Raw genomic sequence first — 119,477 nt, forward strand, 5'->3', positions numbered from 1 at the left:
GTTATCTCAACAAAGGTATCGAAGAAATACCCGAGGCTCTTTACATAACACAGACTGCTAGTCCGAGTTATTCAATTCGATTCAATTCAGTTTTATTCGTGTAGCGCTTTAAACAACGGACATTGTGTCTCAAAGCAGCGTTACAGAAACATATAAACACAGGATAGAGATTTTAAGCGTGTGAATTTATCCCTATTGAGCGAGCCGGTGGTGACGGGAAAACTCCCTGAGATGATGCGAGGAAGAACCCTTGAGAGGAACCGGACTCAGACGGGAACCCGTCCTCATCTGGGTCACACCGGATAGTGTGAAAGTAAAAGAACGTTCATTATGGTGTTTATATGAAGTCTGTTTGTTGAACTAGTCCACTGTTCACTAAAGGAGACCTGAGTGTAAAACTGCATGTAGTAATTGCAGTCCCAAGGCCATCGCAGCAACCGTCGTCCCAGCAACCACAGCGAGAATGTCCATGTGGAATTGAGGTCCAAAACCATTTCCGTGGTACTCCAAGCGGTACCGTCCTCAGCAATCTCCAGGCTGTAATCTCCGGTTGACGAGCGCTCCATCCAGACGTAGATCATCAGGATGGATCAGGCGGGTCCGGAGAGCAGGAAGGGTCAGGATCACTGGCATCTCCATAAAATCATGTGTGGCTCGACAGAAGGAGAGAGGGAGAGGGAGGTTTGATGTGACCATTAACTGACACTCTCAATCTGTATTTGCATAAAGTTATATATTGTGCTGCTGCCACATAGCTGACCTGTTTACATGATTGGACAATTGCATGAATGAGCAGGTCTACAGGTATTCCCAATAATGTGGAGAGTGAATATGTGCATTACTTTTTTTAAATTATTTTAATGCATCGATTCAAAATGGAGATTGAGGTACACCTACTTAAATTACATTGTACACACACGTTCTTTAGATGAGCAAAAATAAACTAAAGCATAGGCACGTGCATAGCAAAAATGAAACCGTTTAATGGCCCTTCTGGCCAATCAATCACCCACAAATCATTGGTTTGAGTCTTGATATATCGGCTCTTTCTCAGGAACATTTACTATGCTAATTCCATTTACATGTATTCATTTAGCAGACAAAGCGACTTACACATGAGGAAATACAAGCAAAGCGATACATCAAGCAGAGAACAATACAAGTAGTGCTACCGTACTAGATTTTTATTTGAGTACTGGAGTAAGTGCAGAACAGGGGAGGGAGGGGGGAACCAGGGGACAAGTTATGGGTGAGTTAAGTGTTCATGGAAGAGGTGGGGTTTTAGCTGTTTTTTGAAGATAGTGATGGATGTCCGATTTGAGGTTGGAAGTTCATTCCAATACTGAGGGACAGTCAGTTTGAAGGTTCTGGAAAGGGACCTCATGCCTCACTGAGTAGGCACTACTTGGCGTCCATTGTTAGTCAGTCTTTAAATTCTCAGGTTCCTTAGAATTTAAGATAGAACTGCAATTTTCCTGTTTGGAATCATCATGATGAGTAAATCTGTCAAAAAGGCTTGCACTTTAGGCATTGATGCGTATGCCATGCTTGGAACAATTCTCACCTGAGGGCATACCAGTGTAAATGCTCGTGTATTAAGGACTTTAGGTGTTCAGGATCATTTCTGGAACTGCTACGTTGAAGTCGTTGACCTACTGTACCCACTGCTCTGAGGGGCCAAAACAAAACGCACGCGTGACTGGGATTGCCATACGTTTCCATTCATCTGTGACAGTAATATCTCTAATGAGCAAGCAACAGTGGTAAGGGAAAAACTCATTGATGACATGAGGAAGAAACCTGAGGGGAAACCGGACTCAAAGGGGAACCCAGCTTCTTCTGGGTAACGCTGGATAATGGGATTTTATAATCCACAATGGTGCAGCGGACACGCCATCAAGGAAGCAGATATGCCCAGGAGACTGTCGCTTGTACCCAGAGATCATTACACTTCTACAGCTGTAGACTGTAAATTCAAACGGGACTTGAGTGTGTGGAGATTTTAGCTTTAAATCTGTAGTATCCGAGTGAAGTTCTCCATTGAAGAATGGATGAGACTTGGACTGTTTTCCATAAGTGTAATCATTAGACTATCTAAGTGAGACCGTGAGACCATCCACAGCATTTATTTATTTTTTTTAGATATCCATGTGGGGCCATCCTAGCTCAGCAGCTTGAGTGATTCTCAGGTGAAGGAAGCTCCAAGCAGAAGTAGAGCATCAGGATGGGCCAGGTAGGTCCAGAAGGCAAAATGAGTCTATTGCTGTGGATCACTTGCTGAATTCTGTGTCGAGTGGACAGAATCAGCAAAGTATGTGGAAATACATACAGCACCTTCAAGGCCAGTTGTAGGCTTAGGGGGCTGCTTAGCTTCGCTGCGTAGAATTACTCCTGAGACTGAGCAAATCTGTGTCAGCAAAGCGGGCCACTTGTGCCTGGCCAAATTTTCCCACATCTGCTGCATCACCTCTGGGTATGTGGCACTCTCCCAGGCATTTGTGCTTCCTTGACAACGTGTCCACTGCAGCATTGTGCTGAGAGTGTACAATTGTCTACAGTAATCATACGCTAAGTATGCAATACCGCTTCTCTAACCTTTATCATCCTGAATGCAAAAAACGTAATATGCAATTTGCATAATGCACATAATTAGCATTATGTTTGACACTGCCTATTGAGTAAAGTATAAGAACTGCTCAGAAGTTAATAATGAGTATTGTGTTGCTTTTTTCTAACCCCGACTTGTTTAATACACTTCCTTAATAAAGGCTGTTTTGAGAATATATGAGAATCCATTTGTAGGAAATTACAGACAGTGGGGATGTTTGATCTGCGAGTATTCAAATCCTTCTTCGAGTGCCAGTGAACGTTAATTCCAAGCATTCACCACTTCAATCTTGCCATTGAGAGTTTCGTAATTGAATCTACTATCGGCCACTTTTTCCAGTAGTGCGATTAAAAGAACGGATTGTGTGTGGAGCGAAAATAACGATGAAAAAACAAATCATCTCACAGGCAGGAAAGTCATCACTTGCGCTCTTCTGTCTGCAATACACAGCTCTTTATTATTTATGCCTGTCAGTCCAAGTTATCCTAAAAGCTAGTTTTTTTCAGTACCGGCTGACTTCGGTTCGTCACTGGGTCCCGTGAGATTTGGTTTTCCTGTTGGACTTCAAATTATGCCACAGGCAGATTTTACAGACTGTTTATGCTTTCATCCATCCATCCATCCATCCATCCGGTAGTTAAAGCATTCACTGGTTCCCATTTTCCACGTAGCCTGAGCTGACCTAATTAATAAGCCTCCCTCTCTTCATATGCGTGCAAACTGCCTCTCAGATCATGTGCTGGTATAGTGTCGACCACCTTCAGGAGTTCAAAGAGCTGTAATGGCAACGTAATATATATGGAAATGATATTAGTTCAGGCTAAGCCAGTGAGCACTCTGTGGCTTCCTAGAACAGTTTCAGTGCATTTTTTTTGCGAGGCAGCAGGTGCATAATTTATTGTTTAGATTCAGTCTCTTGTTACAGGTAAACACAGTCTTGGAGTAATATTGTTGAATCTGAATGAGTTACTGATTGCTCTCCTCCATTCTGAAATGGGGCCTTTCATTAAAGTGCTATTGCTCATGTTCAAAGGCATTTCTCAAGCCTTTTTATTATACAGAGCTTCTTCTTCTTCTTCTTTTTTTTTTTTTTTTATCAGTTACAAGTTTTACCAGCCAGACTCTAAATGCCACAATCATTACTAATGGAGATTCTAATGGAACTTAGATACAGTTATCATCATAAGACTCTTTCAGCTATTGAGGAAAACTCTGGTACTATTCATCAGTGCTTCAATTGTTCCGTTTTTTTTTTTGTTTTTTTTTTAATACCGCAGCAGATTTTCTACCAAATATAAAATCCGGACATTTCAATCTAAAGCTTTGACCTTGTTCAAGCAATGTAAACAGCTGTGTAATGGATACGAACAGCTGGGCTATAGCCAGATGCATCAGTTCTCTAAAGACGACTCACAATCAGTGGCACCTTTGCTTCATGGGAGTCCAACCACAGGGGCTGTTATTAAAATCCTGTCCAAGTGAATTTACTGCAAGCAGCCAACAGCTCAGACAGTGACACATAACTGGCACAGGCAGCACTCTCCTCCACTTGTGATCTCCAGAGAAGAATAAGAAGACAACTGGTTTACTGTACTAAGGTGAAGGCTTTGTTTTGTTGGTACTCTCAAAACGGCTCCGATTTTCCCCACACCTTTTGACTATACCTAGAGTTAACCTGCTTTGTATGATATTCGTGAACAGATTGCTGAAAAAGTCGACAAAGAAAAACAGCATCGCTAGGAAACATCAAAGAAACAAAGATTTGTAAAAACCATGCAGTTTATGGGAGAAAAAAAGGACTATAGCAATAGGCATCTTTTTGAAGGTCAGGGTGATTATTTTCCAGTAGCAGCACATCTTGAAGAGGTTTATTCCTCTTATACCACGGCAATTGTCCAAAAGTTATCGACTTATTTATTTGTTTGTTCATTCATTCATGAATTCAGTAAACAATGACATATCGTGCATTTGATCCATTTACAGGTATGGTTCATATTCATGCAAAACATTCTGGCTTAACTTTACTAAGTGTTATCACTTATGTTATAACAGCTTAATAAAGCAATTCCCTCACCAGTCTTTTCCCCTCTCTCTTCATGTTAATAAGCAAAAAAAAAAATCATCCATCCTGAAGACTCTCTCATGTAGGAAAGCTTAAAGTTACACCTTGGTTACACGTTGATTGTTACCGAGTGATGATACTGCTCCTTCCAGAAATGCGAAATAAATGTCTCCTCACATAAACATCACCATCTCAACTATTGCACACTTAAAAAAAAATCTGGTTATGTGGTTAGCATGTGCGTCTCACACCTCTAGGGTCGGGGGTTCGATTCCCACCGTGGTCCTGTGTGTGCAGAGTTTGCATGTTCTCCCCGTGCTGCGGGGGTTTCCTCCGGGTACTCCGGTTTCCTCCCCCAGTCCAAAGACATGCACGGTAGGCTGATTGGCGTGTCTAAAGTGTCCGTAGTGTGTGAATGGGTGTGTGAGTGTGTATGTGATTGTGTCCTGTGATGGATTGTCACCCTGTCCAGGGTGTACCCCGCCTTGTGCCCCATGCTCCCTGGGATAGACTCCAGGTTCCCCGTGACCCTGATAAGGATAAGCGGTATAGAAGATGGATGGATGGAAGGTTATGTGATGCATTCTTCATGCAAGTCCTTCTGGACGTTGTTACTGTTGAAACAATAACATGTTGATCACATTCATTATCTTATTAACTCACTTTTATCACATGCAAATGATAAACACATTCACTGTTGTTTGGAATTTTGTTTCTCTCTCTTAATGTAGAGTTTGTACCCCATGTTCTTATCCCGAGCTTTAATAAAGTAGTCTAAACTAAAATCCCTTGTCTCTTTTCAGGTAAATCGAAAGGTGTGAATCGATATCTTCACTGTTGTGCCCCATGCTTGCGTTGAGCAGCTTTCCCAACTTCGCGGGTGTAAACATTGCTAGATGGGGTTGCTTTTTGTTATGTACAGACCCCCTGTGTTGGTGCTCAACGTGAGTAGTGTGGCTCCACAAGCATTGTTTTGCTTCAGGAGTCATATTTTCTGTGGAAAAAAGGGACATGGGAACACTGAGAAACATTTGGCTTGGTGCCTCTGCTTTGCCCAAAGAGCGCTCGTAGTCAGGGGTTTGGGTTTGGTTGTGGGGGGAGGGGTTATATGTATACACATACATTTTTTTTATTTATTTTTTTATGCACATCATAAAACCTGCAAAGAAATCAACACCTACTATAAAACAATAAGTGTTGTGTACATATCAATGGTGGTATCCTTATGTATGTAAGATAGGGAATATGGGCATTGTCTGTCTTGCAACTGGTATTTATATTGAAACTACTGAAGTGTGTGCCCTCTTATCCCACTTTGCCCAAATTCTACATTATTGATGAGACTGGTTCAGTGTGAAAGAGACTGAAGCAGAGAGACACTTCTTTAAGCCTTGGCTTTAAATTCAGTCACAGTATAAGCTGCACCTTTACACTCAAAAGATTGGGCACACCTTTGCCGTGCTGCTCAAGTATCATTATCAATATTTGCCATTTTGTATCTGACTAATCTGGGCTTCCGAACTGAAATGAAAGCTTTTGCAAAAATCTGTGTTGATTTAGGTTTAGGATTTTCTATTACTAAAAAAGAGGATAAACTCTTAGTAGATTTTGGATGTAAATGACCGTGTATATTGAATAAAGTTCTTGTTTCTTTATTATAGCCAGTTATCATAGATGGCGATGCATTATTCATAAGAGCTGCAATATGTGCAGTGGACCAGCAGGTGGCTGCAGAAGGATCTCTGGACTGGTCTATGAAACACATCCTGTTAAGACAGCAAAGTCCATATGTGAATTGTATCTCTGTTAGAAAGCTGGCTAACATAATGAATTGGCATGATACAATCACTAACAAAGTTTTTATTATATACGACTTCTACCATAGCAACAATTACATGTCTGTTCGCTGACACTTGTTTTGAACCGTCACTCATTGCACGAATTCTATATTGATGCACAAATAGGAACACAAATGCAAACATATTTATGGAGATAATACTTCCTCCCTGTGTGTGTGGGTTAGGACTGTAACAATGTGAAGGCGAGTATCGATGAAGGGCATTTCATGGCAATGTATGGGAAATATTTGTGGCTGATTCCAAGACCCATGTGATCATGGAAAATGATACACAGAGTAATATAGGTATTGTATACATGGAAAATACAGCAGCAGGAAAGCATACAGCTGAGCGGATGGCCACTGAGTGGATGACTGCAATTTCATCATCACAAGCCTATCATAGCCTGGCTGCTTGCCCGATCTCTGGACCAAACCCAAATAATCAATCTTACAGTCAAGCTAAACTCAGAAAAAAAGACTTCTCCCATTCTCCAGACGAAGATCCCCTGGCCTTCAGAAAGACCTGTGGGGCCCCAAATACTCCAGGAACCTTAATATAATAGCAGCATTTTATTTTTTATCAGCTACCCGTGTAAGATGTATGAAGAACTTCAGTCAAAATTTGAATTTTTTTACTGTATAAAATTGTCATCCTCTTTTGGACCTGTCCAACTTTTGTGGCCTGTACTTGCCCTGCCAACAATTGTTTAATGTCACTGTGATTGACAGAGGAGAGCGAGTATCCCTCCCACCCAGAGTGCAGCCAGTTTTGCCCTCTTGATCCCCAGGCACAGATGGCTGTGGTATTTTCAGGATGCAAACTTACGATCTCCAGACAATAGGGTGAATGCTTTACTCTTTTACTGGAGCCTGGATTACTTTTGATAGTGGGGATGTTTTATGACAGGCCTCTTCTCACCCTGGTTACCCCTGGGGTTTCATGCACTGAGGTTTTGAAAAAAAAAAAAAAAAAAAAGTACTTCTTTCTTAATCCGGGGGGTTAAAAAATAGTTTGAATGAATGCAGGAGTGGATTGTGTGCCAGCTTGAACATGTAAAATTAAGGAATGGTGGAAAAGACCTGGATCCTTAAGCACTGTGCAAAGGTCAAATAACTGACCCATTAAAATAAGTACCTCAGGGAATGGCCAGCTGCAGATGCCTATATCAACACAAGGGCCATGTTGGAGAATATGCCAAAATGGGCTGTGATAGTTTATTTATCCCACGCCAGACCAAATTCTGCTTTCCAGAAACCACTGTGAGAGAGTTGAAGAGCCTCGCCCAGCCAGAGGAAGTTAAGCTTGTCGTCTGAGAATTTTTTCAGTATAGTACGTACAAAGTTTCCAAAGCGGCAAAAGAAAATTGTATTGTTTCATTTGGGTAAGACTCGAAGTTTAAGCTTGACAAGGGAGCATTGTTGTCTCCTTCAATGGTGGCTTAATTGCACCATTTACAGAAAGCAAAGTAGGATTTGAAATACCTTCTAAACCACTATGGGGTTGACAGATTTACTAAAGAATACACTGGCATTTCTCATGAGAAAGCAGCACTCCAGTACTTCCTAAATTCATTGGCCCACCTAAGGTTTTTGCCACAATCTTCTTATCGTCTGGAGTTCTGCTATTATTATACACTCAGACTAAAGTTCTGTTGAACTTTGCCTCTACTACATACTGATGTATTTAAGTCCTTATTCAGAACAGTATGTTCTGGCAGTATGAAAATGTTTAAGTTAAAGAAATACAAATATATAGAGGTGGCAAATGCATCCAGCTGCCTCTCTCATTGACTACATTGGGGCAAAACCCTGTGGTGAATATTGGCTAGAGCTCAGGCACCAAACCTGTCTGGAGTTCTCCATATCTGTGGAAGTATTATTGGCAAGACAAGAATCAAAATCTCTACCTAGACCAACTAAAGGTATGCAAAGTGTTATAAATGGAGCAGAGCGGGCCTGTGTGTATGAGATAGAACAGTTTAAGATTAAGTGATTACAAAAATCCAAGTAGGTGCCAAGCATCTGTGACCAATCGGCACACACACACATCTTTAAAGGCTTTGTGTGAGGCCCAAGATTCTGAAATTTGTGCAAGATGTCAAACAAGTTTTTCATTAGACTTTTATGTTCTGTCCAATGAGTTTTCTCAAAGATTACTTTTATGAGTCATAAGAAATCAGAAGCTTAGAGACATTATAGCTTAGAGACATATAGCTTATAATAATAATATTAATAATAATAATAATAATAATAATATAGCTGCAAGCAGCAGTGGCGGTTTCCTCCTCAATATTGCGGATCATTTGAAAATTGACATGGTAGAAAAATATATCCCATAGATACAACATTTCAATGCATTTAGATCAATGCCCGACTTTCAGTTAACTTTTTTTTTGTAGTTTTCCACAATGATCTTTGTAGAGAAAAATCAGGAGTCAGTGAGAATGTTGGAGAATTACTTTGTGCTGATACAATGCTACTTTAACATTATTTTTAATTTATTCCTGCTGCTATAACATTAATCTGAATGAATTCTACTTTGGCTCGATCCAAGACAAACACCGCCATCTAGCAGACGATAAAGATATTGCTAAATATAACAGATGTTATCAAAGATAATATTCCTTTTAATGTCATTGTTTTTAGAGATATGTGATTGCTTTTGCACATGGTAATATGTGTCGTCTTTCCGTGTGGCACAGATCCAGTCCATAGGTTAATGTTCCATTGATTTATGGGTACAAGAAATATGTGCAACAGTTGTCAATTCACCAAGATGTAAATAGATCAGTCAATTTTTATTTGATTCCTTATTGCTTATCACCCTACAGAAGGACATGTATCCCACACATATCTACCACAATTCAAGTCAATCTGACCTACGGTTCATGAGAAGATTTTTTTGTAGTTTTGGAAAAATTTTCAATGTAGTGAAAAATCTATCGCGGCAGACTTTATGGGTCACAATGGCTTTTTTGTTGCCCACGAGAAATAAGGCATGTATACCAATTTTCAGACATTTTGGACTTATGGGGCAGAGGGAAAATCACTTAAATTTTGGGCGTGGCCTGTGGCACCACCTCTGGGCTCATGTGGGCCATTTGTGGTGTGGCAGTTACTCATGGGCTGTAGTATCAATGTGTCAAGTTCCAAAACTTTTTACCATTCAGATCTTGAACTTTAGGGAGAGCCATCCATCCATCCATCCTCTACCACTTACTCCTTTTCAGGGTCACGGGGAACCTGGAGCCTGGAGCCTATCCCAGGGAGCATCAGGCACAAGGCGGGGAACACCCTGGAGGTACACAGTGGGGGAGGAAACCCCCGCAGCACGGGGAGAACATGCAAACTCCGCACACAAAGGGCCACGGTGGGAATCGAACCCCCGACCCTGGAGGTGTGAGGCGAACATGCTAACTACTAAGCCACCGTGTGTGCATGTAGTGTCAGCTGAATGCAGATTAAGCAGTTTTACAATTATATCTACATGCACAACAGATTTTTGCAACACATTGTATACCATTTTCTTAGTAAATATGTAGATGTTAAATGTACTTGGCAGTTAGTAAAGTGAACAGTAATACACTTGATGTGGAGCATGATAATTACCTGTCAAAATGTTTCAACACTTTATTGGAATTACTAAATATCTAATGTGGAATTATGTGGAATGTATCTGGAGTACATGGTGTAGTAATATGGCGCGATGTGTGTGGGAAATTTTCACACATAATCGGAGCAATCTTAATGTCCTCATGTGCTGATTGAGAGAAATGATTCCAGACACACTGTCAAGCTTTGTAAATGGCTAATAATATAAGCAATGGCTGGTGACCACCAACAATAATTATCCACACTGGCTCCAAGCAAGACACCATACATGTCATTAGCTATAAAGATATAAGAGAAGCCCTTTATAGACAAATTATATAATTATCTCATAGGCTCTTATTCATCAAACCTGCATACAATCAAAACTGTTAATAACTAACATACGCGAATTACACCAACAATTTTCTTATTCATCAAATACAGTTGCAATCAAAATTATTCAGCCCTCATTGCAAATCAAGTTTATTGTCAAAATTTACAGACTTTCAGCTGCAATAAACAAAAAACAGCTGCAACTTATAATGATTTCTCCAGTTTCAACATTATTCAACCCTTGGAACAGAATCCCTCACAACAGCTCAAATATGTAAAACAGGTGTTGTCTCAAGCACACCTGATATAACTAATCAAAGGCTTCATTAGTTGCAGCAGGTGTGCTTGAGCTGGAACACATGTCGGGGCAGAAAAAGGAAGCTATCAATGGCTGAAACCATGTTTCTGAGAAGGCAGGTTATGACTGCAAAAGACCAGCAGCAAGACTTTCAGTGAGCACAGTAAGGCACGTACAAACTCAGCAGCTTTCCATGCCAGAACTCCAAGACGTCACCACTACTGACCCAAAAGTACAAGAAAAGTCGCTCAAAATCATATAAATAAGACACAACATTTTTGGGATTCTGTTCTGTGGAGCGATGAAGCAAAACTGGAAGAAAGAACACTCTGTACACAGTCGAGCATGGTGGAGGCTCGGTGATGCTCTGCGGCTGCTCTGCATCCTCTGGCACTGGAAACCTGCAGCGTGTGGAAGGCGAGATGGATTCAGTATCAGGAAATCCTAGGAGAAAACGTCAAGCCGTCTGTGAGGAAGCTGAAGCTTGGGCTTCATCGGACCTTCCAACAGGACAATGATCCCAAGCACACCTCAAATTCCACCATTCTTCCAACCTTCCAACAGGACAATGATCCCAGGTATACCTCAAATTCCCCCATTCTTGATTGCAGAAGTCCTGGAAGATTCTACAGGGCCATCACGGTCACCTGACTTGAAGCCCATAGAAAATCTCTGGTGGGATTTGAAGAAGGAGGTTGCAGCACGCAAACCCAAGAATATTACTGAACTGGAGGGCATTGCTCATGAGGAACGGGGTAAGATTCCTCAGGAACGCTGCCAGAAGCTGGTGTCTGGCTGTGCATCTCGTTTGCAGCAGGTCAGAACAGCAAAAGCGCGCTCTACTAAGTATTAAAGATGCTTGCCATGAAGGGGTTGAATAATGTTGAGACTGGAGAAATCATTATAAGTTGTATTTTCAGTTGAATTTGGGGAAACCACTTGAAGCGTTCATTGTGTCGAACTTTTTCAATTGCTTTTGTTTGATTTGTTCATCGCAAACAGCTGAAAGTCTGTACATTTTGACAATAACCCTGATTTGCAATGCGGGTTGAATCATTTTGATTGCAACTGTATATCTTTGCCATGTTTGTATGAGCAAATTTGCAACCTGAGAAATGTTCAGTTTATATGCTCAGTTAAGCATAGTATGTAGAGTCGTAGCGATAAAACATTTATAACCATAAAACATTAGAACGTATAAAAACATAAAATAACAAATAACATTTATGATCAAAATTATGAGCTTATAGGAACTCAAGTTTCCTTTCCAGAACCTTCACACTAACTGTTCCTTAGTGGTGGAATGAACATCCAACCTCAATCCAGACCACAGAATCTGTCACTATCTTCAAGAAACAGCTAAAGACCCTCCTCTTCCGTGAACACCTAACTAACCCATAAAAATAAAATAAAAAAAAAATACATTTTGTGCACTTTGCTTCTTCTGGAACTCAATTCTAAATCTTGTATGGTAGCACTACTTGTATTGTTCTCTGCTTGATATATCGCTTTGCTTGTATTTCCTCATTTGTAAGTCGCTTTGGATAAAAGCGTCCGCTAAACGAATAAATGTGAATGTAAATATGTTTTCCGAGAGAGATATTTAAAAAGCTGCTGTACTATTCATAATGTAGTGGCGCATACATGATGGTGTTTGAGGCATTTTGTAGTGTGATCACACCATGTGCGGTGTGATCGCACCATGCTCCAGCTCCTTTTCATCAAAAGATGTTTTGCTTTTTCACTTAAACACAATGCGGCGAGCGTAATGGAGCAGGGCATTCGTCTCCTACTGCTCTTTCTGACACACTTGCAAAGACTTCCCATAATAATAAGAATGAAGTGGATTACCTCATCACAGATGTGGATACCCCTGTAATTTCCTAGCTACAGAGCATCATGAAGCTATCAAGTCACAGGAAATGCTGCAAAACAGCCAGTGTAAAATCACAAAATCATTCTCTGGCCTGGTTTTATTACCATCTTCTCTTCTTTGAAAAAAAAAAAGGAGCACAGAATTTGGCTGAGGGCATTGATAGATCCTTAAATTCCAATGTAACATTGCATAGCCTTTCTTACTAGCTATCATGATACACGATGCAAATTTAACACAATTTCATTCTGTTTAAATGTAGATAGGCAATCTTGTATTATTATTATTATTATTATTATTATTATTATTATTATTATTATTGTTAATGTTCTTCTTATTATTATAAATCCATCCATTTTTGGTACGGCTTAAAAATAAATAAAAATAAAAAGTCTACCTTGAGTTTACCTTTAATTGAGTTTGTTTGAGTACTGTTTTTTTCCAGTAGAATATTCAATGTTGGTACATTTATTTTAAATTAAATAATTAAATTTGGTAAATTGTCTGCATTATGCTTTTATCCAAAGCGCATTACACTGTGTCTCATTCTCACACACACACCAATGGTAGCAGAGCTGACATGCAAGGCGCTAACTTACCATCGGGATCAACTTGGGGTTCGGTGTCTTACCCAAGGACACTTCGGTATGTGGAGTCACGTGGACCGGGAATCGAACCTCCAACCCTACGATTAATGGACAACCCACTCTACCACCGGAGCCTCAGCCGCAATTTCATGACCTGATCATTTTTAAGCACATTCGATTCGACACTTTTGGTATCAAAACTTTAGTCAGCAGCACCACCTGAGACAGTGGAGATATATGAGCATCTCTGGTCCAATGTATCGGCTATCTTCCGTTTAAATTCTTCAAATAAAATACTAGAACATTTGCGGTGATTTCCATGAACATCGCAGTAATGAGGCTTCTCCTTGAGAACGAGTAGTAGAAGAGGCATGACACATGCCTGGGCATTACAATGCCTCTCATAATTTGATCCAGTACAGGAGAACCTGCTGACCATTGGGTTTGACTTTTACTGACATTTTCATATATAACTCTGGAAAGTTCACTCAATGTCAGTGTGGCATCCGTTCATTGAATCTGCAGCATGGATCATCCCTTGTCTCCTGCTAAGCTTTTTTTTCCCCCTGCGTTGTTAAGTTCTTGGAAAAATCTGACATTTAAAGGTCTTAAGGAATTCAAAAGTAACATTTACAATGCACCCGGCACTTATACTAGTGAGACAATTACGTGGATTGCACTCACCTCTTTGTGGAGGAATCTCTTTCCACAAGGATCCAGTATTAAAGCAAAGAACGCTACTGTAATAAGCAGCTGTTGTGATAGGTATTGACTGCAGGCAGAGCAGAGATTAAGCTAAAGGTTATGATTCCCAGTTAACGGTACAGTGAATTAAGACAGACGGTTTGCTGTACCGGAAAGCATACGAATGGAGTTATCTTGCTTTGCAGTGGTTTGCCTCATCTTTCATTAGACAGCACAAACCATATTTAATAACAGACTGGGAGCATGAGGGAATTTGTGGTAGGAATGTGGCTATAATGGTTTGCCTGTACATGAATAAGTAGTACTTAAGAATGCCAACATGTAAAAGAGGCCCGTCACTGTGTTTTATACAATAAGAATATTCACACTACATGTCACCTGCTTTGGTCAATGACATACTTGTTAACACAGATTAATATTAAGCAACTGATCACTGAGATAAGATCTAAGTGAGGAGATATGCTAGGCCATGGGAAGCCTTCCTGAGTTCTTTCGGTGGTATGTTTGAGATTATGTTGACAAATCCATGTTCTCCTCAGATTCAGTTTCTTGACCAGTGAGATTAAATTCTCCTCTAACGGGTCCTGGTACATCGCTCCGTTTAGGTTTCCTTCAATGATGTGTGAAAGGAATTGAATTTCCTTTTGGTTGAAAGCAAGACCCCTTTGAGCGATGAAAAGTGCTGCAAACAAAGATAACCGGACAATTTGAAGTCGGCTTTAATGCAATAATTAGATGAGTCAGAGCAGAATCAAACGATCCTCAGCTGCAGTCTAATGAAACATCTCTAAAGCATGAAGATATAAACCTGCCATGACACATATTTTAATAAGTGTGTCATTTTCCAGAAGATCTTGTACATATATCAGGTGTATCAGCATGACATACACACATGTAGGATATTAACACGTGACTTTCTCAGACCTTTCACAGCCCAGCACGTCGCGTTTTGGTGTTTGAAATAGCACAAGAACAGAACGAGATAAAGAAGTATTCAATAACCAGTTGATTAAGGAATATGGACTTCACAGACAGTCAGATAGATGAAGAGCAGCTTGGTAAGGCGATTTTACTGCCAACAGCTAGCTCGATTCATCCACAGTGTACCGATACTTTGGATTGTGCATTTTTAGGTGTGATGCCCCATTACCATTTGCGGACGTATAGCCCCGTATCATGATGCTCCTACTTCTGTACTACACTGTGAGTTTGGTGTTCTTGGAATCAAACCTGTCGTTCTCCAAACACGCCAAGCTGAGGTTTTGCCAGAGTTCCATTTTTGTTTAACAGAGTTTACTGATCCAAAAGAGCTCTGATTTAGACATTCATTTCTGTGCTGCTTGCTTAGGGGAGGATTGTTTGGTGGAATGAAGGAATGGAGATAATTGTGGTGCAGTTCACTGGTTATTATTCTCTGTGTAAGTGTTCTTCCTGCAGCTTGGTTGACTCTTTTTGAATGACTGCTGTTTTCTCTCTTCCCTTCCTTATTAGCAGTTCGAGAAGGTGTTGTGAAATCTTGTCTTGACGATTTCCACCTGCATATTATCAAACCCATTGTACCGACAGGGATGTTTAAGGTCTTCGCGATAAACTTCTGACATTTTTACCATTCGTGTGTTGTTTAATAATTTCGTCCCCTGAGAACTTTGGAAAAGTCCTTCACCTTCACTGTGATTGCTTCTTGCTCACTGATCGCTCACTGACTCCTGGAAGTCAGGAGCTGACAACTAATCCCATCCTTCTTTGTGCAATCTCAACTCAAAGCCTCCCAGTAGTGTAGACGTGACTTTCATCTGGCCTCTGATCACGTTCAGTATGTACTAGCAAGCCTACAGTGTTGCTTCTTCAATGGAAACCCAACGTGTGGGTATATATTAAAGAAAAATGCAGCTATTTCGGCTCCATGTGCAACGCCATCAGCCATGAACATGATATATTCCATCAAGCATCCTTACAAAAAGCCAGTAAGAAGAGTTGCATGATCTCTCTCTCTCTCTCTCTCTCTCTCACACACACACACACACACACTGTACATACACTATTCTAGTCCAAAGCACCATGCCGAGAGCCTGCAGGTAAGGAATGAATATTTCATGAAATCAAAAGCTGATTAAGTAAACAGACCACGACATCTTTAGTTGAGAATTCATTCTTTTGCCTAAAGTGTTTCACCATATCACCATTATTCAAAATACCAATAGAGAGTGCGTCCAAATCCCATTCCTCCTTAAGCTCCAGGACATCATCACCCACCTCATGTTAGAGAGAAAATTTGTAGTAATCACTGTACATTTAGGGCTTCTTCTGGGGACTTTGTAGCTAACCAATCCCCCCTCCACCCCCCACCCCCCTTCACCAAAAAAAAAAAAAAAAAAAAAAAAAAAAAAAAGGAAGTGAAGGTGAAATTGGAGTCTGCACTGATTTGATTTGAAGGATAAGGGATAATTAGAAGAAAATCTAACATCCGTCATGCATCCTTCAAAATCCCCCGACTGTTCACCGTCTCTGATCATATCGGTAGTTCTAGATCAATTTAACTTCTTTTTCTGTCTGCTCTGTAATAACCTGTGATCAGTCTTCCTGCACGACAAGTCTGTCTTCATGTAATTATTTTCAGGGAAATCACATAAATCAACTGTTACTGTAATGATCTGTTTAATGTACCATTTTTATCTTGTAAAATATGCGCTAAAGCAGGGGGGCGCGGAGAGATCAGAAGGGAGCGAATTGTTTTTAAGAAAATAAAAAACAGACAGGACATCATTTGGGTTCTCGGCGTGTTTTATTGCTTTTCAAATAGAATGTGCATCAATGAAAAACCCCGCATTCCCTCTCCCTCTGTATTCTCTTTTTGCCGGGGAGAGGCGGAGTTTATCCTGCCTTTTATCTAGCTCTCGGTGCAGACCGGTGTTGCCAACTTGGCGACATTTCAGACTCCTTTAGCGACTTTTTTTTTTTTGCAAAAAAAAAAAAAAAGCACCTAACGACAAATCTAGTGACTTTTTGGAAAAATCTTAGTGACTATCCAAATGTCGCCAGAATGTCCTGCGTTATTACAGATTTTATAGAATATAATATACCTGGTCTCCTCCAATATGGTGGGGGGTGGGGTTTGGGGGGGAGTAAGGCATGCTGCATGCTAGGGGAGGCTTGGGGAGGGGGCTTTAGTTATAAAAGGTTAAGAATCTCTGCTCTAAAGAATGTACTGGCCCTGTTAGGAAAGATGAGCATATTAGCAGGTAATGAACAGGGCATAATACATGAAAACTGTATACACCAGTGTGTATTCCCAAATCACTGCCCAGTCCCACACACACATGTGAACAGCCTGAGTGTGATCAACAGAACAACACAGTACACAGTGAGCAAAAGTGTGATGTATTTTAACACAGGTAGCACGGTATCCGAATGATTTTTAGAGCTAACGTAAACATCGAGTTGAGATTTTCCATGGTTTAACATATTAAATTACTCACAAGTTGGATTCAACAAGTTGGTTATGAACGGCATTGACTTGAATGAAATCGTTAACATTAACATTACTGAGAGATCGGATGTGTGGTTACACAGACTTTGAACAGGCTGACAACTAAATATACTGCTGTCTGTTCCAAATAATTGAGCTAATAGAGTATGTGACAAGCTAACAAGATAAAAATGTAAAACCCCTCCAGGGTCGGGGGTTCGATTCCCACCGTGGCCCTGTGTGTGCGGAGCTTGCATGTTCTCCTTGTGCTGCGGGGGTTTCCTCCCCCAGTGATTATCTATATTCTATAAAATCGATCTATATATAACCAAATCTATAATGTGTTTTTGATAGAACTAGGCTGTAATAACGCAGGACAGTCTGGTGACCTTTGGAAACTCGCTAAGCTTTTGTCCAAAAAACACTAGTCCCCCAGTCCAAAGACATGCATGGTAGGCTGATTGGCGTGTCTGAAGTGTCCGTAGTGTATGAATGGGTGTGTGAGTGTGTATGTGATTGTGCCCTGCGATGGACTGGCACCCTGTCCAGGGTGTACCCCGCCTTGTGCCCGATTCTTCCTTGGTGTAGGCTCCAGGTTACCCGTGACCCTGAAAAGGATAAGCGGTATAGAAGATGGATGGATGGATGGATGACTAAATGACTTTGCATTTCTCCTTTTAAGGTTTCTTGCTCATGCCAGTTTCCTTGCTACTGTTAATCTTTGCTTGTTTATGAATGATCTGGACTCAGATTTCTATATGGCTGCCTTGTGCCTAAAAATCAATATATGAATAATGAAGTCAACCGAGTAGCAAAGTTACTGACAGCAAGTTTTCTATAATTACTGTACATTTCACTAGAGAACCAGAGTACACATGGGATATGGGCAAGAGCAGACTTAAGTATGAAAACAAGCTTAACACTTTGCATGTATGACATATGACAACAGCCAACTGAAAGACCCGCAGTTTCCACTGAAACTAATTTAATCTATCTGGTACTGCTTGATTGTCCTTATTAGCGGTAATTGAAAGACTAAGACAGATTGAGTTTCTTGGCAAGTGTGTTTCCTACCATTGGCAGATGAACACAAATAGCTTCTCTTATTCGGATGATTACAGTTTACAGACTGGAGGGAGACAATGGGAGTTAAGCTGGGATATATAGGCACTGGGCTCCTCGAAATTTACACTTCACACATGTTTACAAAGAAATCTCTCTCTCTCATATCTATAGCCCATTACTTAATATAATAACAAAAAAGATCTGATTGTGTGTAAATCTGAGCCCCTTCCTGCTTCCTGCGTCTGTTGTCATGGAGACGTGACGACAGATTTGTGACTGCCTGCTGCGACTGATGGAGCACTTGATGGATATTCCATACTCTAGTGTTGCACCCACTTCCTCTCATTCTGGAAATTCCAGCTTTTTCCCAGACCATATCGTCAAACAGAGCTGGACTTGTTAGTAAGACAGCCCACTTGACAAGCAACATGTGTGACATCAAGAGGAAATTTACGTAGCTTTCTGGACAGGTATTTTATCTTTTTTGTTTTGTTTTGTTTTGTTTTGTTTTTTTTAAAAAAAGGATCCACAGCGCATGGTGAAATTGGATACCAAGGTTTATTTTTTTGCTGAATTTATTATGCTCTTTACTCAAATGCCTAAATGCATGTTCCGAAGAACAGAGAGTAAAGACTATTCAGACAGGTGAGATATTGAATGGAAAACTCTACATAAAGTGTGAGTCACTACAAGCCACAAGAACTCTGGAACTGTATTGGAGGCATGAAACATCATTCTTCCAAAAAGATATTGCCTCCATTGGTGTTTTGATGAAGTGTGTGGAAAGCAATATCTAACAAACCAGACTAAAATCTCTCATAGATGTTCAATTGGATTGAGATCTGGTGACTTGACTTCACAGTTCCAGGTTCCTTGCTATGACCCTGAGCTTGGGTTACTGCCTGTGGGGAGTTTTGTATGCCCCCCCCCCGTTAAGTGGGTTTCCTCCAGGTTCTCTGGTTTCCTCTCACCAGCCAAACACATGCAAAAGGAAGCGTGAATATGTGAGTGTGTGTATTCATGATGGCTTTAAAGTGGTTACTGAAGATGTATGAATGAATGATTTGAAATGATACCAGCAAAGATAAATAAATAAACGCCACCACAAAATGTCCCTTTACTTCTTCACATGTCTGTATGCGACTAGTTATGCCACATTTGAAGGCCAGAAAATCCGTCTAAGCGAGTCCCTTTTAACTGTGGAATAAACTCATCACCGGGCACTAGTAAAAGACAAATCTAGCGAAAACTAACATTTATCTAATGGAATCAAGTTACAGACATTGACTTACTCAGCACATGGATTTAATAATAGAAGCAAACAACTTGGTGCAATGAGCATTCTGTGTGTATCAGACTTTTCATGTTGATTAGAATCATATGCCTGGAAACACGCCAATACACCCGATGAAGTCTGTTGATCTCTTATCCACTGACCTCACTGCAGGTGACGTATTGAACATTTCAGAGCAATTATCAAGAACATTTTTTTTTTTTTCATTGTAATCGAATCAAATTCATGGCCAAATTGCATCTATTATTGCTCCGTCAAGTGCGATTGCTTTCAGGTTTCCGTTTAATGGTCTTTTATGGTCTCTAGAACAGTTTTAGAAATGGATTACCCAGGCTTAGTAGTGGCTTAGTAGTGGCATTTAAAATGAACATAATGGCAAAGCGCTCTATTTGTAAAATTAAATGCAGAATAAATGGCATTCATTCACAAATGGTGAAATGGGCACAGGAAGGAAACGCAAGGTAAGGGAATAGTGTTGCCTGAAATGACACGTTTTCTTAGAGATTGAACAGAAGATGTGTTGTGTCCACTGGAAGATTTCATGTGAGTGCTATAAGCCTCATCCTTATGTGACTCATATTTGCCCCCACATTATACAATTTTGCTCACTACACGAAAACAGAGCGGAAGCTGAGCACAGCTCAGAATTCCCATATGACCCTGTTTCTTCTGCCTTCTTCAAAAGACATTCCGTGCAGGATAACTCACCTTTCTAGAGATCACACTGGGATTCCACAAATCTCAGCTTTTCGCCTGTGAGCACGCCTGACAGTGTTATGCAAGGAGACGCCCCAGCATGCACACTCCTAGCCCCGTCAGTGCTGATCTCACAACTATGTGGGTGATTTAGTTATCTAACACCAACCCACAAACTGGCTGTTTAGTAATGCATTTCAACTGAAAGTTGCTAACGGATATTTTTAAGTTTTGCACACGTCACGTCAACTTGGAGCTTTGGAGTTTTGTCAGTATTGCCTCATGAATTCCACATTATGGCTTGCACTTGAGTTGAGAATATTTCCTTGTTTAAGTTGTGCAAATCAAAGCAGGACATCTAATTGCATTTAGGAGAGTGCTTGTTTCTTCTACTCATCTGTCACATACATGGTCCGCTGGAAAGGCAAAGCTCAGACTTTAGCAAATAAACATGAATTACAAGGGTCACGATAATGTCCATTTATCTTTGTGGCAGCCAGCCTGCTCTGCATTGCTGAAGCCACATCGTTCGACAAGCCTCATTTGATGTAAGTATCAGAATCTAGGTCACTAAGACACAAATTCACCACACAAATTCTTGATCATCCCGATAAGCAACTTCAAATAAAATTCATTTCGGATTAAGAGAAACAAATAAGAGAGGCATGTAGTTCAAATAGTGAGGAATGTCTAGACATGCCAACAAGTCCTGGAAGTATAATCATGTATTAGCATGAGACTATGATTATTAAGATAAACAGTCTCCAGGATGTGTGTTGAAACCGATTGTGCTACATATGGGTTCTAGAAGACACAATGAAACATTACAGGTCTTATAGACTTCTTTTCCAAACACTGTATCTTCATTGTTCCTATGCCAAACGTCTGGAACTTAGCTCATGGTAAAAGTCAATGTGCACTTCGTTGAATTAATTAAATTAAATTTCTGTCTTAGAATTTATGCACACACACACACACACACACACACACACACACACACACACACACACACACACACACACACACACACACACACACACATTCTTCTCTGTGAGAGCAAGTCTCATGCTAACTTTCCGAACAGCGAGTTCAGAATAAATGAAGGAAGAACATTTTTCTGTGAGGTTGTGAGCACCACTTTAAAGACTCTGGGGCTCAAATTCTCCACATGACAGGAACTGTAATTGATGTTGGCAATTTTTCTCACATTAATCCCACACCCTTCATCCAAACCTCCCTCCAAAGCCCATCCCAAAGACATGTATGCACACAACACAATAGTTTGATGATGTGCCATCGTGATCCAGAAAGTGCTGGTGTGATTGGAGTTTTTTTTTGTTCTATGCAAGCGGTAACATGATTCCAGGACAAACAATGTTTACACTGCTTTTTGAATTGATATAATTAGCTAGGTGTGCAACTTCTATATTAAAAAAAAAAAAAAAAAGCATTGAATTGCTAATTACAGAGCACAGTACAGCTGTAGAGCATGTCAGAGCGTCTATGCTGGAAATGTGGAAGACCTTCTTGGGCCAAATTATCGTTATTACAGCAACTTTATTTTATCTAAATTTACTTTATTTATCTAAATGTATTACAGCAACAACAGGAAAAGAATTTTCTTTGTGTTTCCTGGAAATGTGATGCACACTTGGTGGAAACCAGCATTAAAGGCTAACAATGACTTCAGAAGCTAATTCTGAAGAGCACAAGGCATTTGTTTAGACAAGGTTATAACCTTCACACCCAAGAGGCAGACGATGCGAAAGTTCTTAAGAATACAACAAATGTTTACTGTATTGCGGTGTTTATTTACAAGGTGAATTGCTTTACAGGCAGTGTTACCATGTTCACAGTCTTTCCATGGAATTGCTACACATCTTATCTTTGAACTTCTGGCATGTGTTTTGTCTGCAGATTTGAAGTGGTCTCCTCTCATAGGGTACATGTATGTGTGAACTTTTGACATTTTCAAGTATTTCAGCCAGAAAGAATGTTATATACTAGAAGTCTTACTGTCTGTCTGTCTGTCTGTCTGTCTGAAGGTGTGCTGTGGTATCTGGCACCAAGACGTTAACAGCAGATCATTTAAGTCCTATAAGTTGTGAAGTGGGGCTTCCATGGATCATACTTGGCTCATAGCACAGACGCTCGATCGGATTGAGATCTGGGGACGCAACACCTTGAGCTCTTCGTCATGTTCCTCAAACCGTTCCTGAACATTTTTTCGCATTGTGGCAGGGCGCATTATCCTGCTGAAAGAGGCCACTGGCATTACTGAATATCATTGACATGAAGTGGTGTACGTGGTCTGAACAATGCTTAGCTGGTGGTACGTGTCAAAGTAACATCCACATGAATGCCGGGACCCAAGGTTTCCCAGCAGAACATTGCACAGAGCATCACACTGCCTCCGCTGACATGCCTTCTTCCCATAGCATTTCCTGATACCATCTCATCCTCAGGTAAGCGATGCACACACACCAGGCCATCCACTTAATGTAAAAGAAAATGTGATTCATCAGACCAGGCCACCTCCTTCCATTGCAGCATGGTACAGTTCTGGCGCTCACATGCCCATTGTAGGCACTTTCAGTGGTGGACAGGGGTCAGCATGGGGGCATACACAGCAAACTGTGATGCACTGTATGTTCTGACACATTTCTATCATAGCCAGCATTAACTCTTTCAGTAATTTGTGCTTCAGTAGGTCTTCCATGGGCTCAGACCAGATGTGCTAGCTTTTACTCCCCATGCACACCAATGAGCCTTGGGTGCCCATGACCCTGTCGCTATTTCACCAGTTGTCCTTCCTTGGACCACTTTAGTAAGTACTAACCACTGCATACCAGGAACACCACACAACACATGCCATTTTGGAGATTAACGCATTCGTCTAGCCTTCACAATTTGGCCCTTGTCAAAGTCGCTCAGATCCTTATGCTTGCCCATTTTCCCTGCTTCCAACAAATCAACCTTATGAACTGGCTGTTCCCTTGCTGCCAAATATACCCCACCTTTTAACAGGTGCGACTGTAACCAGATAATCAATGTTATTCACGTCACCTGTCAGTGGTGTTGTTATGACTGATCAGTGTGCATATAATGAAATGGAAAAACATTACTGTTCAATTATATCATAATGGATAGACATTACCGCAAACTTTAGAGAATTCCACAGATACAGTGGGAAATCACACAGTGTGTTTACATGTACAGCATTTGCAGACGCCCCTGTCCAGAGCGACTTACATTTAAGGGCCATTTAAGGGTTAAGGGTCTTGTTCAGGGGCCCAGAAATGGCAGCTTGACAGTGCTGGAATCTGAACTCACAACTTTTTTCGATCAGTAGCCCAACTTTGATTATCAGCATCACCCACATGAGTTTCTACATGATCACCTGAGGTAAAAGTCACTCCCTGCATTTAAACACGCGTCTTTTTTTCACTTGCCCAGTCTCTGTTCATTCTTACATCACTGGTAAAATGAACGCTGTTTCATTTAGTCAGTTCTGGTCTGTTGAATACAAGATGAATCTGATACATTTTAAGAAGGCTGAATACTTTTGAGCGCGTTCTCCTCACACCTCCAGGGTCGGGGGTTCGATTCCCACCGTGGCCCTGTGTGTGTGGAGTTTGCATGTTCTCCCCGTGCTGCGGGGGTTTCCTCCGGGTACTCCGGTTTCCTCCCCCAGTCCAAACACATGCATGGTAGGCTGATTGGCGTGTCCAAAGTGTCCGGAGTGTATGAATGGGTGTGTGAGTGTGTGTGTGATTGTTGCCCTGTGATAGATTGGTACCCTGTCCAGGGTGTACCCCGCCTTGTGCCCGATGCTCCATGGGATAGTCTCCAGGTTCCCGAGACCCTGAAAAGGAGTAAGCGGTATAGAAGATGGATGAATGGATGGATGAATACTTTTGCAAGGCACTATATTTAAAACTTTATCTTCAGAGTATCCGGCCATCTGTAGAGTGTGAAAGTGTTTTTTCCCCCTTGTTTTGATGTTGATAATGCATCGCAGACGTTTTGATAGCTGGTACCTGATTACAAACTGAACTGAGCTGAGAGACTTAGCAGGCAAAGTTTTAGACATCTTTAGGCAAATTGACTGTAGGCTATTTGCCATTGTGTGTGTTTAATTGGCAGAAAAAAAATGGCCATATTGTTTTCCAAAACTCTGTGTTGACATTTGATTCTACAACACCCCACCTCCCACCACCAACAACAACCCCCGCCCTCGATTGCCAAATGATCCTATATTGTGTCAGTGGATAAAAAAATGATGACATTCAAACATCACAGGTTTAGTGAAAATGGTAGTCGTGAAGTTAGACTGGGATTGATTTAACCTGGCAAGACTTTTGGGCGTTTCAGAATGAAATGCCTCGGGTTTAATATACTGTTTTTATACTAGTCACAGTGAGTATTGTTTGGTACATTTGTCAAACACTGCAGTTGTGTTGAGGGAAAAGATAACCGACGGGTCTGTGAAGCCCCTCTGCTAACTTGTTAACTTCTGATAAACCAGCCTGCGGTATTTCAGCTCTAAAGAGCATGACTTGAATTCTTTTTCTTGGCTGAAAATGTACAGTAGGGAATGCTCTTTAACTTGTGTCCCTCCCCTTCGAGTGAGTTAGTTAGAGGGGTCGTGGTGTGCAGCTGTGTGTATTGTGTAAGCTGGAGCTCCGCACACACACGCACACACACACACACACACACACACACACACACACACACACACATCAGCTCCCTGTTTAGAACTTTGCACAGGACTGGCAGCACGCGAGCTCCCTCTGCACAGGCTTCTCTAGGTAGGTGAAAACTTTTGTCTTTAAGGACACATCTGGATGGTAAATGAATGTCACTTTCGAACACCTGGTTTATCACTTGTGGGTGGAACTTCCTCACTTTTTATTAGTGAGTGTTATGAATGAGTTTGTGAGGATTCAAGATGGTGTGTGTTGTCTTGATATCACAGTGCTGCACAAAACAATGCCAGCGTATGTGTAAGAATAATGTAAGTAATGTAAGTGTACATATGTAAGAAAAAGAAGGAAAAAAAAACCTAGAATATATATGTGATTTAAAAAAAAAAAAAAAAAATCACAACAAACATACAGAGCCCTCCGCTCATAAACATGAGCAAAGAAGGCTATGAACAATTGTCTTGGTTTAACCTTTTGAGCTTTTGTTCAAAAGATTCACAAAAATATCATCTCTCATGGATATCCAAAAACAATTTAGTACACCTGCGTGATAGGAACAGGAAATTGGGGGTATTTACCAAGGGTGCCGATATTAGTGGAGGGCACTGTGCATTCTTTATCACGTAACTCAGCTCCAAATGCATGCAGTCACAGTGAGAGACAAGTGACAGTGTTGCAGACATTGCAGTCTCACTGCAGCACTGACGTGCTTACAAAGTGTCCATGCATGTTGACTAAACGTCATTATCTTAAGAAAAAATCTGTCCGTGTAGGCTAGGCAAGACGTACTTTAGTATTTAACCCTTTTCATTTTCTCACTACTCTTCATGTTGGAACAAAAAATGTAGTTTAACGTGACATCGTGCGTTTATGAATAATTCAGACTCTGCTTAACATATTTCACCCAGATGAACACAAGTTTATACAGTGTGTGTAGACGTACATTCAGTCATTCTGCAGCAGAATGTCCACCCTTTCATGCCTAATGTCTTTGGATAAACTGTTTGGTAGACTCTTAGTTCTGACATTGCTTTGGGAACTCTAAAACTGTTTTTCTTCATCTGGACAGAAATCTGAAAGTTCGGATCCTTAGGGCTTGAAAAGTCTCCAGAAAAAATAGAATCTGTTCCCCAGATGAGTCTTAGGGCAGAGCTGCTCCATACAAAAGCAGCTTAACTAAACACTGGCAAAAGCTTTCTTTGCATTTTCAATGGTGGTCCAAAGCTTCACTTGCCATACCTGACATTATTCCAGAAAAATCGGCACACTTTAATTATTTTGTAAAAGTATTTTATTATGTTAAACTCCATATAACACCTCATCAGCAAACTAGAATATATATATATATATATATATATATATATATATATATATATATATATATATATATATATATATATATATATATATATGAGTTATTTAGAGTTTCCTCTAACACTGAACAGTTGTAGCTTTCTATAGGGATCTACTTGGAATGTTTTTGAAAGGGAAACCCTGTTATAGGATTCTACACAGAACCTTTGGGGGTTTCTTCAAAGAACCATGTAGGGTGCTATGGTGAAAAACACTAAGTAAAGGAGCCAAAATGGATTTAAAATGTTGATGCTGGTGGTAATTTTCAGTTGGGTTTAAAATGTGGTCCAAAAAAAGATTAGGTTTAGTGAGTATGTTACATTAAAGGTTAACGTTTTGCTTAATAATACTTTTTTTTGGAATGGATGCATTTTTGATGTCGATCTTAATGATCAATTTGTTCACAATTAAATCGTGATAAGAATATATATTTTAATTGATTCATGAACTAATTAATGATTACTGTTTGTTTAAAAAGTGTAGGACCTAAATGTTTTCTTTTATGACTTTCATACAGTGTGCTCTATAGAAAATGACAGTTATGTTTAGAATTGCCAAACCAACCACACATAGAAATGATATTAATAATGTTACAAAACTACGACTTATACCTGATTAGTATGGAAAAAGTCTTTAACTTAATCTCATGAAGCTCAATTATTATGGGAGCATTTGTTTGAACAACAACTCATGTCCACCACTGTAGGTTTGAACTTAAGAGACTGAGAACGATGGATTAAGCCAGTGACTTCATCCTAATTGAAAAAGTTCCAAAGGAAATCTGCAGCACACTCCCTAACATGCCTTCCCTTTCTCACCCTATGTCTCTCACACTTTCTCCTAGGTTTCACCGACTGCTGCCGGTTTATGCGACGAGACACACGCTTGTTGAGGAACCAGTACCCAGCATTATCTAATATACTAAAACTAATATACATTCATATTTGAATAACTGGCAACCGTTTTGGTCATAATGAGGCTGTTGTTTTTACTGCTTTTGCTATGTGTGAGTGAAAGTCTCTGTCAGAAAGACTGCACTGGAGTGGAGTGCCCACTGCTTAACAACTGCATTGAGGAAGTTTTGGAAAATGGTGCCTGTTGTGCCACTTGTCTACAAACTGGCTGCACATGTGAAGGCTACCAGTACTATGATTGTGTTAATGCTGGATTCAGATCTGGCCGAGTGCCTGAGGGAGAATCTTACTTTGTGGATTTTGGAAGTACAGAGTGCTCTTGCCCACAGGGCGGCGGGCGGATCAGTTGCCATTTTATTCCATGTCCTGAGCTTCCTGCTAACTGCATTGAAGTGTTGGAGCCTGCAGATGGGTGTATTCAGTGTGAGCGGATAGGCTGCGTGTATGAGGGGCAGAAGTATGAGGCTGGGCATTCATTCCGCATGGACCAAGTCTGCCAAGTCTGCCACTGCCCCAATAATGGAGGCAACTTAATGTGTTCCCCGATCCTAGACTGTGATCTGAGGCAGGTCCATAAACCCATGCTTGCAACTACCACAGAGGAAAACACACCATGGAGACGTGAAAATAAAATCCAAAATCTTTTCAACCATCAAGGCTCAAGGAGTCCCTTCTCCAAACCTTTTCCACAGTCATACCGTGACAGTCTGCCTCCATTCAAACCAACTGCAAGTGACATGGATGAAGAAGAAGAAGAAGAGGAGGAGGAGGACTATGACTACCCTACTATAGATTCCTCAAAGCAACCTCGGCATGACCTAGCCTCTCCAGTGGAATCCTATATTATCTCAGTTTCTGATCTGGAAAACAATTCTTCCCAACAAGCTAGAGGAACCAAGCAGGAGCTTAAAGAGAGATTTGGTGTTCGTGAAGCAACAACAGACAGACCATGGATCCTCTTGCATGAAGACAGGACAGAAGAGGCAAAATATAGTCATCATAAAGTGAACTCTACAAAAAACACTTTGGACAACATTAGTGGAGCGCAAATTAAAACTCCTAACGTTAGTTCCAACAAAGAGAAAATCCCCAGCTCTAGAGATCCCACACATGAAGAACAATTCTCTATTTACAGAGATAGAGACACCACTGTAAATGAGAGTTTTGGCCCCTATAAAGACAATAGCAACACAGAGGTTCTTGAGGAAAGTGACGGAAACAACCTGAGGAAGGCGTCAGAGAAGACCTTTAAAGAAACCACTGACAGTAATGAGTTTGATTTATATGAAGACACTACATTCAGTGAAATAGTCACTGACTCTCCAGTGACTACAGTTCCAACTATGCCTCAAACTACAGAGGAGACACAGATGACAACAATATGGCAGGCTACTGGGGGCAGTTTTTCAACAGATCAAGTTCACCTTAACACACCGGAAACTGGGGAATTTTACAGCACACCGCAAGAAGAGGTGAACACAAAAGAGCAAAACGTCTCATTAAATAATGTCACAGAGAGTGTCAAAAACCATGCGAAGGATAAAACTGTTGAGAAACAGGAAAAAGACGCTCTTCCCACTGTCCAAAGCATCTCATACAGTGATAATGCATCTTCAGCAGCACCTGACAGACCTTTAGAAGAGCATGAAACCAAACCAAAGAGGAAACCAGAACTGTATACAAATTCTCCTGTCATATTCAGCCCAACCATCCAGCCAGTCTTGAGAGTGAAGGAAGAGAACGGACAGCTTGTAAACAAACAGTCGCAGAGTCTGTTTGAAGTTGCAGAGGAGGAGGAAGAAGAAGAGAAGGAGGAAAGGGAAGAGAAAAACAACACGCTCAGTTCCGTTACACAAGCCAATGAGGGTGAGTACACACTTACTTAATGCCTAGACCACACTAACATGATTCGATTAAGTTTGCTTTTCTATCCACACTACAACCGTGTTTTCAAACACCAAAAACACATCTTCAGGTATCAGAAAGTGGATAAGTAAGGGATGATTGTCGTGTAACCTCCACAATTCCAGGATGGTGGAAAGTACTGTGACGCTCTTTTCTGTATATTCTGCTTTGTATAGGACACAAATTATCCTTGGACATGCGAGAAAGCATGTTTTACGGTTATTTATTTATTTATTTATTTATTTATTTATTTATTTATTATGAAAAACGGCATTTGAATCATTTGTACATTTTATTGTGGAATGGAAGCATTTGGGAAATGGACCGAAAATGCCACTGTTTTGTGGCCTTTCACAATTACCTCTGTTAGTGCGGCTAGTCCTTAATCTCTTTTAATCACTGTTTATAATGAACAAGTGTCTACAACATCGAGACGTTATCAAGAAGAATTTAATTAAGGCATTCTGATTGCTGATTGGCATTGGCTAGGCAGTACTCATCACATCTGCATCACATCTAAACACCTGTGATTGCACCTGTGTATAAATTATGTCTATGCGTAATTACAACTTGTCTGCTTACCATGTTTGGTAATCCGAAGAAACATGGCATGAACCCAGTAGGTCTTTATGGTCTTGAAACCTTCAAGTATGCAGCTGCGTATCTGCCTTTACATGTGTGTGTGTGTGTGTGTGTGTGTGTGTAAAAGTTTGCCCCACTTCATTCTTATTATGTCATCACTGACCATTATAGTAGAATTGCTACTGATAGATATTAGATTTTAGGATATACCATCTAATATCTAATAACCAGCCATCACTGAGTGTATTTAACCACTCAGCCCAGTGGTTTAATCCAGTGGTTTTCAAAGTGGGGGCCGCGGCCCCCCTTGGGGGCCGTCAGGGGGCACCCGCGGGGCCTCAACAATTTGGCCAGGCTTGACAAACTGTGTCGAGCCACCAAGCCCATCCCTCCCACTAGTATGTTTTCTCTTTCTCACTCTCAGACAACCACACATACACACACACACACACACACACACACACACACACACACACACACACACACACACACAATCAATTCCTAATGTAATGTAATGTAAAGATGTAAGATGTAATTATTAATAATAATAAAAAAAGGGGGGATATATTCAGAAGTCTGTATTTTTAATGTGTTTTAAAGACATCTTGCAAAAGGGGGCCTCGGTCAAATGTTAATGCCATTTGGGGGGGCCTCGCCCTGGAAAGGTTTGGGAACCCCTGGTTTAATCAATTATTTAGTGAGCTCCAAGCGTCTACTAGTACAGAATACTGAGGGTTAGAAACATGCCATTGACAGAAAGTGCAACTTTGAACAATTGGTGTTTATAGGTTCGGTCCATGTAGTTCATTTGGACTCATACTATTACTGTAAATCTGTTAAAAGGATGCTTATACGAAGTAAAGCCTATATAGTTTTTGTCCACATAAACTGCAGCCTTGAGTGCATGTGGGGCAAAGTGCATTTCGAAGTTCATACCAGGCAAATAATGCCAAGAGTGGAAATATCATGGAATGTCACTGTACTCCCCAGATCAAGTTTCATTATGAAGTACCACACACCATTTTCACATTTACTCCCTTCACATAATATGCTAAATAGTATAGACAGAGCTTTCAAAAATGGGTTAGTCTAATGATTTAATCAATCTTCTGGTTTTAATTTATATTTGGCATTTCACTCACTCGGATACAAACCCTTTCATTATTTAAGCATTTAAGCTGTGTAGCCATCCATCTTGTTAGGATGAAAAGGTCAGATAATTGTGTGAAGACCTCTTAAAGCGATGAGACAAACATTATCCCTTCCTCCCTGCATGTGGAACTTATCTCATACACACCCACTGAAGATCATTGGATTCCCTGTCCATTAAGACTTGATTAATGTTATAATTTTCTTATTTTAGAGAAGACGACCCAAGATCTTTGTTGAATGGGGTCTTCCTGGTGCATGTTGCTCATGTCAAGCTAGATAAGCAGAGGAATTAGTTATCTTGTTGAGGGCCAGTTGGGCACAGCGCAACATAAGCCACTCTCTCAGAATAGGAACACTTGGGGCTTTTAACAGGTAGTTTTTCCTCCTGGGTCAGAGTGCAGGGAGACGGGAGAGCTATTTTTCATGCTGATAACACATGTTCCATAGCTTAGCCTTGGTGTTCATCAGTGTACATGTATGCACTGATTGGAAACAGGTCTTGAATTTGAAGGGTTTTTCTGAGGTACTTTGTTTCATGCGTTATGAACTGCCATGCTAAAGACAATCCACTGAGACTATTGAATCCACAACAGTACAACAGTGCACATGTATGGGTTTATGTATGGGTGTGATGAAAAGGCTTCAGTCCATGTTATCCTCAGAAGAGCTTGAGATTGAAAAAGCCATTTCAAATGAATATCACATGAAGCAGTATGTAATATTGAATGTGCGGCAGTCTGGAAAAACAGACTGTTGATGGCGTGGTTGTATTCTGGCAAAAAAATAATAAATCATGCTTTGGCCAGAATTAAGTTTAACTGCCTATAACATTCTTTGCCACCTCAATATTACACCAAAATTACATGGAAATAGTTTAGTTACTTTATAATCTTTCCTAGGCTTTCTTTCTTTCCATTCAAAAATAATGTTGGGTAAGGAGTCAGTGTGCCTAAAGATGTCTAACGATGCCTAAAGATGTGCCTTGCTAACTAATATATGTATATATACTGTGCGTGTGTGTGTGTGTGTGTGTGAAGGTTTTTTCACAGGTTGCCACACATGTGGTTTTTCAAGTGTGCCACACACAATCTGTGTGAGCTTACTCCATGTTGGAAGGCAATTTAATTCAGTCAGTACTTACTACCAAACTTATATTTTGGGACAAACTATGCCCAGATTTACTTTTTTTTCAATTGAAATGTAAAGTGTGCTTGGAATAACGTTTTGCAAGTGTTTTCTTTCTGTCACATACAAATGCAGAGAATCAGTACACTTCCACCATTATCTGTCATCATAGTGCTTTTGTGGTCTGCGGTCAATTTGTGAGTCAATTTGCTGCTTCCGCAGTCGGATCATGCGTGTCATTAAAAGGCTGATTAGAGAACCATAAAGGTGACAGGAACAGTTAAGGAAAGTTTATTTAAATTGATTAGTGTTACTTTTATCATGGTTTTCTCTTACAGTACATGTTGTGGCTTGTCCATTGGTTATTCCCCTCTGTACAACTCTTCAGTTCTTGTTCTGTAATTTAGGGCTACTTGTAACCTCATACTGTATTTAGGATGCACTTGAGCATTTGTATAAATAGTACAATATCTCCCCTCAGAGCTGATGAAAAAAACTATGTAGGACTCAAACCCGTCCGTTATATCCATCAGCATGGCTCGCAATAGCACTGTCCGTCAGAAAAGAAAAACACACACACACACGCACACACACACACACACACACACACGCACACACGCACACACACTATGAGAAACATATGCAGTTAAGTCAATACATGTAAGTCATTGTGTCTATGTGTATTGGTTCCTTGCCTTTGATAAATAGTTCGGGTCACAATTATGTCACAGTTTATCCTGGTCTCGCCTCGTTGTTGGCTTCATTGAGGTCAAGGCTAGAGTAGTGTTGGAATTCCGCCATTAATTGTTGATACTGGACTGCCCAAGACTGGCTTTTCCACTCTATTGAAAAGGGTGGGAAGAGCAGTGAGGCCAAGGCTAGAATATCTCCCTGATGCAGTCTGGGTTCTGTAATGCTACATTGCATTATGTCATAATCACATCATAATGTTTTCAATTCAATTTTATTTATATAGTGCTTTTAACAATAGACATTGTCTCGAAGCAGTTTTATAGAAATCCAGACATAGGTTTAGATCCATAATGAGCAAGCCAGAGGCGACAGTGAAAAGAAAAGACACTCACTGAGACAACATGAGAAAGAACCCTACAGTGGAGCCAGACCCAAAACCCATCCTCTTCTGGGTGACCCTGAATAGCAGAATTATAGATCGAGTACACGGATAGGATATTTGGTATGAGGAGTTGATTTACCATAGAAATGTTTCCCCTTAAACTCCTAGAACAAGAAGACAGGTCCAGACTTGCATTCCAGACTTACTTTCTTAAATACGTATCTCATTAGCGTCACTATAATTCGTCATAGCTTCTGGATATTTAATGAGGTTAAGAACACAAGGACGTCTCATACATTTTAAATACCTTTAATTATCTTTTGTATTCCGTTCACCATTTCATAATATAAAAAGGTCCGCCATAGGTGATCAGTGGGGCCACCCCTATAAACATTATTTCATATGATTCATGAGTGGATAGGATTGTTTCCTCCCTGAGCTGGGATGCCCTACTTGAGCTACATCGATACTTCCATTACCCACAGGCCACTGAAAACCTGATTATGAAATCCTATCCTGATTATGAACACTAGCGGCAAACTCATATCTCATTCCCATCCTGCCTCAGGGTCTCTTTCTCAGAAATAATCCCATGTTTCTGGACTGGACACTGATGTAACAACAATAGAAAATGACCATTCATGCCCTCTGCTCATGAAAATGTTCTCTCTCAACACTTGAGGCAAGGCCAAGGGAAATATTGAACCTAAAACAGTGTGTTTGGTATCAAGCCAGCAAGCCTTAGCCTTTTACTGTCAACCAACATCTGTGTTTTTTTCTCTATTCTCTTCTTGTGTCTTCTGGTTCTTTATTTATTCTGAAATGTGGGTCTGAAGAATAATTCTCTTGGTTCATATGACGGCAGCAAAGGAGACTGGATTGACTCTTAGTCTGTATAAATAGGGTATATAACATAAAAATATAATCTATTTTTTTCCCCTCCTGGTTGTGGGATTAGTTGTGGGTGGGTGTGGTCTGGGTCCCTGGGGCCTGGGGCTTTGTGCTTGTGCCTTCCTGCCATTTTCCCCCGCACTCTTTCGCCAGGATTTCTTGCCTTTGGCTGGTTCTGCACTGCATGCCTCGCTTTTTTAATGCATCACATTAAAAAATAAATAAATAAAACAAAAAACAACCCCCACACACACAGGGTAAGCGTGGCATAGGGTGGCCTGGGTTTTGCACTGGACTGGTTCTACGCTGCACACCTTGCTTTTTTAATGCAATACACACTATATGTATGTATATATATATATATATATATATATATATATATATATATATATATATATATATATATATATATATATATATATATATATATATATATATATATGGGTGAGATGGGGATGCAGGGTGGGATGTCTGCATAAAATTAAAATAACAAGAAATGAATGTCTCCGTGCCACATGTGAAACGCACACACAGAATTCCGCCTCATCGTGTGGGTACCGAATTGAGTTCTCTTTACTAACTTATCACACTTCGACGGTCAAATAAATACACACATCATATCAAAATGCAGGTCTGACCGAGTATTCACTCCAACACGGTTGGTTATGTCTTAAATGAATGTAAACAGTTGGGAAAAATTGAGGTGTGTCGATATATTAGAGCTGTGCATCAGGTCTTAAAGTGACAGCAGTGTAATAAACCTGCTGCTGTCTGTCAGTGATGTTCATCAAACAACAAAAGACAAATAGAAAATCCCTCCTTCACTCATTTGACTGAATAACTTCAGTGAATGTAATAAGAATCACTGTATGCTGTACAGTAAAGAGTATTTTATATGATCTGTGCTTTATTCAGTTTCTGTAGTATTTGGTACTTGAACACTGCAGTTAGACCTACCTGAGAAAACGTATCGTCATCGTGAAAGAAGATTGTAGTCACATCGCCCCCTGAACATCAGCCTCTGGTGATTCCAGTCTTGGATTTCATGCAGAATGTGAAATTTACTTCTAAATGTAGTAAATATCATAAACCCTGCTGATAGGGATTGTTTTTTTCTTTTTAGGAATTAAAATGAAAACAATTAAAGAACAGAGCTGTGTTCAGAAATGAGTTTATTGTCACTCATGTTCAGATTAAAAGCCGTAATAAAGCATGAAGCTTGTTGTTATGACCTGCTGCTAAATGTAACTCTACTCTCTCTCTCTCTCTCTCTCTCTCTCTCTCTCTCTCTCTCTCTCTCTCTCTCTCTCTCTCTCTCTCAGTCTATATAACTGTGGGGGAGACGCATCAAATCACTGAAACCCTCGAGGACACGATAGAGTGTGATACACTAACAAAACAGCTTCATTTGTATTTCCATACACTTGTAATATAATAAAGGTTCTATATATACCTCTGTTTTTCTAGGAAACCATGTTTTGATTGGAGACTAGTTGAGGTGCTGATGACATGAAATAAAAATATTAAATGGTAATGGCAAGATGTAATAGTGGTATTAACATCTCAGTGTTGAGTTCACAATTGCAATTTGAAATCTTTTTTCAATTTAATCATGTTCTTGGGTCCAACTCGGCCCCCTTTGTACTCGGACTTGATTGCTTAAGCACTTGGTTAATGTCTCGACTGGAACTTGACAAAGACGGACTATTATTTTAGTATTATTTAGTATTATTTTAAAAGCTCAGCGTTGAGTTCACAATAGCCGACTCGGCCCTTTTTGGATTCGGATTTGGACTCGATTGGACTAGATTGGTTAGGGACTTGGTCTCGACTCAGACTCGACGAAGATAGACTCGGACCCGGCACTACACATTAGCAACGATAACAAATAGCTAATGTAACAACCTAATTTATAAAGCTTAACTCGCTAGCTAACATATCTAGCTGAATTACAGAATATAACTAGTTAATTTACAAAACTTTCATTTTTATATGGGAAACATCGCATCGTGTACGATTCTGTAACATCTAAGGAAAAAGTGAAGAAAAAGAACAGAAAAATCTCACGGTGTTTGACATTTGTAAAGAGTACTTTGAATGCCAAATGAAATTGTAAGGAGCAATAAGAAATTTACTTGCATAAGATTATTCAATTACAGTAATACTTGAATGAAATACAAATATTCCAAAATAGTACTAAATGCAGCAACATATACAATTGCTCAGTTATTTTCTCCATAGGTGCTAATTGAATCTGTAATCAGGTCCACATTTAACTGTGAAAGGTTCTATATTTCTGTCACGTTATGTTACATCCTCATTACATTTGACTGTTTAGGTTTCTCACTGTAATTAAAACTGTTCTTTGAGGATTTGAGGCTCAAGTTAGATGCTTCCTAATCAGGTGAGATGAAAGCCACGAGTCACGTGGTGTAAGGACCACAGGCAGGTTTTTACCCCTGCTGAAATGTATAGTCTTGTAAGGAATAAACATTGCACAGGGTGCTGTTATAGGAAAATAATCAGTGAAAGGGTGTTGTGTTATCACCCCAAGGATGAATGCTTTCCTATTGTATAAAAGCACATCCCAAAGTGTTTTACTCCTCTTACACCCCAGCAATTCACCAACAATTACAATTGTTAATATATTTATGAAAAACACATCATATTTTAACTGTTTATTGTTATGTTTAATGTTGTGGAACGTCTGTAAGACAAGTTAGTTCCATCTTCATTCCTTCACCAGTGGTCTGTTTTTTTTTTTTCCTCTATTGCTAGTAATACACAGAAAACACAACTTGTCACGTTACTGAGAAACTGAAAAAGACTTCTGTTTTGCTAGCTTTTGCAAATAACATTTTTTAAAAAATCCATTTATTTTTAGTCTTAGATTATATGGAACACCTGCCATAGGCCCAGTGAATTAACTGTTGCTATAGAAATAATAATGTACAACCCCAATTCCAAAAAAAGTCGGGACGTGGTGTAAAATGTGAATAAACACGGAATGCAATGATTTGCAGATCTCATAAACCTGTAGGTTATTTACGATAAAACAGAAAACATATCCAATGTTTAAAGTGAGGAAATGTAACACTGTAAGGAAAAAATAAGGTCATTTTGAATTTGATGGCCGCAAGACGTCTCAAAAAAAATTGGGACGGGGCAACAAAAGGCCGGAAAAATAAGTGTTAGTAAAAAGAAACAGCTGGAGGTTCATTGGGAACAGGTCAGTAAGATGATTGGGTATAAAAAGAGTATCTTAGAGAGGCGGAGTCTCTCAGAAGTAAAGATGGGCAGAGGGTCACGAATCTGCGAAAAACTGCATCTACAATTTGTGGAACAATTTCAGAATAATGATCCTCAAGGTAAAATCGTGAAGACTATGAATATCTCATCATCTGCAGTACCTAATATCATCAAGAGATTCTGAGAATCTGGAGAAATCTCTGTGCACGAGGGACGAGGGTGAAAATCAATAATGCATGCCCGTGATCTTCGGGCCTTCAGGTGACACTGCGTTAAAAACAGGCCTGATTCTGTGATGGTAATAACTGCATGGGCTCAGAAACACCTCCAGAACTCACTGCCTGTGAACACAGATCGCCGTACCATTCACAAACGCTGGTTAAAGCTCTATCATGCAAAGAAGAAGCCATATGTGAACATGGTCCAGAAACACCACGGTCTTCTCTGGGCCAAAGCTCATTTAAAATGGACCGAGGCAAAATGGAAAACTGTTCTGTGGTCAGACGAATCGAGATTTTAAATTCTTTTTTGAAACCATGGACACCGCGTCCTCTAAACTAAAGAGGACTAAAGAGGAGAGGGAGCAGCCGGCTTTTTTATCAGCACTAAGTTCAAAAGCCTGCATCTCTGATGGTAGGGGGGTGCATTAGTGCCTATGGAATGGGCAGCTTGCACATCTGGAAAGGCACCATCAATGCTGAAAGGTATATACAGAGCAACAAATGCTTCCATCCAGATTCCATCCCATCTTTACTTCTGAGAGACTCGGCCTCTCTAAGATACTCTTTTTTTTATACCCGATCATGTTACTGACCTGTTGCCAATTAACCTAATTAGTTGAAAATGTTCCTCCAGCTGTTTCATTTTAGTAACACTTACTTTTCCAGCCTTTTGTTACCTCCGTCCCAACTTTTTGAGACGTGTTGCAGCCATCAAATTCAGAATGACCTTATTTTGAAAAGGATGTACATACACACTTATTTGGCTGGTGCCCTGCAATTTACAGATGTAAATGAAATACAATTGATTTTTTTTTTCATTTTTTAATAAATGGTAACATGACTACCAGGTGAATACTATGACTAAGTAATTTTATTTCATCGTTATTTTGCAATATATTTAAATGATGTTTACCATGTTTAAGTAGCCTTCTTCTCTGGATAACTTGTAGGGGCGGCGCCTCAGCGTCCCCTATTGACCAGTCCCCACTGTTGGTTGACCACTCCTGGGGAGAGTAACAATGGTCTTCATCGAAACAATGGAAACAATGAATTTCCTCCATTTGTACACAGTCTGTCTGACTGTGGAGTGGTGGAATCCAAGCATTTTAGAGATGGTTTTGTAATACTGATTTGTTGTTCATGACCGATTCGTTTACTTTGAACAAATCTTTAATATGACTCGGGAACAACGAGTTGTCTCAGAGATCGATTCGTTCATTTTGTGTTGACCACGCATGTGCCTCAACATCCCCATAGATTCTGTACAGGAAACAGAAATGATTAGTTCACCTCTTGAGTCTTTGTGTTCGAGTCATTTGTTCATCACATCACATCCCCGGTACAGATTGCATTCAGCCTATGGGGCGGTCACGGGATGAACGAATGACTCGAAGCCGAAAACTCGATATGTGAACTAATCAGTTATATTTCCGGCGAACAGACGTGACAAATGTGACGTCTAAGAACGACTCAGATCAGGAGGTGAGGTGAAGTACAGACTCCATAGCCTGAAGATCCAACTAAGCAATTAATTAATCATTTCTGTTTCTCATAATTTGGGCTTGTCTGCATCAGCCTATAGTTTATTTTTTATTCCAAATGTGACATAAGTCCTAGATGTGTTGGGGAATTTAACATGTAATATTTTAATTATATTCTGCTGAAATGAACTAAATGACTCGGAAAAAGATTAGTTCATTTTGCTGAAGGAGATTCAAAGATCTGAGTCAGTAAAATGATCCGAACTTCCCATCACACTTCCCATTTTGTAACCTTTTCCAGCCTGATGAGCATCAACAACTGCTCAGATCAGACTTTGATAGATCCCTGTTCTTTAAATAAAACCGAGTGCTCACTCACAGCTGATCGTCATCCCATTGATTGAAAACACCTAACTCTAATATAACCTTCAAATTAACTGCTAATCTTAGAGTTTCACATACTTTTGCCACTCACAGATATGTAATATTGGATCATTTTCCTCAGTAAATAAATGACAGAGTATTTTATTTTGGTCTCATTTGTTTAATTGGGTTATTTTAATCTACTTTTAGGACTTGTGTGAAAATCTGATGTTGTTTTAGTTCGTATTTATGTAGAACTATAGACAATTCTAAAGGGTGCACAAACTTTCAGGCACCGCTGCAGTATATGAACCCCTTCTAACTAGTCAAACCTTGGAATTCAGAAGCGCTTCGTCATGAATAATAAGCCCAATATCACTGCCAATATGGGGCAGTGGTAGCTCAGTGGTGAAAGGCTCTGGGTTACTGATCAGGAGTTCAAGCCCCGGCACTGCCAAGCTACCACTGTTGGGCCCTTGGGCAAGGCCCTTAACCCTCAATTGCTCAGTTGTATAAATGAGATAAATGTAAGTCACTCTGGATAAGGGCATCTGCCAAATGCCATAAATGTAATGTAAATGTAATATCAGTTAAAATATTTCCAGTCACCATAACTCTGCATGCCATCTTACAATGAGACAGTTTTCCCCTGTCCCTGAGCTCATTGGAGTCTTTCCGCTTATCTGTATGTCCAGTTGGCTAAATAAGCATGCTTGACACTACCCTTCTTTTGTTCAATCTCAATTAAGAGCTGTTAAGAACTGCTTTCTACTAGATTAAACGCAAGCTGCTTTTACAGTGGCACTAGGAAACCAGGTCAGCATTTATAACGATCACTACTGTCTGGAGTGCCTGTTTTACTGGGTGAGGAGCCTGGTTTGGAAACGTATAATTGGAAGTCATAAATCAAGAGCTGTAACTGCCAATAGAGTGCACTTTTCCCCTATAGCTGGGTGATTGCAGATGCCACATTGCTATTTTTGACACTAATTAAGATAAAGATCTTTGACAAACATGTGAAACAATGGCAGGGAAGATATGTGTACTATAGTCCATCGAGGATCAGAAAAAGTCAGGAAGAAAGAGAAAGAAACAGCAAGAAAAAGAGTTTCAGTCGGTATACTGTATGCCACGTTTAAAATGTTTATTTAAGTAGATCACATCAGCCTTCTTTTAGTGAGTACGAGGCATGTACACTAGATCCTCTTGATTCGTGCTAGACATGCAGTTTTCGAGTTGAGGAATCCCAGTCAGTTGATTTATAGTGCATGTTTTTACATCAACAGCAACTTGACATGAAGCATCTCGACAGGAACTTGTGGTTTATTGTTAGTTTTTTATACATCTCCATCTTTTCAGAGCTTTAAACTGCTTTGTAGCTCAGTACAAAGGATTTGCCGTGGTGGTCTTCCAAAGAGCCCATTGTACATTGCACAAAATATGATTCATCTACATTCAGAATGGAAAATCTCATTTTATAGAATAGCCGCATTCATGAAATTTTGCGAACATGCAAAATGATGAAATATGAACATATTCAGATGAGTGCACACGGTGGCTTAGTGGTTAGCACGTGCGCCTCACACCTCCAGGGTCGGGGGTTCGATTCCCACCGTGGCCCTGTGTGTGCAGAGTTTGCATGTTCTCCCCGTGCTGTGGGGGATTCCTCCGGGTACTCCGGTTTCCTCCCCCAGTCCAAAGATATGCATGGTAGGCTGATTGGTGTGTCCAAAGTGTCCGTAGTGTATGAATGGGTCTAGCCTGTCTGGTCCGATCCCACAGAAGAGGTGCACTATGGAAAGATGTCTATCTCTGCAATGTTCTGCTGGGAAACCTTGGGTCCTGGCATCCATGTGGATGTTAGTTTGACACGTACCACCTAAACATTGTTGCAGATCACGTCAATGTTATTCCCTGGCCTTCAAGGATCTGCTGCTAACATCTTGGTGCCAGATACCACAGCACACCTTCAGGGGTCTTGTGGAGTCCATGCCTCGACGGGTCAGAGCTGTGTGTGTGTGCTTAGAAGCAATACAAATTCACATACAAAGGAAGTACTTATTAGAAGATACATGCATGGCACATATTAATTGTGATGTCTATTATTTTATATAACATCTATCACATGTAGTGTCTTACCTTAAGGATGTCTGGGAGGATTAATTGAGAAGACTTTGTTTAAATGAATTGACAGTAAATAGTAACAGTAGGTAAGCAGTAATTAGTTTAGGCAATTAAGTGTAACTATGCAACTGCTTTCTTCAGCAGCAGTCTGGACATTGATTTCCTCAATCCTGCTGTTAGATTGGTCTTTTATTCAGCGGCTGTGACATGTGTCACTCGTGATAAAATAGCACACATTACTGGCTTGATGGCAGTGTGGGTCAATGTGAGAGATGAGCATGGCTAAACAAAGAAAGCTAACAATGTGTTAAAATAACAAAGCTACGGAGCTCATTGACTGAACAGTCTACTATATTGGTCTTAATTAACACAGATGCATTATTTATCCGTCTTAAGTCACTGCTTGCCTAGACACCGTTGAAGGTTTTCTTTTGGGTGTGAAATTGAAAAGCCGAGTATCATGAAAATATATTAGCATACAACAATGCACTTATTTGGTTCTCTGCTTTCCACTTTACATGGGTTTAGTACGAAGCCAACATTGATAAGAAAAAAATATTAATAATGGATTAAAGCGGCGTGATCGACAGCCTAAGTCAGGGGCTGAGGGTTAAAGCCCCCGAAAATAATCAAGTACAAGATAGCATCACAGGAGACATGACCTGTTGTCCATGAGATACTCATGTATACTATTGTGCTCTCTGCTGTCCTATACGGTGCTTTATCATTCCTCTGAAGCACAAGTTAATCCCTTATCTTCATTATTCCGTTGCCGTGCATATACTTTAAATATTCTCTAGCTGTGCTGAGGGAAAGAGCGTTCTTACTTTTCATTATCCCAGATGGCTTTGTATAGAAGCGGCTCCATAGCGGTAATTTGGAAGTAAATCAGCTTATTTCTAAAAACTGATTTTCATTCTTGAAAGGAGGACAATTTGGCCCATATGAAATTAAAAAGCTTTCTGGCTTCCATTCAAGTTGCTGAGGTGATAGGTATTGTTTATTAAATGAAAGGTGCGACCATATGGCTCATAAAAACAGCATGCAAAAACGCGTATTGACTCTGTTGCTAAATCGAGCATGGAAATAAAAGACGCGGTTAAAACCTCCGAGTGCTTTTTGGCCAGAGTGAAGTCTGGAGAAAGTTAGTTCGCTGTCTCAGCTTGAACTTGTCCATTTTTCAGTGTTAAAGCTGAGACTGGGTCATCTCTGTTGACCAGACACACACCAGAGTCTCCTGAGATTCTTCATCATTTTGGAAAGCTTTTTCTGCTTTTACAGTGCTCTGGAGCTTTGAAACCTGTAATAAAACTGCACAGGTAAACGTTTGGGCTTTATTTAGAATGTCTCTTCACACTTACATTAATCACAGCGCGCAGAAAAATGTCTAATGTCGAATTCAAACAAGACGTCTGCATTGAAGATGTTGAAGCATTATGTTAAGCCACACTATCAATTGAATAATTAGACAAGAGCGGATGAATCTATGAAAGTCTTGTGAAATATTTTCCCTAATGAGCTGCCTTCAGCGAAATAATTGACGCAATATCAGCTACTGTAGCTGTAATGGTTCATGTTTAAAAATTCGAGTCAGAAATCTCTAGAATGTTGTGAAATCATACATTTGGGACAGCCCATATCAAAGGGCTAGAAGAAAATCCCGTTTGGGTTTGAACCATCTGTTGCTGAAAGAAGAATGCATCATGTACTAATGAGCCTCTTGTGTCCACCCCAGGAGAAACTACCCATCACAGAACTTTAAGACAAGTTAAATCCAGAGTTTTTCAGAGGGAAAGGTCAGACTGAGGTCAACACGATGCAGTTAGTCCAACATGGAGCGTTTAGAAAAAATAAAATGAACCTCTTAATGTGTCGTCATTCATATATATTTTTATTATTATTGTAGTGCTTAGAGATCAGTAATACATCCGACAAATACTGAAATATATTCATAGCTCATGAAGCTGTTCTGTCTCTTTTTGTGTGGGAAAAGATCAAATCTGTAGCATTCAAACATCAATTGTTTTTTTGTTGTTGTTGTTTTTTTTTTTTTAGGTTTCTAAACCATTTTGTGTTCCTACCATCTGCTTTACAGATGAGTTCCTGGAGACACAAACCAAATCAAGAGAACTGGAAATTCATTCATCCATGAAACCATTTAACTGCATTCTGTATGTGTTACGTCAAACCAGAACTCTGAAATGTGTGAAAGGCTTGGGAGAATACACAGGAGACACAAATATCTGAGCAACTGTCGGTTGCAGAATCACTCATTCAATGCAGTGCTTAGGGGACAAAGAAAGACTTTCCAACAAATTGCACTGATGAAATAAGTTTTGTTTCCTCCACCCACTGGAACAAGCTGTGTGTATTTTGGACTGGATTCTATCCGGTTTGTTTTGTGAGCAGGCATGTCAGGCTGCAGAAGTATACCTGCAGGTAGTCTGTGGTTGATCACAACATTGTAGTCCATGGAAGACAAAGCCTTTGAAATCTCTGTCCCAACTGCAAACGCATATGAAAATCTGATGTGTTGTGAAAATATGTTTGCGATGTTGCAGCTGACATTAGACATTCTTTCTGCATTGATTTGTGTGCAGCATACTGATGTAATATCCATCCATCTTTCCATCTTCTATCCTTCAGGGAGCATGGGGCACATGATGGGGTACACCTTGGACAGGGTGTCAATCCATCGCAGGGCACAATCACATACACACTCACACACCCATTCATACACTACGGACACTTTAGACACACCAATCAGTCTACCGTGCATGTCTTTGGACTGGGGGAGGAAACCGGAGTACCCGGAGGAAACCCCCGCAGCATGGGGAGAACATGTAAACTCCGCAGACACAGGTCCACGGTGGGAATCGATAAAAAGCCACCGTGCGCCCACTCATGTAATGTCACTTATGTAATCTTTTGCTTTAAGCCTTTGAGGTTAAAGAAAATGAACTTACACGTAAACCATTTAATATTGACAAACAAGCTAAATGAAATACTTTGGGGGAATTTTAATATTAGGCTAGTGGTGTTGTAGCTGTTTTTGAAGTGGTCTTTTTTTTTTGGCAGATTTGGCAACCTTCTCTAGTCACGAAATGCAATTACAAGTGGTCACTGAAGACCCAATTGAGACACATGAAAAGGCCAGGTGTGAATGGCTATCCATCACGACTGAGCACTTGTGATCCGATCACCCAAGGCACATGATTAGGGATTCAGATCTAAATCCAGATCTCTGTAAACCCGCTACGTGACAATTTATCTTGTTAAGTGCTATACAAATATAATACAAATGATCTAAAATTAATCTATCACTGTTCTACACTATAGTAATCATGAACATGTCACAATATAGCCCCTTGTCCTATTTCAACAGACAGAAATTGCAGCGGTGTTTAAATGATCTAAACGAATGCTCCAGCATTTTCCAACCTAATCTGTCTCTTCCACATCTGTAGCTTTTGGGCAGTTACCACAGACATTCTGACTTTGTTTGCACTGCGGAAGGAACAGATGATCAGCTGACTGAAAACTCCTGTATGATGAAAGTCAGAATTCAAGAGCAGTTGAATTCTGTCAATAAATGTTGAAAATACACCATAATATAACACAAATTCCATAACACTCTAACAGGGTTTTCGTATGTGAATGTTTTACCAAAGTTGTTTTTAACCAAAGTTTTGAACAATACAGTAATACAGAAAAAAAAAGGAATTCTGGGACCTTATGCTTTTCTGTGGCATCCATATGATCAGAACTACACAAACCCTATGGAATAGCCGTAAAGTCTTCCTTTTAAATAGTAGCCCCAGCTCTTAATGGACAAAATACACAGGTTTAGAGCATCATTTCCAACTACCTCTGAATCATTTGTACAACTTAAATGTTTTACATAAACTTTTTATTCCACAGTACTGTTGAATTCTCTATTCTTATTGGTCAGAATGTGTTAATTCATTTCCTGACTGTAGTAGTGGCTATAATTCAAATCACAGCTTTATATTAATGCACTCGTTCTAATGTTGTTGTTGTGATGATAGTGAGCTTGTGATGAGGTTTTTCTTACAGGTACTGTGGCATGACAAATGTGAAACCCCTCTTAAACTGCTTTAAATTGTTACGCAAGCTCTTGTGGGGATAGTCTTTGTAACCATTCCCGGAGGAGTCTCAGTGTGGTGCTTTGTAAGGTTTGTGTGACTTCAAAGGGTCCTTGCCACTTGGTAGTAAAACTAGTATCTTATCTCCAGGTGCAAATTCCCGTAGTCAAGTACCCCTGTCATACAATAGAGACTATCGTTCTTGGGCTTGACGCAAATTCTCCTGTGTTAGGTAACTTAAGGTGTGGAGTTTTGCTCTCAGGTCCAGAACATACTGAATTCTATTTTTACTGTTAGAAGGCCCCTCCTCCCAATTTTCTCAAATGATGTCTAAGATATGGCATCTGAGAAAATTGGGAGGAGGGGCCTTGCGCCCGTTCAGCAAGATGTATGGGGAAAACCCAGTGGAGGCTTGTAGGACCACTGGCACCCTGTCCAGGGTGTACCCCGCCTTGTGCCCGATGCTCCATGGGATAGGCTCCAGGTTCCCCGTGACCCTGAAAAGGAGTAAGCGGTAGAAGATGGATGGATGGATGGATGGATGGCTTGTAGGACCTCTCATACTACAAACAACAGAGGTTCGGGCCATTCATCCCAATCCCAAGCATCATCGTGAACAAACTTACGCATCATATTTTTTAAGCATTTGATTATACGGTTCAACCAGCCCATACTTTTGCAGATGATAAACAATCGATTTAATCCCCAATGATTCATGGAGTTAGTGAAGCGTGCATGACATAAAGGACGTGCCCTAGTCAGTCAGGATATCTTTTGGGATCCCAACACTGGGGCTGAGATGTTGCGGAGAGGCACAGCTTCTGGGTATCGTGATGCATAGTCCAACACAAAGTGATGCCCTTGTGCAGTCTGTTCTAATGGCCTGAGCAGGTTTATACCAGTTCTTATGAAAGGGACCTCGATCAATGGGAGCAGGCTCAAGGGCGATTTTTCTGGTTGCTGGAGGATTCACCAGCTGACATTCCCAACATGCTGCACACCACCTGCGAACATCGGCATGAATGCCCGGCCAAAAATACAAGCCATTAGGTAGTTTAGGATTTTATTCTGCCCCAAATGCCTAGCCATGGGATTATGAGCCGCACCCAAAGGATTTTTGGTACCAACGACTGGGTCGTGTCTTCCTTAGATTGAGTGTCCTGTATTACTCTATATAAACTATGCTTAATAATTGAAAAATATGGGTGGGATAGCGCAACATGAGGCTGAATTTGCTGACCATCAATTACTCTCACTTTGTCGAAGGTGTGCATCAGAGTCTCATTGTGTGACTGCTCCAAGTGGAAATCACTGCCAAGGGTGGAGGTAGTGATACTACTCTAGGACCCATCCACAAACACTTCTCGTACTAATGCCTGAAACCCTGTCCAATTTGTCCCAAGAATTAGTGGATGGGTGAGGCGTGGACTAACCTCCACTTTATGCTTTTGCCTCCAGAATTTAATAATGACTGGCACTAGCGGATTCTCATAAACATCCCCGTGCACACACTTCACCTTCACCAGTCATGCATTTCCCAATGCCCCGCATTGTATCAGGCTTTGACGGACGGTGATCCGAGTCCACCAAGACCCGATGTGTACTCACGTGCAAAATCGAAGTTTTGGGATTTCTGCGTGATAGGTTTTCTCATGCTCCTTTCCAGCAAGTTGCTTTTTGTCACTGTAATTAGATGCAATCCTTGCTGCTTCAATAGAGAGAGGTGAATTATTCAAATAGATGTGTGAGTAAATACGAGTCATTACCGAATTCTCATTTCTTTTTCTGGATTTCATTTGGTTTAATGAAAAGGTTGGAGAAGATTCAAATAATAAAAAAAAAATAATAAAAAATATTCAAGCCAATTCAGTTTCTTTAGATTTTTAATAATTAGGGTTCTTAGATCTGTGCTGCTAACGTCAGTAATTATTCAATGAGATCATCGTTCAGTATGACTCACGATGCGCACACACCACAACACACTCTCTTTTTTTGCCTCTTTTTCTGGCAACTTTCTGTAGATGGCTGCCTGCATCCAAGTTCTGAGTACATGCTGTATTAGACTTTACTGTGAACCTTGTGTGCTGCCTCATGCAGGTCTTGCAGACGCTGGTATAACGTTTACATTTACATTAATTCATCTAGCAGACGCTTTTATCGTACAAATGAGGAAATACAAGCAAAGCGTATAAATGAATTGTTTGTGGTTTTGACAGGACTGTCTGCTCTGGTCATAGTGGAGACCTGCTGTGAAGCTGGGCAGAAATGGGCCTCAGAAAACCAGCACTGCAACCATCTGCCCTCTGTAACAGAAGAAGACTTCGTCTGTGGGTAAGGCGCACATCCACCTTCACTTTGGGACTGTGATATATTTTAGTAACCCCTAAGGGGAAATGATAGTTTTTAACTAGTAGCAACACTTGGGTCAGAGCGCAGGATCAGTCACTGTATGGCAGCTCTGGAGCAAACCCTTTTCTGTGCTTTTTGTTCAGTATTTTTAGTTCTACTTTTTGTTAAGTGGCCATGACACAGCCATAGAAACCATTTGTCTTTATTTTCAGGATGTCCTGAACTACTTATATTTGTCATCATCTTATAAGTAATTTTTAACATAGTTTAATCTAAAAAAAAAAAAAAAAAAAAGTTAATTATTTTGCATGTATGTTATTTCACTAGCAAAATCTATTCACAAATGGTTAGATTATAGTTTTTGTAGTAGGACATAACTTTTATAACTTTTTTTTTATAAGGAAGGAAGATTTCCTGCAGCACGGAGCATTTTCATTGTTTTTTAGATTCTCTCTGTCTCTCTCTCTAGTGCTCTCTAATGACATTAACCAAGTACTGTATCTTTCATAACAAGTAACCTAACAGTGTTTGTTAACAGTGACTACGTTTACATGGACAGCAGTAATCTAATTATTGACGTTACTCTGAGTAAGATAATAATGTGATTAAGGGGTTTACATGAGTCGCTTTTAGAATACTCCTGTCATGTACCTGTTTTACATGTTATAGAACATAATTAGATTAACGGCACACGTCATTACGTCACCGCGCCACGCCGTCCGACGTCCCTCCAGAATTTCACGTATCGACATACATCTTCGTTATGGTACCGTATACAGTTTTGGGTATTTTTATTTTTAATTTTTACGAACGCTTCAAGTGCGGTTAATTATTTGTCATGCTATACGTGCTAATAGACGACTGCATGAAGCCGTGGGCTGTGTCCCACACCGCGTAGTTACCGTCTATATAGTAGCCGAGATACATGTATTTCGCCTGCTATCGGCCTATTGTAGGCAAGTACGCGGTTTGGGATGCAGCCGTGCTCTCTTGTTCGCCGTAAAACGGTCGAGCGCTGCCGTGTGTGTACGTGTCCTGTCGCAGAATGCGGTGAAAACTCTCACACGACGTTAATAGTGTGATTAAGGTGTGTACACGTCTGTAATACACATCCATAATACGACTAAAACAGTAATACTCCACACGACTTAACTCCATTTGTGTTTATTTCAAGTATGACCTTAATCAGATTAAGGTCATTAAAAATGGCTGTTTACATGCTAGTTTCTTAATCAGAGTATCGTCTTAATCGGGTTAATAGTGGATTATTGTTGTCCATGTAAACGCACTGAGTGAAACATTGTTGTTGTTGTGGGGTTTTTTTCTTGCTTTTCAGAATCAACTTTTGAAAAACTTTTCTATAATTCGGAATGAGGATTCACTATTTTCAGCGATAAAAAATGATTGGAAATTGGAAAATTAAATATGGTGTGTCGTTTAGTGTGTTGAATCTGCTTGCAGGTGGCATATCTGAGATGGATGTTTAATAGATAAATACAAACATTTCTCTCTCTTGATGAGAGAGAGAAAATGAGAGAACGCTACTTGTCCTTATGTAATTGTATCCAACCCTGAAGCAATACAGTAATTCTGTTTATTTTTCACCAAGATTTCGTCGTATTCATGAGGGATCAGATGAAAACTGAGGCACTTATACGTATTACACCCTAATTTACAATTACCTTTGACTGATGTATTCATGCGAGTGTTGTACAGATATGCATGCTTTACATAAATATTTGCTGATGGTTCAACACCTGCTCTTAGACGCTCATTATGAGTGCATTTCATTCAAAAGAACATATTTTCTCGTCTTTTCTCAGTACAGATGAACGTAATGAAATTCCTGTCTGTTGTAATCATACATTGTCTGTTTTTTGTTTTATTTATTCGATTTTAATGAACACATCATATTTGTCATATAAATCATATTTTTAGCTAGCAGTAACCAGGACAGTGCATATTATAGTGCCACAACCCCAATTCTGAAAAAGTTGGGACAATATGGAAAACGCAAATAAAAACAAAGAGGAGTGATTTGTAAATGTACTTTGACTTGTATTTAAACAAAAACCGTATAAAGACGAGGTGTTTGATGTTTTAGCTAATCAACTGCATAGTTTTCTGAAGGTATATGTTTATTTTGAAATTGATGCATGCAACACATTCCAAAAAAGTTGGGACAGGGGCGATTTAGGACTAATAGCGATGTGAGAATTTGAAATAAGAAGGTGATGTGAAACAGGTGAGGCGATCGTCTAATCATAGTGTATAAGGAGCCTCCAAAACAGGCCTAGCGCTTCAGGAGCAAGGACGGGTCGAGGATCGCCAATCTGCCAACGGATGAGTCAGCGAATAATCCCAACACTTTGAGAAGAACATTCCTCAAAGACAAATCGGTAGGATTTTAGGCATTTCACCTCCTACAGTGCACAATATAATTAAAAGATTCAAGGAATCCGGTCAAATCTCGGCGTAAAGGGGCGAGGCCGAAAACCACATCTGAATGCGTGTGATCTCCGATCCCTCAGACGCCACTGTCTTAAAAACCGTCACGAGTCTGTAATGGAGATCCTGACATGGGCTCGGGAATACTTTGGTAAACCATTGTCATCGACACCATTCGCCGCTGCATCCACGGATGCAGGTTAAGGCTTTACTATATAAAGCAGAAGCCGTACATCAACACTGTCCAGAAGCTCCGCCCACTTCCCTGGGCTCGGTCTCATCTGAGATCGACAGTAGCACAGTGGTGTTATTTGTGTCCGACGTGTTCTGTGGTCCGACGAGTCGACATTTCAAATAGTTTTTGGACAAAACAGCCGTCGTGCTCTCTGGGCCAAAGAGGAAAAGGATCTTCCGAGCTGTTATCAGCGTCAGGTCCGAAAGCCTACGACTGTCCCAACTTTTTTGGAGTGTGTTGCAGTCATCAGATTTGAATTGAGAGTATATTTTCAAAAATAATTTAAATTCAGAAAGTAAAACATCAAATAATATGTTTTCACTATAGTACAGGGTGAATTGAATTTTCAAATGACTTTGCATTTTCCATACCGTCCCAACTTTTTCGGAATTGGGATTGTATATTACACAGTAAGGCTGCTAGTCATTTTGTCTGTCATTTTATGTGTGTGTGTGTGTGTGTGTGTGTGTGTGTGTGTGTGTGTGTGTGTGTGTGTGTGTGTGTGTTAGAGCTGTTCAGGCGCAGTGCTGTGCAGGTGCACTGAGAGAGAGCAGGTGTTTAACTGGCATGTATGCTGCCAGAGCTGGTGACGTGTGTGAAGAAAACAGCAGCCCACACTGTGGAGAGGATACCCAAAAGGTAAAATACACAAAACACACACACACACACACACACACACCTAAACACACATAATTATATAATTACCTGTACACAGTATAATTGTGATTAGTAATGTCCATATCATTACCATTATTCAGCTTAATAAGTAATCTTCAATCAAGTAATTGATCCTTATGAATCAAAACTATAGTCAGTCAATAAATTAATGACCATTATCATATATTTGTATGGTTATGGGCACGATGTTCATGCAGGCACAAGCATAATATAATTCTATGCTATAATTTGGTGTCATTTGGTTACATGTAAGCTCTTTTTCTTCTGTTTTTGCTCAGTTGCTCTTTTCACAGTCAGAAATTAACATACACCTATTATGGGTGGACTAGACCAGCAAGACCCCATCTTGGCATGAATGCAAATACATGGGAAATTGTATTTTTGATGTTATTTTTTTCTAACATTCTGTGTCTTATTTATTGCATCCTGGATTTGTAACTGATTTCCATCAGCTCAGGTCAGTATAAACCAGCTACTTCAAATACACACAATCTACTTACTAAATGTGAAATCAAACCGCTGATACATCGTTATGCACTTCAGATTGCATCACTAATACAATTTGTAACAAAATATACAAATTATATACTATATGACTAAGTTTGTGGACACCTGACCATCACACCCATATGTGCTTGTTGAACATCCCATTCCAGATTCCGTCCCCCTTTGCACTTATATTAACCTCCACTGTTCTGGGAAGGCTTTACACTAGATTTTGGAACGTGACTGTCCATTCAGCCGTAAGAGCATCGGATAGGTCAGGCACTGACTGGGCAAGGAGGCCTGGGAAGCAATTGAAGTTCCAAAGGTGTTCAGTGGGCTTGAGATCAGGGTCACTCAACCTTGACATAGAGTAGGCTCTGCACAGGGGCATCGTCATGCTGGAACGGGTTTGGGCCACGTAGTTCCAATGAAGGGAAATTCTAATGCTACAGCGTACAAAGACATCCTATACACTTATGTGCTTCAAATAATTTTAGGCAACAGTTTGGGGAAGACTGATTCCAGTTTGATTCCAAAAACTCCTCAGGAAAACGTCTGTGAATAAAGGCACATGTGGATTTGTTTTACCATGTTGAATGCTTTTGCGTTGGATATACTTTAAATTTGGACATGATTCAATCCTAAAACAGACTGTATTCTGTTGTCAGACTGTATACATTTTGAGCATCAGGGATAATGAAAACATTGTTTACAGATGGAAATATTCCACTGACCCTTGGGAATGCTTGTGTAAGGAATAGTGTACTGGAGGGCTTTATTTTCTAATGAAACTGGCCATTTCAGTATGACATGCTTGAGTAGCTTATTGTATAACTGAGATACACTGTACAGTACCGGTGCAGTAGACTCCCTCTATTACTTATTTTACAGATCCATAATAGAGTGTTTTGCTCCCATGAATCAAGCTGTAGAGCAAGTCACTGCTCTTTTGGTCATAATAGCATCTGTTGTTCTATTGTTGAGTGCCGCTGTAATAATCTGTTGCTCATGGTGAAAACATTATCCTGTCTGCTCTTTGAACCTTCCTCAATCTCACCTAAATGAAGGACTGTAATGCCATCCTAATGGGCTGTTGATCCCAAGATACTCTTTTTTTTTTCATTCTATTGTTCCCTCAGCCAGCCCAGGGAGAACATCGTATAAGTTGTGTGACTCTGTGGTGTGTGTTTCTTTTGAGTAGGAGTGTTGCAGCTGCTGTGCACTTGGTTTGCGTCTTCGACGTGAGGGAAAAGGCTGTAACGCACATCAACACCTTAGCTACCCTTGTGGACACATTTTCCTCACCTGCTGTGAGGAAGAACAGGAAGGACATAGCACACCTGTACTGAAGAGAAAGGAGAGACCTAGACCTACCACCCTGCCTGAAAAAGGTGCCATAACAAATACACACACACACACACACACTCACACACACACATTGTAATGCTTGTCAGTTTCCCGATCTTCATTACTGTATGAAAGGATTTGTGAGTCATATCTGGTTAGAAGCACATTTTTTCCCCTTGTTCTCACCCAATTGCTATTGTGTGGCCCGGGCTGTATACATTGGCCCTGACGTGGGTTTCAGCTGTGCAACAGAAGATGTGACATTCAAAATCTGTGGGTGCAATGGTATTTTCAAATCCAGTCCAATTCAGTTTTATTTGTATAGCACTTTTAAAAATAGACACAAAGCAGCTTTACAGAAATCTGCATGTAGGGTTCGAGCTCTAATAAGCAAGCCCGTGGCAACAGTGGGAAGGAAAAACTCCCCTGAGATGACATGAAGGAGAAACCTTGAGAGGAGCCAGACTCAAAAGTGAACTCAACCTCATGGATGATACCATATAGGGGATAGGATTATAAATCATTACTCTTTTACAACTGTATACTATAAAGTCAAACAGTACTGAGTGCTTTGTTGAGCATACTGTATTGTGTACAGGAGTCTGGGATGAGCAGAGGACAGTCTTCATGATTACAGCAGCAGTTCTTAGTTCTTAAATCTACAGAATCTCGGTGAGATTATCCAGTAAAACAAGGTCACAAGTTAAATGTAACTCAATATTAGGACAGATGAAATGGAAATATGGTATTTTCCTGTCTCAGCACATTTTGTTATAAATTGGCTAATAAATTTAGCTACTCAATAATATATATATATATATATATATATATATATATATATATATATATATATATATATATATATATATATATATATATATATATATATCACTTATGTTTATATAACATTATGGGTTTGACCACTATGGTGTCCTCAAGTTAATTTCATATTAATCATGTGTTTCAGTTGCTTTCCTGTGCATTGTGGGTAATATATATAGTGAAGTATCCAGGAGCCACAGAATTCAGTTTTTAATGTAATGTTTGGAATTACTTTTATTGGATATTTGAGTAGCTCGCTAAACTCCTGAACCTTTATTTATTTATTTATTTATTTATTTATTTATTTATTTATTTATTTAAACAATTATGCTGTTTTTCACCAGTGTACTGATTGTGCCAATGATCACAAATATTCATAATGGTCACAAAAATATGTCTGTCACACCTACTCTGTGCCTTATTTTTGTACTTTTATTTTATATATATGTGTGTGTGTATGTATATATATATATATATTAGTTTACATACACTCATCATGAACATGAATGTCATGGCAGTATTGGGCTTTCAATAATTTCTTTGAACTGTTCTTTTTCACAGTCACAGAGTGACTGTACAACATACAGTTTTAATAAATAACAAGAATTTGGATCACAAGTTTGAATTTATTTGGAGTTTTCTGTAGTCAACACAAGGTCAAAATTATACATACAGGGTCAAAAATATACATGCAGCACACCTAACATTTAGTTGAATGTCCCTTAGCAAGTTTCACCTCGAGCAGATGCTTTTGCTAGCCATCCACCAGCGTCTGGCAGAATTCTGGCTGGATATTTGACCACACTTCTTGGCAGAATCGGTAAAGTTCAATAACGTTTGTTGGTTTCTTGGCCCTGACTCGACATTTAAGCACAGTCCACAAATTTTCAATAGTGTTGAGATCAGGACTTTGGGAAGGCCATTCCAAAAGCTTCATGTTGGCCTGCTTTATCCATTCCACAACCAGCTGTGATGTGTGTCTGGCTGATGGTTTGAGATTATGCTGAATAATTCTAAGGTAGTCCAACTTCTTCATTATTCCAACCACTATGTGGTATGCACCAGTTCCACTGGCAGCAAAACAGCCCCAGAGCATAACGCTACCACCACCATGCTTAACAGCTGGTACAGTGTATGCCTCACCTTTACTCCACCAAATGTACCACTGGTCATTGTTACCAAACAAAATATTTGTCTCAAATGACTATAAAACCTTCCTCTAGAACCAGTCCTGTTTCGAGTAGGGCTAGTTTTTCGTTTATTTTATATTTTGAATGCAGCTGAGGTTTATAGTGCTGACCCATGTAGCAGTAGTGATGCAGGAGCAAAGCTCTGATGGATAGCAGACAGACAGCTCTAAGCTGATTCGTCAGTTGTCACGTTGCCATTCAGAATAGTGCATGAAGCCGCCAGAGAGCTCAGCTGAATCTGTGGCAGATGGCTGAGCAGCCTGCACCAGCAAACTTTCTCCCTGCAGTCAATTAATTCCAGTGACATTTTGTCAGGAAATACGTACATGAACACATTATATAATTTTTTTTGAAAACCGCTGAGCTTTGCGAAACATTCTAAACAGAGCCTCTGTACTCTGGTCAGTTTGTTTAGGTGGGAGAGTGGTGAAATACCTTTGAGTAATGGATTCTGTCTTCTGTCAAGTGGTGACTTCAGGATTTTATTTTGACTGACTGCTATCCCAGGTGCCATATTTCCTCCGACCCTATCTTTCAGGTTTTAAGATTGAGTTACAGAGTGTGACTGTTCTGGCTGACTGAATGTCAATCAGCACTGCTTGATCATGTGGCTTGATGCTTGAGCACAGGTCTGACCCACATTTGCATCCATCTCAAGCAACTGTCAGACTGTCAGTAACCTTGGAGCTACAAAGAAAACCAAGACCTGACCTCTCAATATTCTTAATACGGCACATTCTTTTAGGCTTTTTTGCTTTTCTCCTGAAAACAACTTCTAAACACAACTAGCATCCTGAAGCTTGCTGATTTTTTGTAGCTGGCTTTACCTTTATGTTCTGTTCACTGCTTGCAAGGAATGTCGCACTGACGCAAGCCTTATTGCAACACAAGTGAACACATAAGCAATAAACATGATGGGTTCATGCTGTTATTGGAAAATAAGAAATGATCAGATGGTGTATATATATATATATATATATATATATATATATATATATATATATATATATATATATATATATATATATTAGTGAATTTCAGACCTTCTCATGTTACTGAGAAAACAGAAAAGACTTTCTGGTAGTGTAAAACTGCTTTATGTGCACTGTTACAAAATGATGACACTGGAGTGCCATGTAATGAGGTTTTGGACAGATGTGATCGCAGTTAAGAGCTTTATTGAAGAGCGTATATTCCAGAGAGCAAGGCAAAAACAACAACACCACAGATAGACAGAGGTCAGGCAATCAGGTAAACAAACTAGAGCAGGTAAGGCAGAAATCAAGGTCAAGGGTTAAGCAGAATCATAACCAGAATAACAACACAATAGCAAGGCTTGGTAAACAATAGAAATGTTTTTTTTTTTTACAATTCAGTCAATGTTAATATGAATTAATAACATTCAATGAGTTAATAATCTTACTTTAATCTTCAGAATTGAGTTCATGTGTTAATGTTAATTAGAGTGATGTGTTTTGTGTTGATGAGACCAGTTACTGTGAAACAACTTGCTGAAATGGAGAGAATAAAGTTTTTATTTGCATTTATTTCAGAATTGTGGAATTAATTATTATTCATTTAAAAGAAGGCATAAAAGGCAGAACTGTGGGTATCGGCCGATATCGCGCTGAATAATCGGTTATGGGCATCGGCTGAGAAATTTAGTATCGGTGCATCTCTAATATAAACCTGTGTTTTGAATTACAGCCAGCATTACTATCAGAGTTGTTGTTATTAACTATAACCTTCTGTGTTATAGAAACACCGTCTGATGAATCAGATTCGAGTTTTCAACAAACCATGGAAATTGCTGAGCATAATAAACAGAGCCTCTGTTCACTGATCAGTTTGTTTCGGTAGTGCCGTTGTGATATAGACTTTAGTAATGGATTCTTGTTTTTGCTTCCCTTTCAATTGCACGAAAATCCAGATGGTGGCCTGCTAAAAATACTTATTAACCTAGAGGCAAGCTGCAAAGGTGCCTTTCTCCATCATTTCCTAATAATAAGAGTGTGGTGCAATCTGCATGAACATGTACTCTATCCTTAAGGGGTTAAGTTCTAGAAAAACAGTTGAGAGGTAATTATATCCATGAGGGATGCCTTCTCATCCCCACTGCCTTCTCACACCAGGCAAACCGTGATTAATTATAGCGGAAACATTTAATCTCTCACCGTGGCGCATTTACATTCAGGTAATGACTGTGAGGAATATTTACTTTAAACTGCTATGCCATGTAACATGAGCCCACGCTTGTTTATTATGCTCAGACAAGTGCTAATGGAGTGAGTACAGCTTTGCAAGACTCATGTGCAGTGTCAGCTGGGCGTTCTTTACCTCCAACTATACTTCCATTAGTGCCGAGGTACTATGTATGCAGAGCAGGGCCACCATGATTGGCAGGAGCTGAGGGAAGAGGTGTGGCATTGACAGCTGTCGGGGGTGGGGCTGCAGATGTTGAGTGGCAAGGTTGAGCTTAATGAGTGTCTGGCATATAAAGCACCTTAATTAGCACATGCCAGTTCTGTCTAATGGCTGGCATTGTCTCCTTCAGAAAATGGGATTTGTGTTCATTAGTCTGGTTTTATTAAAGCTAATGTGTCAGCCAAGAAGCCAGTGTCATAAATGTCTACGACTGAATGCATGGCTATTTTTATGCTGTCTGTTTATTTTACAGCAGGGTTCAATCATTTTTATTTGACATCTTATTACATCTTGTGCTATCTAATATCTAACATATTCTGCACAGACATACATCCCCCTCTGGAAGTATTGGAAAGGCCAGTAATTTTGTTTTTTGCTATACACTGAAGACATTTGGGTTTGAGATCAAAATATAGATGAGATGAGATCAGAATTTCATGTGGGAACATGTTGGGAGGTGCTTCTCGTTGCCCAGGTGTGCCCTGTTGGATTGACTGTTTAAACAATTAATCGCTCTGAACGTCTACTCGTGGTTTGAACTGTGGGTTTAACCTGTGACGACTGCATTTGTTCTTAAAAAAAGAATAAACGAACATAAGATCGGACAGCAACCAGAGAGCTGTCTATGGGATAAACGCAAGCCATTTTAAAGCTGAGAAAAGAGGCAAAAACTGTCAGGGCCATTGCACGAGCATTGGGCATAGCTAATACAACAATTTGGAATGGGTCTAGCAGGGTGTAGGTATTGTCATGGGCTTGGGCCTGCGTGCACTTTACAGAGAAATGCATCCAATCTAATTGGGAGGAACTTCATCAATGTCCAAAGCAAGACAATGACCCAAAACACATTTCCATCTTAACAAAGGACTTCATCAGGGGGAAAAGTGGAAGGTATTAGACTGGCCAAGTCAATCACCAGACCTTAACCCAATTGAGCATGCCTCTTTTTCACCTCTTGAAGAGGAAACTGAAAAGAGAAACCGCCCCAAAACAAACTCTGGCTTGATGCAGTTATTGCAATTAACTTATATGCAGCCAGATATTAAGTGTTATTTACTTTGACTCTTTTTAAACGAGGCCAAAAATGATTTTTTTTTTTATTTGAGGTGTCATACTCCACAGTAGTGGTTAATGGCTCATATGAAAATAGACACTCAGGGTTGTAAGAATTTGCAGTTTTTACCTAGCTTGCTAAGTTTAAAAATAGTAATTTTATTGTGGCAGTTTGTATACGATGTTTTACTATCAAAAAAAAGTTTTAGTTGTGCTGTCATTTAATCTCTGTACCAGTGTTATTGTGGAGAGGTGTGAATTGTTTGCCCAGCAGGGGGCTCACACCCCTCCCCTTTCCTGTCACCCTGCTCACCAGCAGCAAAACACAGAGAGTCACAATAGATAGATAGCGAGAGATAGAGAGTATTTGATCCCCAAGGGGAAATTTGGTAATGCTATAAACACAGAAACCTTAACAACCTGACACATCTTATAACAGATTTGTGGCGATAAAAATAATTCATTTGTGTATAATGATGTACTCTAATTTGATATCCATTTGATATTCCATTCTGCCGTGGAATGGAACACCAGTCTACTGCTAGAACAGGTTAATTTACTTTAAGTCTGCTTGCTACTATACTTTTGCTCAGCAAAAAATTGGCTGGTCTGACACCAGAGTTGCCATGTTCTAAGTTGTTTTGAAGCATCTAGATGTAAATATCAGGAAATGAAAGCTAGAATTCTGATCTATCACTTCATTTTTCATCTTTTGAGCTCAAACCCAAATTTCATCAGTGCATAGCAAAAACAAACAAACCGGTCTTGCTGTTCTAATACTATCTTATAGACCACAGGTCATCACCTGAAAAAACTGTCCATGCTTCAGCGATCCTAGTTTTCTAAACATGAACCAGTTCAACATTTGAAGCAGAGTATCTGTTGTGGTTTATTCAATCACATGCAATTATGTAAATCATTTTATTTATATCCTTGAACTAATCACGAACATCATTAAGCATAGATGTTAGTGGTTAGCACGTTCGCCTCACACCTCCAGGGTCGGGGGTTCGATTCCCACCGTGGCCCTGTGTGTGCGGAGTTTGTATGTTCTCCCCGCTGCAGGGGTTTCCTCCGGGTATTTTCCCCCAGTCCAAAGACATGTATGGTAGTCTGATTGGCGTGTCTGTAGTGTATGTGATTGTACCCTGCCTTGTGCCCGGTGCTCCCTGGGATAGGCTCCAGGTTTCCCTGTGACCCTGAAAAGGATAAGTGGTATAGAAGATGGATGGATGGATCATTAAACATTGAAAAGTGAATGTTGTTACCATTCAGACATGATAGTTGCTTATTTGATCATTTATAATCAGGGACCTTTCTGTAACTTAACCTTGAAAAATATTAGCTCAATACCTGTTATAAAGTGTCCTCATTTACCACCCAGTAGTATTTTGGATGACAATATGTAGGATGATAGTATTAATTAGGCAGAGGCTAAACATAGGAATGTATGTTATTTGCACACAATTTAGTCTTTATTATTTCTTACCAGGTAGTTGGGTATCAGTCTATGGCACCATAGATACCAATATGGGAGAGTGAATGCTAAGGCTTGCTAAATTTGAATACTGATTTTATTCACACAGTGTAATAGTTAGACTAATGTTAGCTAGCTTCATAACACAAGCTTGCATAATAATAATTAACTATCTGAATGGCTTCTGCTAGAGATGTAACATTAGATAAAATAATAAACTTTAGATAATAAATCTTTAGCTCATAGCACAATTCAGTTATACAGTGTATATATATATACACTCGAGTGTGTGTGTGTGTGTGTGTGTGTGTGTGTTTGAATCTATAAATAGCTGTTGTGCATGTCCAATTCTATTTGGACACTATTTAGACAATTAAATTTTGCTATTTTGATGCTCAACTAGACATTCTATAAAAATGGACTTGACTTGGAAGTGAGAATTGATTGAATATTTATCTTTCTCCCCTCAGTGTCTGACAGACCGTTCTCTAAGCAGTCTTTCTCAGTCGTGGGGTCTGAGCATGCATCCAACTCTGTGGAGAACCTGGAGGATGTAGATGAGTGTGAGAGATTTGAGGGACAACGCTGCCTTCATGTCTGCATCAATACTTTGGGATCTTACAAGTGTGAATGCCATCCTGGATATGCACTGATGCAGGATGGACACACATGTGCACTCGGTATGTGAATGTTCTCACCATGGACTGTCAGAAATAGGGTTTCAAAATTGTGAAGATTTTTATCCAGGTCACTGAGGAGTAGTTATTCAGGGTTTCCAACAAATTGTCACCTCCAGACTTGAACTTTCTTGACACTGAGATATATATATATATATATATATATATATATATATATATATATATATATATATATATATATATATATATATATATATATATATATAATTTTTCTTCTCAACACCAAACTTTGACATTTGAACTTCACAATTAGTAAATAAACATATTTACCTTCAAGAGATTAAGTTCAGGTTATTTTGTATAGAGCTTGGAAGCTGACAAATAGGTGAAATTCATGTATTTGAATTATATATGTCACTTTAATTGAATTGTTTGTTTTTCATGTATTTCATCTATTTCGATTTTTGCCAGTTTTTTTCTTTGTTTTGTACTTACTGGGAATAAGATCTCAAAATCTCAAAAGTTACATATAAGTAACTTAAGAATACTTGCTATTTTAATCTTTGTTTAACTATGCTGGTACACTGCACTAGATTATTCAGCAATAAACATGGACATTGACTTTGCTAAACAAACTAACATTGTGTCTCAAATCGCATACTTACAGTGGGGGAAATACTTACTGAACATTTTTTTCAGTAAATATATTTCCAATGAGGTGATTCACATGAAATTTTCTCCAGACATCAGTATTAACTCAAGAAATCCGGAAATATAAAACATTTACAAGGATCCAGCTGAAATCCGTAAGTAATTATACCCCCTATCTGTGCAAATGAATATCAGCTGGGTTAGTAAATTGATGGACTATAAAAAGGCTTTTCGTTACCAAGGTGTCACACAAGAAACATCTCATGATGGGTAAAAGCAAAGAGCTCTCCCAAGACCTTCACAACCTTATTGTTGTGAAACATATTGATGGAATCGGATACGGACGTATTTTAAAACTTCTGAATCCTCCAGTAAGCACTACTGGGGTCATTATCCACAAGTGGAAGCAACATCACTCCAAAATCAACCGGCCACGCACAGGAGCTCCTCACAAGACTTCTGACCAGGGAGTCAGAAGAATAGTCAGAAGCGTAGCCCAAGAGCCAAGGACCACTCGGAAAGAGCTCCAGAAACACTTGGAGGGAGCAGGTACCATCGTCACAGAGAAAACAATAGGCAGTGCACTCCACTGCTCACGCTCACCCGCAAGACTCCATTACTAAAGAAAAGGCAAGTCGAAGCTCGTTTAAAGTTTGCTACAACTCATCTGGACAAGCCTATGAGATACTGGGAGAGTGTAGTCTGGTCAGACGAGAGCAAAATTGAACTTTTCGGCTGTGATACTACACACCATGTTTGGAGAAGAAATGTCACTGCACATCTCCCTAAAAACACTACACCAACAGTGAAGTGTGGAGGTGAAGCATCATGGTGTGGGCTGTATTTCATCACATGCTACTGGCAGACTTCATATAATTGAAGGAATGATGAATGGAGCCCTTTACCGGGAGATTCTTGAGAGGAATCTGCTGCCATCCACCAGGATGATGAAGATGAGACATGGGTGGACTTCCAGCAGGACAACGATCCAAAGCATACAGCAAAGGAAACTCTCAATTGGTTTCAGAGAAAAAAAATCAAGGTGTTAGAATGACCCTGTCAATCACCTGACTCGAATCCGACTGAACAAGATTTAAAGACAATATGTTTAGAAGAACGGACCAAAATCACACCTGAATACTGCGGAACATTAATCTCTTCATACAGGAAGCGTCTTGAAGCGTCATTACAAACAAAGACTTCTCCACTAAGTATTAAATACATTTCAGTTAACGTGTTCAATACTTTTTTCCCGTGTCATTCCTCTTTATTACACAGAACTTCATTTATGAACTTTAATGTTGTGAATTCTTTATATTTCTGGATTTTTCGAGTTAATACCAATGTCTGGTGAAAATCATGGGAATAACCTCATTGGAAATATATTTACTGAAAAAATGTTGATGCTTTCAATACTAATTTCCCCCGCTGTATGTACCTTGCTGTACGTACTAACACTAACAGGTTTTCCGTTTACAATTAGTATTAGTATTTAAAATCCTCTCATGTAGTCTTCAAATCTACCAAAAGGTCTGTTTTGTGTACCAGTCTTCTGGATTTTCTAGATAAGTAAAAAAATGTTTAATGTAAAGTAAGAGTTTTAGATTTGAGATGCAGCTCATATGACTATAGTCACAATGATGGCAGGAAGTTTTAAGGAGGAACAGAACTTGTTAGTCTGTTCAACATCGCTGTGCATGAAATCGCTAAACATTTTACATTTTGACTTGGAAACCTGACAAATGGCGCATTTAATCATTGAGATGTACATAAAGTATGCAGACAAGTGTGTGAACAAGGGTACTTGTGTTGCTGCTGCTTCTGCACAGGCATCCAAAAGCCATGCATCAGATATAAACCAGACCCCTCTGCTTCGACACTGGGCTGTGAATCATTTTCCTACAAACTCTGTAGTGTTTTATTCCTTAAATATTATTCAAAATTGGATCTGATATTGGAAAGAGATGTGCCCTTTCAAACACAACATACTGTTTGAAAAGCTGCATCATGACATGCACACTCTCCCATCCCACTACACTAGTAAGTCAGTGGAAGGAATATTCCTTTGGATTTTGTCTTTTGGTTTAGTCCTTCGGTTTACATTACACATGCAGTGGCACTTGAAAGCGTGTGAACCCTTTCGATGTATCTATATAGCTGCATAAATATTACAAACATCATAAAAGTCCTAAAAGCAGACAAAGAGAACCTAATTAAACAAATGAGATTAAAAAAATATATTATACTTGGTCATTTATTTATTGAGGAAAATGATCCAATATTATATATCTGTGAGGGCAAAAGTATGTGAACCTCTAGGATTAGCAGTTTGGTGGTTTCAATCAATGGGATAATGATCAGGTTCACAACATGTTTGTGGAAGTGTATCATGGCAAGGAGATTTCTGAGGATCTCAAAAAAAATTTTAAAAATAAGAGTTGTTGATTCTCATCAGGCTGGAAAAGGTTACAAAACCATCTCTAAAGAGTTTGGACTCCACCAATCCACAGTCAGACAGATTGTGTACAAATGGAGGAAATTAAAGACCATTGTAACCTTCCCCGGGAGTGGAGACCAACAAAGATCACTCCAAGAGCAAGACGTGTCATAGTGTGCAGGGTCATAAAGGTGCCAGAGTAGCTTCTAAGCAACTAAAGGCCTCTCTCACATTGGCTAGTGTTAATGTTCATGAGTCCACCATCAGGAGAACACTGAACAACAGTGATGTGCATGGCAGGGTTGCTAGGAGAAAGCCACTGCTCTCCAAAAAGAACATTGCTGACCATCTGCAGTTCGCTAAAGATCATGTGGACAAGCCAGAAGGCTAATGGAAAAATGTTTTGTGGACTGATGAGACCAAAGTATAATTTTTGGTTTAAATGGAAAGGGTTATATTTGGAGAAAGGAAAACACCGCATTCCAGCACAAGAACCTTATCCCATCTGTGAAACATGGTTGTGGCAGTATTATGGTTTGGGCCTGTTTAACTGCATCTGGGCCAGGACGGTTTGCCATCATTTATGGAAATACGAATTCTGAATTATACCAGCGATTTCTAAAGGAAAAATGTCAGGACATCTGTCCATAAACTGAACCTCAAGAGAAAGTGGGTCATGCAGCAAGACAAGTCGTTCTACCAAAGAATGGTTAAAGAAGAAATTTGGAATGGTTAAGTCAAAGTCCTGACTTTAATCCAATAGAAATATTGTGGAAGGCCCTGAAACAAGCAGTTCATGTCAGGAAACCCTCCAACATCTCAAATTCGAAGAAGCTGTTCTGTACTGAGGAACGGGCTAAAACTCCTCCAAGCCGATGTGCAGGACTGATCAACAGTTATTGCAGTCGTTGCTGCACAACGGGGTCAAACCAGATACTGAAAGCAAAGGTTCACATACTTTTGCCACTCACAGATATGTAATATTGGATCATTTTCCTCAGTAAATAAATGAGCAAGTGTAATATTTATATCTAATTTTATTTAACTGGGTTGTCTTTGTGTACTTTTAGGAATTTTGAAGATGATTTAGGTAATAATTATGCAGATATATAGAAAATTCTAAAGGGTTCACAAACTTTCAAGCACCACTGTATGTTACTGACATAATAAATGTTCACACATTGCAGTAGTCTTAAATGACAAATCTGGAATTTAAAAACATGTAGGCTGGTTAAAGCTCGAGGTCGCAGAAAATCCATGATGTCCATTTGGGGTCATTTGTCCAAAACGTTTGGGAACCCCTGATATAAGGGTTAAACATCAGGGAATTCCTTGTCAATTATAAAGCGCATTGGATAAGCCATAAAATATCTTCAGCATTATATGAAAAGTCAAGTCACCTTGATGTACTACAACTCCACACTCCAGTGTTCATGCCCTCAATTTCTGTCAAATAGAATTACAAACATGGTGTTAGTGGCATTTTCTTCAAGTGATAGTAGGATCTGCCGCCGTAATTTACATGACTGGAGGAGAGCATCCCGTTCGACTGTTTATATTCATGGTCCAAGTGAAAACACACACCATCATTCACTTGCATTGAGAGAGGGAAAATGCATTGCCTATGCAGTCTTATATCCTGCCTGTATGGATCAGTGTCATCTGTAAAACATTGAGAGGGTTCACCTCATGTAACACTCTGAATGCCTCAGGGAGGTGATCTGTTTCAAACGCATGCCTACGCATTGATGAAATGGTTGAGCCAAACGCTTTCAAGAAGCATAATTGACTAGATTGTTATATAAGCGGCATGCTGGGAATGATTTCATCGCATTTTATTTCTCAGGGACTGAATAAAAAATGGAGTTGATTTTAGATATGACTTTGTCAGTGTTTATGATGCTGAATATGATGTGTTTGCAGCTACATACAGGGAGTGCCTTCCTGCCTCTGTGATAGGAGACAAAATGTTTGACCTCTTGCTCATTATGAAATGCACAGATAGCTAGAAAAGATGATGACGTGGGTGAACGGATTGCAGTTTGTCCTTATGTGTCCCTGTTCGCCTTGCCAGGCTGAAAATGAAGATAGTCTACAGTACGTGTAATGAAGTGATCATAAATTGTCAGGGTTCTTTTTTGCATCTGTGGTGATGTGATAGCATGCTGAAGGGATCACTTAACAAATTATATTAATCAGTGCAACTGTTATGACATTTTCTCTCATTCGGTTTTTCGTCTTACAGAGAACGCAGAGGAAGACAACAGAGTGACCGAGGAAGACAACGTGTTTACTTTGGCCACACCACCTCAAGAGACCACCCAAAACTCCTCTATACAAAATCCATGTGCAGGTACAATGATGCAAGATTGTTGCTTGTATACATACATGTGGCAGAAGAAAAAGTTGAATAAACGAGCGTAGAGACATAATGAGCATAGATGCTTCTGTGTATAAACTGCTGCGCAGACCCGGTTGTCCTTATTTTTAGATCAAAACATCAAGAGGAAAAGATGTAAGATCTAACGTTGGAAGAATGTTCATTATTGGGGTACGAATGGCAGAGTCTTCAGTCATAAAGACTGCTTAAGTGACTAATTTGACTCGATCTAAGTAAATTGGTAAATAGCGACATGTAAGGGAAACAGAAGAGCAGCTGTTCTTAAGGCGAAGGGTGTTCCATCACTCCAGTACAGTTCTAGAGATTTGTACAATCTGTGCCAAGGCATAGCTTGGTCGGGCAGCTTGTGGTGGCCCAACACTACTAAAAGACCCCCTTTTTTTTAATGTTGTCTCTATGCACACACAATTTATACATTACTCTTCTAATATATTATACTCCAATCATTCAGAAAACATGACATGGGAGCTTTGTTATTTTGTTACTGTAAAATGGAAAGATTTGTAATATTGATTTGGGCGAAATCCACCATTCTAGAACCTCCTACCTTAACACACCTAATGTCTAACAGGCTTGCACAGCATATGCTCTGCGTCTTAGTATGACAGTACCCTAGGTGGTTTTCCTCTTCCTGGCCCAAATCACATTCCTGAGGTCTCTACCAGCATCTCCTAAACCCCCCATGAGCAGCAGTCTTGGCTTTTACCAGCACAAAGCTGTGTGTATTCCTAACATCAACATAAGTTATCTGAAATCCCTGCATTTCATAACTGCAACCAAACGCTTCCAAAAACTGGAGATCAGTCTTCCACTTAATTCAAGGACTAGGACTAGGACTTACTCCTATGCTTTGGATCATTGTCTTGCTGCATAATCCAATCGCGCATAATCCAGTTGAAATTTAGTTATGGACTGAAGACCTTTAGGATTTTCTGGTAGAGAGCAGAATTCATGTTTCCCTCAATTATTGCTATGCCCAGACCCTGAAGCAGTAAAGCATCCCCACACTATCACACTGCCTCCACCATGCTTAAGCGTAGGTTAAACCGTAGGTTTTGACAAAATTCAGACGAGTCTTAATGTTCTTCTGGGTCAGCAGTGGTTTTCACCTCGCCTCTCTTCCATGGAGCCGTTTTCCCCCCAGTGTCTTTCTGATAGTGGAGTCATGAACAGTGACCTTTACTGATGCAAGAGAGGCCTGTAGGTCCTTTGGTGCTGTCTTTAGGTCTTTTGTGACTTCCTGGATGAGTCGTCGCTGTGCTCTTGGAGGAATGTTGGAAGGTCGGCCACTTCTGGGAAGGTTCACTACTGTGCAGAGTTTTTCCATGTGGAGATAACGGCTCTCGCTGTGGTTCTTTGGAGTTCCAGAGCGCTTGAAATAGCTTTGTAACCCTTCCCAGACTGATGTATTTCAATCACATTCTTCCTCATCATCTCTGGAATTCCTTTCAACTTTGGCATAGTGTGTTACCGGATAGGACCTTTTAACCAACGTCATGCTGTTGGAAAAGTTCTATTTAAGTGTTGATGTGATTGAACAGGGTTTGCAGTAATCAGGCCCGGTTGTGTCTAGTCCAGCTGAACCCCGTTATGAATTTCATAGATTTGTGGAATTAGTAACTACGGGGGGGAAATGCATTTTCACACAGGCCCAGCTGGTATTGGATAACCTATTATTACATAAAATATTAACAAAATATTGTTCTTACTGGCCATACTTGACATAAATATACTGTATATATATTGGGTCTTTCAAAATATGCTCCAATTATATTGTATTAACATGTGGCCTTGGTCAGTGGGATGTCCAGGGTTAATAGCTGTATTGTGTCTTGAAGATATAATTACCACTGACCACACTCCGATCTTCAGAAGCTTAGAGTAGATATTAGCCTTTTTTTTTTAGTAGCCTCAAGAAGCTACATCAATTTTACCTTTAACTTATTATTTCTCCGAATTTGCTTTGAATAGCTAATTCAAATAATATTTTTATTAAAAGCTTGTCATAATGCAAATTATTTATTTATTCATTATGGGGTTTTATAAGCTGCCAGATATGTTTCTGTCATGTACAGAAGGAAATAGCAAATCAGTATATATCTTCAGCTCACTCCATCCATAAGACATATAGTTTCCATTAGACAAGCATCTTCCTGAAGCCCAGGTGCAGTTGAGTTTAATGTACATCTGGTTAAAAGACCAATGGCTGCTGTTCAAAGGCCTGAAAGTTTAATGTGTGCGTGTGTCATGTCTGCGGCTGAGCAGGGTCTCCAGCGGCCCGGGCTGTCTCTCTCAATCTCTCTCCCACCCGCATCTGGCCAACACATCATCTCCCTAAACCCAAACCAGCCTCCTCTATGCCATCCAAGCCTATGCCTTATGAAATATATGATTGTCAGTATTGGTCATTTTTTTTTTTTTTTTTTCCAAATCTGGCTTCTGGGTCACATTTTTCCTTATTTCATATAGTCTGTGAAGGCATTCGGGGAAAGTTCCTTATGATAGCATAAGGAAATGCCATTACTACCGTAAAAAAAAAGACTAAAGAGTGGTTTTGCTTCTGCACTTAGCAACTCATTCTTGTTTTCTGATTACTCTGATTCTGATTATTTTTTCTCCCTGCCATCCTGGTAAAGTGTGAAATAATCAGGGCTTTTTTATTTTCTGTAGGTAATGGCCCATGTTCTCAGCGCTGCTCTGCTGTGGAAGGACTGGCTCGCTGTTCCTGTTTCCCAGGATTCTCGCTGAAGTCTGATGGATGGACATGTGAAGGTACACTGGCACTAGAGCTAATCAAAAATGTACCTGTTCTCTGTGGGATTCTAGTAAAGAGGTGTCTGAAACACCGCATATACACACACATATATTCAGTGAACCATAACCTAAAATGCCACCCAGAAGAGATAAATGTGCTCTATTAGTCCAGTGATGACTCATATCTTCTAGGCCACATTCTTACTGGAGGCAGTCCATCATTCAGAAGCAGAGCTTTACAGTGTAGAGGTGTTTCACAACCTGAACGTGTTCACGTTTTGCATGAGAAGCCCACAGGTTTCAGCTTCACTGATTCGCAGCCTGTTAACTCAACTTCTTTGGCTCTAATAATAAAAAAAGTGACTTTCTCTCTAGTGTGTGTTCGTGTCGGGTGCAGATTTGTACAGATTCTTACTGGAGTTCTACTTTTTCTATAGAAAGGTTAAGTCTTCTAGAGAAACGGCATTGTTCGTGGTGATTTTAGCTTCTAGAAGTTATGGAGAGGTGTTTTAAATCTTTTGCATGCCAGATTTTACAGTACATAGGGGAGGAGCTAATCAATTTCCTGCCAGTTGGGAATGTAAACACATCCAGCAGTACAGTATTTTGCTCGTGGTAGTGCAGCAGCTCAGGTTTCTGTCTGATTTACAGCCACTTTACAATCTATAATGACTGGAGCTACCATACACACAAGTTCATTTTAATACAACGTGATTAAGGTGCATTAAGGGTCTTATTCAGGAACGTGGAGTGTTTTCGCTTGTATAATGTCATGGCTTCCAGTGTGTGATGAGATCCAGCTATTCAATCATAAACTAGTCTTGAGTCACTGCAGGCTGTTTTGTTTGAATGAAGCACAACCTGAGTCTGTTTTCACGTACGCGCGGGGTCTCTGCGAGCTGTGTCGAAGCTTTAAACATAGTGAATCTAGATGGATTCCACTGAAGAGGCTGTGTTCGTGTAAAGGACACTTTTGCTTTCTTTCTCTCTCTGAATTGTTCCCATATGTTCGAGTACGGGTGGGCCGAGAGCTTGATTCGGTTTGGAATAAAACAAACAGCAGGTTTAGATATCCTGGTCGTGGAGCCAAATACTTTTTGTCACACTCAAGGAAACAGGAAGGAGATGCTTTATCTGCCATGTACTGATATTATATATTATAAAAATTTGCGGTTTTAGTCTGAGAAACTTGATCATTAGACTGGAGGGAAGACAATGAGACAATGTAGATCCAGTCTATGGGCCACTGAGATCCTCCCATCTCAGGCATCTGTTTCTTTTTAAACAATCATACGCACATGCTACAAATTATATGTAATAGATCCATAAAAATGACATACATGCAATTCCAATGTAATCAATATGTTAACTAATTGAATGTAACCCCTGCTTAGTTACTTAATTATACATTAAGATATGTTCACCTTCTAAAACAGAAAATAACATTATAAGGATCCTGAGTCAAAAATTCCAATGCTGTCTTACTGTATGAAGTTGTGTGTGTGTGTGTGTGTGTGTGTGTGTGTGTGTGTGTGTGTCCTATATCCATCTACTGTGTGTACCATAGATGTGGATGAGTGCAGCAGGGCCACACACACTTGCTCTCCCAAGGAGGTGTGTGTGAACATGGAAGGTTCGTACAAGTGTGTGCTTCTGAATGACAGGTGCGACGTGGGCTTTATACACAACCAGAATAGAGAGTGTGTGGGTAAGATGGCTTAGCCAGTTCATCACTATACTGCACTTCTGGTTTGCCAGATTCTATATCCACATACACACAAGCATATGAACACACACACTGAGGAAATTCAAAGCCCACAGACGCGAGGTCCATCTCCGAGCTCTCATTCATGTGGTCGCAATTTGAGCATCAGATTTGCTCAGACGTCCCCTCAACCGCTCTGAGGCCTGGGTGGATTTGTTTTTCAGTACTCCCATCAAATCCACTATCCTTTAGGGCTTTGTGGATGCACACAAATAGTCATAGTTTATTAAAATCTCATTGTTTTGCTTGAGGTACTTAAGGACTGGTACATAATCCATACCGCAGACAGACTTGTATGTTTCTTCATAGAAACACATGTGTGTCTAATATTTCGCAGTTACCAGCCAGTAAATATGTATGAATCTATCGTGGAAGAATGAATGAATTAGATTTGACAAGAGATATTTGTCAGTCTTTATTAATTAGTTTGCAGACAGTAAGCTGTTCCTTCAGCAGTTCATCTGTAACAAAACATGTTTGTTCTGGATATTCCCAAAGGAAAACAAATACTGACTGGCAAACCAGCATTATTGCCTCCTTAAAGTCCCCCTTCAGGCTGGTGTTACATCTGACAAAGAAATAATGTTCATGGCCCATAATCCTCATTGCATGCTCTTCAGTCATGCCATCTATCGCTAAGAGGCTCTCTCAAGCCCTCGCCCGGCCACGGAAATGCATTATTTATAACATGCATGTCTTCCAGTGCAATTTCAGATTGGCAACGGTAGCCTATTATCACAGGAAATATAGCTCATTTATGTTAGCAGGGACGTGCGGGGAGGACGGGGGGGGTTCTGCGGGCTTGAGACCCTGCCCTTTTTCTAAGTTATTTAAAAGTGCCCCTCTCAACATTAATCAGTAAACAATTATATTATGTAAAAAGCATTTGAATTCAGGTTAACACGAGAGCGTGCACGAAACAGTAGCAAATTAATTGCGCGAAAGTCGACGAGGGTTCCTATTTATTCGTCCGAATCGAGTCCGCAGTCAGACAGTCCCGTTGTCATGATACAATCGCGACGCGTCTCGTTTGAACAGGCAGACACGTAAGCTGAGACCGCTAGCACTTCTGCTAAGCTTTTCGTAATATTAGCAGCATTTTATACGCTTGTCGCCGCTAGTTTTCAAATTTTACTGAGAGGGACTGTGTTGTAAGGACTAGCTACTCAAGTTCCTTACATTTCCAGACATGCACGTAACCTTGTTATTTTAGGTCTATATGTATGTTATATAGTCAGCAAAGGCACGATTCACGATGCCAAACAGAGAGAGATGGCAGAAAATTTGAGAAAAAGTGAAGAAGGAGGAAGCGAAAGGGACAGCTTCCTCAACATGGGTGAAAAAAGGTGCGCTAATATGAGACAGTTTCAAAAAAGGCATCATATGTTTACAACGAGTGAGTGAGTTCGGCCATACACCGATCACCCTTGCCCCCGTGGCACCGCCTCCACTGTCGTTTTGCTTTTTTATATAAATAAAAACCATGTAGTTCAGTTGGACAACATTCAGCGCACGCTATAAACTGAAAGTGAGCCGCAGAGTCGCTGCACAGAATAATAATGACCCCACTTTTCAAAATGGAGAATATAGTTATACTATATACATATAGTAACTTGCCTCTTGTTAACTAATATGGTAAATTACTTCCTGTAGCCTAAGTCATGTGACAACAAATATGATATAACATAATTTAAAAATGAAAATTTCGAAGGCAAAAATGACGAACTTTGAGACTAAAAAGCCAGTTCAGCAAGCGGTGCTGCAGTTTCATGGAAATAAAGGGCTGCGTCCAAATGTAAATTTCATTGCGAAACGAATAGCTTGACTGACTTTTACAGTAAATGTAAACACACCGTGGGTGTGTCACTACATGTGTGGATGGTAATACTTTTTCCTTCCGTAAGGTTTACGTGTTCTTTTAAAGATTATTTGGATTCATCTCGCCACTAAAAGTTGCCGTTTTGTTGTAATTATTTCTATAAATGTAAAAAAAAAAAAAAAATACCATTAGGTTATATTAGTCGTGTCATTCTCATATTCATTATTCTGCCCACACACAGTCTGTTTACAATGTCAGCCAGGGTGATAAGAATATGTCGATAAATGAAAGTTAGTAAAGTAGTAAAATGAGCTCTTTGGTGTTATAGTGCTCTTTTTGACATTTGAGCCCCTGGCCCTAGGAACTCTCTGCACGTCCCTGTATTTTAGTATGGTGCGGTTGGGACATGGCAGCTAAAGATGTTCTTTTAGTTCTTAATGAGAGAATACAGTGCTTGCCACCGGGGACAAAATGTGTTTCGAGAAAGAGAGAAACTGTGCTGAAAGACATGAGGATGAGAGGCGTTTCCTCAGCATGTCCCCACTTTTATGACTCATCGGAAATAACACTATCCCCCAGGGTCCCACAATCCAAAAAGCCATCACTCTGGCAACCCCAAAATAAACATGTCCATCAAGAATCACTGGATGGATTCTACTGAACCCAGAGGTAGAGCTTTGTGAGACATGGTACTAAATATGACCTGAAGTTCTCTTTAGTGCCTGAAATGCAAGAAGCAGCAGATGGTCTTAATTTGTAAAGCCCTGCTTCGATTCGCTTCAATCTGAAGGCGTCTTTATGTGAGTGATGTCTTCACTTACTTGGTAGAAATTGATTTGTTAATTTACCCCTCAAGGTTGAACCTTTCTTGTTTCAGTCAAGCAAAGAAGAAGGAAAGTGTGAATATAATGAGGAGTTACAACCGAGTTCCTCTCTCGGTTTCTTTGTCTCACTCTCTCTCTCTGTCTCACTCTCTCTCTCTCTCTCTCTCTCTCTCTCTCTCTAACACACACACACACACACACACACACACACTAGATTCCATATTATATCACCCCAATTCAAAACATTGGGGATCAGGAAAAAGCTCTACCTGTGGTCTAAGCAGGAAAATAGACTATCCCTGCAGTCAGGTGAAGACTTTTTGGCACGTGTGTCCTGAGGGGGACATTAAAGTCATGTCTCAGTGGTCAGTGCCACATCCAGGGTGAAATTCAGGACTGAATGACAGCCATGGAGGTTAAAACTGCCACAAACAAAGCCACACACATACACATCATACTTTTCCTAATGAAGCCACGGCAGGATATTTGAGCTCAGTCACAATGGTGTCATCTGCTGCTATGTCTCACCCCTCGGGCACCTAAACACTCATGTTGTAAATCAATGTGTTTCTCGTGATGCTGTTATCCGTCATTGTGTGTCGCTGATAAGGCACCTCATGCTTTTTCTCTCAGCAGTACTCATGGCTAAGAGACAGCACAAACACAGTAATAAGCTCCATCCTTTCCAAACGCACAACAAAATTATTTTCTTGGCAAAAACATCACAGTGAATCCTCTTTTTGGCTCAGCGACCAGTCATTGTCTAAGCTTGAAATAATTACCTTCGCCTTTCTCTCCCATCTCACTCTCATTGGCCCATGCTCCTTTTCCAAGCCTTGTTTGGAATCATTCTTCAGCAGCCATGTCCACATTTAATGTCTTTAATAAATCCACCCAAACGGATGTTCTTGGCCACGGCCGCGGTGTTAGAACAGAACCTACACCGGAGCCACATGGTGGATGTGACACGTTCAGAGGAAATGTCCAACCACCAAATTAAGTATCACTTCATTTGTGAAGCTGGTAGTATGTTTGTGTTTGTGTTTATGTGTACTGGTTCCATCTGCTTGCAGCTCCATATGCTTTATAATGATGAAGATGCCAAAGTCTGTTCAGCTGCCAAAGAGGCCTTCCATAGCCATCACTTCACCGTGTTGTTTGTCTGGCTCCGTCTCAGGAAGTGCGCGAGCCTGGATATTTAGAAGGTGCACTTTGTTGAGTAATACATGCTTCCCTTTTTGGTCTCCAGACGTGAATGAGTGCGTGACAAACACACACACCTGCCAGTCCAACGAGCGCTGTGTGAACACAGTGGGAGCTTTCATGTGCGAGAGGCAGATTTCTTGTTCAAGTGGCTACCAACTGAGGAATGGAGTATGTGAAGGTGGGTATTCCCTTCTGTTTGTTTTTTTTTCTTTTCTTTCTTTCTTACTTTTCCTTGTTGTTTCTCTGACACGTACACTCTCTGCTCATCTTTCATTCCCTCTTCTACTCCTCAAAACTGAGGAATGTAGAGTGTGAAGGTAATTCTTCCGCTCTTTCTTTTTCTAACCTCGTCCAATCCTCATAAAATTGCAGAACTCAGTTTCAAAGAATAGCACTCATGGGTTGTAATTCTCCACACTATAGTATGCAAATGGCCACGCACTTGCAGTTTCTAATCCATTGATTAAATTACACTGTATTAACTGTCTTGTGTCTGTGTATTTCTTACGATGAAGTTCACTACTCTATCTTGAGAAAGGGTTCAGATCCAGCAAAGCCCTGCGGTCGTATCCTCTTGTAGCATTCTCTAACATCACTTGTTTCTGTGATTGAAAATCGTGTTTAAATTGGATCTAGGCCTTCACAGTAAAGGTAGCTCTGCAGTCAGTTCAGAGCTAGAGATCAAAACATGGCGAGGTTGTTAAGGGAATACTCCATTGTCTTTTAGGTGTGTGCAATATAACAATTAGATCATCGCTACATGATACCATACTGCCATGAGAACCTTTACTGTGACGTTTACTCTAACGAGGATATATGACCAGAATTGACAACCTTTCATTTTGCATAGGAGCTCTGTAATTTTACATTGGAGTGCCCTTGGAGATGCCACTGAAAAACATATTTAAACCATCCCAAAAAAAAACAACAACAAAAAAAAACGGTTTAAAATGGAAACCAAAAAGGAATTAATTTTTCAGCCTAAAAAGACTAAATGTCATCAAATCGGACACTTTACACTTTAACGTTTCATTGAATGATACATTTCAACCTCTTTATCCTGGTCAGTGTCCTGGTGGATCTGGAGCCTATCCAAGTAACACACGGTGCAAGACGGGAGATTTTACCTCAGATGGGTCTCCAGTCCATTGCAGCGTACATTGCAACCATACATTCGCACAGTAATTCACACCTAGGGGCAAGTTTGTGTAGCCATTTGAACTAGTGGCATGTTTTGGGACAGTGGGAAGAAACCAGAGAACCTAGAGTAAACCTGTGTTTAAAAAAAAACACAAAGCTTCACATAGGCAGCATGTTCAGCTCAGGATCGAACCGGAAACCCTTGAGTGTAGAAGCAGCAAGAAGTTCAGCAGTGTACATGTTCACCATATTGGCCTTAGACAGACAATTTATATATATATATATATATATATATATATATATATATATATATATATATATATATATATATATATATATATATATATATATATATATATATATATATAAGTAACATATATATAATCACACACTGTTATGTTTTTTCACTGTTTACTGTGTATTACTGTGGAATCATCAGTCACCATCCAGCTGTTCTCCAGCTGCATAGCTGATAATGCTGGATTTGACTAAAAGTCGTTACTCTGATTAGGGAAAAACCAATGAAAAGACAATACACATGTATTTACTTTAATTTGATCAAATTTAGATCAGTCAACATACAGACATATTCGCCTGTTAAACAATAACATTGACTATACAGTTGGCTGTTTTGAGAAGGTAAATATACATCACTCATCACAGATAGCTGTCTAGCTTGTTACCAAAACATGTTGTCTTTTCCCACTTTGTAGCTCGAACGCACAGAGGTCGAAAGTGGTAGCTTGGCGGTTGAGGCTCTGGGTTACTGATTGGAAGGTCGGGGGTTAAAGCCCCAGCACTGCCAAGCTGCCACTGTTGGGCCCTTGAGCAAGGCCCTTAACCCTCTCTGCTCCAGGGGGCGCTGTATCATGGCTGTATCATTTCCTAACATGCTGGGGTATGTGAAGAAAACAATTTCACTGTGCTCGATTGTATACGTGATTAATAAAGACTCATCATTATCATAATTCCAAGTTCTGAACAAAAGTTCCCTCAACTGAGAACATTTTCATGGTATGTCAAATGCAGCATAATATTACCCCCCCCCCCCCCCCCCCCCCATACTCTCCTTAAACCTGAAATAGTGGAAATGTCTTTTTGAAGCTATTGCTTCTGCACGATTAAATAATTTATCACAATTTGTAAAATGGTCAGTTGCGACCAGTGAAAAATTTGTATTGCACAAGAGACGCATCTTTTCCACCTAATCTTTATCCACCAAATCTGTAGTGTATGTGCTATTACCACTGACTATAATTTCATATGTTCTATCTATGTTGGTAAAACATAACCCCAAATCCTTCCCTCTAAAAACTAGTCCTATCTCTGAAAGAGTTGATCATTTCAATGATTTCATCCCATCTCTAAGGAACGAAGATGTCGATCGTAATTTATAAATACAAGAGGATTCTTCAATATTTTAGCCAAACCTTGTTGTTTGTGACCGTCCCAACAACTGCTCTTAGATTTGTGTGTTTAAGTAAAACGTTGTTCTTTTTATTGATCTGTTCTAGTATGGACAAACAAAATGACATATATAAATAAGGGTTAAGATGAAAAGCATTGTTGGGTTCCTTTAACCCTCAGCTGCTTGGCTGTATGCTTGGATTGTACCCTGTCTCAATTATAAATCCCTTTGGATAAAAGTATCTGCCAAACAAATAAATGCAAATCGAAATTTAGCATCAGCTGCCGTAAAGCGTTCAGAGGATTTATGAAAACACTTCATAGGAGTGGTCCACTTAAGTCAGCAAGGCAGCGTGCCAGCTTCCATTCCTGAGATGCAGCTATCAAATTGGGACAGGTGATGTAAATGAACACACTCAGTGAACTGACTCGTCTGACCCCCATCTCACATACATCATGTGCCTCGTTCATCATCTAACAAGCTTTAAAGCTGCGATTCCAAGCCCATAACATCTTATAGTGCTATATTTCCTAAGGATAATTGCAGTGGGCCCAACCTTGTACATTATCTAGGATGTATGCCACACCATAGACATCCATCTGGTAATGATTGGTGGGAGAAAAGTTATCTAAATTGATTTCCTTTATGTCAGTACTTGGTATTGGATGGCACAATAAGTGTATACAGAGAGAATTAAGATAATAATTGGCAAAGGGGAGAACATGACGGTGAACTAATTGAGTGAGCTAATGCTGTACTCGTGTTAGCCTCGTAAGTGTTTTTTTTCCCTCCGAAAATCCAAATAAGCAGAAGGAGAGCTGGAAAGAGGACTATTGGGTTGGGTGTGATTCAGAGGTTCTGTGCACCAACATTGAACCACAGTGCCACCTACTGTTCAGTGGTGATGAATGTTCAAGGATCTTTTGTTCAGTCTTATGTTCATTATTCAAGTGCATCATTGAAGTTCACAGATCTCCATCAGATGATTCATCAATCGTGCGGTCCTAGCTCATTAATGTCCCTGTCTAGACAAATCAGTTGAGTTTAATGATGATACCTGGCAGTGAGGTTTGCGAACCTGTAGGCCTCCAGGCTGCACTAACACCTGCTCTGCTCTGCTTCCTCAGATATTGATGAGTGCACTGTGCGGAGCCATGACTGTGGCTCGGGATTCCAGTGCCAGAACACACACGGATCATTCCGCTGCAGCCCGAAGCAGCAACACTGCCTCACCGGCTTCTCTCAGGACCCTCACGGCAACTGCATCGGTGAGAGAGATGGCGAGACAGTAAATATGTGTGTGAGCGAGCGAGGGAGTGTGAAAGATGTCCGGGACAGGACAGTCAATACGCCCCCTCCTGGTCATGACTGACAGAACTCAAGGAGTTGCTTTTCTTTATTTTCTCTGTTCTCTACATAAGATATAAGTCATCAAGGGGTCATTCGGAAATACAAATAGACAAGACAGTGCATGCCAACAGAACAATGTTATACAGATACTCCAGCACCTTCTGCCAGATGGCAGGAGGGGGAAAATTCCATGAGAGCAGTGGGAGGGGTCATCCACAATGCCGGTGGGTTTGTGGATGCAGCGCTTGTTGAAAGATGCATCTGTGGTGTGTAGATAGACCCTGGTGATCTTCTCAGCGGGTGGTCAGACTCAGCAGGCTCAGCTTTCCTATGAGTTGTTGCGGAAGGATTGTGTTGAATGCTGATGAACTGAGGTTTCTGAACAGCATCCTCACGTTCGTATCCTTTTTGTCCAAGTGGGTCAGAGACAGGTAGGTGACAGCAGAGCAGTTAGGATGGTAGGTGTACTCAGATGGGTCCAGATGTGGTGGGAAAACTGCTCTTTATGTGTTTTATGACTAGCTGCTCAAAATACTTAATGATGATAGGTGTAACAGACCAGTAGTTATTGAGGCAGGTCACAGATGATTTCTTTGGCACAGGGTTGATGGTACTCTTGAAGTGAACTGTTTTACTCACTGAGATGTTGAAGATGTCTGTTAGGATACCTGCAAGATATAATGTTCACTATAATGATCACTCGGCCAGGTATGTTGTAGGTTAACTCTGAACAGAGTTCTCCTAAGGACCACTGCAGACAGAGTACTTGATTGGTGGAATTCTTCTTTGCCGGCATGTTGTTCTTCAAACCGTGCATAGAAATCGTTCCGTCAGCAAGGCATCACCATCACAGACAGATGTGTGATGGAGCTTTGCATTTGGCTATGGTCTGGATAATTTGCCACGTGTCCATGTTTTGGACGTGACCATGGATTCTTTGTGCAAACTTGTGCTTTGCCTGTCTGAAAGTGTGTGACATTTGGGCCGTAGCTGTAGGCTGCCTTGTTGTCAGTCCTGAAGGCAGTATCTCTGGCTTTCAGCAGCGCACGCACCTCTGCAGTCATCCATAGCTTCACCAAGCACTTGAGTTAGCACTGCGTTAATCTATTTAAGGAAAACATCTCTTCAGCTTTGACTTGTGTGGGGTTTTTTTTTTCATGTTGTACTAACATGCCCTAACAGGGTTTTTAGCTTGATCATGTATTTAGCCCTGACCTAACGAACTAGCATGAGGATATGTTTTTGAGACTACAAAGCACTTCTGAAATTTGCTTTTGATAAGGGCGTCAGCTAAATGCTGAAAAAGTAAATGTAGTTTTATGTTTTTGTATTTGTATTTTGTTATAACTGAACACTGTCTGTCCCTCAGACATCGATGAGTGCAGAGTTGTGAGAGAGCCCTGTACAGCAGGCTTTAACTGCATAAACACTGTGGGCTCATACACCTGCCAGCGCAAGATTATTTTATGCAGCCAAGGATACCACTCCAGCCCCGATGGTTCACGCTGCGTCGGTGAGCACACACACACACACACACACACACACACACAGATGGTTTTAGATAATAAAATAATTTCTCATACCTCAGGTAATGGAACTCAATTACCTGCCAACGCTCCTGCACCAATTTTTTTTGGTTAATTTAGAAGTACATTCATAGTTTATAACATGTTTATACAGTTTATACAGTGTAGCCAAACTTTAAGAGCCAGGCATCCCTCGATTCCCTGGGTCACAATGAGTTCAACACACAATATGACGCATGGTGGTTTTAGTGGTTAGCAAGTTCGCCTCACGCCTCCAGGGCCGGGGGTTCGATTCCCATCTGTGGGAATTTGCGTGTTCTCCCCGTGCTGTGGGGGTTTCCTCCCCCAGTCCAAAGACATGGTAGGCTGATTGGTGTGTCTAAAGTGTCTGTAGTGTATGAATGGGTGTGATTGTGCCTTGTGATGGATTGGCACCCTGTCCAGGGTGGCCTTGTGCCCCACGCTCCCTGGGATAGGCTCCAGGTTTCCCCGTGACCCTGCAAAGGATAAGCGGTATAGAAGAGGGATGGATGGATTTTGTCAGAAACAGTTTTTTCACTACTCCTCCTACAACTTTTGTCCAATCATCACCAAATTCGGCACACGTGTAAACAAAACACAAAAGGAAATTTTTGCTAATCGTGGCTCATATGAGCAACCTCCTCGTGCGTGTTCAAATGCATTTTGCGCTAAGTCAATTTGGTAGAAATTAACGCACATGTTCTCTGAAATGCTTTTATTAGCGTGACCATACGTCCTCTTTTTCCCAGACATTTCCATCCTTTTCAGACCTTAAAAAAGCGTCTACATATGAGAAAAAGTCTGGGGATTCGGATTTAGTTTCATTATGATGTGCTTATGGTCTAATAGTGCATCATGTGTGCACATGTTTGCTTTGCTTTAACCCCTCTCTGTAATTCCCACCTTCTGGCACACCGATTGGTCGATTCTAAAAGGCTTGCAGAAACTATTGGCCAAATTCTGCCTCTCAACCATTAGCCTACTCTCAGCGAATGCGTGAAGGTGAAGCGCTGTTGTGTACAGCGTCAAACAGTTGCTTGACATTAGCAGCAAATGACAGCTGTTCTGAGTCGAGGCAATGGATATGGCCGTGTAAGGTTATTCATAATTTCATGTTATCACATTGCTTTCTATTATATGGCCATTTAAATGTGTGAATAATGGCAGAAGGTGCACTCGTGGCATTTAATATATATATTTTTTCTATTTCATGGACAATCAAAAGAATGTAGGAAAAAATGTCAAACATAGGCAGAGTGAAACCAATTTTATATATGTAATTTGATGGCAAAGGCACCAAACAGGATATGAGGCTGTATATCAGCAATGACCTTGCACACTGACCCAAATATTGGTAGGCAACTTCAGGACCATGCCCTGAGGCTGTGCAACAGATTTCATGACAGTGCCACTTACTGGTCAAAAGTTACAATAACATGCCAAAAATGCTTCTATCTAAGTGCCATTTTTGCTACTCCTCCTCCAAATTTTGTCCAATCTTCACCAGGTTTGGGCTGTCTAAACAACCGTCTACTGCCATTTTAGCCGTTTAATGTGTTATTATACAGATAACACATGACTGACAGGGTTTAATGTCAAATAACATTTTTATTGAGCAATTTTCAATTTCAAACAAACAAACAAACAACACAGTATAAAACAGATATTAGTTTGGTGCATATACTTGCACAAATTGGGGGGCAGACTGCTGAGAATAAATCACATAAATACCTTAGATGTTTTTCAATTGCAAGAAGCAAACAGATTCAGGTCAGAGCAGTAGCAATCACAACAACAGGTCAAAGTAGCGACCGGCAACACCACAGATCACAGCAGTTGGCACTACTACTACTACAGCAGCACTGCCACCCTGCTGCCCATTTGTTCATTTAGACCTTTCCTCCTTCACTCAGATAATTCTGTATAGAGTACAGAGTATACTGACCGTACACATGAGGAAAACTACAAATCACTCTTGAATCCCTTTGCCTAAATATCAGAACCAACCATTCGGCAAGACCTTTTTTTTTCCCGAATTAACCACTGCACACGCATGCATTATGACATTAGTTTGTTGTTGGCTCATTTTTTATTCTTGGAAGGAATAACTTGGAAGGGTTAATGCAAACGTTCATTATTTGACTTCTTTTGTCCATTATATTTTGCAAACAGTTAATGCAGTTAAACACTTTATTACTTATAGCATTAACTAATGACAGTAAAGGGAAGCCAGTTATTTACTTTAAACCTTATCATTAAAATACATTCGTGAAACATTTCTGTGTGTAAAATTCAGCTGCATGCTGAAAATGCGGTAATGAGCTTTCCAGCAGCGTTGGTCTGCCTGCTTATACTCAATTCATGTATCTTATTTATAGTTTTCTTTCATCACTTTCATCATGCAAAGGTTTTAAGAGTACGCTACTTTGCAAGAACAGTATTTTCTTTAGGAAACCATATCAAGGCGTTATCATTAATTTAGTCATAGGAAAAGCTACAACCGCTCACTCCACTACTAATCCTAATCTTAATCTTAGTTTTCATATGCACTGGCTTGTTGATCACTTATACTCACCATGCTGTTAGCTTGTGTGCTTCTGTGTGTTTCTGGCAATATTACAGCGATGTTAAACAGTGTGTGAGGTGTAGCAGGTCTGATGTGTTTGACTGCATCCTGCTCTGTGTGCAGATGTGGATGAGTGTGTCACAGGAACACACCGCTGTTCTGAGGGTCAGATCTGCCACAACCTCCCTGGCAGCTACCGATGTGATTGCCTGACAGGCTACCAGTATGATGCCATTCGCCGACTGTGCATTGGTATGTTTAACACACACCTGCGCTTTGTTACCCAATTTTACCCCTGTGCCCAAAGCGAGGTCCAGAAGACATGGTTTGCCAAGGTTGGAGTGGAAGATCTAGAATGGCCTGCACAAAGCCCAGACTTCAACCCCACTGGACATCTTCAGGATGAATGGGAATGCTGACTGTGCTCCAAGCCTCCTCACTGGACATCAGTGCCTGACCACACTAATGCTCTTGTGACTGAATGAGTAAATCCCCACAGCCACATTCCGAAATCTAGTGGAAAGCTATCCCAGATAAGTGGATGGGACTAAATATGGAAGGGGTTGTTCAGTAAGCACATATGGGTGTGATGCTCAGGTATCCACAAACCTTTGGCCATATAGTGTTGATTTTTGTTCTATTTTATTGGTTCTTTTGAGTCGCCAATTACAATCGCACTTGTACAGTCTCTGATTTTCAGGATAATGGTTGGGTTTTCATTGCGTGAACATTCTGTTTGAAACTCTGGAACAGAGTATCTGCCAAACAATTAAATGTAAATCTAATTTAGATCTTTGCTGTCTGTGAGTTAAGATTGAGAAATTTTAGATAATTGTCAGATAATTTGAAGTAATTAGTTAATTCTTTTGACTTAACAATCGAAATGCAGTGGACTTTTCTACTTTACGTTTACGGCATTTGGCAGACACCCTTATCCAGAGCGACTTACTTTTATCTCATTCATACAACTGAGCAATTGAGAGTGAAGGGCCTTGCTCAAGGGTGGCAGCTTGGTGGTGCTGGGGTTTGCCCTCACGACCTTCTGAGCAGTAGACCAACACCTTAACCAAAAAGGATGATATAGCACAAATAATAGCTTAAATATATAAAACCTATTACTGAATATCACAAATCGTTCATAGTATAGCTCCTCTGACTGAAAGTAGTGATGAAATATTGATGGTGTTGTGATTTGATTCTATCAAGACACTAATTTAGAATAAACAATGAGCACTGTGATTGTCGACTATATATCTGTATATGGAAACAAATGATTATGGAGCAATTAATCATGTTTACCTCAAACAATCCTGAAAAGCTCAAATAATTGTGGGTATGTAAACACAATTCAGTATGTAATCACAATACAGTGTATTACTCCTATCGAACCGCAAATTTTGCTTCATTGGCTTGGCCATTCTCTTCACAGCATTGAAATCAACTGCAAAGTGACAGAAAATGCAGCAAACACAACACAATAGAACATCTCTGTTCCTTCTACTGGCAGATGTGAACGAGTGTTGGCGTTACCCAGGGCGTCTTTGTTCTCAGACATGTGAGAACACTGTGGGCTCTTACAAGTGCTCCTGCACCACGGGCTTCTCCCTTGCCTTTGACGGCAAGAACTGTGAAGGTAGTTAAAATTTTTTTTTCTCACACAAAACTGCACACATGATCACATTCAGTTTCTCATGAGGTATTTTTATAGGTGCAAGGTCACATTTTGATAGTAGGTGGTGTTGTTTTAGGCTGGGTTTGGTCATAAAAACGACTCACGAGTCAGAAAAGAAAGTGAGATATCGAGAGAGGAAGAGGGCAGCAGAGAGAGAAATACGCATAACTGGGCATGATGGGGAGAGTCTGTGTGTCAGATGAAGAGAAATAAAGAGAGAAAGTGACAGAGAGAAGAGAGATAGAGCATGAACAAGGAGGACAGAGGCAAAGAGTGAAGGCATGAGAGAGACTGAGTGAGTAGCGAGACATGGTTTTGTCTATTCTTGGCTTGTTTCTAGAGTTATTTAAGGACCTTAATCAAGCATGATAGCATCCCTTGTCACATTACACAGGCAGTGGCATTAAGGAGCGATGCTGCTTTCAAGGACTTACCTGGTGGCCGTGTCGTTCAGGATGTCACCATATGGAGCAGCTCCAAATTAATAGCATACCCAGATGAAAATAGAAATAAATAAGCAGTGCAAACATTGAATGTTCTTGGTATTTATAAACACACAACTGACAAAAGGAGGGATTTTACAGCAGTGTAAAAAGGGGGGCTTAGCGGTTAAGGCTCTGGGTTACTGATTGGAAGGTCGGGGGTTCAAGCCCCAGCACTGACAAGCTGCCACAGTTGGGCCCTTGAGCAAGGCCCTTAACCCTCTCTGCTCCAGGGGGCGCTGTGTCATGGCTGACCCTGCGCTCTGACCCCAACATGCTGGGGTATGTGAAGAAAAGAATTTCACTGTGCTCTACTGTATATGTGACCAATAAAGACTCATTATCATTAAACTAGCACCACCTATAGCTATCTAAAGTGACTGTCTGTTGTTTATGTGTGGTGTCTCTCTTAGAAATTTTGCATTCTGGAATACTACACATATTGTCCATTACACTATATTTACTGTATCATCAGTGGAAAATCAGAATATCTGAAGTCTGAATGTGGAGGTTTGATTGTTAATATGTAGCTCTATGAGTAGGTTTATACAGTACTGTGCAAAAATCTTAGGCACCCAATTTTGTTTAAGTACAAACTATGTTACAGATTTTTATTTTATGACTTCTACATTTTTGAGTCAGTACAAAAACATTTTAGATTTCCAAACACTAGTTTGTAATAATAATATTAATAATAATAATAATAATAATAATAATAATAATAATAATAATAAATTTGATTTGTTGGCACTTTTCATAACACTCAAGGACACCTTACAGAAAGACAACATGCAATAAGAACAGCAAAGTTAAAATAGATACACAATATAAAAATAGATGAAGCAATAATATAGAGGAGTTCATTATAATGAATAAACTCATTTGAACAGATGTGTTTTAATCTGGGATTTGAACTGTGAAATAGATCATAGAATATGCAGTGGGAGTGAGTTCCAGAGCTTGGGTGCAGAGCAACTGAAAGCTCTGACACCCATAGTGCTGAGTTTAAAAGCTGGAACAGTGAGTAGAGCTGTGGAGGATCGTAGAGATTGGGCGGGGGTATAAGGATGAAGAAGTTCTGGGAGGTGGGAGGGAGTCAGATTATGAATGGCTTTGAATGTGAGCAGTAGAATTTTATAGTGAACTCATTGTTGGAAAGGAAGCCAGTGGAGCTGAATAATGGAGGGTGTGATATGGTCAGTGGACTTTGCGAGAGTAATAGTTCTTGCAGCTGAGTTGTGAAGAATTTGGAGCCGGTGGAGAAGTTCATCAGATACGCCGAAAAGGATGGCATTACGGAAATCGATACGGGATGTTACCAGAGCACGAATGAGTACTTGAGTGCTGTGATACGAGAGCAACGGGCGGAGTCTAGCAATATTGTGAAGGTATATGAAGGCAGTACGTGAGATATTATTGATGTGAGGACCAAAAGAGAGTAAGCTGTCAAATATGACACCAAGGCTCTTTGTTTGGGAGGAAATGTTAACCGTGCTGTCGTCAATGCTAATAGTGAAAGGAGGAGATTTGGAGAGTATGAAGAAGAAGCTCACTTTTATTGCCATTGAGTTTTAAGAAATTATTAGCCATTTTAAGTTCTGATGCCCTGTGATGGGGGAAGAAGGGGTGGGGGTGGGGTGTTTGGTTTAGTGGAGATATAAATCTGAGTGTCAATGGCATATCAGTGAAAATACACTCCATGATGACGGAGAATATGTCCAAGAGAGGAGTGGTCCCAGACACCCTGACTAACCAAGACCGATTCTGACCAGACATTCTTGACCTGAACAAAATGTTTTCAATCGTTCCACGATATCCTCGACCGATGAAGGTTAGAGGGCCGAGAGAGTGCTGGAGGGCGGCAGTTCCAGTGTATTCCACAAGAGGGAATAGCTCGTCATAGAAATAGAAGAATCCGGTTGCTGATGAACGTTAGTGATTTTAGAGCTCAGAATTTCAGAAAAGCAGAACATTCACTGGTGGTGTTGAAATGAGAAGAAGTATTTTCTGGAGGCTTAAGAAGTTTGTTGACAGTGGAGAAAAAGTCAGTGTATTACTTTGTCCAGAACTTATCATATTAGCATAGTAGGATGATTCGGCAGCACTGAGTGCATTCTTATATGATATCAGGTGATCAGAGCACATCTGTTTATGTATAGTAAGTCCAGTTTTTTGGGGGTTTTTTAGACAAAAGCTCCCAACGACGGCCCAGAGCCGACACACAAAAATGTTTGTACGTCATTAAAGAAAGCATCATATTATGGAAGAGACACTTTTCAGTCAAAAAACACAATAAAGGTCTTTGGGTTTTGCTGCAAAAATAGGACGTGACTGCAACAGTCAAAGTCTCCAGAAGAACTGTGGCTGGTTCTGCGAGATGTTCAATAACACTCACAGCTCATTTCCTTCTGAAACTGCACACATTAGTAGTACCTGAGACTATTATGTTTTAATCAAAGGGTCGTCATACCAAATATTTACTTTGTTTCATGTATTACTGTTTATTGCTCTTTACAGTATTTTTTAAAATATAGAAACGTCTAATTTCATTACTTTTGAAGGCATCTTTTCCCTACAGCATTTCTTTGTGTTCCTTACATTGCTACTTATATTTATTTTAGTATAGCCCAAGGTAATATCTGTCAATATAAGTCCATAATTAATGTTTTCTTTGTCTATATTTTGCCTCTAATTTGCAGATGTTAACGAATGTGAGAACAATCCCTGCAGTCAGGAGTGTGCCAACATCTACGGCTCCTACCAGTGCTATTGTCGCGTGGGATATTATTTGAAGGAGGACGGCCACACCTGTGAAGGTGAATCACATTTGTTTAAATGATTTCACACGCACACTTGCAATCGCTGCTGCCATAAAGATTAATGGCTTTTGAGAGAGAATGTATTTTAATAAATCAATATAGGTGACATATTATATAGTTAACAACTCTGGCACTCCCTTTATTTAAGAGAACAATCTATACACATGAAAAGAAGCAGAGGACACAGTTAGTAATCTGTTACATATTGATTAAAGCTAAGAATGGAGACACACCAGGTCAATATTAATGCGATGGGATCAATTTCATCTTGTCTTTTATGACAGATGACATTGTTCCTAATGGAAGGTGGCATATGTTTTAATGTCCAATACACACACACTTTTTTAATTTTATTTTTTATCTCCTTCCTGGTATGTGCTCACCGTGCTATTACCTTCAGCTCTTATCGCCACAATCCTGACAAAATATCTTTTGGGTTTGTTTGTTTTGGTTTGTAGATATTGACGAGTGCTCTCAAAGCATTGGGAACATGTGCACCTTCCAATGTGTGAATGTTCAAGGCAGTTACCAGTGTGCCTGCCCCCCTCATGGCTATTCTATGTCACCCAATGGACGCACATGTCAAGGTAAAGGTCATATTAAAAATTTATGACTTTGGAACAATTTCTCTAATGAACAGTAGGGGGGTGGGGGGGAACACACATATTGCACAGATTAGGTCAGATGTTTTCATCACAAATTAACAAGGCGAAATAAGTCTTTAAAATAAGTTTTAATAAGAAGAAAAACTTAATTTGTATTTCCTGTCCCATGTTCTTCATAACTTATTTGCACACCCACCTGCCAAGTGTTATGTAATGAGGTTAAGGACGGATACAAGTGCAGTTAAGAACTTTTATTCTAAAAGAATATAATGAAAAGGGCCAGGCAAAATCAACAACGAAGACAGGTAGTGGTTAAACGATCAGGCAAACAGACTAGAGCAGGGAAGGCAGATAATCCCAATCAAGGGCAAAGCAGAATCAAAACCATTATAAACAACACAATGGACCAGCTTGGTACCGACAGAGCCTAGAGCAACTGAGTGTTTACATCACCAAAATCTAATAAATCAACTGTCTCTTTTAAAGTGTGGTGCGATTGTAAGTGTGATTGGGAACAGGTGTGTGTGTGATTAGTCTTCTGGGGAAGGTGAACATGTCTGAGTTGTGCTCGTCGTCGGCCATATTTGTAGTTTGCAGTTCATTCTGGGAAATGGAGTCGCTAGAAGATAGCCAAGTGTGTGAAAAGGTTTTGTGTATCTTTCCATGAAATGAGAATACGATGAGAATTATTTATGGAGATGAGTGACAAAGGAAACACATAGTAGATATTTTTAAAAAAATATCTTGAAGAAACTGGTGTACCACTGGTACATCGCTATATTGATGTATATATTGACATTCAGTTCTCATCCAGTTAGGTGTGTAATAAAAACAAATTGCCAGTGAAGTGTATTTGTGAACTTACTTTCGGTTCAAACAGCCTTTGCAACACACTTTGTTTTAGTGTTTTCTACACTTAAGGCAAAAGCTTAAAAAAAATCCTTTATGTTTTCTTCTTGCCACACTGAGAAAGAGATGGTCGGTTACAATTGCGAGCAGTTTATCGAACAAGTACGAATGGTAGACAAACGTGTACCCGAACAGGCGGAGTTGCTTTATCAGGTCCACAGACAGGATGTTCCCCGCTGCACCTAGGAGTCTAGGAGAGTTGGTATTGGAAGGAATTGTCACTGGGATGATTATTTGTTGGTTGGATGGAGAATGGAGAAGGGCTTACCCCAGATTGCTTGAGTTGATGTCCCAAGCAGAAATACAAGAATTAGAAGGCTGGTGACCGGGTGAGGAGTACAGTCCAGAATGAAGCAGCCCATTTTTGTGGGTGGTCAGTATGGTCACCGCACTTTAATATAAATAGGCTGCATTTCCAAAGTTCTAACTAAATACAACTGAATTCTGTCTACAACAAATAACACTATAGACTGAACTCATAGTCCCTAGAATCCAAATCTGAATTGATCATGCTTGAAAAAAATAAATAAAAAATACCAGTAAAGCATTAGTGTAAAATCTATACATCGTTACAGTCTGCGTCTTTTAAATAGAATGAACGGAGTTGTTTAGATGTTACCAACTCTTGTTCATATATTTATTCTAACCAGCCCCTCTTTTTAGTTACCCCTTGACACAGATACAGAGAACATACTACTCGTCAAATTGCAGTTGTTGTGTTTGTGTCATGATTGTGAACATCTAATATACAGAATATAGGTGTGAAAATGTAGGCCCTCTTAACATCTATACGGAGCAGTCCTGTACTGCACCGCATGTCTTTGGGTGCTTGTTTTTCCATTTGTTCCTGCTGAGAACTGCTTTGTAAAATGACATCGTGGCACTGGAACCATTTGTACTCTGCAACTATTAACCATAACACTGCAAACGACAATGTATAAAGTTTCATGACCATCCTTAAATTAGAGCTGAAAAATGCTTTGTAACAACTTTGAAAATGGTGATGGTATCGTCTACTTAAATCTTATATCCAGGTGTTACACGCCTCATGGCTCGCAGTCTGAGCTTCAGAGTCAGACTAACAGGGCGGTGATTCCTTATCATTCTCTTCTCTAATTTGCAAAGCGCTTGCAACTTGAACTATGAAGACCCTGATTTCAGTTCCAGTGAAGTACCGTTCAATCTTTCTCACACCTGTGGGCAAAGAACACATCTCTCCGAATGATCTTCAGGAAAGAGATTGAAAGATTGACAGAGGCAGAGGTAGAGAGAGAGATGAGGGAGGAAGGAGCTCTGACTCCCTCAAGAGCATGAGCACTCACTCAGTGTAATAGTGTGTGGATTGGAGCTGGCGAGCTGTAACGAGGACTTTGCATCTGTAGAATGAGATTCATAATTAATTACAGCTGCAGGAGTGGCCACTGAATCGTGGCAAAAACGAAAACCAGCACCAAACATTTAACTCAAATCTTCTTGCGCTGAGGATGGAGGCAGATTTTGTGATTTCTCCTTGGTTTAACCTGGGGTTTTGATGCAAAGAAAAACACTAATTACGAAAAGATTAATACTAATAAACGAATAAAAATTTAACTAAGACTGTGTCACATGATATCATGTCTCGATGATCATGACTATAACAACTTTAATTATGGTTAACCGTGATTTCCACAACCATAATGTCATTAAAAATACCAATAAAATCATAACCCTAACAGACCACAGACAGCAATTTGGTTTTAAAGAATGCTGACGTGGACATTTTGTGTGTTTTAGATATTGACGAGTGTGCAACAGGAACGCACAACTGCTCGACAACCCAAACATGCTACAACATCCAGGGAGGATTTCGATGCCTGTCCTTTACATGTCCTGAAAACTACAGGAAGGTGTCTGACACGTGAGTGATACTATTCATAATCATAATTAGAACTGAATTCATTCCCATATCAATTACAGTCGTTTTCATTTATACCCAACATAATGAGGAATACTTCTGCTCATCACAAAATGAAATATAATATATAAATTATACACTCAGCAAAAAAAAGAAAAGAAACGTCCTCTCACATTCAGCTGCTTTTATTCCCGGAAAATTTCTTAACAGGTGTAAATATTTGTATTAACATAAAAAGATTCAACAACTGAGACACGTTTCACAGACGTTTGAGGAGCAGAAATGGAATAACGAGTCCCTGAACAAAGGGGGGGTCAATATTAAAAGTAACAGTCGGTATGTGGTGTCTCCTCCAGCTGCTTTAAGTCCTACAGAGCATCTCATCCTCATGGACTGCACCAGATTGGTCAGTTCTTGCAGTGAGATGTTCCTCCACTCTTCCACCAAGGCGTCTGCAAGTTCTCGATCACGTCTGGTGGGACACACGGTTACATGTAATTTTCCACTGCGAGGACGATCAGCTGTCCTTCCTGTCTCCCTGTAGCACCGCCTCCGGCGTCTTACATTACAGACATTACAGTTTATTGCTCTGGACACATCTGCAGTCCTCATGCCTCCCTGCAGCAGGTCTATGGCATGTTCACGCAGGTCAGCAGGAACCCTAGACATCTTTCTCCTGGTGTTTTTCAGAGTCACTAGAAAGGTCTCATTAGTGTCCGAACTTATTGTAACTGTATAACTAAGTTATTAAGTACTGTTCCACATATGTATGTGCAGTAATTGTTTATGGTTCATTGAACAAGCATGAAATACATCGTTTAAAACCTTTCCAGTAAAGATCTGTAAAGCTTATCTGGATTTTCAATATTATCTTTAAAATACAGTGTCCTGAAAAAGGGACGTTAATTTTTTTTGCTGAGTATTTTTTAACACACACACACACACACACACACACACACACACACACACACACACACACACACACACACATTATAAATGGTGCTCTGATCAAAGCATTTATGTTTGAATTTCATACTCGATATGCTACATGGAAAGTGTGCTCTCTATCTATTTAAATGAGAAAGAAATGCCTATCAGCACCAGCAGCCATTAGATATAGATATGGTTCACAGATCATGAATGTGCTTCTAGGAAACATACGCATACTGTGTGTGTGTGTTGGGGGAGTTCAAGAGCATGGGTTATGTCCCTCTGGTCCTGTGTGTTACAGCACTGACCTTGTTAAATAAGGAAATCCATGCTGGTGACAGGTTTATTGAGCCCAGCCCCTGGCAAGCACGCTTTCCATTAGGCTGAGAAATGAAAGAGCCTGTCTCTGATCAAAAAGTGCTTATTACACACACACACACGCATGTCCAATCTAAGTACAGGTTCTGCTGGAAGGGCCAAACTGTGACACACATACTCACACACACAGCAACAGTACACAAAGCTCAAATGTGCCCAGAGATGGCCTGACATTCCCAGCTCTTTACACACATTTTCAGGCATAATTAGGCCGCACAATTGTGTAACACAGCGACACAATTTTCATCATTTTGCCTTTGTACCCCACTACAATGGATTTGAAATGTAGCAAGCAAGATGTGATTGCAGTGTAGACGTTTAATTCAAGGGGTTTAACAAAAATATTGCATGAACCGTTTAGGAATTACAGCTATTTTTTGCAGAGTCCATTCATTTTCACAGGCTCAAAAGTAACTGGACACACTAACGTAATCATAAATATTAGGATTATTTTTAATACTTGGATGCAAATCCTTTGCAGTCCATGTCTGCCTGAAATCTGGAACCCATGCACATCACCAAATGCTGAGTTTCCTCCCTTGAGATGCTTTGGCAAGCTCTTTACTGCAGCTGCCTTCAGTTGCTGCATGTTTGTCTGTCTTTGTGCCTTCAGTTTTGTCTTCAGTAAGTGAAAAGGATGCTGAATTGGGTTGAGGTCATCAGACATTTAAGAACGTTTAATTTATTTGCCTTCTAAGCCCTTGGGTTGCTTTTGTGGTTTGTTTTGGGGCATTATCGAGCGGTACTGTGAAGTGCCGTCCTATCAGTTTTACAGCATCGGACTGAATCTGGGCAGAAAGTATAGCTTTATAAACTTCAGAGTTTATCATGCTACATCTATATATCTATATCTATCTATATCTATATCTATATATATGCTAAGCAAAAAAAAAAAAGAAACCTCCTCTCACATTCAACTGCTTTTATTTCCAGAAAATTTCTTAACATGTGTAAATATTTGTATTAACATAAAAAGATTCGACAACTAAGACATCAACTGAGACACGTTTCACAGACGTTTGAGGAGCAGAAATGGAATAACGAGTCCCTGAACAAAGGGGGGGTCAATATTAAAAGTAACAGTCGGTATGTGGTGTCTCCTCCAGCTGCTTTAAGTCCTACAGAGCGTCTCATCCTCATGGACTGCACCAGATTGGTCAGTTCTTGCAGTGAGATGTTCCTCCACTCTTCCACCAAGGCGTCTGCAAGTTCTCCATCACGTCTGGTGGGACACACGGTTACATGTAATTTTCCACTGCGAGGACGATCAGCTGTCCTTCCTGTCTCCCTGTAGCACCGCCTCAGGCGTCTTACATTACAGACATTACAGTTTATTGCTCTGGACACATCTGCAGTCCTCATGCCTCCCTGCAGCAGGTCTATGGCATGTTCACGCAGGTCAGCAGGAACCCTAGGCATCTTTCTTCTGGTGTTTTTCAGAGTCACTAGAAAGGTCTCTTTAGTGTCCGAACTTATTGAACTGTGTCCTTAATTACCTACCAGCTGTAAACTGTTGTGTCTGAAGGACTGTTCCACAGGTGCATGTGCAATAATTGCTTATGGTTCATTGGCCAATCATGAGAAACATCAATTAAACCCTTTCCAATAAAGATCTGTAAAGATTATTTTCATTTTACAAAATTATCTTTAAAATACAGTCTCCTGAAAAAGGGACATTTCTTCTTTTTAATTTTTTTATTATTTTGTTTTTTTGAGTATATCTATATAAAGGTGCATCTCAAAAAATTTGAATATCATGGAAAAGTTCATTTTTTTCCATAATTTAATTAAAAAAGTGAAACTTTCATATTTTCTAGATTCATTATACAAAGTGAAATATTTCAAGCCTTTTTTTGTTGTTGTTTGTTTGTTTGGTTTAATCTCGATGATTACGGCTTACAGCTCATGGAATTCAAAAATCCAGTATCTCAAAATATTAGAATAAAAAAATTATAATACAGAAATGTCTACCACCACTAATACTGGCACAAAGATCTTTAACAATATCTTTGTTAAATATAGGTGTGCAACAATTATTGGCACCTCTATGAATTCATATGAGAAAAATATATTTGAAGTATATTCCCCATTGATATTTTACATTATTTAGTACACCTGGGTGACTAGGAACAGGAAATTGTTTAACCATGACTTATAAATACGAGGTAACACATCATCTAAATTCCCTTAGTCATTCATAACAATATGTAAAACCAAGGAATGTAGCTGTGATGTGCCACAAAAAGTTGTTGAGCTTCACAAAATGGGAAGAAAATAGCACAAGCATTGAAAATGCCCATTTCCACCATCAGGGCAATAATTAAGACGTTCCAGTCAACTGGAAATGTTATGAATCAACCTGGAATTGGACGCGTGTCTGTATCGTCTCAACGCGCTGTGAAGAGGGCGGTTCGAGTCCTCTTGGCCAAAAATTGGCCAAAAATTCTCAGCTGGAGAACTGCAGAAGTTAGTTGTGTCTTGAGGTCAGAAAATCTCCAAAACTACAAGTCACATCACCACAAGTTGTTTGGAAGGGTTTCAAGAAAAAAAGCCTCTACTCTCATCCAAAAACAAACTCGAGCGTCTTCAGTGTGCAGACACTACTGGAACTTCAAATGGGATCTGGTTCTATGGTCAGATGAAACCAGAATAGAGCTTTTTGGTAATAAACACAGAGGTGGTTTTGACACACAGAGAGGTAGCCATATGGAAAAGTCCCTCATGCCCACGGTTAAATATGAAGGTGGATCTTTAATGTTTTGCGGCTGTTTTTCTGCCAGAGGACCTGAACATTTTGTTAGGATACATGGCATCATGGACTCTATCAAATATCAACAGATATTAAATGAAAACCTGACTGCCTCTGACAGAAAGCTCATAATGCACAGTGGTTGGATCTTCCAGCAGGATAATGATCAAAAACTCAGAGCTCAGCAAACTCAGAGTTGTTTATCTTGGCTGTTATCTTGGCAAGGGAGGTAACACAAAGTATTGACTAAAAGGGTGCCAATGATTGTTGCACACCTACACTGTGTTTTGGTTTAGTTTAGTTTTTTTTTTGTTGTTGTTTTTTTGATAAACCTGTGCTTTGTTTGCAATTGTTTAAAAAAGAAGAATGCACTACTGAGCTCAGGAATACCAAAACGCCTAGAAGACCACTGAAAACAACTATAGTGGATGACAGAAGAATTCTTTCACAGTTTACCAGCTGATGAACGCTCTCCAGGTGGTAGGTGTATCTGTGTCGAAATCAACAATCAAGAGAAATCTTCACCAGAGTAAATACAGAGGGTTTATCACAAGATGTAACCCACTGGTAAGCCTCCAAAACAGAAAGACCAAATTTTGCCAAAAACATTTTTAAAGCCTATATGGTTCTGGTGCAACATGCTATGTAGAGATGAAACAAAGACCTTGAACATGTACCAGAATGATGGGAAGAGAAGAGTATGGAGAAGGGAAAGAAACTGCTTATGATCTGAAGCATACAGTGCTGTGAAAAAGTGTTTGCCACATCCGTATTTCTTCTGTTTTTTTTATATATCTCATACTAAATTGTTTTAGAAATAAAAACAAATTCAAAGGTAAAGCAAAGGACACCTGAGTAAACACAAAATGCAGTTTCTAAATGATAGTTATTTATTGAAGCAAAAATGTTGTCCAAAACCAACTGGGCCTGTGTGAAAATGTATTTGCCCCTGTAGTTACTAATTCTCCAAATCTATGAAACTGCATTCATAATGGGGTTCAGCTGGACTAGACTCAACCAGGCCTGATCACTGCAAACCCTGTTCACTCAAATCATCACTTAAATAGAACTTTTCCAACAGCATGAAGTTGGTTAAAAGATCCTATCCGGTAACACACTATGCCAAAATTTAAAGAAATTCCAGAGATGATGAGGAAGAAGGTGATTGAAATACATCAGTCTGGGAAGGGTTACAAAGCTATTTCAAGGACTCTGGAACTCCAAAGAATCCCAGCGAGAGCCGTTATCTCCAAATGGAAAAACTCTGCACAGTAGTGAAGATTCCCAGAAGTGGCCGACCTTCCAACATTCCTCCAAGAGCACAGCGACGACTCATCCAGGAAGTCACAAAAGAGCCAAGGACAACATCAAAGGACCTACAGGCCTCGCTTGCATCAGTAAAGGTCACTGTTCATGACCTCACTATCAGAAAGACACTGGGGGGAAAACGGCTCCATGGAAGAGAGGCGAAGTGAAAACCACTGCTGACCCAGAAGAACATTAAGACTCGTCTGAATTTTTCCAAAACACACCTTGATGATCCTCAAACCTTTTGGGAGAATGTTATGTGGCTTGATGAGTAAAAAGTGGAACTGTTTGGAAGGTCCCGTTACATCTGGCATAACCGAACACAGCATTCCACAAAAAGAACATCATACCTACAGTCAAGCATGGTGGAGGTAGTGTGATGGTGTGGGGATGCTTTACTGCTTCAGGGCCTGGGCAACTTGCAATAATTGAGGGAAACATGAATTCTGCTCTCTACCAGAAAATCCTAAAGGAGAATGTCTGGTCTTCAGGCTGTAATTTGAAACTCAAGCGTGACTGGATTATGCAGCAAGACAATGATCCAAAGTGTAGGAGTAAGTCCTAGTCCTAGAAGTAAGTGAAAGACTGATCTCCAGTTACCAGAAGCATTTGGTTGCAGTTATTCCCTCTAAAGGTGGTACAACCAGATTAAGTTAAGGGGTCAACTAGTTTTTCACATTGGTGATAGGTGTTGAATAACTTTTTTTACTTCAGTTTAAAAAATAATAATAAAACCTGTATTGTGTGTTTACTCAGGTTGCCTTTGTTTTATGTTGTATTTTGTTTGAAGATCTAAAAGTATTTAGTATGAGATATACACAAAAACAGAAGAAATCTTATGGCGTGGGCATGCATGGCTGCCAGTGGAACTGGTTCCCTTGTATTTATTGATGATGTGACTGCTGATAAAAGCAGCAGGATGAATTCTGAAGTGTACAGTATAAGGCTATCTTAACTCTGAGATTCAACCTGTCACGATTTCCTCTCGAGCTAGTGCTGTAGCATGCAGCGTGCTCAGAGACCCGAAGTGCGAGCTCGATGCACGAGCTCTTAGCGAACGCACACTTTTGGGTCTTCAGTGACATTGACTTTGTTTACTTTCTACATGTGCTTTTGTTATGGTTTTTGTCCTGTCTCTGCCCCTGTCTTGTCATTGGTTGTTTCCCCGTCGGTGTGTCATCATTGTTCTCAGCTGTCTTGTGTTTCACCCCAATTACATTTGTCATTTAAACCCCTCGTGTCTCGTTGCACTTCGGGTAGTATCGAGTGTTATCTCCTTACCAAGTGGGTGTTCCTTGTTTCTCGTTTTGAGTCATGTTCATTGACCTTCTTTCTCGTTTCTCGTTCTTGATTCCAGCCTCGCCCAGTTCATTCCTGTTTGTAGATCGCCTGACCCATTGCCTGTTATTTCGACTGCGCTATTGTCTCATGATTCGGATTTGTCTGCCTGCCTCTCTTTATTAAAAGCTCTTTTCTGCACTTGCATCCACCCTAACCTTCATCATGAGGAAAACGTGACAGAACCAAAATGCTTTAAAACTCATATGATGATGCTTTGCAGCGCAGATGGGAGTTTACTTTGAATGTAACCCAAGATTTTTTAAGGCAAAGAAGTGGAATGTTTTGCAATGCCTAAGTCCTCAATTAAGCATTCATTTCATTTGCTGAAAACTGAAGGTAAAATGCCTCAAGAACCAGCAGGCACTGAATACAGCTGCAGTAAACCCCTGGCAGAGCATCACCAAGGAAGAAACCCAGACTTCAGGCAATCATTGACTGAAAACAATTTGCAATCAAGTATTAAAATTATTTTGTCCAATTAATGGGGGGTGAACATAAAGATATAATTTCTAAATTTCCTTAAATTAAAGCTGAAAGTCTTTGAGGTCATATTCATTCATTAATTTCAACACCAACATACTGTGGTAGACAATAATAACTGCCCAAATATTTATGGACCTGATTGTACATACAGTATACAGTATATTTTGCTTGGAGCAGTATCAGTAGTGTTGCCAGGTGCATGTAATATGCATTTTAGGACCTTGGTGAAACAACTCCTTAGGTCTTCTAATGCGGCTTGTCAGATGGGCTTCTTATGTCACTGACAACTGGCAGATCCAGGCAAAGACACATACATGTCTTTCCAATCTAATAAAGAAATTCACTACATTAAGCTTGACTTTGTAACACTGCCAGTGTTATAGAAGCAGTCGACCACAAGAAAAATGGAGTAAACTTTAATTGCACACTTTTATATGCAGTAGCTCATTATGTAAACAACAGCCTTTTAATTAAAACCTATTATTAACCAAACGGCAAACCAAATGAGCTGTATTAATGCCCGCCACACCGTTTACTGGCTATTACCCAAAAGTCTATTTAATAAGAACTTTATTTATTAACACATTATCTTTGTTACTGAACCTCCATTTTCTCTTTCGTCCTGAGCTTTTTGATGGCTTTGTTGTTAACTATTTCCACATTTCACAGTAGCTGTAAATGCACTTCACACCGGGTGCATTTAATAGGTGATCTCAGGCGCAGTTTGGGTGATGAGCCACAGACTTAGGAAATTGAATGTTAATTTAAGGCACATTACAAGCGTATTTTGCAGCCACTTCATTGCAACAATAAAACATGTCTCATCGCACCTCCTGATATAGGTACATCTGGTCTAGTGATCAGGAAGCAAATACTACACACAGATAAAACACATACCGTATATAATATGCAGAGATCAAACAGACACAGAGCACACATAGATCTGCCAGGTAAAACAGAAATCAGCTGCATAGATCATACACAGAGATAGGATACATACAGTGCTGTGAAAAAGTATTTGACTGATTTCTTCTATTTTCCCTCACACTTAATTGTTTATTTGACATTAATAGAAGAGTCTTCAGTAGCTGCGTTTACATGGACAACAATAATCCACTCTTAATCCGATTAAGACCATACTTTGATTAAGAAACTACCATGTAAACAGCAATTTTTACTTACCTTAATCTAATTAAGCTCTAATTGAATTAAGACAGGTGGAGTACTCCTGTTTTAAGCGCATTATGGACGTGTATTACAGACATGTAAACACCTTAATCACATTATGAGCGTCGTGTGAGAGTTTTCACAGCATTTTGCGACAGGACACGACCACACACGGCAGTTTCACGTTTTATGGCAAACAAGAGAGCACGGCTGCGTCCCAAACCAACTTTCCTACTATAGGCCTGTAGTGGGGAAAAATACATGCATCTCGGCTACTATATAGACGGTAACTACGCGATTTGAGACGCAACCCATGGCTTCAAGCAGTTGTCTATTAGCACGTATAGCATGACAAATAATTAACTGCACTTAAAGCGTTCGTAAAAATAAATAAATAAAAACACCCAAAACTGTATACAGTACCGTAACGAAGACGACCTGTATGTTGATACGTGAAATTCTGGAGGGACGTCGGACGGTGTGGCGCGGTGACGTAATGACGCAGGCTGTTCATCTAATTATGCTCTATAACATGTAAAACGGGAACATGACAGGAGTATTCTAAAAGCGACTCATGTAAACACCTTAATCACATTATTATCTTACTCAGAGTAACGTCAATAATTAGATTATTGCTGTCCATGTAAACGTAGTCAGTGCCACTGATTAGTTATGGTCAGTACATTTTCCTCCATTTTCCTGTCTTTAGGACAGAGAATGTTATTAATTCCAGTTTTGTTAACTTTAAAAAAGACAGGTTAGTGAGGACGAAAGCTTCACCATGTCAGTGATTTTGCTTTGTTAAATAACAAGACAATTTAAAAAAAAAAAATCCATTTCTTATTAGATTGTGTAGAGCAGAGGTCATCAATCCTATCTACAAAGGACCAGTGTGGCTGCAGGCTTTCATTCCAACCAGGCAGGAGCCACACCTGATTCTACTTGTTTAATCAGTTCATCTTGGTCTCCATTCAACTATCAGATGTGCCTCCTACAGTATGTGTTTGGAATGAAAGCCTACAGCGCTAAACTTCTGAATTGAATCTCACGAACTGTCCCACCTTATCAAACGGTCCTAGCATAGCACGCATTTATAGGTCTTCGTAAAACAATCCCACATGTAGTTTTAGCTATTTTGTCTATTTTATTACTGTGACCTTATCAGAAAATGTATCCAGCACTAAAATATATGAAGAAGATTGAATTTATGGGTTTCAAAAGAGGAAATGCACAGAATCCCTTGGTAGGATATCTCAATACGTGGGACAGTTTGTCAGAACACCACTTCTATCAGAGCTGCTGCTGAAGAAAACACCATCTGACCAGTCAGATTGGAGAATTCAACAGCAATGTGGAATAAAATAGTATAATTGTTGAGACTTGAAAAAGGTAACGCATCCACACACGTAGCCTGTGTAAGTAGCACAAATGGCTAAATGAGATTGCAAGCCACATTAATTCTATAGCCACCTGTGGCTGGGACTTTAAAAGTATGATTGACCCTGCTTTCTGGGTAGAAAGGATGGCGGTGTTTCTCTCTGTGTGTAGCCAATCATAGGTGTCACTCAAACAAAATAGGTCAGCTAAACGCTCAGCTAAAAACAGGCTCGTGGTTATATAAGCCTTGATTAGTTTATACTTTGGAAAGGCAGTGCAATGATCAAATGTAGCCTTCCTAATAGCATTACATTGTCCACCTCTTTATTAACCTCCCACATGTTTTTCCAGACGCTGCGAGCGGGTAAGCTGCTTCGGATCTCAGTGCCAGAACATGCCAATCCGCATCACCTATTACCAACTTAGTTTCCAGACAAACATCGTCATTCCGGCGCAGATCTTCCGCATCGGCCCCTCTCCAGCCTACTCAGGTGATAGCATCATCATTAGCATCCCTCGTGGCAACGAAGAAGGTTACTTTAGCACGCGCCGGCTCAACAGCTTTACCGGAGCCGTGTACCTGCAGCGCCAGCTTCATGGACCACGTGACTTCCTGGTCGACGTGGAGATGAAGTTGCTGCGTCAGGGCACCGTCACCACATTCCTCACCCGCATCTATGTCTTCATCACAGCTCACTCCATGTGATCAACACTTTCTGTCACATCTGCTTTCAATAAGGTGCTAAGCTCCTGAGGGGGTTGTCAGAATATCTCATTAGCTGCTTTGCTGAACAGATATGGAAAGAAGCTTGTCCAAAAAGAAGTTTGACGGTGCTTTTTTTTTTTTTTTTTTTAAAGGAATCCAACAGCTTGTGTTCTGTCATGACTTGAGACAAAAAAAAAAAAATGGAATATGCAAATTGCAAAGAGTGACAGAAGTATTTTGATTTCTGTCTACATTTCTTCTCAATAATAAAAATTACTCAATGCCAGATGTTATTTTTTCTGAAACCATTATGATTTCTTGAAACTTTTTTCTATAGTGTCTCATTGTTGTTTTTCAAAGCAATGCTTCCTGGCAGAGGACGACAGTGGGGAGGATGGAGTGATTAATAACATAGATCCTTCATCCTTCCTCACACAGTGCTGCATCCCTTTATTTTAGCCACTATACAAGTTTCAGTCAGTTTGGGAACAATTACTTACTGTACTCTAAAATGTAATGAGTTGCATTGAACTATATATATAGTTGTGCCCAAAAGTTTGCATACCCCTTACAGAATCTGCTAAATCTTTATACTGTTAACACAATAAGACGGATCATGAAAATCCCATGTTCTTTTTTATTTAGTTCTGTCCTGAATAATCTATTTCACATAACAGATAGTCCACAAGACAAGATAATAGCTGAATTTATAAATATTACCCTGTTCAAAAGTTTACACACCCCTGATTCTTTATACTGTGTGTCATTACTTGGATGATCAATGACTGTGTTTATGTTTTGTGAGAGTTGTTCATGAGTCCCTTGTTTGTCCTGAGCAGTTACACTGCCCCACTGTTCTTCAGAAAAATCCTCCAGGTCCTGCACATTCTTTACTTTTCCAGCATCTTCGGCATATTTGAGCCCTTTCCAACAGCGGCTATATGATGTTGAGATCCAGCGTTTCACACTGAGGGACTCGTTCACGACTATTACATAAGGTGCAAACATTCACGATACATTAAGAACCTGTAAATTGTTATTATTTGTTTAAAGATTTTTTTTTTTCATTTAGTATTGCCCTTCAGACGCTAAATAAGATGCTAAATAAGTTACATGTCTCCCAGAAGACAAAATACTAACAATTTACACTGATCATCCTGTTAAAAAGTTTACACCCCCCTGGCTCTTAATGTATCATGAATGTTTGCACCTTTTGTAATAGTCGTGTACGAGTCCCTCAGTCGTCCTCAGTGCGAAACGCTGGATCTCAACATCACATAGCCGCTGTTGGAAAGGGCTCAAATATGCCAAAGATGCTGGAAAAGTAAAGAATGTGCAGGACCTGGAGGATTTTTCTGAAGAACAGTGGGGCAGTTTAACTGCTCAGGACAAACAAGGGACTCATGAACAACTCTCACAAAACATAAAAACAGTGGCTGATCATCCAGGTAACAACACACAGTATTAATAATCAAGGGTATGTAAACTTTTGAACAGGGTAATATTTATAAATTCAGCTATTATCTTGTCTTGTGGACTATATGTAAACATCTGTTATGTGAAATAGGTTATTCAGCTTACTCTTATATTCTTAACAGTATTAAGATTTAGCAGAGTCGGTAAGGGGTATGCAAACTTTTGAGCACAACTGTATATGCTTCTAATGAGTACATTGACAGCACTTCTTTTCAATATCAAAGGGAAATATTTCAAAAACATCTTTTGTAATCACTGTGATTAATATTTTGCAACTGAAAGGATGTATAATATTTTGTAATATTTGTAGTTCGCTTGATCCGTTTGTATCCCTTATCGCAGGGCACATTTGACATTCACACTTGAAGTGTGTGTGGGCTACAGTACAGCACTGAGGACATTACATTTTTAAGGTTTATTGTATGGAGGTATTGTTTTTTGCTTTCTATATCTATTTCTGTATGTTGTATTTCTGTTACCTAATCCTCTCAGGATAAAAAACAGATCATTTCTTCATCCAATCTTCACAGTGTCTAAGTGATTACCAAATCACCACTGGTTCAATAAACAAACAATAAATAACAGACCCACAATGAGCATTTATAATGTGGAAGTGATTATTATTATTTTTTATTTTTATTTTTTTAAAGTTGTCCAGAAGTGATTTGTCTGAGTCATTGTAAAGCTGGTTTCTCTGGAACAGTAGGTGAATACCACCACCTGCTGGTTAAAATCAAAACTGCATTTTGCACTTTTGTGCTTTGATGCTTTTTGACTTTACTGGCCAACGAAATAAATGTAGATCTTATTCTTAAGGTCATGTCCAGGTCCAAGACTAAAACATTCTTTTGGAAGATTTGAACCTCATCATCCATGAAGGTCAAACAATCTCAGCTTATCACATGTTGTGGAAAAGCAGTCTGTTTTTAGCTTATTGGACCTGCCTTTAAAATGAAGGGCTGCGTAGGCCCACTCCTTGATGAAATCCTCATCAGTCCCTGTGCTATCATGTACCGGTCCACCCTAGAAGCCTCTTAACCTTCCCTCCCCATTGTGTGGGTATCGGAAAAGGGTGTACAGCTGTGTGAGTTCCACAACACCTCAGATAACCTCAGACTGCTGCCTCACTAAGTGGAACGAGGGACACCAAGTCAATTTAATACGGCAAATTATACTGTTTAAAAAGCTCTACTGAAGTGAATAGGAAATAGCATTTCGCATTTGCATAGTAATGCATAGTTCTTATTGCTGGAATTCTACGAGACAAATTCACAATACTTTGGACAATTCTTCTATGTCTATATGCATTCGAAATAACATCAAAGATTGTATTTATCATAACTTATCAATCTGTCTATCCCTCACAATAGATTGACACAGCATATTCCATTAGACCATGCCTTTGGGATGGTCCGTTTTCCTCCATGTCGACAAAATTGAACCTCAAACCACTTCCTGCCATTCAGGTGGCATCCTACACACATGTAGGAGTGAGCAGTCTTTGACTGATTATCGTCTTTCCCCGAGTGCTCTTTATCAGCATGGCTAAATATACATGACTATGTTCCAGGAAAGCAAGTGCTCATTCTTGTGATAAAGATGCTAACAGGAAATTATGAATCTTCAGATAAAACTGACCTCGCTGTTATGGAGTCAATGGACACATCTCAAATTTTCGCCCTGCAATCCCGTAACTTAAGAGTGAATAAATTATACTAAAGCACTTAAAGCACTGGGATTTTAATTTCCCTGATGATAATCTACAACGCCGCTCGAGCTGGAGGGGATGAACGTGGGCTTTGAGCGGTCTGTTTTATTCCAGGTTGTACTGGCATGATGAGAGAAATCACTGAACGTTTTGAGATCTGTAAATAAATCTAAACGACACTACATGGCCAAATGTTTGTGGACACCTGACCATCACACCATATAGTATGAGTCTTCCCCAAACCGTGGCCACAGTTGGACGTACACAATTGTCTAGAACGTCTGTGTATGTGTTACGATTTCCCTTCACTGGAACTAAGGTTCCAAAACCTGTTACATCATAGTCACTGGTACTTAATCACAGGTACTTAAACAATTGATGTACATTATAAATTTTGATGATGGTGAAATGTGTAATATCCTGCCACTCTTTTGATTCCCATTGCCTTATATTAACGTGTGCAGGCAGGTGTTGGTATGTTTGTGGTTAAGGCATCGATTAGCAGGAGTAGGCGTCCCGCTTTGCTATCAAAGTCCTCGATTTTCCCAATAGTTCAGTAAATCTTCTCCCATTTTCTGACCTAAACAGACTACTTATTCTTATAGATAGTATTCTACTATGCACATGAACACTGTTCGATTTTAGACGCACCCCTGAGCTTTTTTAAATGTTTTATTTGTTTATTAATTATTTCTTAATTGATTACACGGTGTATAATATGTATAAGTTTTGGATTCACTTTAGGAAATCAATTGATGGATGTGGTGCTATAAATATTTCATTTAAAGGCAGTCTAAAGGCTTGTGTTTATCCTGTGCTGTGGTGCTAAAGCCTTGATACTGGTCACGTTAATCATTTATGCAATCAGATCAAACAGCATATGAAGCATATGAATATGGAGAGAATCACTACTCTTTCCATACACGATCTAGTTCGTCACAAGGCTTCTCCGTAAGTGTTTTAACACGTTCACTACATTCCTGTATAGAACTGATGGATTCAAACTGACATATTATATTTAGTCCAGGCCTTGTTACCAGTGTTCCAGCATGAGCCTGATCAGGATAAACCGGTTACTGAAGATGATTGAATGATTATTTAATCTGGCTGACTTTATTTTGTGAACTGTCATCAATTGTTTTCATTAAAAGTCAATATTCTCTACCACGGAGCCAGGCAACTCCTCCTAGCATGATAAATAAAGCATAAAGGAGGTAAACATTACAGGAAATAAAACTAGGCTGGCACACAGGGCTCTGGATCTTGTGCATCAGTGTGTAGAGAGCTGGCACTCATGCAGTATTTATCTCGGTGCTCTACCACCCTTTGATCATGAATGGGAACTTGAAGTTAAAAGAAGATGATCATTACCTTGCACTGTGTACAGGGTCAAGTCGACAAGGCTTTCATCAGTGAACAGTGCCTTTGGATTGATCGCTGGCGTTCCGCTTCAAACGCTTTTGGGCAGGGCAGCAGATCTCGAAACTTAACTCTCTTATGCTTTACAGATTAACATTAAAGTCAATGTGAAAATCACCTGTGCTTTATTATAACACTAGCATTTCCACACGGATCTCTCTCAAACTGTGCCCACCCACATCAAATGGATCTTGTGTTTCAATAGCACTGATCAGCTTATCAAAAGTGCTAATTGTGGTTGCTGGCATTATAATAGAAAGGGCAGAGCATTCGAAATGGTCACGTTATATAACTTTGATTTAGACTGGAGGGGTTCAAGCTCAGTGGTTCAAAGTAGTCCTGAGAATTGAACTTCCATTGAATCTTCCAGTTATTAGTGCAGAACCCTGCCAGTGGCATGATCCCTAGACCTTCAGAGTAAAATTTCTGATGCTTCGCTAACCGCACTATCTGTGCGTAGATGAACACACACTTGATCTGACACTGTAGTGTCTTACTGTTCTCAATTATAATGCAGCAATCATTCATTTACAGAACGGGTATAAACCAGGCAAAACTGAATCGAACAAAAAAAACAAGGACAAGAACGAGGACAGGATCAAAACCATGGCACGTAACTGAGGGACACAAGGCTTGGTACGGTGAGAGCAATACTTCGCACTGCATTATAGACACACAAGGGGTTTAAATTACAAACATAATCAAGGGTGAACACAAAACTGCTGAGACTAATGATGACACATGAGGGAACGACCGATGACAATACGGGGCGGAGTCAAGACAGAAATCATAACAGACGCACATGTTAAACGTAAACAAAGTCAATGTCACTGAAAGCGCACGCTCAGGCTTCGAGCTTTAGAGCGCGCTGCATGCTACAGCGCTAGTGCTAGGGGAAATCGTGACTAAGTGCTAATGGCTAATACTGACATTACCCGAACAGGTTCCTTTCCGACGGCCTGAGATGAATGAAAGAGAGAAACCGTACCAAACCAATCCAAATCATGGTTTGCAACATCAGCTGTGTACATGTAACAAAACCCTCCATAACTTCAATCTGTAGGTCAGGTTAGGAAAACTTGCAGTTACGGTTTACTGGTGAAAATGCAAAATCGGCTGATGAAGCAATGAGGTCCAAACGAGGGCCAAAAATACAGGGAACATATTAAAAATAAATAAATAAATAAATAAACAGTAAATCACCCAGAGTACAGACATTCCCTCAGTTCCCTACTGTTTATCAGGTCAACTACTTTCATGTCCAAACTGTAATAAAATCAGCTGGGAAAGGGTAGAACATTATTAGTAGAGGTAAATTACAGTGTCATTTAGATTGATTTAACATGTTTTTCCTGTAAGATCATTCAGTGATTTAATTATAACAAGAAGCCATCAGGAAATAACTGGCAACCTCCCAGCTGAATTCTTCATCATTGCTCCCTTGGTTGGTCTGATGGATTTCTTTGTTCTTGTAGGAACACGATTATGTAATGATAACCTCCTTATGCATGACACCCACTTTATTCACTTGCTTTTCATTAAACACTTAGCTGCCTCATTAAACTTTATTTATGCCCTTTACTTACTGGGAAAAAAACTTTTTGACATATTTTGACATACTCCATTAATCATCATCTCAAATTCTGCTCTAAAGCTGTGTGATAGAGGATCTGTTCACACAGTTAGTGATGCCTTGTGTTCGATCTATAGCGCTCGCTCTCGCTCTCTCTCTCTCTCTCTCTCTCTCTCTCTCTCTCTCTCTCTCTCTCTCTCTCTCTCTCTCTCTCTCTCTCTCTCTCTCTCTCTCTCTCTGTTTGAAGCAGCTGTAATTGCACTTACATAAATGAAACGATATTCTAGGAGTGTAAAGTAATGCAAATGAAAGCAATTATCACACCATAGATGAGAGTAATAATGTTGAGAATATGTGATGAGTGTAATATAGCACATACAGATTAGACAGTGTGTGTGTGTGTATGTGTGTGTGTTTATATCTTGTAGTGTACAAGCGATTTGTCTTGGTGTTGGAGCAACAGATAATACAATTCACGCAGTATATAATATAGAAAACATATACACATAATATCCAGCCTTACTCCTTCTTCAGGGTCACAGGGAACCTGGAGTCTATCCCAGGGAGCATGGGCTCAAGGCGGGGTACACCCTGGACAGGGTGCCAGTCCATCACAGGGCACAATCACACACCCAGTCATACACTACGGACACTTTGGACACGCCAATCAGCCTACCATGCATGTCTTTGGACTGGGGGAGGAAACCCCTGCAGCACAGGGAGAACATGCAAACTCCACACACACAGGGCCACGGTGGGAATCGAACCCCAGACCCTGGAGGTGTGAGGCGCACGTGCTAACCACTAAACCACTACACTAGCTCTCACTCTCTGTCTCTACTGAGTGGAGAACCTCAGGAAGAGAGATGAATCTGGGTTATTCCTCATTCTATAGGAGTACAGGTCTGTGAGTAGGGGGACTTGTCAGTCCAACTAGTTTCTCTGCAGATCTCACAATGTGCTGTATGAATATGTGATGTTTTGTTGTTGTTGTTGTTGTTGTTGTTTTAAATTGAACCAGCAGCCCGGATTTCTTGAGCTGTCACAGAAAGTGCATGCTCTGTTCATTATGGTTGTGTTGTTATTCCTTTTGAGCTCTTACTGGCAACCTGTTCCTAGGAATTTGAGAGACTCTACACTGCTGACTGCAGAGCCATATATTTCCAAGGGGAGGCACGGGAGTGTTTTAACTTATAATCTGTTACCATCTCCACAGTTTTCTGTACATTCCTCTCCAGGTTGTTGGCTTTACACTATGACAACAGATGAGATGAAGATATGCTTATGATGTGTTCTTTCTTCTCTCTGTGAAACCTACTTTAAAACACAGTTCAGTTCTAGCCATTGATTTAGCACTCTTACAAGAGGTCACAGGAAAAACTCATGCAAAATCGGGGTAGAAAGATCTTATAGGTTTCTATCATCAGTCTCCATCATGCCATAATTAATCTGACGATAAGCGTGGGGATAAATGGATCCTTGTTGTGATTTGGACTATGTAGACATGTTAAGTTCAAAAAGAAATCTCCCCAAAAGCATAAAACATATAAACATGAAAATATAGACAGCCCACCTTCAGAGATAAAACCATCAGCTAAATGAATAAATGTGAACATACAGTAAATACATACAAAAGCAAGGCTTGTTAGTTTAAAATGACAACTCTGAATAGGTTTATTCAAAATACAAAAAACAAGAACAGCTTGGAAAACACTTGCAGTGCCCTCCACTAATATTGGCACCGTTGGTAAATATGAACAAAGAAGGCTGTGAAAAATTTTCTTTATTGTTTAACCTTTTGATGTTTTGTTAAAAAAAGAAATTCAAAAAAATATCCTGCTCTCAATGAACACTGTGAAGAGGACGGTTCGAGTGGCCAAAAAAATCTCCAAGACTCACAGCTGGAGAATTGCAGAAGTTATTTGTGTCTTGAGGTCAGAAAGTTTCCAAAATTACAATCCGAAGTCTCCTACATCACCACAAGTTGTTTGGAAGGGTTTCAAGAAAAAAGCCTCTACTCTCATCCAGAATGATCAGACGAAACAAACAAACAAAAAAAAGCTTTTTGGTAATAAACACAAGAGGTGGATTTGGCACACAGAGAGGTAGCCATATGGAAAAGTACCTCATGCCCACGGTTAAATATGGAGGAGGATCTTTAATGTTTTGAGGCTGTTTTTCTACCAGAGGACCTGGACATTTTGTTAGGATACATGGCATCACAGACTCAATCAAATATCAACAGATCAACCTGCCAGAAAGCTTCAAATGGGCTGTGGTTGGATCTTCCAGCAGGACAATGATCCAAAACATCATCAAAATCAACACAGAAATGGTTTACTGACCACAAAATGAAGATCCTGCCCTGACCTGAACCCTATAGAAACCCTGTGTGGTGAACTGAAGAGGAGAGTCCACCAGCGTGGACCTCGAAATGTGAAGGATCTGGAGAGATTCTGTACGGAGGAACGCTCTCAGATCCCTCGCCATGTATTCTCCAACCTCATCAGCGTTATAGGAGAAGACTCAGAGCTGTTATCTTGGCAAAGGGAGCTAGCGCAAAGTATTGACTAAAAGGGTGCCAATAATTGTTGCACACTTATATTTAACCAAGTTTATATATATATATATATATATATATATATATATATATATATATATATAAATATATATAAAGCTGTGTTTTGTTTGTAATTGTTTTATATCCATGAGAACAGATTGTTTTTGTGATTTTTTTTTTAACAAAAGATCAAAAGCTTAAACAATAAAGACAAATTTTCACAGCCTTCTTTGATCATATTGACCAAGGGTGTCAATATTAGTGCAGGTCAGTGTATCCTCTAAAGTGATCACTCAAGACCAAACAGATTTTGGATAAAAAATAAACTTTGCATTTTTTCTTCATTTGGTAAAGGTTCACCAAAAATTTTTATGTGACAAAGAGAAAACTTTGTATCCGAGTACTCATTCATTCATTTATCTTAAGTAACCAATTTGTTCTATCAGGGATGTTGGGTGCCAGGTGGGAATACACCCTGAATGGGACCCGCTGTCCATCTCAGGGCACCATATTTACCCCCATTCACACACAGTGCAATTTAGAGTTGCCAGTTCACTTACTTGCTTGTTTTTGGGTTGTGTGAAAGACACATTCAGACAGTAACCTGATCTCAGGATCTTACCAGCAATCATCTCCATGCCACCATGTGAAAGAATACAGCAGTATAAATATATTTCAGTCTCATTTTTGGATGTGTTGTGTATCTATAGGCTGCACAAATATAGTCTCTCAGTAACTCGCTACCTGTTACAGCATATTTGCCATATAACTTTAAGCAAAAGTCACAAACTAAAATGTAATGGAAATGTTCCACAGGCACGCAGAACATTACCCTTCGGCCCCATGCTGGCACAGAAGTAGCAGGTGATTTATTATTGTTGTTTTTTTTTAAATCTGCTTAGCTGAATATTTGAGTTATTAGCTGAGGTTTAGCATTAAATTAATTAATCGTTCTGTATCCCTGTTCAGCACTTACATGGGAGGCAGTCTCAGAGGGAGGTCCATTACAGGACCCTACTCAGAGCTTCATTTCTCTTTCTTCACTTGACTGCTTGACTCCTTGTGCTCTCTGAGATCAAACCACATCCGTACTCACTAGTACCTTCTTTATCCTTTAATAAGCATGAAGTGGAAGGATAGGATAGCTCTGTCACTTAGTGTACCTCTGTATGCAGAGTGTGAATGCAATTAAATATATTGTACTAATGCAGATTACAGTCGTGGTATCACTGAGAACTGAAGAATTTTACTGAGCTTGCAGGTAAGCATTAGCTAGAAATAAACACGGAATAAATCCCAGAGTCAATCTACAGTCCATCTGAAAGTCTTGGAATGGGAAGACCGATTATTCTGTTTGTGCTATACACTGAAGACATTTGGGTTCGAGGTCAAAATATGAATATTGGATGATAGATTAAAATTAAAATTTTCATTTCCTGATATTTATATCTGGGGCACACAGTGGATTAGTGGTTAGCACGTGCGCCTCACACCTCCAGGGTCGGGGGTTCGATTCCCGCCGTGTGTGCGGAGTTTGCATGTTCTCCCTGTGCTGCAGGGGTTTCCTCTGGTTTCCTCCCCCGTCCAAAGACTGGCATGGGTGTGTGATTGTGCCCTGTGATGGATTGGCACCCTGTCCAGGGTGTACCCCGCCTTGTGCCCCATGCTCCCTGGGATAGACTCCAGGTTCCCTGTGACCCTGAAGGAAGGACAAGCGGTATAGACGATGGATGAATGGATATTTATATCTACATGTGTTAATCATCTTAGAAGTTCATTTTGCTTCCAGTACTTTTGTGGCTCATTTCTGTAATTCTTTGCAAATTCCACTCTGGCCTAGTGATTTTTATTACTGATGAGTTTTTTGCATCTTGCATATGGCAGAACTCTATATTTCTGCAATCAAAGTCTTTTTTAGAATTTTGGATGCATACATACATACATACATACATACATGTAAGAAGCAATGTGTTTTTATAAAGTGTAGGTGTTTTTAAATGCTAACTAATTTCAGTGATTGTCAAAACACAGCCAAAAGCAGTGAATATGATGAGGTTCCATTTATAATGAGAGACAGGAAGCCAGAAGCAACGAATAACAATTTCTCTCCGGAAATTCAAATACATTTACTCATAATATGCGTAACATGAATTGCAGAATTGTTAAAAAAAAAAAAAAAAAAAAAAAAAGTATGACAAAATCATTTTCCAACGGCTAATTGCTTAATGTTCCTACCAGAGTCAGTGATGTTTTGAAGAGTAATGGTTATCTTTTCCATGCCTGGAAAATTTATATAATCCCTGTTGTGTCAGTACTCTCAATGTCTCAAATGAGAAAAATTTCCCCCAGATGAATTCTCTGCTTAGTTCACTGGTTAGAAATGTACTGATATGAGTGTAAAATACAGGTAATGGCACGGAAGTAAAGAAACAGTTCATCTTATAAAAAGGCCACATGCTGACCTTGTAGCACGTGTTATCAGAATAAGAAATGTGTATTAGCACAAATGTCAGCTGCAATAGTGCAAAACAATATTTTAAGATTTTAAGAGGATGCATCCATATTTAGTGCTTATATTCAACCACAGATGTTTTACATTTCAACATACAACTTTACATTACAACTTGACTCCCTAGAGTTTCCCTGGTGGATTAGTGGGTCGCATGTGGTGCTCTCATCACCTGGAGGCTTGCATGAGCAATGTGCACTCTCAGTGTTGGTCCCAAGCCCAGAAAATGGGACCAGCCGAAAGAAAAAAGAATACTCTGTAAAGTTTGCATGAAAGTTTATCCAGTCATTTTACCAAATTAATTAGACATAAATAAAACAGAAACTAATAGAACATGCGAGAGTAATTACAGTTGTCAGTTTCTTTGGGTAAATAATATACACCCATTAACCACTTTATTAGGAACACATGTACAGCTGCTTAGTCATGCAATTATCCAATCAGATAATTATGTGGTAGCAGTGTAATGCACAAAATCATGCAGATACAGGTCAAGACCTTCAGTTACTGTTCACCTCAAACATCTTAATGGGATCAAAATATGATTTCCCCTCTGACCGTGGTATGGGTGCCAAACAGGCTGGTTTGAGTATTTCAGAAACTATTAATCTGGGATTTTCATGTACAACACTAGAGTAACTCAGAAGTTTAGTCCAGAAGTGTTTAAAGAACTCAGCAGGAAAGCCATCAGGTCCTGGATCTTTATCACTGGCCATATTTTTAAGGGATATATATATATATATATATATATATATATATATATATATATATATATATATATATATATATATATATATATATATATATATATATATATATCATCCAGTGGTACTTGGTTTGTCAAGTTTATTTGTTTATAGTTATATCCAAAGAATACTTCCATATACAGGCACATAACGATGAATAATGAAGATATAGAAAGTAGGAAAAACATAGAAAAATCTGCAGTTGCTCAAACTCACCACTAGATGGAGACCTACTGATACGAACAACTCCACGTGACTCGTTTTAATGACAAAACCTTTTATTGACAGAAATGAAAACTTTACAAAAACATATTTACAATAAAGATAGCCAACACATGAAGCTGCTGCTATTTTGTTTCAGTATCACCAGATCATCATCATCATAGAGTCAAGAACGTTCTTATGTATTCTTGGCTAAACCACTACCATTAAATTATGTTACATTAGACAGAATATTTTTTGCAAGCTCTCAGGCAGATAAAGAGTTGCCACATAATCTACCTAAAGCATACTGTTGTTCCACTAACAACATCCTTCAGACACTTACAGGAAAGCAAGCTCTCTTCTTTTAAACTTGATCAAATTCCCAAATATGTTTCACTAGAACTCATATGCAACAGCATATGTTTGTTTGTCCAGTCACAAAGGCCTCATAAGCCCATATTAGGAATTAATGATACCATTTTCATCTCCTTTTGATCCAAAATTAAGTAGCAAGGCTCAAAGTCCCAAGGCCCAAAGTCATCTTGTATACATTAAATAATTGTCAAATGAGAACATTTGAAATTCTTGTTTCTTTTCACTACACAATTACTCTAAAATTTTGCCTCAGTGGATAGTCTCGTCAGACTTGTCGAGAGTTCCTTAATGGCTTCTTTGATAAAGTTTTTTAGCTGTCTAAAAGGATTGTAATTTTGAATCTCTTTCAGTGGGAAACTTTCTGTTGTAGGGTTCAACAAAGAACCATAAGGGTTCCCTCAAAAGGATAAACAAAGCAAACCTTTAAGACTTTTGGATGTGAAAGGTGCTATCAATCGGAACATCCCTAGTAGACAGCCGCCAATGGCAGAAAGATACATCTGAGCTCATGCCTGATAGGCTGTATGGAAAAACAAAAGCTGTGGGCTGTTAATGCGAATCCCCATGGGTGAGCACACTTTTTCCGTAAATTGTTTTTTTTTTTTCTCCCCCCCTGGCTTTTGCAATGCTACTGTTCCAAAGCAGGATCAGGCTTGTGGAAAATCCACCACCCAGCAGGAGTGGCAGTGCTCATGATGCTGGACATGCACAAGCTATTTATGGATGTCAGGGCAGTACCTCTGTCACAAGCTCTCTTTTTGTCAACAAACAAAACACAGCGCATCTTTGGCACAAGGTGGCAGCCTTCCCAACCCAGTTGCTAGCTCAAATCTGACCTCAAATCTACATGTTGTACCTCATATTGCTTTAAATGATCATTGTGTAGTTGTAGGTATTTTAAGCATGTCCTGTCAATATTTAGAACTATTGTGTGGAGCAACTACATATTAATACAATCATGTGGATGTTTATTTTGCACACAGAAACTAATCAGATGTTCAGCAAATGCAACCTTGTCTTATACATTATTAGCTGAGAGCTCTCTTTAGTGTAATCTTGCCTCAGCCCCATGCCACATCATGTGACGACACTGTTAGTGAACGTCTTGTATAGGACCATAAGGGAGACAAGAATTATTTGCTTAGACTTGGAGTAACTATAGTCACAATTCAAGTTACCGTCTGAGTTGTTGGACAATTTCTGTGTCTGCCCAAATTTGTTTATTGCGCATAGATTAAGTTCATTCTGTATAACAGTTCTGCAGCACATTGAAGACTGGAGATGCTCTGTTTGGGCCAAGTAACTGTCTACATAACATTGAACCTTTTGCATTAAGCTCAGGTTGCAGATTTGTTTTTTTCTTGTGCAATCTCTGGCATATCTCTGCATGTGCTGTGGGCTGCCTGTGTGCTCTATCAACCTGATCTTCTGTAGCACAGTGAGCGGAAAGGCCCTGATACCAGGCAGGGTTGAGTGACTCTGATTTCCATCTAGAGTTGTCTCTCTGTTGCTGTTCAAGAACTCTCAGGCACTCTATATAACTCCTGAGTCTCCTCTGGTCTCATTTTGTCCGCTATCCACTTTGACTTTCTCGCCAATGTTATTCTGTATGAAGTTTCATTTCATGCTTCACCCTGGTGAAGACCAAGGTGGTTCAACTACATTTTTAAACTAATGAATGCAATCACACTAGCAATGCTGTCCAAGTAATGAGAGAAGATAGCAACTGGCACTTGTCTCATCATGTTGGTACCGCCATTCTTCATCTCTATATTCTATTTTAATTAGAACCATGAAAGCTAATGAACACACTCCCATTTTGTGCGTCGGAATGTTTACAATTAAAGGCGATACACAAAGATCAATATGCGCTCTGTATGTCATTAGTCTCTAATGTTAAGTTTGGCTTTGTGTATCAAAAAAGTTCCATTACGGATTAATGTACTGTGGGATGTAAAAATGTGTCCAAATAATGTATACTTCAAGAATACTTAAAATAGTACAGCTTTGCAAGAAACAAACAATTATGACCTCACAAAGATGAAGTAGTTGACTGACTAAAGTCAGGCAATTTGATATGTAGCGATGTAGGGGAAAATAAATCCTCACCAGCAGAGTACTTAGAATCCTTTTGTCCATTCCAACAGACTGGATTAATTGAATTGAATTCCTTCTCAAAAACAACTTGTGTATTAGATCCAATACATACTCATTTTCTTAAACAAATACTTCCGGAAGCAATTTAGTCAGCTACTCCATTAGCACAGGCTATGTATCTAAATCTGCTAAACTAGCGGTTATCAAACCACTTATTAAAAGTCTTGACCTCAACCCTTGTCAGCTGTCAAGCTATAGGCCAATGTCAAACCTTCCCTTTATCTCCAGGAGCCTAGAAAAGGCAGGTGCTCCGTAGCTAAACTCAAACTTGCACGGCAATCACATTCAGTACATTAAATTGCTCAGTCAGTACTGAGGTCTCATCACAGTACTGAGACAGAACTGGTTAACGTAGTAGATGACCATCTACTGGCCTCTGATCAGAATGTGTAAAGGACTAAGCTAAGAAATATCATGTAAATATAATGTTCATTATTTTGTTACCTCTAGGTTGGACTGTTGTAATGCCTTGCTGTCTGAATGTTCTAGCATGTGCATACAGTAAACATTATTTATTTTATGCACACTACATTGGCTTTCTGTAAAGTTTTGCATTGATTGTAGATTGCTACTAAAGACTTACACCATATGGCCAAAAGTTTGTGGACACCTGACTATCATATCCATATGTGAGCCTTCCCTGTTGCCACAAAGCACATAATCGTACAGGATATCATTGCATGCTGTAGCATTAGAATTTCCCTTAACTGGACTGAACAGGCCCAGACATGTTCCAGCATGACAATGCCCCAAAGCGAGGTCCATGAAGACATGGTTTGCCAAGATTGGAGTGGCTGAATGGGCAAATCTGCACAGTATCACTCCAAAATCTAGTGGTCTTCCCGTAAGTGTGGAGGTTATTATAACAACGAAGAGGGGGATTAAATCTGGAATGGGATGTTCAAAAAGCACATGTGGGCATGACGGTCAGAAGTCCACAAACTAGATAGTGTAGACTTTTACCTAGGAGCTGTCACTGTAATCATAAAGACCTTGTTGTCCTGTGCTCATTCCAGGACTCCTGTTCAAAATATGCGAATACTGAACAGACTTTAGTTGGTGAATAACCCCATCACTGCATGCAGACCACATATTAAAATATATCTGTTTGCCCTGAATGGATGTTATTTTAAGCAGAACATATAATAACACAATAATAATAACAGCTGTCATTATACAGTGTACTACATATATATTAACTCCATGATTTATGTTTTTGAAACTCAAACTCCATTTTCTTTTCATTTGTACAGTTCTGCACCCTATTGAGAATTGAACGATGTCGATTTTTCCATCTGTTGAATGGTGTTGGATTATTTACCACACATTGTCTCATCTATTGTAGCCTGAAAACACATTCGACTCATTCGATTCAAGCCCTGACGTGTGTGCATGATGTGTGGGAGACCATCATCAAAAGAACACACATTTACAAATACCAACGGTGGAAGATCAAGAAGGATTGTGTTACATGTTGCTGACTGATAATGTTCAAAATGTGACATTCTCCTCAGCAGAAAACCGTATAATAATTATATACATGGATTCCACGTTTTGAAGACGATAAGGGGCAAGAAATCTAAGACGGCTTTAAATAAAAGAGCGAGATGTTTGTTTTTCGGGTGTGGATATTGTACGTTTTCCAGGGATCTGTATGCTTTGTTTTGAAATGCACTGACGAGGGTATTCACTATGATCACAGCGGCATTGCACCATTACATATGGTAGATGCTATGGCTCATTATCTAATAGCTGGTAGAGATTTGTGCGTGTGCGTGTGTGTGTGTGTGTGTTTGCTGTTCAGAAAACCCCTAAACTGCTAGTTATCTTGAGGCTGAGGGTCATCTTTACAAGTGTTGCCTTGGATTTAATACATTTTAGATTTATACACAGCTGCAATTGGAATTAATTTGCTGAGATCTTTCATTATAAAATAAAAAGAACATACACAACAGGACTTAAAACATCTCTGAATTTGATTCAATGTATTTAATGCATTTTATGCCCACCGCCCCACATCCCACCCTAATGTACACACAAGTGAACGTTTCATATCCCATGGCTTAAGCTCGCATACACAACACCTTAACGTTTCATAATAATGATTGATTAAAACTATTCAGGCTCATTCAGCTTTGTGTGAAAGCCCCTCAGATTAGTTAATTATCCAGCCTTCATTTTGCAGGTGATATGGTACGAAGAGAAAAAAAGAGAAAAAAAATCACAAAGGGAGTTTCCACTGCAGTGATAACCTCAACACTTCACTCATAGTTCTATGTATCTGCCTCGGTCCGATCAAGCATGTCTCATTTGTCGTCTGATTTCTTGCTCAAGGCGTGTTATGTACACAAGACAAAATACTTGGGGAATGTTCAAATTTGAGCAGCGGACACGTCAATGATACATCGAAGGGAAAGCACAAAAGAATGAAGAATGGTCTTTTTAGGGTCAGGTTTCAGACTAGACCCTATAACAAACTGGTTTCAGAGTATACACGCCACTGGACAGTCACCCAGGCTCAAATGATTTCTAAATAGTTTAGTTCCTACTAAGAACACAAATGTGTTGTCTTCTTAAGTGGTGTAATTGTACGAGTGTTCTCTCTGTGATAGTACAAACTTCTGGTGTGAACAGAAACCACTGCTTTTGTTCTCATGAGAGATGAAGGTCATGCACAGGAATACAGGACTTTTCAGTTTTCCGAAATATAGATCATTTGTTGGTTCACCTTGGAATCAAATTACAGCGGTTACAGCTCCAGAGCAGCACATCAGAAAAGTGTTGCCCTATTGTTGGGAGATCACAGGATCAAATCCCAACAATGCAATCTGTGGCTGTGAGCCAAGAGAACAAAATGCTCCATTCTCTCTGGGTGGGAGGATTGACATACTCTCTAACCTGTAAATCCCAGTGGCACTACCCAGCTGTGGGCATCTGTGAGCTCATGTGTGTGGAAGAAAGAAGATCCAAGTGTGTTAGACTGCCCTGTGATGTAGTTCAAAATTGACAGAGCTTGGTTTCTGACAGGAAGCACATATTTGCCCCACCCTCCCCAGTTGGTAGCTGATAGGGGAGCTAGCTAGATAGTTGGTGGGAACTAAACACTCATTATCTTTACACAATCACTATGTGTAACATAGCTTTACATGTTGAGGGAGATTGACTAACAAGTTCAATGGGCAGTATTAAATGATGAGTTATGTATATTTATTTCTTATGCTTAAAATAAGTGTTAAAACTGGTGCATAAT

The 119,477-nt window shown here is 39.8% G+C and overlaps 1 protein-coding gene across 5 annotated transcripts; it reads left to right on the forward strand.

Moving 5' to 3' along the window:
* The first annotated feature begins 25,087 nt into the window (after window positions 1-25,087).
* Window positions 25,088-103,582, forward strand: fbln2 (fibulin 2). 5 transcript variants are annotated; one of them, XM_017450517.3, is made up of 18 exons: window positions 25,088-25,229; window positions 27,322-29,257; window positions 47,882-47,996; window positions 51,207-51,336; window positions 53,063-53,252; window positions 60,645-60,854; window positions 66,146-66,253; window positions 68,972-69,073; window positions 70,623-70,763; window positions 74,713-74,847; window positions 78,345-78,485; window positions 79,937-80,080; window positions 82,804-82,932; window positions 84,188-84,313; window positions 87,534-87,650; window positions 88,112-88,240; window positions 90,941-91,064; window positions 101,146-103,582. In XM_017450517.3, exons 2-18 carry the CDS (start codon window positions 27,451-27,453, stop codon window positions 101,498-101,500), a joined length of 4,203 nt encoding a protein of 1,400 aa, XP_017306006.1. In that variant the 5' UTR covers window positions 25,088-25,229; window positions 27,322-27,450; the 3' UTR covers window positions 101,501-103,582. The 5 variants fall into 5 exon arrangements, with proteins under 5 accessions (XP_017306006.1, XP_017306007.1, XP_047005580.1 ...); XM_017450518.3 differs by lacking the exon at window positions 88,112-88,240; XM_047149624.2 differs by lacking the exon at window positions 84,188-84,313.
* The last annotated feature ends 15,895 nt before the right edge of the window (window positions 103,583-119,477 follow it).

Source organism: Ictalurus punctatus, chromosome 21, assembly GCF_001660625.3.
Source record: "Ictalurus punctatus breed USDA103 chromosome 21, Coco_2.0, whole genome shotgun sequence".
Taxonomy (NCBI): Eukaryota; Metazoa; Chordata; class Actinopteri; order Siluriformes; family Ictaluridae; genus Ictalurus; species Ictalurus punctatus.

What these genes read in the sequence shown, in the direction of transcription:
- fbln2 (XM_017450517.3), top strand. Translation starts at nt 27,451, where the DNA reads ATGAGGCTGTTGTTTTTACTGCTTTTGCTATGTGTGAGTGAAAGTCTC. An exon ending in TGACGGCAAGAACTGTGAAG is followed by an intron (nt 84,314 to 87,533) that starts GTAGTTAAAATT and finishes TCTAATTTGCAG; the next exon opens with ATGTTAACGAATGTGAGAAC. An exon ending in TACAGGAAGGTGTCTGACAC is followed by an intron (nt 91,065 to 101,145) that starts GTGAGTGATACT and finishes ATGTTTTTCCAG; the next exon opens with ACGCTGCGAGCGGGTAAGCT.